General features: G+C 51.7%; 5 protein-coding genes and 4 long non-coding RNA genes across 18 annotated transcripts; 4 read left to right on the plus strand and 5 right to left on the minus strand.

Annotated features, from left to right (window-relative positions):
- The first annotated feature begins 9,792 nt into the window (after positions 1-9,792).
- On the plus strand, positions 9,793-15,791 carry NRSN2 (neurensin 2). The gene is made up of 3 exons (XM_008256172.5): positions 9,793-9,927; positions 12,373-12,567; positions 14,328-15,791. The coding sequence occupies exons 2-3, from the start codon at positions 12,382-12,384 to the stop codon at positions 14,748-14,750; spliced, it is 609 nt and encodes a 202-aa protein (XP_008254394.2). The 5' UTR covers positions 9,793-9,927; positions 12,373-12,381; the 3' UTR covers positions 14,751-15,791.
- An 11,727-nt stretch (positions 15,792-27,518) lies between these two features.
- Positions 27,519-38,237, plus strand: TRIB3 (tribbles pseudokinase 3). Of its 2 annotated transcripts, none has more exons than XM_008256174.5 (4): positions 27,519-27,918; positions 30,232-30,516; positions 34,761-35,053; positions 37,063-38,237. In XM_008256174.5, exons 2-4 carry the CDS (start codon positions 30,232-30,234, stop codon positions 37,553-37,555), a joined length of 1,071 nt encoding a protein of 356 aa, XP_008254396.3. In that variant the 5' UTR covers positions 27,519-27,918; the 3' UTR covers positions 37,556-38,237. The 2 variants fall into 2 exon arrangements, with proteins under 2 accessions (XP_008254396.3, XP_089164262.1); XM_089308136.1 differs by lacking the exon at positions 27,519-27,918 and adding an exon at positions 28,533-28,766.
- Positions 36,515-43,399, minus strand: LOC149123388 (uncharacterized). Its single transcript, XR_016216632.1, has 2 exons — positions 43,289-43,399; positions 36,515-36,748 (listed from the first exon to the last, which is right to left on the minus strand). It is a non-coding gene; the product is annotated as an uncharacterized LOC149123388 (long non-coding RNA).
- RBCK1 (RANBP2-type and C3HC4-type zinc finger containing 1) lies at positions 41,281-55,379 on the plus strand. Of its 6 annotated transcripts, none has more exons than XM_089308132.1 (13): positions 41,281-41,377; positions 42,573-42,659; positions 43,314-43,458; positions 48,124-48,217; positions 48,312-48,510; positions 49,068-49,174; positions 49,248-49,421; positions 50,150-50,310; positions 50,905-51,016; positions 52,151-52,330; positions 53,652-53,750; positions 54,032-54,175; positions 54,847-55,379. In XM_089308132.1, the coding sequence occupies exons 2-13, from the start codon at positions 42,638-42,640 to the stop codon at positions 54,925-54,927; spliced, it is 1,518 nt and encodes a 505-aa protein (XP_089164258.1). In that variant the 5' UTR covers positions 41,281-41,377; positions 42,573-42,637; the 3' UTR covers positions 54,928-55,379. The 6 variants fall into 6 exon arrangements, with proteins under 6 accessions (XP_089164258.1, XP_051701113.3, XP_089164259.1 ...); XM_051845153.3 differs by lacking the exon at positions 41,281-41,377 and adding an exon at positions 41,711-41,848; XM_089308133.1 differs by lacking the exon at positions 41,281-41,377 and adding an exon at positions 41,956-41,974.
- A 3,335-nt stretch (positions 55,380-58,714) lies between these two features.
- TBC1D20 (TBC1 domain family member 20) lies at positions 58,715-82,488 on the minus strand. 4 transcript variants are annotated; one of them, XR_016216633.1, is made up of 9 exons: positions 82,281-82,488; positions 72,841-73,026; positions 69,671-69,751; positions 63,755-63,941; positions 63,488-63,589; positions 62,467-62,608; positions 61,731-61,852; positions 61,449-61,636; positions 58,715-61,027 (listed from the first exon to the last, which is right to left on the minus strand). XR_016216633.1 is itself a non-coding variant. In XM_008256178.5 (9 exons), the coding sequence occupies exons 3-9, from the start codon at positions 72,938-72,940 to the stop codon at positions 60,772-60,774; spliced, it is 1,056 nt and encodes a 351-aa protein (XP_008254400.1). In that variant the 5' UTR covers positions 72,941-73,026; positions 79,571-79,654; positions 82,281-82,469; the 3' UTR covers positions 58,715-60,771. The 4 variants fall into 4 exon arrangements, 3 of the variants coding, with proteins under 3 accessions (XP_008254400.1, XP_002710935.1, XP_069908078.1); XM_008256178.5 differs by lacking the exon at positions 61,731-61,852 and adding an exon at positions 79,571-79,654 and having other exon boundaries at positions 82,281-82,469; XM_002710889.6 differs by lacking the exon at positions 61,731-61,852.
- A 1,384-nt stretch (positions 82,489-83,872) lies between these two features.
- On the minus strand, positions 83,873-86,872 carry LOC138844319 (uncharacterized). Its single transcript, XR_011379953.2, has 2 exons — positions 86,737-86,872; positions 83,873-84,230 (listed from the first exon to the last, which is right to left on the minus strand). It is a non-coding gene; the product is annotated as an uncharacterized LOC138844319 (long non-coding RNA).
- A 20-nt stretch (positions 86,873-86,892) lies between these two features.
- On the minus strand, positions 86,893-89,677 carry LOC138844318 (uncharacterized). The gene is made up of 2 exons (XR_011379952.2): positions 87,654-89,677; positions 86,893-87,528 (listed from the first exon to the last, which is right to left on the minus strand). It is a non-coding gene; the product is annotated as an uncharacterized LOC138844318 (long non-coding RNA).
- Positions 89,678-95,154: 5,477 nt separating this feature from the next.
- CSNK2A1 (casein kinase 2 alpha 1) lies at positions 95,155-119,808 on the minus strand (the record flags this gene model as incomplete). The annotated part of the gene is given in 12 exon segments (NM_001160284.1): positions 95,155-95,270; positions 98,369-98,455; positions 99,782-99,930; positions 101,128-101,228; positions 102,331-102,432; positions 104,550-104,660; positions 109,799-109,882; positions 111,299-111,358; positions 112,891-112,941; positions 113,459-113,560; positions 117,375-117,486; positions 119,708-119,808. Coding segments are annotated over 12 exon segments (1,176 nt in total).
- A 7,808-nt stretch (positions 119,809-127,616) lies between these two features.
- LOC149123389 (uncharacterized) lies at positions 127,617-133,260 on the plus strand. Its single transcript, XR_016216634.1, has 2 exons — positions 127,617-130,855; positions 131,222-133,260. It is a non-coding gene; the product is annotated as an uncharacterized LOC149123389 (long non-coding RNA).
- Positions 133,261-139,218: the final 5,958 nt, after the last annotated feature.

Raw genomic sequence — 139,218 nt, forward strand, 5'->3', positions numbered from 1 at the left:
GTGTCTGCCTCACGGTGTGGAAGGAAGCTGGAGAGGAGCAGGTGGCCCAGCTGCGAAGCAGGTTCCCGGGTCTCGGTCTTGGCAGTCTTGGGTGAGGCTGCCGCTCAGGGCCTGGGGCCAGGCACAGGCTGGCCAGCAGGTGGACATTCCGTAAATGACCAAAGAGCAGCAGAACCCGCGATGGCGCTCCTTGAGGTCCTGACCATGGTGCTTTGTAACTGAGACCAAGACTTTGCCTTTGTCCCTTTGGATCCCCTGCCGAGTCCCTCTGCCAGACCTCAGAGGAAGCCCAGTTTCCCTGGAAGAGCCGGGGGGCTCGGGGTGGGAGTGAGAGTGACTGCTTCCTGTGGCCTCGGTGGGAAGCAAGCTGGCGGAAAAGAAGGCAAGCCCGTGAGAAGAGAGAGCTGGGAAGGCTTGGAGGTCAGGGCTGTGTGCCACCCAGAAGCCCCTCCGGGGAGCAGCCCCTGGCAGAGGGAAGGGCGGCTGGCTGATGGCCTGAGCCGCAGGAAGCCGCCTGGGCCCCGGCGCGCCCCAGCTAGTGCCCAGGGCAGCCGGGGCTTCTCCGTGCCTGCCGTGCAGTTCCCATTCTTCCTGTGCCCGGTCCCGCTTCCTCTTTTTTCACAGGTGTTCGTCTCTAATAAACATCTGGCACCCCAAACTCAGTCTCAGCGTTTGCTTCTGGGGGAGCACAGTCTGCAGGGGGCTGCACAAAGGGAATTGGGGCGCTAGCTCAGCGGCTAAGTGCAGTGTGACCCCAGATGCCAGGAGTCCCTTCCCTTCCCCCAGCACCCGCAGCACCGGGCTCGGGGCTGCACACCGGCAGGCACTGGTTAGGAGTAGCAGGCTGTTCCCCATGCTGCCCCATTGTCTCCCAGGGGCCTCCCCCAGCCACAGCAGGAGGAGGGCGGTGCTCTGCCTTTGTCCTTCAGGGTGGCCTAGGAGGGAGGCTAAAATGCCTGTCCAGAGACAATGCTGGACTTGGGGGGGGGATCCTTGGGCAACGCTCTCCCCTAGCCCGAGGCCTTGGCTGCCCCATGATGGGGGCGGGAGGTGGGGGGAAAAGCAAGGAGTAGCAGAGAGACCTTCCCTTGCTTTGCTTCCTTCCATCTCCGAGGCTGACCTGAAGGGTGGGGAGACACCTGCTTATGGGGGCTCTGGGGACACCTAGTGGCTGGGAGTGGAAAGCAAATTCCCGGCAGCTGAGGGTGGGCGGCAGGGTGTGTCCCACCCCAAGGAGCCAACTTGCCACCCAGCAGTCACTGCCTCCTTGCTGGGTCTGGTCCCTTGTCTGGGTGCTTTGAGCCGTCTGGGTTCCCAAGCTTTAAAAACAGCCGTTTGCACCTGTATTAGTTACTGCTGTGTAACCCAGTGCCACACACGGGCAGCTTCGCACAGCACACGTGTGTATCTCACAGCCTGTGTGACTCAGGCGTCCACGCCTGCTTTCGCTGGGTCCTGCTCAGGCCCTCACAAGGCAGCACTGTCTGTGGCTCTGCAGCCTTTGCCCAGCTCTCGTGGTCCTGGGCAGAATTCAGGTCCTTGCATTAGAGGACAGAGGTCTCCACCTCCTGGCTCTTGATTCCCAAGAGCTGCCCGAGGTGCGGGCCACGCGGCCCGGCCACAGCACTGCAGCTCCCGGGAAGAGAGAGGAGATGCCGCCGCTGCTGCCGTGCCAGTCCTCTAGTTAGGCACACCCAGGAATATCTCCCTTTTGCTCAGCGGAAACCCAGCTAACCTGGGATTGCACTTGCATCTGTGGAAGTCCTTTCGCTGTGTGCCGTTTATGGTAACCTAGGCCTGGGTGCACACTGCATGTCCAAGAGGCTTGGCTGCGGGCCGGAGCGCAGACCTTGGCTTGGAGGAAGGGTAGGTAGGGCAGGTGCACCTGCGGCGGGGCGTCTCAGGGCCTCCTAGAACTCAAGTCTGCATCTCTGTTGCTGACCTTGCCGCACCTGCTGCCTCCTTGTCGTCCCCACCCGGGATGTCCAATCAGCGCCAACTTGACGCATCTAAAAATAACTAGTTTCCACAATGCTCCTGGCCACAGGGCCCCCGGGGGGTGAAAGGGCACCCCTGACCCCTCTTCCTCACTGCGTCATCTCCCTGGCGTCCTGCTGTCTCCACTTCTAGAATGTGTCATGTTCCAGCCTCCACATTGGATTCTTGTTTGCCCTTTGCCCTGGGTCCACACCCTTACTGTCCTCAGAGCAGCCAGCGTGGGAGGGTTGAGCTATAAATCAGAGCACAGCTGCCTCTATTTCAGATCCTCTACTGGCTCTGGTCAGGTTCAGTAAATGCCAGCGGTGTTGGCAAACCAGCCCGTGGCCCATCCTCGAACTCGCCTCTCACCACCGCTTCCTTCACTCACCATGCTCTAGTCACACGGGTCTCCTTGTGGTTCCTCAAAGCTGCCGCACCCACTGCCACCTCAGGCCCTTTGCACATGCTGTCCCCTTGCTCCCAGCGCCCTTCCTGAAGATATCCACACAGCTCGCTCACTCCCTTCAGGCCCCGACTCCCACATCATCACCTCCAAGATGTCTCCCCTAGCCCTCTCTGCTAAGGCTCGCCCTCCTGCCTCTCTGTCTTTGCTTTATTTTTCTTAATAGCGTTTACCACCAGCTGGTGTTAGACATGTGACATGTGCATTTTTTATCTTTCTCTCCAATGACTGTGTAAGGATTGTGAGGAAGAAAAAACCCCAAATGGGCCCCGGTTCCTGTCCCAGCCACTCACCTTCCAATCCAGCTCTCTGCTGTGGCCTGGGAAAGCAGTAGAAGATGGCCCAAGTGCCTGGGCCCCTGCACCCACATGGGAGACCCAGAAGAAGCTCCAGGCTCCTGGCTTCGGATCCTTTGCTGCTTTCCCAGGCACATTAGCAGGGAGCAGGATCAGAAATGGAGCAGCCAGGACCGGAACCGGCACCGGCTTTACCAGCTACACTACAGCGCCCGCCCCCTGAGGGATCTTTTGAAAACACAAACCTGACCCCTGCTGAGGACCTTCCATGGCTCCCCGATACCCTCAGGATAGCCTTCGACTCCTTCCTCATGCTCAGCTATCAGACTCTGTCTCAGCCTTGCAGGCCACGCCCAGCGCCGACGCCCCCCCCTTCTGCTTGTCTTTGCTCTTGTTGAGCAGCGGGGAGAGCTCGGGTTAACCATGATGCCTTTCGAGGCCTCAGTTTCCCCATCTACGTCAGGAGGTCGGACTGGAAGTCCCGGGAAGCCCACAGGGCCTGCAGTGTAAGGGTCCATACAACCAGGGAGAGAGGTGTTTGCAGCCAAACCTGCCTGTCTGGCTTCCAGGTTGCCTAGCAACGGACGCCAACCTTCTCCCCCATTCTTTGGGGTTTCTTAGCAACCCAGTTTTTCACCCTCAGCTGTTTTCAGGGTTTCCTTTTAAATAAATGTCAAGTTCTGCTCTTTCTCCTCTAAAAAACCCGAGGCCGGGGATCTCTGTGGAGTCTTGTATAGAAACCCAAGACGAGACGGAAAGAGGCCTGGGTTCGAGGCTGATGGAGGATTTGCTGTGTGATCTGGAGACCCTACCTGACCTCTCTGAATTTTATTTCAGATTGTGGCTCCCTGGCCCGCGCCCCCTAGAGCTTTCCCTCTTCTCTGGCATGTGTTACTTTTACTGGGCACCTACTATGTGCTCCACTCTAGCAATCAACTTCTACTGAGCACCTACTAAGTGCCAGGCACTGTCTTAGGGACGGGGATTAGTCCCTGACTCCTGGTGCTTGCGTTCTAGTGGACAGACACACATAATAAGTAGACAAATACGTACAATTATGTCACGTGGTGAAGGGGATAAAATGTGAGAAGGGGCTCTGTTTTAGAGGCGGTGGTTGTATCAGTCCAGATACGCTCAGGAGGGCAGAGGAGGCCGAGAGAAACGCTCCGGCTCTGCCCCTCCCCCTGCAGACTCAGGGCGGCGCCAGCTGGCGGGGAGGCCGGGCAGCCTCTGGGGGTCAGCACCCCAGGCCAGGGAAAGACCGAGGAATCCTTGGAAGACAGCAAGGCCCGGGAGTGCCTCTCGCCCCTGGGAGACACGTTGCTTTTCCAGTCCACTTCATGCATAGGAACTGTTAATATTTTGATAACTTTCAGAAATTGTAGTAAGATACACAGAACATAAAACATAACATCTTTTTTTAAAAGATTTATTTTATTTGAAAGACAGAGTTACAGAGAGAGGTAGAGACAGTGAGAGAGGTCTTCTATCTGCTGGTTCACTCCCCCAGATGGCCACAATGGCCAGGGCTTGGCTGATCCACGCCAGGAGCCAGGAGCTTCTTCAGGGTCTCCCACATGGGTACAGGGGCCCAAGGACTTGGACCATCCTCTTCTGCTTTCCCAGGCACATTAGCAGGGAGATGGATCAGAAGTGGAGCAGCTAGGCCTCGAACCCAAGTCCATATGGGATGCCAGTGCTGCAGGCAGCGGCTTTAACCCACTGTGCCACAGTACTGGTCCCAAAATATAACATCTTAACCATCTTTATGTGTACAGCTCCGTGGCATTAGGAACAGTCACGTTTTTTAAAAAAATGTTTAGTTTTTGAAAGTCAGAGTGATAGAGAAAGGAGAGGGAGAGACAGAGATGTGTTCCATCCACTTGTTCACTCTCCAAGTGGTTGCCACAGCCAGGGCTGGGCCATACTGAAGGCAGGAGTCTAGAACTCCATCTGGGCCTCCCACGTGGGTGGCAGGGGCTCATGTGCCTGGGCCATCCTCTGCTCCTTCCCAGGCACAGAAGCAGGGAGCTGGACTGGAAGCAGAGCAGCTGGGACTGCCGGGCTCTCCCGTGAGAGATGCAGGCCTCCCGGCGGCAGCTCAAACCCACTGCACCACACTGCCACACCACACTTTTACATTTTTTAAATTATTTATTTATATGATAGGAGGAGAGGGGGAGGGGAGGGGGAGGGGGAAGAGGGGGAAGAGGAGGGGGATCTCATCTGAATCCAGGAGCTTGGAACTCAGTCCGAGTCTCCCGCATGGGTGGCAGGGACCTGCTGCCTCCCAGGGTGCACACTAGCAGGAAGCTGGAATCAAGGGGGGAGGCAGGACTCCAACCCAGGGCTGCAGATGTGAGATGCGGGTAACCCAAGGGCTGTCTTAGCTGCTAGGCCAGACTCCCACCCCCGCCCCAATTTCTTTAGCGGTCAGGATGGGCTGGTTTCTGACCAGTGACGGCGAGCCCTGGAAAACAGTGACACCACAAAGACTCACCTCGCGTTTCACCAGGTCCTGGTGCCGGGTGCCGGGTGCCAGGTGCCGGGTGCCGGGTGCTGGGTACCGAGGCCCTGCCGAGCAGCCGGCCTCCACTCAGGCACTCAGAGATCGCGTCTGCTTCCGGCTGCTGGTCCAGGGCATCAACACAGAGCCTCCGCAGCTGCTCGGTGGGACTGCAGGTACCTGGAGGGCCAGGCCTGGAGCCTGAAAGCCGGTAGCTGTCAAGGCTTTGACTCCTCCCACCGTCAGGAAGCGGCTCCTCCCCTGGAGCAGGGAAGTAGGCCACCCTGGAAGTGGATCTCTCTGGTCTCTGGTGGAGCCGCCCCAGCCGACACCACGTGGAGCAGACTTGAGCCTTCCTGCCGAGGCTTGCCCAAGTGGCCGGTGTGTGGGCATAATAACGCTTGTTGGAGCTTCAAGTCTTTGTTATGCAGCAGGAATGATGGGAGCAAACGCTTTGGCCGGGGAGCCGTGCGCCACGCTGCTCCTGGCTCGCCGGCCAGAATCACCCCACGGCTTTGCCGCACGCCACGGTCCACGTAGGTGAAGCCCACGGAAACTTGGGGAGCCGTCAGCATGTCCACCACGGTGTTTAAGTAAAGCGGCTTTGTAAGATAACAGGACCAGAGAGCTGGGTAAAGCAAGAGGCCAGCCGTGCAGTTACCTGGAGAAACAAGTAGTCAAGGCAGAGAAAAAGAAAGGAGCTTGGGGCGGGTGTCAGTGCGGCAGTTAGGCCCCTGCTTGGGCCACCCACATCCCAGCTGGAGTACAGGGGTTGGAGCCCCAGCTCTGCTCCCAACTCCGGCTTCCTGCTAATGAGCACCTTGGGAGGTAGCAGGTGACAGCTCAAGCGGTTGGGTCCCTGCCACGCACATGGGAGACCTGGATGGAGCTCCAGGCTCCTGGCTTCAGCTTGGTCCACCCTGGCTGTTGCAGGCATTTGGGCAGTGAATCAGCAGATGGGAGATAAGCTTGTCCTCTCTCTCTCTCTCTCTCTCTCTCTCTCCTTCAAATAAATGAAATAAAAATTTTACTGGGTTCTAGTCCCGGTCGGGGCGCCGGATTCTATCCCGGTTGCCCCTCTTCCAGGCCAGCTCTCTGCTGTGGCCAGGGAGTGCAATGGAGGATGGCCCAAGTGCTTGAGCCCTGCACCCCATGGGAGACCAGGAGAAGCACCTGGTTCCTGCCTTGGGATCAGCGTGGTGCGCCAGCTGCAGCGCGCTGGTCGTGGCGGCCATTGGAGGGTGAACCAACAGCAAAAGGAAGACCTTTCTCTCTGTCTCTCTCTTTCACTGTCCACTCTGCCTGTAAAAAAAAGAAAAAAGAAAAAAAAAGAAAAAAAAAGAAAAATTTTAAGGAAACATTAAACATAGTGTCTTAGCCATTTTAAGCGTATGTCTCAGTGGTGCTAAGGGTATTTAAATTGCCGTGCCATAGAGCTCTAGACTGTTTTCATCTTGTAGCAAACAGTACCTGCCAGTCCCTGATTCTCCTCACCTTGCACTTTAAAGTTGGCTGTGGCTGAGCGTGCGGACGAGGACTTTGGCACAGCACTGGGGGAGTGGAGATGGCAGGAGTCTTGTCAAGGCGACTCCTGAGAACCAGGTTCGTTCCCCTGTCATTTGCCTGTCACGAGTGACACGTGACTATTTCAGCTTAATTTGAAAGTAAGTAAAATTACGGGGCAGACACTTGGCCTGGGAGTGAAGGCACCAGCTAGGACAGCTACATCAGTATCCCAGGGCCTGAGTTCAAGTCCCGGCTCCAGCTCCTGGTTCCAGCTTCCTGCTAAGGTACCCTGGGCGATGCAGGTAGTGGCTGGGTCCCTGCCACTCCCATGGGAGATCCTGACTGAGGTCTGGGCTCCTGGCTTTGGCCTGGCCCAGATCTAGCTGTGGTGGGTATCTGGGGAATAAACCAGGAAATGCAAGATCTCTCTCTGTCCCTTCCTCTATTTCAAATAAAATGAAAATAAATAACATTTAAAATTCAGTGCCTCAGTCACACTAGCCACACTTCGAATGCCTGGCAGCCACACGTGGCCTGTGGTTCCCGTGTTGGCAGCAAGGTATAGAACCCAGCCATCTTGGGAGAAAGTTCTAGAGACAGCACTCGCCGCCAGCCACGTCCCACATCCGAAGCCACTCACAGGACCCGCACTCTGGACACAGACCCCTTCCTTCCCACTGGGGCTGACCTCATCGAGCTCCTCAGACCAGAAGCCCGGCTGTATCCGCGCCCCTCCTCGCCCGCCTTGGGGTTCCTCCCCCTGAGCCCCCGTGGAATCTGCTCTCTCCTTCCCGCTGCACCCCCTGTGCCTCCTCACTCTGCCCCTGCTCGGGGAAGTGACGGAATGGGAGGTGAGTGACTTAGCCTCCCGCTCTCAGGGTTCATCACCTGTGAAGTGGGAACCATCCCAGCTCCTAGCTCATAAGATCATTAGCAAGATTACTTTTTCCTCTTCCTTTTTTAGTTTTCATTTTATTTATTTGAAAGGCAGAGTGACAGAGAGAGAGGCAGAGACAGAGAGACAGAAAAGGGGTCTCCCATCTGCTGGTTGCTCCCCCAAATGGCTGCAATGGCTAGCGCTGGGCCAGGCCAAAGCCAGGAGCCTGCAGCTCCATCTGGGTCTCCTATGTGGGTGGCAGGGGCCCATGCACTGAGGCCATCTTCTGCTGCCCTTCTAGGCACATTAGCAGGGAGCTGGATCAGAAGAGGAGCAGCCAGAACTCAAACCTGCAGTAGATATGAGGTGTGACGTTGCAAGCAGTGGCTTAACCCATTGCAGCACAACACCTACCCCTCCTGTTCAGTCAAGAGCTTGGGACCGGCACTGTGGCGTAGCAGATAAGGCCACTGCCTGCAGTGCCACCATCCTATATTGGTGCCAGTTTGAGTCCCGGCTGCTCCACTTCCAATTCAGCTCTCTGGTATGGCCTGGGAAAGCAGTAGAAGATGGCCCAAGTCCTTGGGCCTCTGCACCGGCGTGGGAGACCCGGAGGAAGATCCTGGCTCCTGGCTTCAGATCAACACAGCTCTGGCTGTTGTGGGCATTTGGGGAGTGAACCAGCAGATGGAAGACCTTTCTCCCTCTGCCCCTGCCTCTCTGTAACTGCCTTTCAAATAAGTAAATAAATCTTAAAAAAAAAAAAAAGAGCAGACAGCCTATTAGGTGTCATGTCACTCAACCTCGTATGCTGTGCACCTGTCCACTAATGAAACAGTCATAGTAGCAACAACAATGTATTGAGTTCTTACACTTCCAAACGCTTTGAAAAATGCCTCGAATGCACATCTCATTTCACTCTTTCAACCCCTTTCATTTCTTTTAAAGATTTTATTTATTTATTTGAGAGGCAGAGCTACAGACAGAAAGAGGGGGGGAGAGAGAGAGAGAGAGAGAGAGACCTTCCATCCGCTGGTTCACTCTCCAAATGGGACGCAGAGGGAGGCTTAGCCTGCTGCGCCACAGTGCCAGCCCCTTCAACCTCTTCCAGAAGCAACCACTTCAGTATCTCGGCTCTACTACAGGGAAGCAGGCTCCCACTGGGTGAATCACGCAAGCACCAAGTGGCGCCTGACATTCAGACCTCCACCTGCCTGGCCCGGCACAACTCACCAGCCTTCCCCCGCAGCTCTTCCCAGGGGCTGCCCCCCACCCATCCACCCAGCCCCTCCACAGGCAGTGTGATCTCTGCAGGGTGCATATCAGGCCACGTCGCCCCTAGCCTTCCAAACCCTGCCGTGGCTCCCCGCTTGCCCCTTATGCCCCAGGTGAGTGGATGTTTGTGGAGCCGCCTGCTCAGTGGCAAGCGCTATGGGAGGCTTGGGTAACGCGGACAACACAGAGATGTGGCTCCCGGTGCAGAGCCCAGCCAGGCCCTCGCCTGGGGAGAGCCAGAGAGGAGGCTCAAGACACGAGGGCACGTTTGTGCACTGGTGCCCGGTGAAGTTCAGAGCAGTCAACGACTTTGCCCAGACTGCACAGAGGCTGAGCATAGAGCAGGCCTCCAGTGGAGGCAGCTGCCTGGTGGAGGCCGGTTCTAGGGGAGACAGTGGTGGCCGCACACTGCCCGGGGCACCGCTGCTCTACTCCTGCAAGACCACAGGGCAGGCTGTCTCCTCCGCTGCCTCCATCAGCAAAGGGGGAGTCGCTTGTCCCCCACACCTCCCCCCAGCCCAAGCCCTCCTCAGGGTTAGGGGGAAGATCCTTAGCAAGGGGAGAAGGCCCCAGGGAGAAGGAAGGGGCTTCCCTGCCAGCGGGAGGGGCCTCCTGGGAGGCGGCCGGGGAGAGAGGTGGGGCTCAGTGCGGGCTGGGGTGGGGGTTTCTATGCCAGGATGGGCTTGAGACCCTGAGAGGGGACCGAGGGTGTAGCGAGGAGACACGCTCAGCGAGGAGAGCTGGGGTGGGGCCCAGGCAGGGGCTGGGGTCTCCACAAGAGGCCTGGGGTCCCAGCGCGAGAAGGGAACTCAGGAAAGGGCGAGGGGCTCAGGAAGCTGCAGGGGCCGCCGTGTGCAGAGCCAGCCCCCGGGGCGGGCCGGCGCCCCCTCCTCCCTCCGCCCCCGTGTCACCCCCGCCCGGGACTGCAGCGCAGGCGCGGACCTAGCCCGCGTTTGCTCGGCTTCAGCTCCGGCTCCCGCTCGCTTGCTCGCTCGCTCGCTTGGCGGACACCGCAGGAAGAGAGGTGAGCTCAGCAGCCCCCCTCCTCGGGGATCTGAGGGTCCCCTCTTCCCCCTGCGGTGTCCCGCTAAGGGCAGGACCTCTGCGATGTGCGGGGGTGGGGGGTGTCCCGGAAAGCGCCAGGCCCCTTGCGGCTCCACCCCTTAGGGTGGGCGGAGACTTCAAAGGACTCGATCTTTAAGGGCCGTTCCGCCCCCTCTCTGCCTCAGTTTCCCCCAGGGGAAAGGACACGGTTCGCCTCGCAGGGTCAGGTCAGAAAGAGGTAGCAGTAGAGATGTGCCGAGCAGGGGACGACAGTCCGACTGCCCTCGCCCCCCGCCTGGGGAGGCAGCCTGGGCAGCAAGGGGCGCGGGAGTGGGCGGGTCTGGGGTCTGGGGTCTGGAAGGTAAACAGCCAGTCAGTGCCGACCACCGAGTCCAGCAGGCTTCGCCTGTCGCCTCCGCCGCCGCCGCAGTGGCCTCCTCCCGCTTCTGCCCACCAAGTTCCTCCCGGCGCCGGTGGGGGACACCTCCCCAGGTTCCCCTGGCAACCCCGCTGCATCCTCGGCGCCCCCCACCCATCCCGCCTCCCTGCAGACCTAAAGGGGGCAGGCAGCCGAGGGGAGGCCCCGCCAAGGTCACCTTCCTGCGCCCTCACGGCCGGATTGCGGGGCTGCACACCTGCGGCGGGTCCCGGCGAGCTGCGTGCGCGGTGGGAGCTGACCCGGGCCGCCCGTCCCTCTGCCCCCTTGCCTGGGGTCCCTAATCCGCAGGGACCGACGCTCTTGCCCCCGCCCTTCTCCCAGAGCCTCCTACGAGGGCCAAAACCGCAGTAGATCCTGCTCCAGACCTCTCGCCCTCTGCTGCCTCCGCTCGCCCTGGCCTCGGCCTCGGCTTGCTCCCCTTCTGCGGGACTTGGAAAATGCGTTTTCCTTTCGGTCTGCTTCCTAGGATTGAGGGATGGACCGCTTTACCACCGCAGTCCTGGGGCTGCTGGGGCTGCGGGGCTGCGTCTCTCAGGCAGCACCCAACTCTGTGTGCGTGCGGGGGCGGGGTGGGTGTTCCTCTGTTGGGGGTGGGTTTCTGTGGGGAGAGGTGTGTGTCTCTGGGGTGTGTGTCTGTGGGGTGTGTGTGTCTCTGTGTCATGTTTGTATCTCAGTGGGGTGTGTGTCTCTGTGGGGTGTGTGTCTCTCTGGGGTGTGTGCGTCTGTGGGGTACGTGTGTCTCTGGGGTGTGAGTCAAGCCTCTGGGGTGTGAGTCTCTGTGGGGTGTGTGTCAGTGGAGTGTGTGTTTGTGGGGTGTGTGGGGGGTGTGTTTGTGGGGTGTGTGTGAGATGTATCTGTGGGGTGTGTGTCAGTGGGGTGTGTGTGCCTGTGGGGGGTGTGTTTGTGGGGTTGTGTCTCTGGGGGCGTGTGGGGTGTGTGTCTCAGTGAGGTGCGTGTGCCTGTGGGGTGTGCACATGTGCCTTGAGTCTCTGGGCAGAGATTTGGGGGCCCCAGCTGATGGGAGGAGAGAGTTGTGGGTAGTCTGCATCCCCCCCCCAGAACAAGCCTTTGGTTTTTTGCTTTTTGTTTGTTTTTAAAAATTTATTTACCCATTTGAAAGGCAGAGTCACAGAGGGAGAGGGAGAGACAGAGAGAGGTCTTCTATCTGCTGGTTCACTCCCAAAATAACCACAGTGGCCTGAACTGGGCCGGTTTGAAGCCAGGAGCCAGGAGCTTCCTTCAGGTCTCCCACGTGGGTACAGGGGCCCAAGGACCTGAGCCATCTTCTATTGCTTTCCCAGGCCACAGCAGAGAGCTGGATCGGAAGTGGAGTAGCCAGGTCTTGAACCGGCGCCCATATGGGATGCCGGCACTGCAGGAGGCAGTCCCACACGCCACGCCACGGCACCAGCCCCAAGCCTGTGGTTTTGTGGAAGCTCTCAGAGGGGCCATGGTGGGGGAGGCGGGGGCAGCAGCTCCGTCCTGGCCTGGGTCTGGAGTGTGGAGACACAAGCACCTTCTGCTCTTGGAGGTCCCTAACTTTCATCTCCTGTGGGGCTCGAATTCCCTGGGCCTCCGAGAGGGCGGCCCTGAAGGGGGACCTCTAGGGGGCTCGCAGCCTGGGAGCCAGGTGTCAGCTGGGCCCTAAAGAGGAGCGAGACTGGTGGGGTGGGGGGAAGGGTCTCTCACTCCAGCCCCAGGCCTGGGAAGTTCAGGATGAAAATCCTAACAGGCTCCAGTAATCGGATTATGAGCCCTGCTTTACAGATGAGAAACAGGGGCCCAGAGAGGCCTGGCCATGGAGCAGTGGGTCTGGGGGTCCACTCAGCACAGCCAGGCTCCGGGGCCCACACCTGCCGCCGCCCGGCTCCGGGCCCAGTACTCAGAGCTGGGGCTTGGTCCAAGTGTGACTGGAGACAGGGGGACGGCCCCGTGGGCAGCTGCCCCTGACTGCGCCCTCCGCCGGCCCACCCTGCCCCCTCCCAGGAATCTACGATGCTGAGCTGCACTCGTCCCTGCGGCTGCAGCCATCGCAGCAGCGTGGAGGACGGCAGGTGCTCGGGGGTCCGCTCCTATCTGCACCTGTTCTATGAGGACTGCGCAGGTACGGCTCTCAGTGACGACCCAGAGGGGCCTCCAGTGCTGTGCCCCCGCCGACCCTGGCCCTCCCTGTGCTGGAAGGTAAGGCCGGAGGAGTGGCTCCCAGCATTCCTGGGGTTTCATGGAGGAGGTGGGGCTGAATGGGAGCCTCAGAGGGTGGAGCCAGGTGGAGTATTCACACCCAACTCAAGTGGGTGTGAATAAAGGGGAAATTGTGCTCATTTTCTACATGAGACCATAAGCAGGGTGCCTTCAGGCAAAGTTTGATCAAGCATTTTAAACCATCACACTGAGGACTTTACAGTTTCTCTTAGTTCTCTGGTTTCCCATGGTGCCACCACCCTAGTACCCTGGAGGAATCAGGGTCTCCCCCAGTCATGGCCTGAGGCATCAGGGTCTCCCCCAGTCATGGCCTGAGGCATCAGGGTCTCCCCCAGTCATGGCCTGAGGCATCAGGGTCTCCCCCAGGTTCCCCTCGTGGCTGCTACCTTGCTGACCTTCAGACTATCAAGAGCAGCCAGGGTCTCCTCCAGTGTTTCCTAAAGAGACTATGCAGAATAGCCAGAAGCTAAAAACACATGGAGATGTCCATGACTACCAAAACAAGGAGTGCCTAGGTATAAGTCTAACACATTTACACACTATTTGGGAAGCTACAGAACTCTGATGAAAGGCACAGATGAAGCATATCAATAGAGAGATAGTCCATGTTCATGGATGTCGAGACTCAGTGCTGTCCAGATGTCAGCTCTTCCCAGCCTGATCCCTAGATTCTGCTTGCTACTGCAAGCAGACCCACAGCAAGTCCTTGTGTGGGTTTTCTGCAGCCTGATTATACAATCCATTTAGAGGGACCAAGGGTGCAGGACAGCCAGAAATCTAGTTTGCCATTTACAGGAAACAGTGCTTCATCCCCAGCTGTCCTGGCCAGCCCGATCTAATTCGCATGACCCGGGGCAGGGAGTGGGCTCCTTTCGCTTACATCTTGCTGAATTGCTGGGTGCTGCACTGGGTTGCCATCGCCAGGGCAGCGGGAAGATGGGAGAGAACCGACGGCTGAGGTCACAGCAGCCAGGGAGTGTGACTGGCCAGGGTGCATGGTGTGGGGGCAGAAAGGGAGGGACAGTGACATTTGGTCACAGCACAGGGGTGATCAGGGAGGTCTTTCAGGAGAAGGTTGGTATTAACGCCGTAAGCATCCTCTTATTGCCAGGCAGTGCGCTGGGCTCTTGGGAACAGTTAGGTGTGGAGACGTGGTCCCTGCCCTCAAGGAGCCCCTAGGCACGGCTCACGTGGTCATTCGGCAGGCAGCCACTCGTGCTGTGCTGTGTGCCAGCACCATGCCATGCACACAAGCCTCAGCAAGCACTGTGCATGCTCGCATGCGGCTCTCAGCCCTCTGGGACATGCAGACGTCACTCACACAGGAATTGCAACCCATGCTCCATCATGCTGCAAGGGACAGGCACGCAGGAATGAATGGGCACGGGGTTTTTGTGGAGGGCAGCGCAGGAGGCCTGACCCAGTCTGCGGAGTCTGGGGAGCCTGGCTGAGGAGGCACGCGCAGCAGTGAGATCTGAGGATGCACAGAGAGACAGAGGGTGTGAAGGTCAAGGGGACAAGATGGGACGGGGTGGGTGGGGGCTCAAGGCTGGCCAGAGGCAACCACTGCTGGGGGGAGCTGGGAAAGAAATGGATCAAGGAGCCTGGAGACTTCAAACAGAGCGTGGTGGTTAGCAGGTGTGTTCTGTGGTTTCAAGGGGTTCCCCGCAGGTGCAGTTGGGATCCAACATGATCCCTCGGCCCAGAGCCTCCCGCTGACCCTGACTGCCTCTCCCCAGATCAGCCTGTCCTCGGGGACCCTGCTTCTGCTGCTGGGTGTGGCTGCTCTGACCACGGGCTACGCAGTACCCCCCAAGCTGGAGAGTGTCACCTTCAGCGAGGCCCCCATATTGGATCAGCGTGCGGCCGACTACAACCAGGCCCTGGGCACCTGCCGCCTGGCAGGCACAGCGCTGTGCGTGGCAGCCGGCATCCTGCTGGCCATCTGCCTGTTCTGGGCCATGACAGGCTGGCTGAGCCAGGACACCAAGGCGGAGCCCGTGGACACTGAAGCCGACAGCCACGTGGAGGTCTTCAGGGACGAGCTGCCGCCGCCACTGTCCCCCGTCTTCCGAGACGCCAGTGGCCGGTCATGGCTCTCGGCCCCCGGCAGCAGCTTTGGGCAGCCTGTGCAGACCGTCCAGCCCGCACGGGACTCGTGAGCTGCCTGCATGGCAGCTCCAGGAGGCGCCAGAGCCCTCCCTCCTCCCCACCACCCCTTCTCTCTCTGTGTCTCCCCAACGCCTCCCTGTGAACGGGGCCCCTGCCTCCTAAGACCCCTGATGACCCAAACCCCTGGGGGCAGGGCATCGACTCGGCCCAGTTGCCAGCCTTCATGTCTCCCCACCCTCTTCTCCCGCCCCAGCCCTTCGGGGCAGAACACACGGCCCCCAGCCTGTCCCCGCTCCTCCCTCTGGGACTTTGGTGGGCCAGGCCCTTGTCCTCTTGGTCCCTCGGTCCCTGCCCCTGTAGCAGGATGGGTGTGGGCCAGAGTCGGAGACCTTCCGGTTCTCCCCAGGGTGTGAGCTCGGCAGACAGGATGGAGGAGGGACCGGGCACTGTCATCCTCCCAGGGCCTCTGAGTGGGCCAGCGAGCTCCCTTGAGCTCCCCCTCCAGGTCGGTGTGCAAACCTTGGCCCCTCACACTGCGTGCACTCCCTGCACTGTGCCTCTGACCCCAGGTCCACCCGCGATGGGCAGTGGCTACCCCAGTTTGCAGGTGAAGTGGCTGGGGAAGGCTGAGAGATTGTGTGTCCCAGGTCACAGTGCGAGGCCGTCTGTGCTGTGCGACCCCAGCCTCCTCTTGGGTCAGCTGTGGTTTCACGGCCAGAGGAGAGCCCTGCACCTTCCTGATCCCCAGGGAACCTAAGGGGTGGGGGACATGGCCCAGAGACACAGACGGAATAGGTCTCTAGGAACCAGGGGGCAGGAGAATTGGGGTGTCTTTGTCTGCCTCCTTGGAAACCGCCACTTCTAGTCCTACCCTGGTGACAAAAGGGGCGCTCTGACCCTCGGCCGGAAGCCACATCGCCTGCCTTTACCACCAGGGGGCGCTCCGACACAGCTCACGGATCCCGCCCCTTACTCGGGCCGGCTGAGTCCTCAGCACTGGCCCGCTGGCCCTTGTGCCTCCCGCCGCCTCCCCATCCTGCACCCTTTGCGTCCCACCTTCCCTTCCAATAAACAGCTGGGGTGGACCCCGACTCCTGCCTTCTCCCCTGTGGCTGGGGCCTGGGGAGGGAGGAGCGACGCAGTCTCCCCGCCGATGACCTGGAGCTCAGCGCTATCCTGCTGGGTCCACGCCTGAGAACCCACTGCCCCCACCCCAGGGGGAAGGTGAGCGGTGGAAGGGGCGACCATCGCTCAGCCAACCCCTGTGGGCCTTACCAGGGCTTCCAGACCTGCGTTCCTGCCACCTGGTGACCTGTGGCAGGGAGTGCACTGGACACAGTGGGCTCCTAAACTCCAGGCAGTGTTTCTAGCTCTGCCGGGTCTCAGCTCAGCTGTCTCAGGCCCCTGCCGGGCCAGCTGGCTCAGAGAGGGCAGCTCCGCCCACGGAGTCCTCCAGTGTCAACTCGGCCTTGGAGATAAACCCTGGACCCCACCCCAGCCACTTCTCCTTGTCCCCTGGGCCAGGCTGGCCCCTGCTGGAAGCCTCCCACCTCCCACCTCCAACCAGAGATGCCGCAGCTTCTCCCTGCTCTCCTGGACTAAGCCTTTGGCACCCCTGCCCCCACGCGCATACCCTCCCCAAAGCTGATCTCTACAGAGCAGCCGCGTGGATCCTGCTGGGACTTAAGTCGTCGCAAGTTCCTCCTCTGGTCAGAAGCCTCCTACGGCTCCTGCCCAGCTCAGAGCGAAACCCAGAACCCGCCCTGTGGCCCACAAGGTTCCAGATAATTTGCTGACCCTCAACCACCACCACCACCCTTGCTCTGTACCCTCCACTCCCACCATGCCCAGTTCCTGGGTTTATCTCAGGCCGGACTGGCCCCACGTCCCCCCATCACCACCCATCCCTCCTCTCAGGGGCCCAGGGTAATGCAGGGATGCTGCCACCTGGACCAGAAATGAGGGGGCTTGGGGCCTCGGCAGGTGCAATGCTGTCCGGAAGCTGAGCTCCTGGGGGAGAGAAGCAGGACTCCGGGGAGGGGGGCAGGGAGGGCATGGAGTCCATGGAGGGGAGTGGGCAGTGGGTGGGTCAGTCCACCAGGGCTCCAGCCCCTGGGAGAGCCTGGGCAGCTTCCTTTCCTCTCGACCCCCAGGACTTCAGTCTCTAAGGTAGGGACAACAAGGTGCCAGTCTCAGGATGCTTTCAAGCCCTAAAGAGCTCAACTCGGTGTGCAGCTCGCATCCGTGCCCCCGAGCCTCAGAAAGAGAAGTCTGAGGCCCAGACTCAGTGGGGAGCACACAGGTCAGGCTCCAGAGACGCGGCCAGGGAGCAGGACCACACTGCTCACCGTGAGAGGGCAGGTGCTGCGAGCGGATGGCATGGGGGGGCGTCAGCAGCCAAGGCCCTCGGCACCAGGCTCCGGGCTCGGTGCCACCCACAGATCAGCTCTTTCAAGTTACCAGCACCCCAATTCCCAGGAAAGGAACCTGAGCCCTTAGGGCTTAAGCAGCCTGGCCGAGACTGCACAGCACACAAAGGTGTAGTTTTGTTTTTTTTTTTTTTTTAAGGAATCGTTGTCTTTATTTGAAAGGCACAGTTGGGGTGGAGAGAGACACAGAGAGGTTTTCTGTCTGTTGGTTCATGCCCCAGAGGGCTGCATCGGCCAGGGCTGGGCCAGGCCAGGAACTTCCTCCCAGACTGCCACATGGGTGCAGGGCCCCAAATACTCAGGCCATCTTCTACTGCTTTTCCCAGCCATTAGTGGGGAGCTGGATCGGAAGTGGAGCAGCAGGGACTCAGACTGGTGCCCATATGGGATGGCGGCACTGCAGGCAGCGGCCGAACCCACAGCACTGGCCCTGAGATTGTGTTGCTCTGAGTGGGTCCACAGGTGCTTGCCTGTGTCTGTGTGTGCCATGGCTGCTGCAGCCATCTGGGAAGTAAGTCAATTCTCTGTCTCTCTCGCGCACACGCTCTCTGTAACTCTGCCTTTCAAATAAATGAATAAATCTTAAAAAGAAAAGAAAAGAAAAGAAAAGAAAAGAAAAGAAAAGAAAAGAAAAGAAGCACAATCCCTCCCCGCAGCCAGAGCTCAGACAGTCCTGTGCAACAGCACTCCAGGGATGGTGTGCATGCTTGGAGAAAAGCAGCCTGCCCCCGGTGACTTCACAGGCAGGTGGGTGCATAGGTAAGTTGGCCAACTCATGCAGGTTCTTGAGTAAGCGTGTTACATGCCTGGACGCACATGTGTGCACACCAGCAGGTATGTTCTGAGGCTGTGGATGTGTTGCCGCACTTGCTGTATATTTGTACGCTGCTGCTGGGTGGTTTCAGCACCACTGTGTTTGAGTCAGCGTGGCTCAGAGAAGTGAAGTGGCTTGCCCAGTCACACAACTGTCATAAAACGCTGGGGTTCAAGCCCTGCTCCTTTAATAGGGGGCGGAGATGTCCACCTTCACTGCTGTGCGGATGCGCCCGTGCCTGAACAGCGGTGCTGTGTCTGGCTTCTCACTTTGGCCTTGGCTGTGACCTTGGCCATGTTGTGTCATTGTCCATACTGCATCCCCATGGGAGTCTGTTGGCAGGCATGCTCTGAGAGGGGACTAGTGATCTTGGCCTTGCTCTGAGTCTCAGCCTGGGTTGGTGTCACCAGGTCTGTGAGCTTCCTGTCCTAGCCTCACCATGACCCAGAGCACAGGGCTCAGAGCCAAGCTCTGGGCTCTGGGCCACAATGGTTGTGGTGATGGAAGAACTCACAGGATTTCATAAGCATCTGCCCCAGGGCAGGGCTGGGGAGGGGAGGGAGGGGGAAGACAGGGTGTGCACCGGGCTGTGCACCTGGGCAGGGTCCCAGGCCAGGTCTGGCAGAACTGCGGGGATGAGGCAGCCAGGGGGCACTCCGCAGGTGCACGGTGTGTGAGCAGGAGGAGACAGGACCACATCTTTGCTGGCTCCTGGAGGCCCTGGTGAGGGGCAGATGGAGAGACGAATGAGTAAGTGAAGGGTGATTAAATTAATGATGGCAGCAAGGAGGCGTTCAGGTCTTCCACAATTTTTTTTTTTTTCAAAGGGAGGGGGAGTCATCCATCCACTGTTCTCTCCTCAAATGGCCACAATGGCGGGCCGGGCTAGCCCAAAGCCAGGAGCCGGGAGCTCCCACGTGGGTGCAGGGCCCCAGGCACCTGGGCCGTCTTCTGCTGCTTTCCCAGGGCATTAGCAGGGAGCTGGCCCAGAAGCAGAGCTGTGCCACAGCCCCAGCCCTTAGGATCCTATTTTCAAAAGTAAGTCAGATCTCATCCCTCTCCCTTTCTCTGCTTCAACGTCCTGGGGTTCCCAGAAGCCCTTTCAAAAGCCATCAAAGCGCCAGGTGGCCTGAAGCTCCATATCTCAGGTTTCACCTGCAAACACCCACTCTGCAGCCACCCCAACACCGCCCACCGAGCCACGCACGCCCCCTCGGAGCCTCAGCTTAAGCTGCACTCTGTGCCTGAGCGGCGTCCCTGCAGACGGGCGCCCGGGCCCCTACTCCCGACACCGCACCTGTTGCCCTGTAGCGCACGCCGTGGTTTATCCACTGCGGGAGTCGACGTGAGCAGCAGTCCTGTGGTTCTCCCCGCTGTTTCCCTGGCGTGAGAACGAGGTCTGGCAAGTGGGAGGGACCCGCAAACACCTGTAGTGTGAACGCGTGTGCTTTAAACCATACTGGAAAGAGAGACAGGCGATGGATGGATGGGTGGGCTTGTCGAAGAGAGGGCAGAGGGAAGGATGGAGAGGAAGCTAAAACAAGCAAAAATGCGAGCAGAATCCTCGTCATGATGGAAAAGATAGAGTGCAGCGGGTGCAGCAAGACAGGGAACCGTGCGTGGGTGTGGATGGACCCGCTGAGTGGCCTTCTCTTACAGGTCCCCGCTGGCCATGGCCGTGGAGGCACGGGCTGCTCGGCACCAGGTCCTTGGTTTGGCTTCAGGAAAGCATTGGAGGGAGGTAGGAAGCAGCAGATAGCGAGAGAAAGTTAAAACACTTCCTTATGAAATCACACGGGCGCGGAGCGGCGGTGGGGCGCCAGAATGGGCTGGGTTTGACAATACCTGGGTCTCTGGGGGGGGGAGGGGAGGAGCATGGGGTGCAGCGGGGGAGGGGGGGATCTGGGCTGGGCTGTGTGTGTCATTACCTGAATCTCTGGAGCGGGGGAAGTGCATGCTAATGAGGGGCTTTCCTGCGGAGGTTTCCCGGAACCCAGCTACTGCCCCATGTTTGCTGTCATGGCGGCTGGCAGGCGTGTCGTGAGCGTGCTCAGGTATGACTGCACACTCAGGGAGAGTGTAGTGAGCTGGTGGGCAATCTAGGGCAGCACTGGCCCCTGGACTGGTGGGGGCCTGATCCAGATGGGGGCTCTGTCTATCTTCAGGGCATGGGAAACCAAACCCATATCATGTAGGCCTTGAGCTCCTAGGAGTTCTTATTTCCAGGGGGCTCACCTGAGCCCTCTGCCTCCCTGTCTCAGCCACATGCGCCAGCCAACATCTCCAGAGCAAAGCCTTGCCACATCCCACCCGTGACCCTGACCTCAGAGTGCCTGGCCCTTCTCCGCCTGCCTTGACTCAGCACCGGCCCCAGCCTGTCCCCAGTGGCGGCTCCCACCCTGCTGAGCAGGAGAAAGCTCCAAGTTCAGCAGAGCCCCTTGGCCATCAGCCTGCAGGGAAGTGGCAGGGGGTGGGGGACCGGACCGGATGGAGGAGAACTAGGAGGGCGGCAGGTGTGGGAAGCTGCGCATCAGCCCCTGGGGTTTGACAGGAAGTCTGTGACCAAGACTGGGGTGAGGGCCAAGCTTGGTCTGGGGGCTGAGGTCAAGGCCAAATCTGTCTCTAGGTTTGTAACTCGATCAAGGTCTAGAATTGAAATCCAGGTCATGGATCAGGGTGGGTGCCCAGTCAGTGACCAAATCAGAGCTCAGGTTAGGGCCAGGGTCACGGCCAGCGGCCGGGTTTCAGGCTATGTCCACTGTTTCAGGTCAGAGTGCGGTGGGAGCCCTGGGTCGGGCAGCAGGGCTGCCTCTGCGCAGAGCCCAGGATCGGTCTCAGTCAGGATCGGGCACTGGCCTGGTCTCTCTCCAGGGGGGACTCTGTGATTGGGGTGGGCTCTGGATTCCCGGAGAGCTCCTTCCAGCCGTCTCAGCACCTATCCCAGTCCCCTCCATCTCCTCACCATCCCCAGGTCACTCCCGAGGGCCAGGCCTGGCAGCCTCCCCAAGGCCCCCAGGGGCCACGTGCGAGCAGGGGCTGCAGGCAGGGCTCTGTGCACCTTGCGCAAGGCTTTCTGATGCAACGGGCTCCACATCCTCCCCCACCCCCTCCAGCTTTTCTCAGAAGGGGAAGGGCTGGGCAGTGCCTGAGTGGAACACACACAATCCCCTTGTCTTCCTGGCCTCTGATGGACCTGCAGGAGACAGGAAGGCAGAGGCTGGGGGAGGGGGCAGACGAGTCAGCCTTGGGGTGGAGGGAGCTGGGGCCCCCTCCTCCTCCCAGCCTGGTGGTGGGTGAGGCAGTGTGGGGCTGCCCTCGCCTCCCCCCTCCCTGACACACCAGTGATTTTGTCCCTGAGCCCGAGCCAGCCGGCTCCCTCTGCCCTCAGCACAGGCCTGCACTCCCACAGGAAGGGAGAGGACTCTTTCCAGGGAGGGAGTGGGACTTCCCCACCCCAGAACCTTCTGTCCCTCTCCACCGCACTCCTGAAGCGGGGGACCACTGGGCCTCGCGGCCCCACGGGGCTGCACTCACCCCAGGCTTTCGCGGGGGTGGGGCACAGATTCCAGCAGGAAGTACAGAGTCAGCTCTCCCATCATCCTTGGCTGTGCTGGAGTGTGCACGTATGTGTGTGTGCTGGTGTGTATGTGTGTATGTGCTTATGGGTGTGTGTGTATCTGTGTTGGGGAGTGTGTGTGTCATGTGTCTATGTGTATGTTGGTGTGTATGTGTGTTCTTATGTGTGTGTTGGTGTGTATATATGTGTTGGTGCATATGTGTGTTGGGGAGTGTGTGTTGATGTGTATGTGTGTGTGTTGTGTGTATGTGTGTTGGGGAGTGTATGTATGTGTTGGTGTCTATGTGTGTGTTGGTGTGTATGTGTGTTGGTGTATATGTGTGTGTGCTTATGGGTGTGCGTATCTGTGTTGGGGAGTGTGTGTGTTGATGTGTGTGTGTGTGTGTTGGTGTGTATGTGTGTTGGGGAGTATATGTATGTGTTGATATGTATGTGTGTGTGTTGGTGTGTATGTGTGTTGGGGAGTGTTTGTGTAGTTCAATCACCCTATCAAGAGGACAGATTTGCTCTGGGTCTCAGAGCAGCTGAGCGACCTGTCCAGTGTCATCCAAAGAGGACAGCTGGCACAGGGCAGTGGGTAAGAAACCAGCAGGGAGGGCGGGCACTGTGGTGCAGCCCTAGATGTCAGCACCCATATTGGAGTCTCAGTTCGAATCCCAGCTGCTCCACTTCTGATCCAGCTTCTTGCTAATGCACTGGCAGGCAGCCAATAATGGCTCAAGCACTTGGTCCTCTGCCACACTTGTGGGAAACCGGATGGGGCTCCAGACTCCTGACTGTCGCTATTCGGGGAGTGAACCAGTGGATGGATCTCTCTCTCTCTCTCTCTCTCTCTCTCTCTGTCTTTGCCCCTTTCTTTGTCACTCTGCCTTTCAGATAAATAGTAAATCTTTAAAGAGAGGGGCTGGTGCTATGGTGTAGTGGGTAAAGCTGCTGCCTGCAGTGCCACTACCCCATATGGGCACCAATCGGAGTCCTGGCTGCTCCACTTCTGATCCAGCTCTCTGCTATGGCCTGGGAAAGCAGTAGAGGATGGCCCAAGTCCTTGGGCCCCTGTACCCACGTGGGAGACCAGAAGAAGCTCCTGGCTCCTGGCTTCGGATTGGCACAGCTCCAGCCATTGTGGCCAATTGAGGAGTGAGCCAGCCAATGGAAGACTCTCTCTCACTCTGCCTCTCCTTCTCTCTTTGTGTAACTCTGACTTTCAAATAAAGAAAGAAATTTTTTTTTAATTAAAAAAAAAATAAAGAGACCGAGGGAGAGGGAGAATCCCGCGGCCCTCGGTCCCGGGCAGCGACGTCCCTTCTCCAAGCCCTGCTTTCCTCATCTGTCTCCAGGGATGCAAACAGCAGCCGCATGGCGAGGTTTGAGGATGACGTGAGAAGATGCAAGGCGGCTCCCACGCAGGGCCGTGCCCTCCCCACAGGCACAGGACTCACGTTCCTCACCCAGCCTCTGCCCAGGCTCCTGCTGGGGCCTCCTGGGGCCCCACCCTGGCCCCTACAGAGCCTCTGGCTGGCCTCTGAGAAAGGGCGGTGCCCTGTCTCCCAGCTAAGGGCTCCCCACAGGACCACGGGCCTAGAGCTGCACCTCTCGAGTCACGCACTGTGTTCCCCAAATTCATTGGCCAAATCCATGTACCTGTTGGTAGTACTAGCTCCAGGATGTGTTCTCTCAATCAGCTTATTTTTCTTAAAAAAAAAAAAAAAGATTCATTCATTTATTTGAAAGAATCACACACACACACACAGATACACATACCCCTTCTGTGCTCTGGTTCACTCCCCAGTTGGCAGCAATAGCCAGGGCTGGCATCACAGGTCAGGGCTTAATCCACTGTGCCACAACGCTGGCTCCCAGTCGGCTCATTTTTAAAAAGAAAACCTGAGTTCTTTTTCTTTAAGAAAAGGTTTATTTATTTGTGAGAGAGACAGACAGAGCAAGACAGAAACTTCCCATCTGCCGGTCCATCCCCAGATGGCCCGCTATGGGAAGTCCGTCCAGGTCTCCCCCACGATGCTAGGGGTCACCACTGGCTCCCAGAGTGTGCATCAATGGGAACAGCGCTGGGTCTCCAATGCCGACCCTGCGGTGTGGGAGGCACCTGCCGCAGCACGCTCGCCTAAGGGGGGGCCTCCCATCCCGGAGCCAGCGCCTGCTGGGAGGAGGAGGAGGTGACTGCAACATCACGCAACTGGAAAGCAAACAAGATTGTTGGTTTCTGGCCAGGTCCCGTTCCTCACGGCAGGCTCTGAGCTGAGCTCCTCTGTCCTCGACGACAGAGACATTGAAATGCTGCACATGTTAGATGAGACTCTGAGCAGTTGGAGGAACAGGAAGAAAACGAAAGGGAAGAAATGCGTCCCAGCATGATTCGTGTACATCGTTCGGTCTCGAGGCCTGAGACTCTGCCCCCCACCACTGCTCCACACCCTGTACCTTGGACACCACCCGACCCCACTCCCCCCATTTCACAGGTGAGAGAACTGAGCCCCTGGACAGGGAAGTGACTCGCCCACAGTCCCATGGGGCTCCAGTGGGACCCAGAATCCAGCCGGAAATTTGAGGCCTTATTTTGGTGGGAAGAATGGGCAAAGATGCAAAGTTATGGGAACCAGTAGTGGGATTTTAGATACAGGGAGGCACTGGGGGCATGGAGGGGAGGCCGGGGCGGGGGGGTGGCGCTGTTCCTGCCGAGGTGGGGCTCTGGACCGCCGCCTCCTCTCCTTCCTCAGAGCGGCTCTGCCAGCCCTGGAGCTCCTCAGGACCACAGTAGATAGATACCCAGCTTGCTGTGCTTGGGAACCCAGGGCTCTGAGCCGCGAGAGGGAAAGATTTATTTATTTCAAAGTCAGAGTTACACACAGAGAGAAGGAGAGGGAGAGGGAGAGGGAGAGGGAGAGAGAGAGGGAGAGAGAGAAGAGAGAGGGAGAGAGAGAGAGAGGAGAGAGGGAGAGGGAGAGAGAGGGAGAGAGAGAGAGAAGAGGGAGAGGGAGAGGGAGAGAGAGAGAGGAGAGAGTCTGTCTTCCACCTGCTGGTTCACTTCCCAATTAGCCGCAACCACCGGAGTTGCACTGATCCGAAGCCGGAAGCCAGGAGCTTCTTCCGGGTCTCCCACGCAGGTGCAGGGGCCCAAGGACCTGGGCCATCTTCTACTGCTTTCCCAGGCCATAGCAGGGAGCTGGATTAGAAGTGGAACAGCTGGGACTCGAACTGGAGCCCATATGGAATGCGGCACTGTAGGTGGCGGCTTAACCCACTACACCGCAGCACCAGCCCTGATTTTCTTTTTGACAGCTGCTCATATAGCACTTCTATCCCAGGCACTTCACAAAGAGCCACTACGTTCTATGACAAACCAATAAGGGAAATACTGTTATCATTCCTGCTTTACAGAAGAGGAAGTGCAGCTTGCCCAATGTCTGAGTGGTAAGATTTGAACCCAGGAATGTGATTTGGCTATGACAGGAGGTGGCCTTGATGCATTTAATCCTGATGACTGCAATGCGAGGGAGGTATAATTAATCCCATTTTACAGATTACAAAACTGAGGCTCAAGGTCAAGCTACACTTGAGCAGGGGGCAAGCTACACACCTGTCAAACTAAACATCTGTCTGCCCAGACGCTTCTCTTTGTGGTACCCTCTGGACCATGTGTTAGGAGTTCTCGGTCTAGCGACTGCCTTTCCACATGGTGGCCTGTGTTGCCTGCACTATGGGCATCCCACATTGGCGCCGGTTCGATTCCCAGCTGCTCCACTGGTTCACTCCCAAATGCTCACAATGGCTGGGGCTGAAGTTGGGAGCCAGGAACTCAACCCATTTTTTCCCAGCTGGAGGGCAGGGACCTAAGTACTTGAGCCATCGCCTGTTGTCTCCCAGGGTGCACACTAGCAAGAGGCTGCAACTGGAACTGGAGCCAGGATTCAAACCCAGGCACTCCACAGTACGGGACACAGGCATCCCAAGCATAACTGCAACCACAGTGTCAAGCACCCACCCCTAAACACCACTCTGTGACCACCCCTACTAGAAAGCGCCACACCCAGTGATGCTTCGGAATGAATCTATCCTGCTTTACTTTTTCCCTTCACATCAAGAACATGCATGGCACTTTTTTTTTTTTTTTTTGACAGGCAGAGTGGACAGTGAGAGAGAGAGAGACAGAGAGAAAGGTCTTCCTTTTGCCGTTGGTTCACCCTCCAATGGCCGCAGCACGCGGCCGGCGCACTGCGCTGATCCGAAGCCAGGAGCCAGGTGCTTCTCCTGGTCTCCCATGGGGTGCAGGGCCCAAGCACTTGGGCCATCCTCCACTGCCTTCCCAGGCCACAGCAGAGAGCTGGCCTGGAAGAGGGACAACCGGGACAGAATCCGGCGCCCCGACCGGGACTAGAACCCGGTGTGCCGGTTTCTCAGGCGGAGGATTAACCTATTGAGCCGTGGCGCCAGCCATGGCACTTCTATAATCCATTTCAGAGTATGTTGGCTGTTGATTTTATTCTCTTGCTCAGTCTCCTTCCTGATCTGTGGACGCACAGATGGGTCACCTGGGCAGCCACCATTCAGAACAGGGCGTGGCACAGCGTGCAACAAAGTCAGGAATAGTCACCCAGCCCCATCCCACCCCCAGCCCCTTGCAGCAGCGGGGTCTCCCCACCTGTCCTGGGGTAGGAAATGAGTTCATGCATTCCTCCCCACCTGGGGAGCCACTGAGTGAAATGAGACTCCAGAGTCCCCTAGGGTGCCCCAAAGCTTCCAAGACCTAGGTGAGCTGGTCCCTGGGGTTCTGGAGTCAGGGAGACAAGGGTGGTGCCGCCTGTCTCCCATCCAGCTCTGGCAGGAGGAGTTATTATTTTTTATTTATTTTACTTAAAAGAGTTACACAGAGAGAGGAGAGAGAGAGAGAGAGAGAGAGAGAGTCTTCCATCTTCTGATTCACTCCCCAAGTGGCCACAATGGCTGGAGCTGCGCCAATCCCAAGCCAGGAGCCGGGAGCTTCAGCCAAATCTCCCATGCAGGTGCAGGGGCTGAAGGATTTGGGCCATCTTCTACTGCTTCCCCAGGCCATAGCAGAGAGCTGGGCAGAAAGTGGATAGCTGTGCCTCTAACTAGTGTCCATATGGGATGCCGGTGTTTCATGCCAGAGCGTTAACCCGCTGCACCACAGTGCCCGCCCCTGGAGGGGTTATTTTTGACACTGATGAATTCAGATACAGAGACCTACTGTATTTTTAAATTCCCACTATATTTGTTAAAATACTTTTTTTATTTGAAAGGCAGAGTTAGAGAGAGAGAGAGAGGAGAGACGTTCCATGAACTGGTTCACTCCCCAGCAACGTTGGCAGCAGCGGTGGAAGGCATTCAGGTCTCCCTCCGGGGCTGCAGGGGCCCAAGCACTCAGGCCACTTTCCGCAGCCATCCTGCATTGGCAGGGAGCTGAATCAGAAGCCGAGCAGCTGGGACTCCAACGGGGTCCTCCTATGGGATGCCTGCCGCACTAGTGGCGCTGGCCCCAAGGCCGGCCCCAAGCAGTAAGTTATTTAACCGTCTCAAAGACGCCTTGAAGTGAGTGCTACTGTGAGACCGGTTCATGGAGAGGGACCCTGGGGCAGGGCATTAAGCAGCTTTCCTGAGCTGGGAAGGCGAAGCGCACGCCTAGGACGGCCGGCGCTGCGGGGGTGGCTCTAACCACTGGGCTGCACGGCCCCCGTCGGATGGCGGCGGGGCGCTCACCGACCTCGCTCTCCCCAGGGCACCGCACTGGCTCTTTGGAGCTCTTGGCTCAGCGCTGCAGCCTGATTGAGCAGAGCTCCAGGGCCGCTTCGGCGCATCTGGGAGAAAGGCGATCCCTGCGTGCCGGGTCTTCTCCCAAAGCAGCCCCGCACGGCGACGGCGGGAGCGCGCCGCACACGCGCGCCAGCGCCCGGGACACCCGGCTCCGCTCCTTTTCAGAGGGGAAAGGAAGACGTTGAGAAGGGAAGCTGCTCTCGGCCCCTGGCGGCTGGGAATCAAGGCTCCGGAAAGAGAAGCGCACCGTTTGCGCCGCGACGGAGCCAGCGGCTGCGGGTCTGCCCTCGAGCGGCCGCCCGGCTGCAAGGGCGGAGGTTCCGGCGCGGACGCCGGCGGGCGCCGAGGCACGGTCCCCGGGGCGGCGGGCGGAGCGCACTCGGGCGGCCCCGGGAGAGGCGGGGCGCGCGGATGGTGCAATCCGCGGCCCGAGGGCATCAGGCGAAGGCGGATTAGCTCAGGTTTACATCACCCGGGCCGGGGCCGCCAGACACTCGTGCGGAAAGCCGCGGCCGCTCCGAGCGCACGCGTCCTCTGGTGGAGGCCCGTGTCGGAGCGGGACCGGTATCCCTGTTCGCCGGCGGGAGCCAGGACCAGGGCGGGACGCCAGGGTAAGGTGGCGGGCGAGGGGGCCTGGCGGAGCCGGAGGCTGGAGGGCGTCCGCGTGTCTCACTCAACTTCCAACTCCGTCGTTCGGGGGTGCTGGGGGCCGAGGGATCCCGCGGGTCTGGGGCGACGTGGTCCCGTACGCTTGCTTGTATGTGTGTGCCTGTGCCCGGGTGGGGACTCTGTAGGGTCTGCGTGTGTGGCAGTGTGCGAGGCTCTGCGGGTCCCGCGTGAGCCCGTGGGAGGAGAGGCCTGGGTGGAGCGGTCTCCGGAGTTCGCGTCTCCGTGCACGCTAAGCGCACTCTTGAGCTGTGGGGAGAGCCGGGCACACACGATGGGGCCCCCGGCGCGAGGGACCCCGCCGGGACGGAACTGGGCGCCCTGGAGGGGGTGCGTGTGCAGGGCGAGTGGAGCGAGGACGCAGCGCCGCGTGCGGAGCCACTGCGCGCCGGGTCTGGTCGGCAGGTGCCCTGCTCCGCGCTTGCGGGTCCGGCGCGCGGGGTACTGGGTGTCCGCAGGCAAGGGGGGCGGTACGCGGGACGCCTCCCGGCCCTGGGTCCCGCCTCCTTCCCTCGGACTCACTCCGCCCAGTCCTGGGGCCGCCCCTCAGTTTCCGCGGCACCTTCCGGCCCGGCACACCCGCAGCCACCCCTTCCGCTCCCACGCGAGGAGCCTGCTCCGGAAGGCGGGGCGAGGTCGCTGACCAGCCTCGGGCACCCGGGCGTGCGTGTGGCCTCGGGGTCTGCCGTGGGAGGGGGAGCTGGCTGGGCCCGCGTGTGTCCGCGCTTGCCCGTAAGGGGCCAGGTGTATGCACTTGGTGGTGTGCCTGGCCCCGCCTGCCGGTTGAGACAAAGTGAGAGTGAGAGAGAGCGCGCGCTTTAAAGATATTATTTATTTATTTACAGGTGGAGTTACAGAGAGAGGGAGAGCCGGAAAAGTCTTCCATCCGCTGGTTCCCTCCCCGGCGCTGGGCTGATCCAAAGTCAGGATCCAGAAGCTTCCTCCCGGCCTCCCGCGGGGCTGCAGGGACCCAGGCACTTCGTCCGTCTTCCACTGCTTTCCCAGGCCACAGCAGAGAGCTGGACAGGAAGTGGAGCAGCTGGAGCCCGTGTGGGATGTCAAACGGGAGGCAGAGGCGTAGCCCACTGTGTCACAGCCCCGCCCCACGTGTGTTTTTGAGGGCGGGGAGGGGGTGTTTGGTGTAAGCTGCCAGAATCCTCCCTCACCCCTACCGTTGGGGTCGGAGTCTTGGGGCCTCTGAGAGACCCACCCAGCGCACCCAGGGCTCTTGAGGCTTTGGAGAAAAGAAATAGCCTGCTTTGGAATGCAGTCACTGAGGGCAGAACTTTGAAGGCACTGACGTAGAAAATTGCCTTGCCTGTCTACCACAGCGCTTCCTCCTCCCACCGGGGCCGGTTTAGTCTGGGTCCTTCCAGACCTGTCCCTGTGTACAGACACACACGAGGTACACGCGCTGTGTGTAGGGGGATTGTTCAGCACTTGCACTGCCCCAGGACAACCGGCCTCTTGTTGGTCCTGCATTCAGCCCATACCTACCCACCCACCTACCTGCTGCCTTCCCTCCCTCCTTGCTTGCTCCCTCTCTTTCCTTCCCTCCCCTCCCCTCTCTCTCTTTGCCTCTCCTCCCCCCTGGCTCCCCCCTCCCCTCCCTCTCCTCCCCTCCCCCTCCTGTATAGTAGTATTCCACTGCCCAGGCTGTTTTAGCCTTCTGTTTTAGCGGCCAGACATTTGAGTAGGTCCTGCCTTTTGTCTTTGGGCGCAAGCCTCTGCTATTTTATTTTCCTGTGAGCAGTTTAACTGGAGGATAAAGTGGGACACTTTTTCACACACACAAGGGAGTGTACTTTGTCATTTTAAAACAAGCTGCCAGGGGCCAGTGCTGAGGCACAGAAGGTTAAACTGCTGCCCTGCAGCGCCGGCATCCCATGTGGTGGGCACCGGTTCATGCTCCAGCTGCTCCTCTTCAGTCCAGCTCCCTGCGAATGGGAAAGCAGCAGAAGATGGCGCAAGCGCTTGGGCCCCTGCACTCGCGTGGGAGACCCGGATGAAGCTCCTGGCTCCTGGCTGCCGCCTGGCTCAGCCCCAGCTGATGTAGCCATTTGGGGAGTGAACCAGTGGTTGGAAGACCTCACTCTGTGTCTCTCACTCTAACTCTGCCTTTTAAATAATAAATAAACCTTAAACAAACAAAAACATGCTGCCAGTGGCTCCCTCTGTGTGAGGACACCCCCCCCTGCCCCGGCAGGGATGGGGACCACCACAGCCTCACCTTAGAGCCTCTCTCCCTCTTTCCCTAGATGCCAGCCTCCCCAGCGGCAGCCTCCGGGGGTCCCCCCTCCCAGAAGAAGCAGAAGCGTTTGGAGCTGGACGATGACTTAGACACCAGGTGTCCCATCCGAAAACGAGCTCGAAGTGGACCCCCGTCTGGGCCATCCCTGTGCCTGCTGCCCCTGAGCCCTGACCCTGCACCTGCTGTGGCCCCTGCCTCCCGGATTGGGCCCTATGTCCTCCTGGAGCCCAAGGAGGGTGGGCGGGCCTACCGGGCCCTGCACCGGCCCACAGGCGTGGAGTACACCTGCAAGGTGCGTGCCCGGGCCACCCTCTTCCATAGCTGCAGGCGCTGCCGCAGTGCTCGGAGGCCCCTGCCTTCAGTTAGTCCTGTGTTTATTCTGAGAGCGGGGAGGGAAGCCAGGCGTGGTCCCAGCCCTGTGGGAATTCACAGCTTAGACCTGCCGGGTGGGCGCTGGGGGGACAGAGGAGACGCTTGGCAAAGGGGGGTGTCAGCAACAGCTGAATAGGAGCTGGGTGAGTAGGAGTTAACTGGGTGGAGGTGGGAGAAGAGAGTTCCAGAGAGGGGTGAGCTTCCGCTGGGCTGCAGGCAGCCTCTGGAGGAGTTTGCGCAGGAGAAGGGTGAGATGTGGTGAGACGGCAAAACTCCCGGCACCCTGGAGGTGATCGGGGACTCAACCTATGGCCATTTTACAGATGGGAAGACTGAGGACAAGATGGGGGAAGGGCCATACATGAAGTCATCGAGCACTGGGCCTGGCTCCTGGGGCAAAGTACCGGGTAGAGAAGTTGGAGGGTTCGTGGCAAAAATCAGGAAACTGGCAGGCCTGGGGCTCCCTGAGGTTCAGCCTGTGTGTGACAGCCCAGAGCTGACACTAAAAAGTGGAACAGTGGGTATGTACTGTGCACTCAGGGCTGTGCTGACTGCTCAGGGCCCATCATGTCTGAATTCCACACAACCTGCAAGCTAATTACTATTCTCGAGCCCACTTTGCAGACAGGGAACATTGAGGCTGAGACAGGTGTGATTACTTGTCTTAGCACAGATCCTGGAAGTGTCAGAGCTGGAAGTGGGCCTGGCAGGCTGAGCTCTGAGCTCTGTGCCCTGTGCTGGGACAAGTATTTCAGACACGGGCAGGGCAGGCAGGCAGGCCAAAGGAAGAAAGGGGACACCCAGATCCCCAGGGAGAGGCAGAGGGCGACCCGGGTCTCCCTGGGGATGTATAGAGGGAGGGGGACTGAGGTCCCTCCCCCAGAAGATGCTGCACCCGCCTCTCGCTGTGACTGCCAGCTCTGCCTCGGCTCTGGGCTGTCTCATGCAGCCCCAGACTCTTCCCCCAGGTGTTTAAGGGAGCCTGCACTCTGCCTCCCAGGTTCCTGTTCATTCCCACAGGGGAGAGGCGGCCGTGCCTGGAGCAGTGACCGAGGCAGGCTCCAGGAAGAAGTCCCTGGCCTTTACCTGGCTCCCGTGCTCGTCCCCAGGTTCCTTTGAGCTGCGGGGCCTGAGCTGTCCCCTCCAGACGCCACCAGCTCTCTGGCTGGTGTGCAGGGAGACCCATGGCCGGTCTCTGCTGATTACCGCCTCACCCCCTGAGCGCCCCCTACCTGCCTGGCACCACACTGCACTCAGATAGCAGACCTGCTCTGTTCTCGGCACACTGGCATTCCAGCGGGGATTCAGACAACAGGGATCCCAAGTGAGGTGGGGCAAACAGCTGGGAATGGAGAGAAGGGGGTGGGAGTGGGGCCAGCGCTGTGGCGTAGTGGGTAAACCTCTACCTGTGGTGTCAGCATCATATAGGGGCGCCAGGTTCAAGTTCTGGCTGCTCCACTTCCTGTGCAGCTCCTGGCTAATGCACCTGGGAAATGTGCCTCTGCCTCTCTGTATCTCTGCCTTTTAAATAAATAAATTTTTAAAAGATTATTTATTTGAAAGGCAGAAATAGAGAGAGAGAGAGAGAAAGAGAGAGAAGCTGGGCCAGTCTGAAGCCAGAAGCTTCTTCTGGGTCTCCCACATGGGTGCAGGGGCCCAAGGACCTGAGCCATCCTCCATTGTTTTCCCAGGCGCATTGGCAGGGAGCCGGATGGGAAGTAGAGCGGTCAGGATTCAAACCAGCGCCGTATGGGAGGCTGGCACCACAGGCAGAGGCTTAACCTCCTATGTTACAATGCTGGCCCCATAAACAAATCCTTTTTTAAAAAGAGTGAGGGGAGTGGGAGAGCGGGGGTGCAGCTGGCTTAGCTGGGGTGGGGCAGAGGGTCGTGTGAGCGGTGACTTGCATAGTGGAAGGAGGCAGCTCCGGCACTGTCCAGGGGAAGGCCTCCGGGCAGCAGGTGCGGCAAGTGGGAGGGCATGGAGGTAGGCCCGGCTTGTCATACAGAAAAAAGGGACTCTCTGTGTCGAGATTCTTTCCTCTGTGCCGTCCCAACTGTAATTTCTTCCTTCTACTTCGTGAGAAAACAGCTGTGTCCTTTTTTCCAGTTTTTGAAAAGATTTATTGGGGCTGGCGCTGTGGCTCACTTGGTTAATCCTCCGCCTGCGGCACCGGCATCCCATATGGGCACCGGGTTCTAGTCCCAGATGCTCCTCTTCCAGTCCAGCTCTCTGCTATGGCCCGGGAGGGCAGTGGAGGATGGCCCAAGTGCTCGGGCCCTGCACCCGCATGGGAGACCAGGAGGAAGCACCTGGCTCCTGGCTTTGGATCAGCGAAGCTCCAGCCATTGCAGCCATTTGGGGGGGTGAACCAACAAAAGGAAGACCTTTCTCTCTGTCTCTCTCTCTCACTGCCTATAACTCTACCTGTCAAATAAATTTAAAAAAGAAAAGATTTATTTATTCACTTGAAAGGCAGAGAGAGAAAGAGAGATTGATCTTCTATCTGCCGGTTCACTTCCCAAATGCTCACAAAGGCTAGGGCTAGGCCAAGTGGAAGCCAGGATCCTGGAATTCCATCTGGGTCTCCCACGTGGCTGCAGGGGCCCGAGGATTCCGGCCATCTTCTGCTGCCTTCTCTGGTGCATTAGTAGGGAGCTGGGTCGGAAGCACAGGAATAGATGGGGACCAGAGGAGCTGGGACTTGAACCGGCGCTCATACGAGATTCTGGCTTCACAGGTAGTGGCTTAACCTGCTGTGCCGCAACGCTGGCCCAGGTTTTGTGCTTTCGTGGGTTTGTTTTGTTTTGTTTGCTCTAGAGTTTTTGTTCATGGATTAAAATGTGTATATGCTCTTCTATTTTTTTTTTTAAAGATTTTTTTATTTGAAAAGCAGAGTGACAGGGAAAGATAGAAAGTCCTCCAGCCGTTCGTTCACTCCCCAGATGGCTGTCGTGGCTGGGCCAGGCTGAAGCCAGGAACCCCTTCCAGGAGTCCCACACAGGTGGCAGGGACCCAAGCCCTTGGGTCATCTTCCACGGCTTCCCAGGTGCATTAGCAGGGAGCAGAACAGAGAGCGAGGACCCGGGACTCCAGCTGGCACTCGGCACGGCGTGTGGGGGTCCCAAGCAGCAGGGTCGCGCGCCGTGCCACACGCCAGCCCAGTGCTCCTGTTTTTCCTTTGTGGCACCGTCAAGATCACGTGCAGAGAGCTCCAAGTCACACAAGCCACAGTGTGCGCACCAGCTCTGCTGCTGATGAGCTGGCTGACGGCTAACAAGTCACTTCCCTGTTGGGACCCTCGGTTTTGCCATCAGTAAAATAGGACGCATCTTTCAGGGTGCAGGCGAGGTTTCTCTGTAAAGTCCACAAACCCCGAGCAGATTTCCCAACAAGCCGGGCACCGTTCCCTGGTGTCCCTGTTCCACTGCCCATCCATGCTTGCTGCCGTAATCTCTGGCTGGGTTTCTACAGTGGGTCAGGCCTGTTCTCTCCTCAGGGCCCTCGCACTGCCCCCACCTGAAAAACTTAGCCCACAGGGGGCTCTGGATTACCGAGTGCACTCCCAGAATTGTCCGGTCTCCGCTTCCTAAGATCGGTGTCCTCTTTCAAAACACCTCTATCCTCACACCTTCCATCACAGCATTTTTCAGAATTTGTAAATATCTAGTTTGTTGGCTTGTTTCCAGCGTCTCATGTTGAAACACAGGCACCAGGAAGGCAGGGGCCATGGCTGTCGGTCCAGGGAGTGGCCAGGCGGGCTCCGTGCTGGCGACCGAGTGACTGAAAGAGGGAGGCATGGTCCCAGAAGAAGTAGCTTTGGTGATGAGCGTCTGGGACCCCGCTCCTCTGGATTTACCCTGCGTTGAGGGTTCCCTTCCTGTTTGGGTTACCTGCCGTTTCCCAATTGTCTGAAGTTTTAGGTCATGCAAGGTAGCAGGTGCACAGGTTCCAGTCCCAGGTGCTGTGGCCCCCAAGCTTCCTTACTTGTGAAATGGAGCCTGTCTTGTCCTTAAACAGTCGGTGTGTGGGTTGAGCCACTTAGCAAGGGCCGGGCTTGGCGCAGCACCTGCCTGTCCTGCCTGTCCCTGGGCATGTCTGCAGGGTTGGTGGTTGCCTGCGCACGAGTCCCCCCGCTGTGCTCACGCTATACTTGGTCCGCAGGTGTACCCGGCTTCCCAGGCTCAGAACGTGCTGGAGCCCTACACACGGCTGCCCCACCACCAGCACGTGGCCTGGCCCGCTGAGGTCCTGGCGGGCACCCAGCACCTCTACGCCTTTTTCACTCGGACCCACGGGGACATGCACAGCCTGGTGCGCAGCCGCCGCCGCGTCCCCGAGCCGGAGGCCGCAGCGCTCTTCCGCCAGATGGCCGCGGCCCTGGCGCACTGCCACCAGCATGGTCTGGTCCTGCGTGACCTCAAGCTGCGGCGCTTCGTCTTCACCGATGCCCAGAGGTGAGTACGGCTGTGGAGCCCCAGATGCCCACCCCCCCAGCTGGGCTGTGACGGGACACGGAGGCCTGGGAGGGAAAGGTACCCGAGGCGAGAAGCGGGGAAGCACAGACTAGCCTCGCTGCGACTCCCCGGGAGCAGCTGGCTCGGTACCTGCTGCTGCTGGTGCCCGGAGGGTGAGAGCCGGCGTGCCCAGAGCTCAGTAGGGGCACCTTCCTGCCTTCCCGGCAGGCTGCAGCCAACTAAAGGAGTGGAGCCAGGGGAGCAGAGCCAGGAACAGCTACACAGCCGAAGCGGGAATGCGCCCGCACTCTTGCCTCCCACACTTCCTGTTTCTCCCCCTTTATACTCCGCGGACTTTAGCTTTGCCCTTGGTTTAAGAGCTTTAGCCCCACTCAGCCACCTCCCTGAGACATCACTGGGCAATGTGATCTCAGAAGTCTTGGTTTATATTTTATTTTTGGCTGGCATCGCCGCTCACTAGGCTAATCCTCCACCTGTGGCGCCAGCACCCCGGGTTCTAGTCCCAGTTGGGGCGCCGGATTCTGTCCCGGTTGCCCCTCTTCCAGACCAGCTCTCTGCTGTGGCCCGGGAGTGCAGTGGAGGATGGCCCAAGTGCTTGGGCCCTGCACCTGCATGGGAGACCAGGAGGAAGCACCTGGCTCCTGGATTCTGATTGGCGCAGCACCAGCCGCAGCGGCCATTGGAGGGTGAACCAACGGAAGGAAGACCTTTCTCTCTCTCTCTCTAACTCTGCCTGTCAAAAATATATATATTTTTTTATTTTTAAGATTTATTTATTTGAAAGTCAGAGTTACACAGAGAGAGGAGAGGTAGAGGTAGAGAGAGAGAGAGAGAGAGAGAGAGAGAGAGAGAGAGAGAGGGAGGGAGGGGGAGGGAGAGAGAGAGAGGTGTCTTTATTTGCTAGTTCACTCTACAGTTGGCCGGAACGGCTGGAGCCGCGCTGATCCAAAGCCAGGAGCCATGCAGTTCCTCCAGGTCTCCCATATGGGTGCAGGGGCCCAAGGACCTGAGCCATCTTCTACTGCTTTCCCAGGCCATGGCAGAGAGCTAGATTGGAAGTGGAGCAGCTGGGACTTGAACTGGCACCCCTATGGGATGCCAGCACTGCAGGTGGCAGCTTTACCTGCTATGCCACAGTGCCGGCCCCTATTTTTTATTTTTATAAATTTTACTTATTTCACACACACACACACACACACACACACACACACACACACAGAGGCCCCCATCCACTGGCTCACTCCCCCAGTGCCTCTGAGAGCCAGAATGCAGTCAGGTCTCCCACGCGGGTGGCAGGAACCCGATTCCCTGAGCCCCCACTGCCGCCTCCCAGGGTGTGCACTAGCAGGAAGCTGGCGTGGGAGCTGCAGCCAGACCTGAAACCCAGCCGCTGGGCATCTTCACCACCAGGCTGAACACCTGGCTTCTTGGAATCTCTAATTTGTAAGATTGATTTTATTTATTTGAAAGAGTACCAGAGAGGGAGAGAGGGAGAGACAAAGAAAGAGACAGACCTTCCATCCGCTGGTTCACTCCCCAAAAGGCTGCAATGGTCTTGGTTGGGCCAGGCTGAAGCCAGCAGCCTGGAGCTTCATCCGGGTCTCCCACGTGGGTGGCAGAGACCCAAGCACTCGGGCCATCTTCTGCTGCCTTCCCAGGTGCATTAGCAGGGAGCTGGATGGGAAAGGAAGCAGCCGGGACTTAAACTTATATGGTGCTCATATGGGATGCCAGGGTCGCAGGTGACCGCTTAATCTGCTCCGCCACAGCGCTGGCTCTCCGGGGTCTTAAACATAATTGCTCTGCAATTTCAAGAAAAGCTTTAACCTCTCTGAGCCTGGGCTTCCTCACCAGCGAAGGATGAGGACTGGCTCTTGCCCAAAGCCAGCGGGCACTCGGGCATGGGTGCTCTTGAGGGGTGACGGTGTGGGGTGGTGGCATGGCGCTTCCAGACAGGGCCTGAGCCCTCTGTGTCTGCCCTGGCCCAGGACGAAGCTGGTGCTGGAGGACCTGGAGGACGCGCACGTGCTGACCGGGCCCGACGACTTGCTGTGGGACAAGCACGCGTGCCCAGCCTACGTGGGCCCCGAGATCCTCAGCTCACAGGCGTCCTACTCGGGCAAGGCGGCCGATGTGTGGAGCCTGGGCGTGGCACTCTTCACCATGCTGGCTGGCCACTACCCCTTCCAGGACTCGGCCCCTGCCCTGCTCTTCGGCAAGATCCGCCGGGGGGCCTTCGCCCTGCCCGAGGGCCTCTCGGCCCCCGCCCGCTGCCTGCTCCGCTGCCTCCTTCGCCGGGAGCCGGTTGAGCGGCTCACCGCCACCGGCATCCTGCTGCACCCCTGGCTGAGGGGGGACCCGGTCCCCTCTGCCCCGGCCCGACCCCACCTCTGGGAGGCTGACCAGGTGGTCCCCGATGGGCCAGGTCTGGAGGAGGCCGAGGAGGAGGAGGGGGAAGGGGGGGCGGGTCTATACGGCTAGGGCCGCCTTCCTGGACCCTTAGCTGCAAACCGTGGATTGAGTTTGGGGGGGTCTCCCAGCTTTTCCCTGTCTCTTTGGACTGAGGCAAACCTTAAGTGCCTTTTAGGTGGGGGGAAGTGTGCTGTGTGCACATCCGTGTGGCCTGGCTGCTCAGGGAGCTGGCCCTGTCCCAGGGGCTGGGGACAGAGCCATGAGCGAGGGACACCGAACTCCCCACTCACAGCTCCTGAGCTGACAACAGGTCCTGTTGCCTTTGGAACCGTCCCCTTTACAACCACCCTGCTGCCTTTGAACTTGCACCTTTCAGAAAAGGGAAGCTTCTCTGTGCCAAAGGCTCCAGGCCTCTCGCCTGCAACTCAGGGAGATGCGCTCCCAGCCGCTGCAGCCTCTCGATGAGGGGCTGCTCCTTCTGCGCCTGAGCCCAGCCCTCGTGAGGCCGGTTCTCATCTAACTCAAGCTGTGGTTGGAGGTGAGGGCTCAGGCCTGTCTGCCCTGGTCGCCCCTGACCTGAGCACCAAGGCGGGGGGGGACAGGATTCGGTGGGGCCTGTCCCACAGTCACCTGCAATGTCCCAGGCCCTGTGCTGGGGACGCGTGGGGTCCAGGACCCAGCCAGTGCTCTGGGTTTGGACACCATGAGTGTGTAATTTTACTCTGTGCCTGGTAAAGGAGACTGTGCAATACTTCTGTGTCTGTGAGACTTCTCTATCTTCCTCCCACCTCTTACTGGTTTTCCCTGCCTTCAAAACTGGCCCCCAGGGCTGGTATTGGGATACAGTGGGTTAAGCCACAGCCTGCGACGCCAGCATCCCATATGGGCACTGGTTCAAGTCCTGGCTGTTCCACTTGTGATCCAGCTCACCGAGAAAGCAGTAGAAGATGGCCCAAGTGCTTGGGTCCCTGCCACCCACGTGGGAGACCCAGAGGCAGTTCTGGGCTCTGGGCTTCACCCTGGACCAATCCTGGCTGTTGCAGTCATCTGGGAATGGAAGATCCCTTGTCACTCTGCCTGTTGAATAAAATAAATCTGAAACAAAAGCGGCCCCAGTGAAGGGCCAGCGTCCTGGGTCATGTCTACACCGCAGCTGAGGGGTTTGGAGAATGGATTCCTGCAGCCCAGTCTTCTTCCAGCACTCTCTCCCCTCCTTCCCAAGGCAGTGATGGCTCAGTGGCCGTGTTGTTTCTGAGTCAGAGAGGCTTAACCAGGAAAGCAAGCTGTTTCACGGAGCAGAAGTCAGCAGACGGTGTGGACTTCAGTGCTGGTCTGTTCGGCTCTCAGAACTGCTGAGCCCAGGCTCCTCCTCTGTCTGCTCTGTCGTCTCTGGCGACGGCTGGTGCAGTGGCTGCTGCGGTTGCCAGGGTCACGATAGAGAGCCTCCTGCCCAGGGGAAGAGGGGGGCGACTTTGCATCGCTTGAGAACTTGTGCCCTGGTGTCAGGCTGCCCGATTCAAGTCCTGGCTCCAGCACTCACCAGCTGTCTGACCCTTGGCAAGCTTCTTTTTAAAATAATTTGAAATTTGTTTTATTCGAAAGGCAGAGGGACAGAAATCTTCCATCTGCTGATTCACTCTCCAAATGTCTGCAACAGCCAGGAGCCCAGAACTCAATCCAGTTCTCCCACATGGGTGGCCAGATCCCAACCACTTAAGCCACCTGCTGCCTCCCAGGAAGGAAGCCAGGGACTCAGGGGCTCCAACCAGTGGCTTAGCTGCTGCACCGCCGCCTGCCCTGAGGAGGGAGCCTCTGACAGGGCAGCTCAGATGCCCTGTGAACACTGCCCGCCTAGAAACGTAAAATCCACTTTCCCCTTAGCCAGGGCTGGGTGGAGCCACACCCCTGCCCCAGGTAGTAAGGGCTTTCCGCTTCCATTGGTGTTCTCTGAGTCAGCCTGATCTAAGAGTTTTACAACCTCTCACTGGGAGGGAGGGAAATTCAACTGAGGATTCCCTCTGCTACTGGGAGGTAAACAGGATCCACATGGCCTGTCCCGCCCCTCATCACTTAGCAATCCAGCAACCATCACTGAATGCCTGCCGGGGGGGGGGGGCACCAGCAAGGCACCCACGCAGAGCCTCCCACGGGCGCTATCACACCTGCTGTTAGTTCCTTGCAGCAGTGACAGGATCACATCTCCTAGCCATCCCCCCCATCACATGACAAGTTCTGACCAATGGTGTGCAGGCTGAAGTGTCGGGGAGGTGGGGCTCACTTCCCTGCCCACCTGCTCCCTACTGCAGCCGTCTGGAGGCTCCAGTTCCCGGCGAAAAGTAGATGTGGACCACCAGATCCGCGTGGAGCAGGGGCGAGCTTCCCATGCTAAGTTTCTGAGATGTGGAGTTTGTCGGTGTTCATTACAGGACCAAGGAAAATCTGCCCCTGGTGGAAAAGCTGTGTCAGGGTGTGGCAAAACCAACGCCTGAACTTGCTAGTTTCTAGGGGGGCAGCAGATGGGTGGGCTCATCAGGGTTCCGGGGCGGTGGGTGGGCGGGCTCGGCCGGGTCCCGCACACCTGCAGGCAACCTGGCCACCAGCGTGACCCCCCCCTTGCTGCACGTGCTCTTGTCCTCCAATAGGCTTAGCCTCAGCCCTTCACGTGGTGGTCTCGGGGATTCAAAAGGCAAAGGAGTGGGAGGCGCTTAGCCTGGAGGCCTGCGTTCCGTTACCAGCTCTTGCTTCTGTCTCCAGCTTCGCACTAATGACTCAAATAACTGGGTCCCTGCCACCCATGTGAGAGATTTGGGCTGAGTTTCTGGCTCCTGGCTCTGGCCCAGCCCCACCTGATAGACATTTTAGATAGTGAACCAGCAGCTAGGAGCTTGCTCGCTCTTTTTTATTTTAAAGATTGATTTATTTGAAAGTCAGAGGTAGAAAGAGAGGTCTTCCATCCACTCACACCCCAGAGGGCTGCAATGGCCAGTGTGGGCCAGACCAAAGCCAGGAGCTTCATCTGGGTCTCCTATGTGGGTGGTAGGGGACTGAAAACTTGGGGCATTTTCCGCTTTTTCCAGGCCATTAGCAGGGAGCTGGATTGGAAGTAGAGCAGCCAGCACACAAACCCGCGGGCCTCTATGGGATGCTGGCGTTACAGGCGGCAGCTTTACCCCCACACCACAACGCCGGCCCCAGGAGCCCTCTCGGTCTCTCTCTCTCAGTCTGCCTGCCTCTGAAATGGAGAGAGAAACTTCAGGGGCAGGAATTTGGTGCAGGAGTTAAGGCGCCGCTTGGGACACCTGCACCCCCATCAGAGTGGCCGGGTTCAGTCCTGGTTCTACTCCCGATCCCAGCTTCCTGCTGATGGGCACCATGGGGGGCTCGAATTCTGGGGGCCCCCTGGTCCCCATGGGAAACACGGCTTGAGTTCTGGACTCCTGGTTACTTGGGAGGAATGTTGAGGTTATCTGGGGGAATAAACCAGTGGATGGAAGATCTGTGTCTTCCAAATACAACTGAAAATAATTACAATTTAAAGAATGAGGTCTAAACAAAAATGAACAACATCTGTCTGCAGGCCACTGAAAAGCAGCAGCTGTCAAACTTGGCTTCTCAGACACCCCAGAACTTCACCATGCCTGATGCCCACCCAGCCCCAGGCATTGCCCGTTAGCTCCCCTGCCATGTGGCCTGGGCATCAGAGGTGTCCAGATGGTCCAGGTGAGGACCATTGTCTTAAGGGCTCTTTCAGGCCAGATGAAAGCTGGCGCTCCGTTAGCTCATTTAACCTACAGCTCACGCACCTGTCGCACATCAGGAACTGCCCTAGACAAAAAACAGCAGTGAGCAACACGGAAGTCTGCCCTCTGGAAGCAGAAAACAGACCAAGAGGCAAGATACATATTCGCAGTAACACATGCTGAGAGCGGCAACTGAAGCCAGCGTGCGGGTGTCAGGTTCAGGTGGGGCGGCCAGGGGAGATTGAGGAGAGACCAAGATCAACGAGGAGCAAGCATACAGACTCGCATCTGGGCTATGCGAGGGGGTTCCTGTTCCGGGACCCAGGGGGCCAGTGGCGCTTGAGTGGGGGGGGAGGGGGCAGTAGTCAGAGGCGTAGTAGGGGGCGAGGCAGGCCTCAAAGACACTTCGCTTTTCCTGTAGTCGCACCGAAGTATTTGAGTGTGGGGCGTGACATGGCTTGATTGACATTTCAACAGGCCTGTCGGGTAGCAGTGGGCGGGAACGGGCTGGGCAGTGGAGAAGCAAGGCGCCCAGTGATGCCGGTCCCCGGACCCCGAAATAGCAGAGAACTGAGCACAGGTGCAGCGAGAGGAGGCGACGGCTCCTGGATCCACTCTGCAGGTGCAGCCCGCGGGATCTGCGGAGCCACGGGATGAGCAAAACTAAAAGGGGCGGGATGCTGGGGGCACGCAAAGGGTTGCCAGCCTTTGCTGAGAATGCAAACCTCACCCATGGCCCCGTGGAGAGGTGAGGGTCGCCGCTAGAGGCAGCGTCCGTCCCGGTGTGCCGGCCGCCCGAGGGGACAGGTGCGAGCCAGGGCTCACAGAGCGCCCGCCCCGCCCCCGCCGGCCAGCCCCGGCCCCGCCCCCCGCGAGGCCCAGGAGTCGGCGCTCAGCCCCGGGGTACGGGACGGGGTCGCCTGGGGCCGGGGTCCTGAGCCCCCGGGACCGCTCGGTGGGGTCGGGGACGCCAGGGACGGACAGCCCGGGTGTCTGCGGCCGCTGACCGGGGATCCAGCTGAGCTGACAGCTTTCCGGGCCTGAGCCGGCCCACTTCCGGGGCCGCCGCTTTCACTTTCTCTTCCGCCCAGGCGGCGCCCCTCCCCCTCCTGGTTCTGTCAGCGGCGCCTCCGGGAGGGGCCGGGGTCGGGCTGCGGGGAGTAGTGGGGTCCCCGCCGCCCGCACCCCTCTCGCCCGTCGCTGGCTCGCCGCCGCCGCCGCGCTTGCACCGCCCCGGGCGGGGTGCGGCCCTCGACCCCGACTCCCGCCCGGGCCGCCGAGGCTCCCGCAGAGTGTAGGCCGCCCGCCGGGCCCTGAGCCGCTCCTGGTCCCCTGCGCTCCCCCAGGTGACCGAAGGCAGCGATTCCCCGGAGCCACGGCCCCCTAGGGGGGATGGGTGCAGCCGCCCCCGATGGACGAGAAGACCAAGAAAGGTGGGCGCGGCGTGGGGCCTCGGGCGGGACCCTGCCTTGCCTACGCAGAAGGGCCTGGAGACGGGGCTCCCGCCCGCCCTCGGCCCACCTGCCCCTGCAGTTCCGCCCTTCGGGCCTCGAGGCCCTGAGCCGGCTCTGCTCCGGGAGCGGGGTGGGGGTTTCCCGAGGACGCAGAGCCCTGAAGGGGACGACCTCGCCGACCGGGGCCCCGGCGTGCTGCCGCTCCTGCCCTCACCCCCTCGCTCCGCCTCCCTTACTGCTGTGCCGTTAAAGCCCCCGGCCCGGCCTGCGGGCCTCGGGGACCCCCCAGCCTGCCGGGCTCAGCCCCGGGCTCCCTCTGCCGGCATTTCTGTTTACGTCCGGCATTTCTCGCCCGAGGCCTTTCCCCCCCTCCCCCACCGGGCGCCCTTTCCACCTGCTCCTCCCCCAGCGTTACTCTCCCGAGCCCCTGGAGAGCGGGGGTGGGGGGGAATGGGTCCCAGTAGCCTGGGGGAGGGAGAGTCCCAGCAGGCCCCGAAAGAGATGGACCTGGAAGCCGGCTGTCGAGGGATGTGTGGGGGTTCGCCAGGAAGCGGCAGGGACTCCTGCCCCCCTCCCCCACCCCGCTCCGGAGAGGATCCCGTGCTAACCTGTGCCTGCTGTGCTGGCCCTCAGCCGAGGAGATGGCGCTGAGCCTGGCCAGGGCAGTGGCGGGCGGCGATGAGCAGGCGGCTGTGAAGTGTGCCACCTGGCTGGCGGAGCAGCGGGTGCCCCTGCGCATGCAGCTGAAGCCTGAGGCCTCCCCCACAAAGGACATCAGGTGAGCCGCGCGGCCCGCGGGGCCCAGGCCTCGGCTTTCTGAGCCGCTGTTGGCACCCGCACATGCTGGCCTGTAGAAAAGTTACTCCTGGTGGCAGGCGCTGAGGCCGGGAAACCTGGTTTCATTTAATTTCTTTTCTTGTTCTTCCTTTTTTTGTTTCCTCTCCTTTTCTTTCTCTTAAAAAAAAATACTTGAAGGGGAGAGTGAGAGGTGGATGGGGAGAGACAGATCTTCCATCCGCGGGTTCTCTCCTCAGGTGATGGCAGTGGCCGGGGCTGGACCAGGCCAAAACCAGGAGCCTGAAGCCCCGTCTGCCTCTCCCATGTGGGTGCAGAGGCCTAAGTGCTTTCGCAGCACGTTAGCAGGGAGTGGGATGGGAGTGGAACAGCCAAGACTCGAACCACTGCCCTGATACAGGGCCGCCGCTTAGCCGTGTACCACAGGGCTGGCCTGAGACTTGTTTTTTTTTTTTAAAGATTTATTTGAGAGGGAGGAGTTAACAGAGAGGTCTTCTATCTGCTGGTTTACTCCCCAGACAGCCACAATGATCAGAGCTGGGTCAAGCCTAAGCCAGGAGCTTCCTCTGGATCTCCCACGTGGGTGCAGGGGCCCAAGCACTTGGGCCATCTGCTGCTTTCCCAGGTGCGTTAGCAGGGATGCTGGCTTGGAAGTAGAACAGCTGGGACTTGAACTGGCGCCTCTATGGGAGGCTGGTGCACAGGCAGAGGCTTAACCTACTCTGCCACAGTGACCGCCCCCATCCCCACCCCCACCCCCACCCCCACCCCCTGGTTTCAAACCCCAGGTGTGTTGCACATCAACTGAGACACAGGGCAGGGCACCTGCCCTCTGAGCACTTAGATTGTCTGGTAAATTGGGATGATAATGAACTGTCTTGAGGCTGTGAGGACACGCACTGGCATGGCTGGCCTGTGACAGAACAACACCGTGGTGGCATAAACAAGTCTGGTGGCCTGGGGCCGGCACTGTTTTGTAGTAAGTTAAGCCTCTGCCTGCAGCACTGGCCTCCCACATGGTGTCAGTTCACATCCCGCACGCTCCAATTCTGATCCAGCTTTCTGCTATGGCCTGGGAAAGCGGTAGAAGATGGCCCAAGTGCTTGGGCCCCTGCACCCACGTGGGAGACCCAGAGAAAGCTCCTGGCTTCGATTTGCCCAGCTCTAGCTGTTGTGGGCATTTGGGAGGTGGACCAGCAGACGGAAGACCTCTGTCTCTCTCTCTCTCAAATCTTCAAAAAAACAAACAAACCTGTAGGCAGGCGGTCCGGGTGGAGGCTGTGTTCCTCTTTGTCCTCGGAGGCTCAGGCTGCTGCTGCCTTCTGCCATTCATGGTCTTCATTCTGAGATTCACCTCATGGTCCAAAGTGGCTGTCCCAACCCCAGCCATCACACAGAAGGGAAGACTCCCCTGAAGAGCATAACTCAGAAGTCGTACCTGCTTTTCCCTCTCACTTCCTGTGGCTGTGGAGCAGGACTTACTCTCACACTTCCTTGGCTGGATGCGGGGCTGTGCGGTGCAGTGGTGCATCCCACAGGAATTCAGAACAGCTTCTGCCAGGGGAGGCAAAGGCGAACACGTTCTGCCGTCTGCACCCTGGGAGACCTGAACCTGATGCTGAAATGCTTAGCACAGTCCTGGCAGAGTCACCCGTTGGTGTTGCCGCCTGGGGTTTTTGTCCCCTCTCCCCCCTCCTTTTTTTTTTTTTTTTTTTTTTTTAATATTTATTTGAAAGTCAGAATTACCCAGAGAAAGAGAGGCAGAGAGGTCTTCCATCTGCTGGTTCACTCCCCAATTGGCTGCAACGGGCAGAGCTGCGCCGATCTGAAGCCAGGAGCTTTTTCTGGGTCTCCCATGCAGGTACAGGGGCTTAAGGACTTGGGTCATCATCTTCTACTTTCCCAGGCCACAGCAGAGAGCCGGACTGGAAGTGGAGCTGCCAGGACTCGAACCGGTGCCCGGTGCCCATATGGGATGCCGGCACTGCAGACAGTGGCTTTCCCTGTTATACCACAGTGCTGGCCCCTTCCCTGCCTTTTTTTATAAGCTATGTAATAGCAGTAGTTTTAGTTTCTGATTCTCAGTTCTCCACATGGAGAATTTGATTTTTTTCCCACATTCTGTGGAGGTCAGACTCGCATCCTACAGCTCGGCCATTTCGGGCAAATTGTTCAGTGACCTCCTTCAGTTTACTGAAAGCTGTGCACCGGGTACCACGATCCCTTTTGGAGCCTTTTCGTCCTCTCAGAAGGAAACGGTGCACCCGGTTACTCCGGTCCCCTCCTCAGCCTCCAGCCCCAGGAAACCACGCACCTGCTTCATAGCTAGGGCTTTGCCAGCTCTGGAGATTTCACACAAGAGGAACTGGGACATGTGGCCCTTTGGGGTCTGGCTTCTTTTTACTGTGCATCAAGTTTTCTAGATTCATATGTTGCATACATCATCTTAAAAAGTAAATAGATTTTAAAATCTACGTATTTTCCTGTTATTTGAAAAATCTTCCATCCCTAATTCATTCCCCTAACGCCCACAACAGCCAGGGCTGGACCCGGCTGAAGTCAGGAGCCAGGAACTCCATCTGGTCTCCCAGACGGGTATCAGGGGCCCACATTCTCGAACCATCACTGCTGCCTCCCAGGGTGCTCATTAGCAGGAAGCTGGCATCCAAAGCAGAGCCGGGACTTGAACCCACGCTCTCCCGCATAGGCTGCCTGTGTCCCGAGCTCGGCCTGCCCATAGAGCGTCATTCTGAATAATCGTCCAGGGGCCTGTGCTGTGTTAAGCTGCTGCCTGCAGTGCTGGCTCCTCCACTTCCAATCCAGCTCCCTGCTAATATGCTTGGGAGGGCAGTGGAAGATGGCCCAAGTGCTTGGGCCCCTGCACCTGTATGGGAGACGGGGAAGAAGCCCCTGGCTTCCGTCTGGCCCAGCCCAGGCAGTTGTGGTCATCTGGGGAGTAAACCAGCAGGTGGAAGATCTCTCTCTCTCTTCCTGTCTCTGTAACTCTTTCAAATAATTAAATTAAATCTTTAACAAATTGCCTATTGGCAACTTTTGAAAAAAATCATCCGTTGTGTGGACACTGCATTTCATTCTCCATTCATCGGTTGATGGACATGTGGGTTGTTTCTGTTCTGTTATGAATGATGTTGCCATGAACATTTGTGTCCACGTTTTAACATGGACATGTTTTTATCTCAAGTGGAATTCCTGGACCATATGGTGACTGTTTAACCATTTGAAGAGCTGTCAGATTGTTTTTCAAAGTGGTTGCACTGGGGCTGGAGTTGTGACATGGCGGGTAAAGCCACTGCCTACAGTGCCAGCATCCCATATGGGCACTGGTTCAAGACCCGGCTGCTACAATTCCAATCCAGCTCCCTGCTAATGACCTGGGAGAGCAGCAGCAGGTAGTCCAAGTGTTTGGACCCCTGCACCCACGTGGGAGACCCAGATGAAGCTCCGGGCCGTTGTAGCCATCTGGCGAGTGGTCCAGGGGATGGAAGATCTCTCTGTCTCCCCCTCTCTGTAACTCTCACTTTCAAGTAAATTTTAAAGACAACAAAGTGGCTGCACCATTTTACATTCCCACTGGGAGAGTGTTCAGGGCGCCAGCTTCTCCAGACCCTCTCCAGCACTACTTGTCTTTGATTATAGTCCTCTGAGTCTGGAGGGGTAGCTTAGTGTGTGTGTGTGCATGTGTGTGTTTAAGATTCATTTATTTGAAAGGCAGAGCAACATATTTTCCATGCGCTGCTTTGCTCCCCAAATGCCAGTAACAGCCAAGGCTGGGTCAGACCAAAGGCAGGAGCCAGAAACCCCGTCTGGGTTGCCCACATGGGTGGCAGGGGCCCCAGTACTTGGGCCATTACCTGCTACCTCCCAGGGAGTAGATTAGCAGGAAGCCGGATCGGAGGTGGAGTAGCCAGGGCTCAAACCAGGTGCTCCGAGAGAGCTGTGGCGGGATGCCGATGTATCCAGCAGGGATTTAACTGCCGTGTCCCCGGCCTGGGCCAGCAGTCACTTTTTAATGTCGAAAACCTCCGCCTCATTCCCCAGTTGCTTCCGGTCTCTTCCTTATTGGAAGCGGTGATTTCCCAGCCTCGCTGAAGGACCCAGCTAGGCTTTGCTGCCCTGCCCCCTAAATCATCTTTACCTTAGCTCTTCCTCTCCTGCTCTTCACCTGCCTGAAGTGTTGGCGGGTCTTTGAGGAAGTCGGTGTTAGACCACTTCCCCTGTCTCGGTGGAGTCCGCCCTCCAGCCGTCATCGCCTGCTTTCTTGGGTGGAGACCCCAGCACCTATCTGCACCCCATGGTCTTAGCTGTAGAAAGGGGGGTGCGCAGCAGTGCCACCTGCCTCGGGGGTTCGTTGCAAGGACTGAGTTAATGTTAAGTGTGAGGAAGATTCCTGGCTGTAGACAGCTGGGCCTGGGAGTGTGGCTGCAGTGTGGGGGAGGAGGTAGTGCGGGGTGCCGAGCCGCAGGGTTTGGCTTGTCCCAACAGCAGTGGGGAGCCAGTGAGGGGGGTAAGCTGTAGATTCTAGCACAGGAGGGGTTCAGGGGCGTGGGAATCCAGGGCAGCCCCTCCCCAGACTGAAGCCCACGTGCAAGCAAGGACCCCTGTGCAGCCTTGCCCTTCCTTCCCCCAGGCTGTGGGTGAGCGTGGAGGATGCGCAGATGCACACGGTCACCATCTGGCTCACGGTGCGCCCCGACATGACGGTGGCTTCCCTCAAGGACATGGTGAGAGCGGTGCCTTCGGCCTGTCCTCCGCCCCCGGCCCCGCCTCCCGCGCCTCCGCCCTCCCCGCCACTGCCCTCTGTCGGTGCCCCGCCAGGTGTTCCTGGACTACGGCTTCCCACCCATCCTGCAGCAGTGGGTGATTGGGCAGCGGCTGGCACGAGACCAGGAGACCCTGCACTCGCATGGGGTGCGGCGGAACGGGGACAGCGCCTACCTGTACCTGCTGTCGGCCCGCAACACCTCGCTCAACCCTCAGGAGCTGCACCGCCAGCGGCAGCTGCGGATGCTGGAAGGTGAGCCCCGTCCTCAGCAGGAGACGCCCACCGGGAGCACCGAGGGCCGCTGGCGTGGGAGGGGCCAAAAAACCTGGACTACAAACCCCGTGACGCTTTGCCATGGAAACCCCCGGTGTGAGCGTTTCCTTCACGAGAAACGTGGTCCACTCCCGTTGCCGCGGCCACGCCCCCGTCCCGCAGGTCGGCTGGGATGTGGTTACCCCGCCTGTAGAGTTCGCTGGGCTCTGCCAGCCGGCCTGCCGCTGTCCTTCAGACGTAGAATTCGGCTATGGGGCGCGGCTCCATCCCCGTCATCCCTGCTGGCCACGGGCCTCCCGGCTCTGCCCTGACGCAGGGCGTCGGTGTCCCACGCTTCCTCTTCTACGGTTCCGAGTCAGGACCGCCCCCTACCCCCAGGCTCACCGGAGGTGCAGGATGGTGTGACACGGGGTCTTATGGGAGCAGCAGGGCCCTGACCCCGGCAGGCTGGGCCTGGGGACCTAGGGAGGAGGGAGGCCTGTGGGCTGGCTGGGGAGTGGGCCGCACGGATCTGCCAACCTTCACCTTGTCTGCAGATCTGGGCTTCAAGGACCTCACGCTGCAGCCAAGGGGCCCCCTGGAGCCGGCCACCCCGAAGCCAGCAGCCCCCCAGGAGCCAGATGCAGTCCCTGAGCCCCCGCCGGTAAGCAGCCTCCGTGGCCCTCCTCCCTGGCCCGTGCCCCGCCCTGTCTGGCTCACGTTCCCTGTGCCCCCAGGTGGGCTGGCAGTGCCCGGGGTGCACCTTCATCAACAAGCCCACGCGGCCTGGCTGTGAGATGTGCTGCCGCGCGCGGCCTGAGGCCTACCAGGTCCCTGCCTCGTACCAGCCGGATGAGGAAGAGCGAGCGCGCCTGGCGGGCGAGGAGGAGGGGCTGCGCCAGTACCAGCAGGTGGGCACGGGAGGCCCGGGACGGGCACCTGCACCCCGGGCTGGGGAGGGAGGCGCCTGTGCACTGCCGCTGTCCCGTTCCGCCTTGCCTGCTCATGCTGCCGCTGTGACCCTGCACTGGACTGTGGCCATGTTCTCGGTCACCTCTGGCTGAGGCCCACTCCCTGGCTGTGACACAGCCCCACCTTTGTGTGGCTGCAGCTCCCCTCGTTTTGATACACACTCCCCCATGTACATAGATGCATCCCTGGCCATGACCCTGGCATGCCTCAGCCTAGACCTCATCCCCATCTACCTGTGACCTGGCTCCCACTGTACCCGCACGACCTCACCCTGGACCTCCTCCTCCTGACCCCGCCCTCCCTCATCCCTTCCCCCTCCCCTCCAGCATGACCCACTCCTGCCTTCCTGGGACCTGCCCTGTGGTGGCACTGGCAGACTGCATCGGGCCAGCTCTCGTGCCTGCCCTTCCTGTGGACACGGGCTCTGCCCGCTGTACCCACCGTGACCACTCCGCGGCGCACCCGCAGCCTCGCTCTGCTCTGGCTTCGCCACCTCACCGTTCCCCCGCTCTCCCCTGGGCGCAGCCCCGCCCCACCCCTTCCTGACCCCGTCTGGCCCTCTGCCGTCTCTCGTCTCCACCTCCTTCCCGGCCCTGCTCCCAGCCCCACTCCCACCTCCTGGCCAGTCCCAGCCTGACCCCGGGCCTGGCCCCGCCCCTGTGCCCAGCGGAAGCAGCAGCAGCAGGAGGGGAACTACCTGCAGCACGTCCAGCTGGAGCAGAGGAGCCTGGTGCTGAGCGCCGAGCCCACCGAGTGCCCCGTGTGCTACTCGGCGCTGGGGCCCGGCGAGGCCGTGGTGCTGCGGGAGTGTCTGCACGCCTTCTGCAGGTGCGCCCGCCCCGGCACACAGGGCTGAGTGTGGGGGGGGCCCTGCGCTCTCACAGCTCCTTGGGCGCTCACAGAAACCTGGAGGAGGTACCCTCTGTCTCCCCATTTTACATATGAGATAGGTTCAGAGAAGCCAAGCAACTAACCCCAGGCTGCACAGCTCCTAGAGGAGCCCGGAGAGGATGCTGGGTACTCTGGCTCCCTTTCCCACTGAGCTTTGGGGGCAGGCAGGCCACCGCTCTGAGGCCACTGCCCTGGCCCCCCGCCCCACACGGAGGGAGTGTGTGTGTCCATCCGCCACAGCAGACTGGAGAGCCCTGGCTGCCGGGCTCGCCCAGCGCCTACCTGGGGATGACGTGGGTCGGCTGTCACCGATGTGCCAGCTGCTATAACAGGGATCCTAGCACAGGCCACAGCCCGCCTGGGAGGCAGCCCTGGAGCAGAGGGGTCCTCGTGGCCAGAGCGGGAGGACCTGGGGAGGGCGTGGCTGCCAGGCTGAGAGCCCCGCTTGGGGGCTGGCAAGGGGAGGTGGGGAGAGTTGAGGAGAAGCCCGCCAAGTCCAGGTCTCACGCCCCCCCTCCCTCTGCTCCGCAGGGAGTGCCTGCAGGGCACCATCCGCAACAGCCAGGAGGCCGAGGTCTCCTGCCCCTTCATTGACAACACCTACTCGTGCCCGGGCAAGCTGCTGGAGCGGGAGATCCGGGCGGTACGGCGGGCCCGGGCCCTAAGTCTCGCTCCGCTGGGGGGCCAGGGGCGGGTGGCTTCCTCCCTGGGGGAGCCGGGGCCCCAGGCAGGACCAGCCCAGAGAGAAGCCGTCCTTGTGGAGACCCGGGCCGGGCCAGGGGTGTGCTGCAGCCCGATGGCCTGGCCCCGTGACCGGGAGTCAGGCCCCTGCCCTCCGTGTGCGGTGTCTTACCGCCTGCCTTTCCGTTTCAAGAGTTGTGACGATGGCAGTGAGGGGCGTGCGGCAGGAACCCAGAGCGGAGTGACACGGAAGGCCCTTGCAGCAGCTGTTCCCGGGCAGCAGTGTCGCTCGCGGTGGCTTAGGACAGCAGCTGCCTGCTCGGCTCACGAAGCTGCAGGGCGGCCCTTTGGTTGGGCTTAGCTGGCAGCTTGCGTGGCGGCCTGGTTTAGGGTGGTCTCGGCTGCTGTGGCTGGGCGGTGGCCGGGCCCGTGCACCTGCTCCCATGCTGGTCGCAGGGGCCTCAGCTTGGCTGTAGGGGAGCCCCTGTGCTTCCCACCTGCTGCCCCCAGGTAGATGCGACCCTTCCTCTTGGCTACAGCAAGTCACACCTCGAGGCCAGCATCCGGGTGGGAGGGCCCTGCCCAGGGTGTGGACTCAGGGCCACAAGGACCAGAATCTGCTGAGGGGACACGCATCAGTGGCTGGAGCTCACACTCGGGGCTTCGAGTGTGGAGGGGCAGGGAGCAGCAGAGCGATGCAGGAGTGGATGCCTGTTTTAAGGTTTATTTATTTGAGAGGCAGAGCGACAGAGATCTTCCATCCACTGGTTCACTTTCCAGGTGCTCACAACAGGCAGGTGTGGGCCAGGGAAAAGCCAGGAGCTTCTTCTGGGTCTCCCACATGGGTGCAGGGGCCCAAGGACTTGGCCGTCCTCCACTGCCTCCCCAGGTGCATCAGCGGGGAGCTAGATTGGAAGTGGGGCGGCTAGGGTACACACTGGCGCCCCCTCTTAAGTGGAGTGTTTGACTAGAAGGGTTAGGTTAGTCAAGAGCAGAGCCTGGGACTTGGCTGGGGGTGTCCGGGGGGACGCTTGGTGCAGAGGACCATAGGTCAGGTGCTGGGAACCCCAAGTGACAAGGCTGCGATGTGTCCCAGCTCCTGTCCCCCGAGGACTACCAGCGCTTTCTGGACTTGAGCGTCTCCATCGCCGAGAACCGCAGTGCCTTCAGCTACCACTGCAAGACCCCGGACTGCAAGGGCTGGTGCTTCTTCGAGGATGACGTCAACGAGTTCACCTGCCCTGTGTGTTTCCATGTCAACTGCCTGCTCTGCAAGGTAGGGGCGAGACCCACTGCTCACTGCTCGGTGCCTGCTGTCCTGGGCGGAGCTGTGCCACTGGCTGGTCACAGCTAAGAGCTGCATGGCAGCCGGAGCCTGGCTTGGGCCTGAACCACGTCGCAGCCCTGGCCTCACACGCAGCCTCAACCCTGGGCCGAGCCCGGTTCTGGCCCCAGTCCTAGGCTGTGCCTCAATCCCAGGCTAGGTTCCGACCCACCCAAGTCCCAATCCTTGCCACGCGCCAGGCCTGACCCTGATGTGAACCAGGCTCTATAGCAAAATCCTCCTGTTCCCGTGCCAAGCCTGGTCCCTGGCTCTGACTGGACCTTAGTCTCAGTCCCAGCCCAGACCCCAAGGCTGGCTCCAGGCTGAGTCTCGACCCTTGTCCTGAAGTGAGCTGTGCCCCCCCGCCTCCCCCCACCCCAGCCAGACTGAGCCCCGCCGCATTCTTCTCCCAGGCAGCTCCCTGGCCCAGCCACCTCAAAAGCTGGCTGAGGTGAGGAGCAGGCCGGCAGTTTGGGTATCCGGGTAGTCTCAGCCGAGCAGGTGTAGTCCCTGAGCCCTGGGCAGAACCAGGGTGGGGGCCTAAGGCCTGGGGCTCAGGGGGAGCTGCCCAGGCGGGGCTTCAGAGGTACAGAGTCTCACCCTGGGTGACGACCTTGGCTCCACCTCCCCAGCCTTAGTGTCCTCTTCTGTAAAGTGGGTGTGTGGACAGGAGGCGAAGCCCTGTCACTGACGGTATCTAGAGGCCTGGAGTCCACGGGGCCGGTGTTGTGCAGTGGGTTAAGCCACCGCCTGCAGTGCCGGATGCCCCTATGGGTGCTGGTTCGCATCCCGGCTGCTCCACTTCCAGTCTAGCTCCCTGCTAATGTGCCATTTGCGGCCATTCGGGGAGTGAACCAGCGGGCTGAAGACTTCTCTTTCTGTCCCTCTGTAACTAACTTCCAGATAATAAGTCAGTCTTAAAAAAAGTGGGGGGAGGGGCAGAGAGATTTTTCCATTGCTGGTTCATTCTCCAGATGGCTGCAATGGCCAGGGCCGGGGCAGGCCCAAGCCAGGAGCCTGGAACTCCACGTAGGTCTCTCACATGAGTGGCAGGGGCCTAAGAACCTGGGCTGTCACTTGCTGCCTCCCAGGGAGTGAATTAGTCAACTAGCAGGGAGCTGGATTGGCAGTGGAGCAGCCAGGATGTGGACTGGCGCTCACAGGGGTGCTGGCATTGCAGGCTGTGGTTGGACCTAATGGGCCTGATGCCAGGCCCTCTGCTGCTGCTTCAGTCCCCTGGGGACCTTTCACCTCTGCCCTTTGCCCCCTGCAGGCCATCCACGAGCACATGAACTGCAGGGAGTATCAGGACGACCTGGCCCTGCGGGCGCAGAATGACGTGGCTGCCCGGCAGACGACAGAGATGCTGAGGGTGAGGCTGGGCAGGGCTGAGGGACGCGAGTCCTGGGGGCTTCTGGGGGCTGGGCTTGCTCCGTCTGCAGGCCCTGCCCTCTCTCTGGCTGTCACTCCCAGCCAGTGGAAGGCCTCGGGCCAAGTGGGCAGGTGGTGAGCAGCAGGAAGAGCCTCTGGCAGAGGCCGGGGCCCACGGGGACCTAGGAGCGGGCAGCCCGGGGGGGACTTCACGGCTCCGGGGCGGGGCAGGGGCAGGGTGAGGCGGGCGGTGGCTCCAGCTCAGCGCCTGCTCCGCTCCAGCTGATGCTGCAGCAGGGGGAGGCCATGCACTGCCCGCAGTGCCAGATCGTGGTGCAGAAGAAGGACGGCTGCGACTGGATCCGCTGCACCGTCTGCCACACCGAGATCTGCTGGGTCACCAAGGGCCCGCGCTGGGGCCCCGGGGTGAGTGCGGGGAGAGGGCTGCGGGCAGGGGAGGGCGCCATCCTGGAGGAGGACCTGAGAAACTGCGGCCCCAGGGCCCACTCCAGCACCCCCTCAAGGTCACAGTGTTCTTCATGTCTTTCTGTGGCTGAAAAACTGCCCGGAGGCGAGCAGGGCCGTGTGACAGTGAAACCTGTGCAGCGCCCACGGCTCGGCACCCGTCTGCCTGTCGGCGCTGGCGGCTTTTCCCCCGCAGATCTCAGGACCAGGTGGCCTCCCGGGCTAGGATGCTGGCCCCGTAGGAGGGCGCAGCAAGCAAGGGCTCCACGTGGAGCTGAGGGGTTGGCCCTGGCTCTGGCACATGCTGGCTGCCAGTCACCTCTTCTGGGAAATGGGGATGACAGAATCCAGAGTGTCTGCTGCGGGGCTGTCCGTGCCGGGGCTGTGGTTACCGCATGTGGGGCTGAGCCGCCCTCCCGCCTGCCAGGACAGCAGGGAACACAGGGCCTTTCCCTGCCTGGCTCCGGTGCAGCTAGACCGGGGCCGGGGTTCACGCCTGCTTCCTGGGGGCGGCTGAGGCTCGGAGCTGCTCTTGACAGATGACTGGCAGGGCCAAGGCCCCCACAGCGGGGACACAGCAGGGGGCTGTCCTCTTTGCCCTGACATTCTCTTCACTTCCTCTCACCCTCCAGGGCCCAGGGGACACCAGCGGGGGCTGCCGCTGCCGGATGAACGGAGTTCCTTGCCACCCAAGCTGTCAGAACTGCCACTGAGCCTCAGGGCGGAATCCCCTCGCCCGCCCGGCCCCAGCTTTCCAGGCTGGGGGGGGGAGGTGCCTGCAGAGGCCCAGGCTCGTGAGCTGTGTGGGCAGCCTTGTCTGGCGGCCATCCGTGGCCATGTGCCCTGTGCCTTTGCCCTCCCCTGGGACTTGCCAGTCTCAGCTCTCAGCTGTCTGCAGCTCCCTGGCCGGAAGCCTTGCTGGGGAGCCTCCTGTGACTCCATGCTGCTCCCTGAGCCCCGGACTGCTGAACACCGGCGCCTGCAGCCTCGTCCCTCCGCCGGCTCTCTGGGGATGGCTTTGCCCTGACTACGCCGTGGGAGGCCGAGGGCCTCTGAGAACTGCTGCTAACCTGTGTCGGGCCAGGAGGGCGGCTGGGTGGGGCCTGAAGCTCAGCCTGGGTCTCCCTCCTGCCCCCACAAGCTGATTAAAGTGGTTTTCCAGGAACGGGTGAGTGTGGTGTCGCTGAGGGGTGACTGTCATGGGCTGGGACCCTGCACAGGTAGGATCCCAGGAGCTCCGAGAACGCCACCAGGAGAGTGATCTGTCGCCCCTCTGATAGGCTGTGGCTGAGCTCTGGGATCTCGTACAGACGAGGGCCAAGGACACTCCTGGGCCAGCACGAGTCCGGCCACGCAGTCTGCAGGTCAGCGTGCGCTTGGCGTGACAGGTGCTGCCCAAGACAGGCAGTCCCACAGTGCCCTCTGAGTGGGCATCCAGGGCTGGCGGCCTAAGACCGCTTGGGACCAGATGACGCTGTGGCCACTGGGGTGATGCTGACCACCCTGACAGCTCAGGCGAGGCAGCCATTACTGCTTCCGCAGTATCCTGATCCACTCTGCTGGGCAGACGCGTGAAACCCGGTGCTTAGATGTCCAAAAACCTGTTCTGTTCTTCCTTTCAGTCCCCGCAGACAGTCCCTTCATTCAGATCACGGGGCCCAGGTGCAGGGCTGGCTGAGGTGTTCATCGGTCAATGAATAGTCACCAAGGGCCAGTGCCGTGGCACACTGGGTTAAGTCACCACCCCATGTCAGGACACCAGTTTGAGTCCAAGCTGCTTTGTTGTCGTTGTTTGCTTCTGCCTCTCTGTAACGCTGCATTTCAGAGAGAGGTCTTCCATCTACTGGTTCACTCCCCCAGATGGCTGTGACAGCTGGAGCAGAGCTGATCTGAAGCCAGGAGTTTCTTCCAGGTCTCCCATGCAGGTGCAGGGGCCCAAGCACTTGGGCCATCTTCTACTGCTTTCCCAGGACACAGCAGAGAGCTGAAACGGAAGTGGAGGAGGGGCCAGCGCTGTGGCGTAGCAGGTAAAGTTGCTGCCTGCTGTGCCAGCATCCCATAGGGGCGCTGGTTCAAGTCCTGGCTGCTCCACTTCCAATCCAGCTCTCTGCTATGGCCTGGGAAAGCAGTGGAAGATGGCCCAAGTGCTTGGGCCCCTGCACCCACCTGGGAGACCCGGAAGAAGCTCCTGGCGTTGGATTGGTGCAGCTGTTGTGGCCAACTGGGGAGTGAAGCAGCAGATGGAAGAACTCTCTGCCTTTCCTTCTCTTTCAATAAATCTTTTAAAAAAAAGCAGTCAAGACTTGAACCAGTGCCCACATGGGGTGCTGGTACTGCAGGTGGCAGCTTTACCTGCTACATCGCAGGGTAGGCCCCCTGCTCTACTTTTTCCTTCGAGATTTATTTACTTGAAAGTCAGAGTTAGAGAGAGGAGGAGAGGCAGAAAGGAAGAGGTCTTCCATCTGCTGGTTCACTCCCCAAATGGCCGGAGCTGTACCAATTCAGAGCCAGGAGCTTCTTCCGGGTCTCCCACACGGGTGCAGGGGCCCATCTTCCACTGCTTTCCCAGGCCACAGCAGAGAGCTGGATTGGAAGTGGAGCAGCCGGGACTCGAACCGGCGCCCATATGGGATGCTGGCACTGCAGGCAGCAGCTTTATCTGCTACGCCACAGTGCTGGCCCCCTGCTCTGCTTTCAATATGGCTCCTTGCTAATATGCACCTGATGGCCCAAGTTCTTGGGCTCCTGCCACTTGGGAGACCAGGATGGAGTTCCTGCTGGTTGCTGCCCTCAGCCTGGCCCAGCCCTGCCTGTTGGGCCATTTGGGGAGTAAACCAGCAGGCGGAAGGTATCCCCCATCTCTCCCTCTTTGTCATACTGCCTTTCAAGTAGTATTTTTAAATGATTAAAGTTCACAAGGACTGAAGCACCCCTACACTAGCATAACTTCTGTCTGTAAGACATTTTCACAAGTGCCACGTCATGACCCTTCCTGTGGGATGCACCTACTTTACTGTCAAGGACAGTGAGCTCAGAGGCGGTGAGCTCTACACGCTCACAGCCGGGAAGGAAGGCACGCACCCCGGGCCTCCCTCTCATGCATCAGGCCCCCAGCTTTGGTCATGGCCCACAGAGGAGACCCGCATCTCCTTCCAGGACGGCCAAAGCTGCCCCCAGGGGCCCTGCCCACTGCCCCTACCCATACACCCATGGGCGGCTGTATTTTATGCGGCTCCTGGGTGCTGTTTCTCCTGACACCGTCTCGCTGTCCTCGGGAAGTCGGTGTCCTATCCTGCAAGCTAAAGAGCTCAGTGCCACAGGCTGCCCATCTCAGATGCCAGCTATGAGGAACTCGGGGCCTCCCATGATCTCCCCTTCCCCACTTTCACCCTGCTGGGATGACTCGGGGCTCAGAAAACCACCTTAGCTCACTGGTTTATCAGAAGGGACACGATGCTGCAACAGCCAAAGGAACAGACAGGCAAGGCACGGCACGGGGGTGGAACAAGCTGCTCCCCTCCCTGTGTGCACCACCCCCTGCACACCAGGTGGCTCCTGGAATCTGGCGCTGGCTTTTCTACAGAACTCACCTGCCATTGCCCCAACCCCTACATAGGTCAGTGCATGGCCTGCGAGTCCCCGTCTGACCCCTTGACCAGCCCCATCCTGAGGCCTTCTAGGGTCACACCGTAAGTCACCTTGCCAGCGCCAGCTCATAGAGCTGCGAGGGCTTGGGGACCCCTGGGATTTATCCCCGCGCACACCCCTCCTTCCTTCCCTTCTCCATTCCACTCAGTCTTCATACTTAGTCAACTCCCATGAGGCTGCCTTGCCTTTGCCACCAAAAACCAACCGCCCCTTGGCACAGCTCTCTGCTGTGAATTCCCACAGGCAGGACAATGCACTCCACAACTGCCTGAACAGAGGGTAGCTTGGGCCCTGGCCTGTGGGGGTGGGACAAGGTCCAAGAGCAGAGAGCTGCTCAGCCAAGGGCGCCTGCGCACGCCCCACTGGGCCAGGGAACCACGGTGTCTTGTATCCAGGATGGCCCCTCCCCAGGGCAGACGACAGGCATTTGGTGCCACTCCGCACTACTCTCCCCAGTGGCTGGGAACATTAGGAAGACGCTAGAAAGCTTGGCAGAAACAGCTCCTTTGTGCCTGTAGATTACACACGGAGGAAAAGTGCCATCACAACAGGCTCTGGTTAGGCACCAAAATCGAATGCCAAGTCCAGGGCATCCCCAGAGCAGCAGGCGCAGGGGAACCGGGAGCACTGAGGCCGGGTGCCGCCTCAGTCGCCGTCAGTGCCGAGCGCAGGCGCAGCAGGAACGGGACTGCAGCATCGCTCAAGGTCTCCCAGCAAGTCCAGGCCAAGCAGGAGGGCAGGCACCACGGCACAGCCCCAGGCCTGGGCTGGGAGGGGCGAGCTTCAGGGCCAGCTGTGCGAGACCAGTCCACTCCAGCCCGTAGGGGCGCAGACAGAGCCACAGGGAGGTGATTAGCAACCACATATGGCTCTTTATTTCATAGAGGGCTCTGTACAAAATATTTACACGTGTTCTTTACAGAGGAGGCAAACCGACCGAAGGCAAACAGGTAACGCAGTCTGCTCAACGTCATACAACAAGCCACTCGTTTCCTTCTCTGGCCACAACACAAGCAAATGCCACTTATTTCCCGGAATTAAAAAAGCCGTGGCCCCAGGACCCTGGTCCCACACGCGCGTGCAGCCCCTCTCCTGTTCCCCACCAGTTCCTGCAGGATTTACAAACAGGCGTGAGTGTTTGTGGCAGGAGGGGCAGCTTCTGCCGCCCATTTGCAGACAAGAGGGCAGCTCTGCTGAGGGAGGGGACCGCAGCTATGCGCCCACCCCCACTGCTGGCTCCTGGGTGAACTTCCCGTCTTCCTGAATTACCCCATGGACAGCACACCTCCCCCGGGCGGGCCTGCCGCGGAGAACATCCATCACACTGAGCTCTTTGTTGGCTTTAAAGTGCTTCACGGAGGGGCTGGCCTCGTGGCATAGCAGGTTAAACTTCAGCCTGCTGCACCACACCCCGTATGGATGGCCTATTCGTGTCCTGGCTGCTCCACTTCTCATCCAGCTCCCTGCTAACACGCCTAGGAAAGCAGTGGAAGATGGCCCAAGTGTCTGGGCCCCTGCCACCCCGCAGGAGACCCGGATGAAGCTCCTTGCTCTTGGCTTCAGCCTGCCTAGCCCAGCACCAGGCAATTGCAGCCATCTGGGGAGTGAACTAGCAGGTGCAAGATCTCGCTCTCTCCAACTTTCAAAATAATAAATACACCATAAAGGCGGGAGGGGGCTTCGTGGAGCTCGGTGTAGACCCTCTCCCAAGCGCTGCGGGCACAGCGGCAGCCTGGCGTGCCAGCATGCGGAGAGGGGCTCTCCTGTTAGGGAGAGCGCTTCTGCACGTTCACTCTAGGAAGACACCTGCCCAGGAAAATAAGGAAAAGGCTGCTTCCAACTGCATCCAAAGGCACTTCTTCAAGCCAGTTAATCTAACCCACACCTGGCTCCCAGGACGGAGTGGTCCCCTTGTTCCCTGGGGCCTGGAGAGTCCTTGGAAGCCGAGGCTGCTGTCAGGCCCCTGCGAAGCTCTTCAGCCACAGTCTGCCCCATTCCGGGGCTGGTGGGTTTCAAGGACATTTCCAACCACACGGGAGACGGCAGTGAGGCCAAGGGAGTGGCAGGTGCCCGTGTGGGGCAGGCCGCAGGTTGGCAGGCAGCACATCAGGGCCGGCTGTGGAGGGCCCTGCTCTCACCGATGCCAGCTGCCGAGTGCCACCTCCAGGACAGCTTGTCCTTCTCACAAAGCGACGGCTGCTGTCAAGTGGGGCACCTGACATGGGGGTATGGAATTCTAAAAACAGTGATAAAAGATGTCTTGTAAATGATGTGTGGATCGCAGAAGGGAACAGGGAAAACCAATCTGGGTCTAGGGCTTACAAAACGACCACTCTTTCCCACCTGGGCCAGAGACTCGCGACTTCTAGGCTGGACAAGGACTCAGCTGGCCACCCAGCTCCCCTGCATCCCGACTCCTGCCCTCCAGCCAGCGCCAGCGCCCCGCGCCCCGTGCACACCGCTGCTTTCCAAGGCTCGTCTTCTCCGGCAGCGGCAGCTGCTTCCGTGAGTCAGAAGCACACAGCCCGAGACCGGCTGTGGGGCAGTCCTGGCCCGCTTCCTCTTCCTGGGCGCCCACGAGGCTCCGCGGTTAGCAGGGAAGCCCGCGCCCTGCAGGTTCCAGCGGCAGCTGCAGCCCGAGAAACTGACTTCCTCCAACACAAGGGAGCCCGTCCCAGTCCAGGGGAGGCGACAGAGGCCTGCGGCCAGGCCCCAGTGCCCTCGGTGGCGGCCGGGCCGGCGGGCTCTTGTAGCAGCCTCTGAAGCCACGGTGAACACCGACAGGCAGGGAGGGGGCAGAATAGAAAACCCTTGACAGAAACCCTTTTAATAAAGGAAATTCTACCCCTCCCAATCCTTCCACGGAAGGGTGCGACCTCAGTGGAGTGACAGGAAGTGCTGTCCAGCCTTCACGGAAACAGCTGCAGCTGGAACTTGGGGGCCCACTCCAGGGCACTTTTCACCACAGCCAGCGCAGCTGCCCCCAGCGCCACCGTCAGCCCCATCACTGCCAGCTTCACAAAGCGGTTGGTCCTCGGTTTGGTCAGGACGTCTTTTGTTCGCTCCTCAGGCCGCAGGAGCTCCCGGAACCGCTGCCGCAGCACCATATCCGGCCTCTGCTGGGCGGACACCAGCTCGAAGTCTTTGAAGGTAGAGGCTGCCGTCCTACAGGGGAAGGAAACAGAAAAATTGCACAAAAGAGCGAAAAGCTGCACTTAGCAGGAGGAGAGAAGAGCCATCCACTACTCAAGAGAGCTTGTCCTAGGGGCGGTGTTGTGGCGCAGAGGGTAAAGCCACTGCCTGCAGCGCCAGCATCCCACATGGGCGCCAGTTCAAGTCCTGGCTGCTCCTCTTCCAATCCTGCTCTCTGCAGATGGAATTCTGTCTCTCCCTCTCTCAAATAAATTCTTTTAAAAAAAAGAAGGCAAGAAAGCTCTCCTTGGTAGGACTCAGGAGGACTTCTCAGTGGGGATTCCACTGGCACAAGCTCAGATCTCTCCCCTCAGCCTCATCCCAGGACACAAATCCTCCCTCACTGCCCTCACTTACAATGGCCCAATGCCAGGAGTGCCTCGGCCTCACCCACCTCGTGGCCTCCTGCTGGGCGGCTGCCTCCCGGGCGAGCTCGGAAGGAGGAAACTGAACAAAGAGGTCTCCTGCTCTACTGATGAGCGTTTCATAGGGCAGGTCCTGAGGGATCTGGGACAACAGGTGGTGGACAGAGGCCATGTCACAGTCACAGTCCAGGACCTCCTGCTCCCGATACAGCACGATCTGCAGGGAGAAAAGCCCTGCGTCAGAGACTGCACACCCGGGCTGGGCCCATGGCTCAGGTGCTCGGCAAACTCCTGTATTCCTCAGGACTCACAGGGCTGCCCCCGCGGGACTGGCCCTGCTGCCGGAGGCCAACTCCCAATTACATTCCAAGTCTTGCTGGGCACATCTGTCTGCTCAAGTGTCCTTCAAGTCTTGAAACAAATGCAGGAGATTCTTTCAGAAGGAAGCAAAGGGGAGGGGTTACTGGGAGAGTCCCGGAGCTCCAGCCCGGAAGACATGGGTCAAACCAGAAGGGATGGGCTGCTCGCTCGCTCGCTCGCTCTTGAACACCTTCCTCTGACTGCCGGCCCAGAAATCCACAGCTGCTGCATGAAGACCTTCCCTGGATCCCCACTCCACGCTACCATGCAGCCCTTCTGAGGGTCACAGCCCCCTCACGCTTCCCTCCGCACACTGGATCTCTCTTCTTAAATCTGGAGGTGGTAGTTTGTGCCACTGTTTCCCTAGCTGCGCTCAGCAGCTGAACACAGTTCCAGATGTCAGCAGGAGTGCTGACAACTCACAACACACAGTGGCATGTGGAAGGTTCACCAGAGGCGTGTGGCAGAGAACCTGCCTGCCTGTTTAACCAGCATTTCCCAACCTGTTACGTAGTTTTTCCATAATGTCCCCATTAACACTGCACGGAACCATGTCCAGGAGCGCTAGCCTGGAAAATACGCTAGCCTCTCCCATTTTCCCATAATCACCGGGTGTCCCTTCAGGGCCAGTGAAGGAGCTGGGCTGGTGAAGGTGAACCCAGTTGCTGGCTCGTGGCCTGTACCTACCACAGCTGCAAAGTAAATGGGCATCAGCGGGTGGCAGGCCAGGAAGAAGTCGTACAACCGCACAACGTGCCTGAAGTCAGACAGGACGTGGCCGAACCAGGTGATGAGCCAGCTAAGGGCAAAGATAGTCCCCACCTCAGCACTAGGAGCAAAGAAACGCAGATGTTAGGTGCCTCGCTGCGCCATCGCTTCCCTTCCTCTGGGCCTTCTCTGTCCTCAGTGCTGGTGAGGGGGCAGCACTTGGAACCAGGCTCTCTGGACAATTCAGCCACACAGGAATTCAGCATCCTCCCTATAAAATACAAAGTCCTTACAATGTGCAGCGACACCATTACCACAACAGGGTCCCGGCTGCCTTACCTCACTGGGGATGCTCTTAATGACCAACAAACGTCAACTAGAGGAATAAGAACCATTTGTATTCAGAGAACACACCCTGATATTCCTTCTGAGAAAGTCTCATCCTTTCTGAGGACATAGGCACATATTTCCAGGCTTGAAAACACAACTGTGCCAATTTTTCTGTTAATATGAGAACACTGAAATATCTTGAAATATAGCCATTATTTTAAAAAAAAAATAAGTAAAGCATTGGCCATGGACATTTTCTAACTAAACAGAGAACAAAACAAAACAAATCAAGGACATTTGCAAAAACAGTATTTCCTCTCCGTGGTACTTCGGAAAGAAAACACCCACATTTAAGCCTTGTCATTCCCTCCTGAGTGTGTCCTCTCCACCTCCAAGTCTACCGTGGCATACTTACCTCTCCCCACTAGAGGTAAACACCTGAAGACATGAGCTATGTCATCCTGTATCTCCCAAACAGCACAGCTATGAGACTGTGCAGAGTACTGAATTATCTAGACTGCTGGTGATGGACAACTTGGAGGAACTTAACACTAATCAACAAAAAGATGATGATGAAATCGAACTAGACTTTGGAAGCAGAAACAGCAGCAAGGAGAGAGCTTGCGGTATAGGGGTGTGTATGTACACATAAATGTAGATACATAGATACCTCTGCATGAAATCATGGAGTTCTGGATTCACCTGGTCAATGATGGGCATCAGATAGTTTAAGATATGCCGAGTGTTGTCCATTGTGGGCTCCATGAAATCCCTAGAGGGAGACAATTTGATATGCTTGATCAGACCAAACACTTAGATCAGGGTTGGCAGGTGGAGTCGGTGCAAACCTCTGAACACCTGACTAGACCGTGGGCTGAGGAGTCATCCCAGGGCCTGAGGAGCGGTGCCCTCCCTCTCCTGTCCCTCTGCACTGTACCTGAGGTGGTGGGTAGACAACTTTTCTACCAGGGACGTGGTGAGCTTCTCGCCTACCACCAGCAGAAACGTGACCACGATGTCGTGGTAGCCCTGGTAGTAGTGCAGCTGGGGGTTGCGCTCCAAGACGAGCAGGATGATGTCGATGAGTTCCTCCTGCAGCCCTTCCCTCTGCTCGTCGGGCATGCCTGGGGAGCGCAGGGAGAGGGCACGTGAGCAGAGTGCGCAGCCCGTGACCAGGACGGGGAGGCCTTCAGGGAAGGTCTTCGGTGAAAGAAAATGCATGATAAACAACCTGGCAACGCAGAGCAGGTTCCACCCTGGCATACAGCAAAGAGCTGGTGTGTGGCACACCACACACCAGCACCCGCACAGCGGGGGGCCGGGTGATGGAACTGCTGTGGGCTCGGCGTCACGTCTGCAGGGCTCTTCAACAGTCTTACAATGAGGAACACAGGTGAACCCAAGGGGAGGGACACTGAGCTAAATAACTGGCTCGTCACAAAACCCAGAGGAAGAGCTCTAGATTAAAGGAGGCTGAAGAGAGAACGGCTAAGGGAGACATGCCTCGGTTTGGATTTAGACATTACTAGGACAAATGGTAGGATCTGAATAAAATCTATGAATCCGTTAACGGCATTTCCCAATGAGGTACTGATTTGGATGAGTACTGTAGTGATAAAAGAGCTTTAGCTTTAGGAAATAGATCCTGAAGTATTTAGGGGCAAAGGGGTGCTACATTTGCAATCACAGTACTTCAGGAAAACATTGTGTATGGAGAAAGAGAGAAAGAAGCTAATGTTAGTATAGTTAATAGTTACATAGTAGATACTTATAAAGTTGGTATAATGGTAGCAATCAAGAAAATCTGGGTAAAATATTTCTGGGGAATTATCTGTCCTATTTTTGCAACTTTTTGGTAAATATGAAATTATGTGAAAAAAATGTTGTACATTCTCCTCTAAAACAAACCAAATATTATAAGCACTGATGTCTCCTTCGTCCAGAAACCTGGCTGACACAGGCAGTGCGGCAGGGGCTCATTCAGTGCATGGAGCTGGTCCCGCCGGCGGTCAGTACACTCCTAGGGCTTTCAGCTGAAGAATGTCTGCCCTTGGCCTTTTGAATCATTTCAGAAGAATTTATCCAGCACAGCTTCCAACACCATTAACTTGTACAGTTAAAAACAGACACCAGGGGCTGGTTCAAGTCCCAGCTGCTCCACTTTTGATTCAGCTCTCTGCTGTGGCCGGACAAAGCAGTAGAAGGTGAACCAAGTCCTTGGGTCCCTGCACCCATGTGGGAGACCTGGAAGAAGCTCCTGGCTCCTAGCTTTGGATCAGCTCAGCTCTGGCCGTGTAGTCATTTGGGGAGTGAATTAGCGGATGGAAGACCTCTCTCTCTCTGGCTCTACCTCTAACTCTGTCTTTCAAATAAGTAAAATAAATCTTTAAGAAAAACAAAAACAAAAACAGATACTGGGACAAAAAAGCAATGTGGCCGGCGCCGAGGCTCACTAGGCTAATCCTCCGCCTGCGGCGCCAGCACACCGGGTTCTAGTCCCAGTTGGGGTGCCAGATTCTGTCCCAGTTGCTCCTCTTCCAGGCCAGCTCTCTGCTGTGGCCAGGGAGTGCAGTGGAGGACGGCCCAAGTGCTTGGGTCCTGCACCCCACGGGAGACCAGGAGGGGCACCTGGCTGCTGCCTTCGGATCAGTGCAGTGCGCCGGCTGTAGCGTGCTGGCCGCGGTGGCCACTGAAAAGTAAACCAATGGCAAAGGAAGACCTTTCTCCCTCTCTCACTGTCCACTCTGCCTGCCCCCCCCACCCCCAAAAAAAGCAATGTAGTGGCCCAGACTACAGTGAACAAATTCAGGAGAAGAGCAGTGCTCCTCTCCTGCCCACATTTACCCTACCCCTCCTCAAAAAAAGCACACACTAAGAGAACATCAGAAAGTGATCCGGCTGTTGGTTGGCATAGTGGTTAAGACGTGGCCTGGGATTTCAAGACACACTGCAGGGCAGTTATAATCACAACAGCCTGGTCCTGGTACAAAAACAGACGGATAGACCAATGGAACAGAATGCAAATCCCAGAAGTCAACCCACACATCCACAACCAACTCATCTCTGACAAAGGAGCTAAAGTCAACCCCGGGAGCAAGGACAGTCTCTTCAACAGATGGTGCTGGGAAAACTGCATCTCCACATGCAGAAATATAAAGCAAGACCCCTACTTTACACCTTACACAAAAATCCACTCAAAATGGATTAAAGGCCTAAATCTACAACCATCAAATTATTAGAGAACATTGGGGAAACCCTGCAGGACATTGGCATAGGCAGAGAGTTCTTGGAAAAGAACCCAATTTCGGCAATAAAAGCCAACATTGACAAATGAGACTATATAAAAAATTGAGACACTTCTGCACTGCAAACAAAACACTCAGAAAAGTGAAGAGGCAACTGACAAAATCGGAGTAATTATTTGCAAACTATGCAACTGATAAAGGGTTAATAACCAGAATATACAGAGATCAAGAAACAAGAACAAAACACACAACCCAGTACAAAGTGGGCAAAGGACTTAAACAGGCATTTTTCAAAAGAGGAAATCCAGATGGCCAAAAGATACACACACAAAAACCGCTCAGGATCACTAGCCGTCAGGAAAATGCCTGACCACAATGAGGTTTCATCTTGTCCCCCCACTCCCGTCAGAATGGCTTTTGTACAGAAATCAACAAATTCTGGCGAGGATTGGGGGGGGTTGGGAAGTACCTTAATCCACTGCTGGTGGGAATGTAAACTGGCACAGCCACTGTGGAAGACAGTATGGAGATACCTCAGAGATCTGAATATAGACCTACCACATGACCCAGCCATCCCACTCCTGGGAATTTACCCAAGGGAAATGAAATCAGCATATGAAAGAGTTATCTGTAACCCCATGTTTACTGCAGCTCAATTCACAATAGCTAAGATATGGAATCAATCCAAATGACTGTCACTTGAAGACTGGATAAAGAAATTATGGGATATGTACACCATGGAACACTGAACAGTGGTAAAAAAAAAAATGAAATCCTGTCATTTGCAACAAAATGGATGGAACTGGAAAACATCGCATTTAGTGAAATAAGCCAATCCCAAAAGGACAAATACCATGTTTCTCTGACCTGCGATAAGTAATAGAGCACCTAACGGTAATCCATAGCAGTGAAATTTGGCACTCTGAAATGCAATGACTTTGAACAGCCCTTGTCTCCATTGTTGAGGAACATATTTTTTCAGATTGTTTGTTGAACTCTCTATTTAGTATAATCATATGTGTTATAAAGTTAATTGAAAACAGATCTTAGTAAAAAAAAAAAAAAAAAGAATGGGAATAGAAGTGGGAGGAGGAAACGGGGTGGGGGGTGGGGGGGTGGGTATGGTAGGAAGAAATACTATGTTCCTAAAGTTGTACTTATGAAATGCATAAAGTCTGTATTCCTTAAATAGAAGGTTTCGGGGCGGGGGGGCGGGGGAGGCATGGCCTGGGACACCTGCATCCCAAATCAGGTTGCCTGGGTTCAAGTCCTGGCTCTGCTTCTAATTCCAGTTTCCTATTGTACAACCTAAAAGGAAGCAGGTGCAGGTCAAGTACTTGGGTCCCTGCCAACCACGTGAGAGATCTGGATTGCGTGGACTGAGTTCCTGGCTCCTGGCTTCAGCCTGGCCCCTGGCTTCAGCCTGGCCCAGCTCTGGCTGTTTTGGGTATTTGGGAGGGAACCACTGTTTGGGAGATCTGCATCTTTGCCTCTTTTTTTTTAATTTTTTTTTTTTGACAGGCAGAGTGGACAGTGAGAGAGAGAGAGACAGAGAGAAAGGTCTTCCTTTTGCCGTTGGTTCATCCTCCAATGGCTGCCGCGGCTGGCGTGCTGCAGCCGGCACACCGCGCTGATCCGATGGCAGGAGCCAGGTACTTATCCTGGTCTCCCATGGGGTGCAGGGCCCAAGCACTTGGGCCATCCTCCACTGCACTCCCTGGCCACAGCAAAGAGCTGGCCTGGAAGAGGGGCAACCGGGACAGAATCCGGCGCCCCGACCGGGACTAGAACCCGGTGTGCCGGCGCCGCAAGGTGGAGGATTAGCCTAGTGAGCCGCGGCGCCGGCCCATCTTTGCCTTTCAAATAAAATATATATAGAAATTTTGTTTTAAAGATTTTTAAAATTTATTTGAGAGGTAGAGTTACAGACAGTAAGAGGGAGAGGAGAGACAAAGAAAAAGGTCTTCCTTCTGTTGGTTCACAAACAAATGGCCACAACGGACAGAGGTGGGCCAATTCGAAGCCAGGAGCCAGGCGTTCTTCCAGGTCTCCCATGTGGGTGCAGGGGCCCAAGGACTTGGGCCATCTTCCACTGCTTTCCCAGGCCATAGCAGAGAGCTGGATTGGAAATGGAGCAGCCAGGACTAGAACCAGCACCCATATGGAATGCTAGCACCACAGGCGGAGGATTAACCTACTGTGCCACGGTGCCAGCCTTGATAAAATTTTTTTAAATGAAAGTCTTTTTTAAATAAGTAAAGTAAACCTTGGTACCAGCATCTAGCATAGCAGGTTAAGCCTCCACCTGTGATGCTAGCAAGCCACACAGGCACCAGTTTGAGTCCCAGCTGCTCCATTTCCAATCCAGCTGCCTGCTAAGCACCTGGAAAAACAGCAGAAAATGGCCCAACTACTTGGGCCCCTGCACCCATGTGGGAGACCCAGATGGAGTTCCAAGTTTCTGGCTTTGGCCTGGCCCAACCCTACTGTTCTGGGTGTGAACCAGAGGATGGAAGACCAATGTCTCTCTAACACTTTCAAATAAATAAATAAATCTTAAAACAAAACAAAAAATGAAGTAAACCAAGAACTGGAAAGGAAAAAGCAATGAAGTAATAAGAATATAAATTAAACCCTGTTTGAATTTTCAGTTAAGAATGGACAACCAAACCCAGTAGAACACAAATGGAAGAAAAGTTCAACTTACAGAAAGATGATCACAGAATGATACTACATGAATGGAAAAAGAATAAAGGATTCAGGGGAAAAAACCAAACAAACAGGTTTCCCAGGGTAGAAGTGGAAGGCCTGTGACCTGCCTGGTCTCATCCAAATGGGCAGGATGAGAAAAGGGGACTGCACTGGATGGTTTCACCAGATCTAAGCTGGCAGGCTGCTGGCTATGTGGGACTCACAGGGAACACGTACACAAGCAGGAGAGACAAAATCCAAGCCAGAGTGGTTTCAGAAGAGTGAAGTGACAGGTTTAGAGGCTCTGTTCCCTTTAGCAATTTTCCCTTCAAGGGGGCATTGCCAGGGAGAACTAGGTCATACACTGGTTTGTTATCCAGTTTCCTTCGTTTACTATGAAAACAGAGACAATGATCATTCTTCTCTTTCTTCTGAGGACTGGGGACACAGTTTTAGGAACAGACTTTATAAACACAAAGAGAATGACTTCCCTGCCAGTCCACAGGACCCGATATACATGTATGCCAGGCATCACTGAGACTCTAGGAGGAAGACACTAGTGCTTCTTGTTAGCACCCAGTTCCAAACCCACCTGCTCACTAAAGCCAGAATGATGTTCTAACAATCACTATAAAGTCCCTTCTGTGGCTTGAAGGAAAAACAAAACAAAAACCCTTCCATCATTCACAACACCTAGGCCAGGAGACACATCTTTGGTTCAGGCTTCCTCCATGGGAGTCTGAAAGCGACCCTGCTAACCAAAGAAGGACTTAGCAGATGGAGCGTGCTGAAGACCCACAAAAAGAATGCAGGCTCCTCCGCACTAGGCCGTGCTGTGCTGGGAGAGACTCCCTGGAACTGACAAGCACCAACACCAAGCTTCCTTCCAAATGTGGCAAAACTGGGAGACTGCTCACCAGGAGGGAACCGCCGCAGAGATCGCCGGACATCCAGCAGCACTTGTTGGTAGTCCTTGCTCATCTGCCGTAGGTCCTTCCCTAGTGGAAGAAAAGGAATGTGTTATTGCAGGGAAGTCTGGGAAGCCAGATCAGGAGCAAAACCTTCTGTAATGACATCGAGGGCCTGGAAGACACACTACAGCTTTTTCTTGAAGAGGGCACGACTCAAGATACAACATTTAGAAGGGAATTCCTAGTTTAGCTCTGAATAAATCTTGTCCCATGCAAGTCAGGATGACTTAAGAGAGCTCACAGACTGTCCAGGAGCAATACAGTGGGGTAGTGAGAGACACAGGAAGTAAGGAGTCGGGGGCCTAGTGCAGGCTGCCACTGACCATCACTGGGTAACCGCTCTGAATCGTGGTGCTCCCATCTGTAAAGTGAGGCGATCCCCCGTCCCGTGTGGACCTCTCAGGTTACTACTGTAACTACTATTACTACTAAATCAGAAACGCGGAACCAGAGACAACTGGAAAAAACCCTAACACCTGTAAAGCTGTTTAGCAATATTATGATAAACCCATAGGGGCCGGTGCTATGACATATTTGGTAAAGCTGCTGCCTGTGGTGCCGGCATCCCATATAGGTGCCAGTTTGAGTCCCAGCTGTTCCACTTCTGATCCAGCTTCCTGCTATTGTGCCTGGGAAAGCAGTAGAAGATGGCCCAAGTGCTTGGGCCCCTGCACTCACATGAGAGACCTGGAAGAAGCTCCTGATTGGTCCAGTTTTGGCTATTGTGGCCATCTGGGGAATAAACCTGAGGATAGAAGAGTCTCTCTCTGCCTCTCCTTCTCTGTAACTGTTTAATGTATATATAAAAAAAGATTTATTTCTTCGAAAGGCAAAGTTACAAAGAAGCAGAGGAAGAGAGAAAGAGAAGTCTTCTATCCATTGGTTCACTCTCCAAATGGCTGCAATGGTCAGAGCTGGACTGATCAGGAGCCAGGAGCTTCCTCCAGGTCTTCTATGCAGGTGCAGGGGCCCATGCACCTGGGCCTTCCTCTACTGCTTTCCCAGGCCACAGCAGAGAGCTGGATCAGAAGTGGAACAGCCAGGACTTGAACTGGCTCCCATATGGATGCCAGTCCTGCAGGTGCTGACTTTACCCACTACGCCACAGTGTTGGCCCCTATAATTCTTTCAAATAAATAAATAAACCTTAAAAAAAAAAAAAGAAGGGGGGCTGGCGTGGTGGCACAGCAGGTTAAAGCCCCAGCCTGCAGTGCTGGCATCCCATATAGGTGCCAGTTCTAGTCCCAGCTGCTCCACAATCCAGCTCCCTGCTGGTATGCCTGGGAAAGCAGCAGAAGATGACTCAAGTCCTTGGGCCCCTGCACCCACATTTGAGACCTGGAAGAAGCTTCTGGCTTTGGATTGGTGCAGTTGGCCATTTGGGGAGTGAACCAGCAGATGGAAGATTTCTCTCTCTCTCTCTTTTTTTTTTTTTGACAGGCAGAGTGGACAGTGAGAGAGAGAGACAGGGAGAAAGGTCTTCCTTTACCATTGGTTCACCCTCCAATGGCCGCTGCGGCCAGCGCGCTGCACCGATCCAAAGCCAGGAGCCAGGTGCTTCCTCCTGGTCTCCCATGCGGATGCAGGGCCCAAGCACTTGGGTCATCCTCCACTGCCTTCCCGGGCCACAGCAGAGAGCTGGACTAGAAGAGGAGCAACTGGGACAGAATCCGGCTCCCTGACTGGGACTAGAACCTGGTGTACCAGCGCCACGGGTGGAGGATTAGCCTAGTGAGCCACGGCACCAGCCTGCTGTGGGCATTTTGAATGTGAATCAGTAGACAGACGATCTCTTTTCACTGTATTTCTGTCACTCTGCCTTTCAAATAAATAAATCTTAGTCCCTCTCCCCCCACAAAAAAAAATCTTAAACTCCCCCCCCCCCCATCACAAAAAAACTACCAGAGGAATCTATATGATACTTCTTACACACGGACTTCTTTTTATAAAATGAAAGGGCAATTTGGAATCCAACAGGACATCACCTCAGGACTGGGAGTGTGACTATAGCAATGCTTTTGCCTTCCAGCAAAAAGCTGACTGCTCCAAAGATAACAACAGGTTGGCAACTCAGTATCTCCTGGTGGCACTACAACACTGTGAAGAGATCCCGTTTTAATCCTCTCCAGCACCTGGCACACATCAGGGGCACGTATACTAGTATTTGCCAAATCAAAGAATCTCTAGCACCAGGCATTTTGCCATAATAGCAGGAAAGCAATAAAGAGAATGAACGGAGTGAATGAACGACAAAGTGGATTCACTGCTGTCCAGTCCTTCCTTCTGTATTCTGAACTGTATTTCAGGGCACTTCCTTTGACTACATGAGCCTTGCATAAATTAGTTAAATAACAGCCATTCAGATTTACAGAATTTTAGAACTCCTTATTTCCCAATAAAAAGTCTTTTTTGTTTAGGACTACACAGCTGTCTATCATCTCTCCCTACGGTCTAGTGTTTCTCAAAATGTAGTCCTTCTGCATTAGAATCAGCTGGGGTATTTGTTAACATGAAGCTTCCTATATCCCACCTTCAACTGAATGAATCTGGTTTAGAATATAAATTTTTAAAAAAGATTTATTTATATATAATTTGAAAGTCAGAGTTGGAGAGAGACAGACATCTTCCATCTGCTGGTTCATTCCCTAGATGACTGCAATAGCACAGGCCGGACCAGGCTGAAGCCAGGAGCATCTTTTGGGTCTCCCACGTGGTGCAAGAGCCCAAGCACTTGGGCTAGCCTCCACAGCTTTCCAGACATGTTAGCAGGGAGCTAGATGGGAAATGGAGCAGCTGGGGCTCGAACTGGTGCCCATATGGGATACTGGAGTCGCAGGTGGTAGCTCTACCCACTACACCACAACCCTTGGCCCCTAGAATACAAATTGTTAATGAATACCTCTACCTATCTAGTATTCTAATCTTTAATAGAAATTCATTCCATTTTTTAATAAAATTCCACTTATCAGTTAGACCTTATTCTCAGAGCGGGCTCAAGTACTTCCTATGGGGCTTTTCTGATTCAGCTGCTCATGGTGTGAAATGAGCATCTAAACCAGTTTCCGGAATTCTGTTCTGCCTGCTTCTGAGACAAGTGCCCCTCAGCCCGCCGTTACCTAATAGAGGAGGTGGGTCACTGGTGTTGACGTTGAGGAGCCTGGGCCACACTTTTCGCCTGATCTCATCAGTCAGCAGTCCACCTTCACTGATAGCCATGCGTCGAAGGGCGGCCACATCGATGGGATCACTGTTCAGAGCCTGGTAGATCTCTGCCACTTTCTTTTTCTTTTTGTTGTTAAAGTCTGGGGGAAAAAAAGGGGGTAGGGAGGGAAGCATTAGAGCATTAGGCACACACTCAGCATGCATGTCTCCACTCAGGGCCCAGTTCCCTCATCTGGTTGGAGGCACGGGTAGTTGTCTCCTTCCAGACAGCTCTGAGGTCATGCAGGCACAGATCTTACGGGCGCATGCACTCTAGATTTCAGGCCCAGTGCACTGAACACCGTGGAGGGGGGACGCTCATTTCAGATTTTGGGACTGGTGTTGTGGCACAGCGGATTAAGCTGCTGCCTCTAATTCCTGTATCCCTCTGATCTCTGGTTCACGTACCGGCTGTTCCATTTCAGATCCAGCTCCCATGCTCCTGAGAAGACAGCAGAGGATCGCCCAAGTATTTAGGCTCCTGCCACCCACACAGGAAACCCAGAAGCAGCTCCAGGTTCCTGATTTGGGCCTCGCAGCTACTGCGGCCGTTTGGGGAGTAAATCAGCAAATGGAAGATCAACCCTGCTCCCCTCCCCCGCTCCCGCAGAACTCTGCCTTTCAAATAAATCTTAAAAACAAATTAAAAACAACAACAACAACAACAACAAAATACGGGCCAGCACTGTGGCATACAGGTTAAGCAGCCACCTGCAGCACCAGCAGCCCATATGGGCTCCAGTTCAAGTTGCAGCTGTTCTACTTCCAATCCAGCTCCCTGCTGATGTGCCTGGGAAAACAGTGGAAAACGGTCCATGTGCTTGGGCCTCTGCACCCACATGGGATACTTGGAAGAAGCTCCTGGCTTCAGCCTGGCCCAGCCCGGGCCGTGGCAGCCACCTGGGAAGTTTACTAGTGGATGGAAGCTCTCCGTAATTCTGCCTTTCAAATAAATAAACTAAATCTTAAAAAAACAAAACAAAACCAAAAAAACAAACAGGGGCCAGTAATGTGGTGTAATAGGTAAAGCCACCACCTGCAACACTGGCGTCCCATATAGGCATGTGTTCAAAGTCCGGGCAACTCCACTTTTTTTTTTTTTCCATTTTTAAAGATTTATTTATTTATTTGAAAGGCAGAGCTACACAGAGAGAAGGAGAGGCAGAGAGGGGGAGAGGGGGAGAGAGGGGGAGAGAGGGAGAGAGAGGGAGAGAGAGGGAGAGAGAGGGAGAGAGAGGGAGAGAGAGGGAGAGGGAGGGAGAGAGGGAGGGAGAGAGAGAGGGAGAGAGAGAGGGAGAGGGAGAGGGAGGGAGAGAGAGGGAGAGAGAGAGAGGGGGAGGGAGGGGGAGGGAGGGAGAGAGAGGCAGGGAGAGAGAGGCAGGGAGAGAGAGGGAGAGAGAGGGGGGGGAGGGAGGGGGAGGGAGGGAGAGGGAGTGAGAGAGGGAGGGAGGTCTTCCATTCGCCGGTTCACTCCCCAATTGGCCGCAATGGGAGGAGCTGTGCCAATCCAAAATCAGGGGACTCCTCTGGGTCTTCCTACACAGGTGCAGGGGCCCAAGGACTTGGGCCATCTTCCACTGCTTTCCCAGGCCACAGCAGAGAGCTGGATTGGAAGTGGAGCAGCTGGGACTTGAACCGGTGCCCATGTGGGATGCTGGCACTGCAGTTGGCAGCTTTACCTGCTACGCCACAGTGCCAGCCCCACTGGCAGCTCCACTTTGATCCAGCTCCCTGCTAATATGCCTGGGAAAGCAGTGGAAGATGGCCAAAATGCCTAGGCCCCTGCATCCAAGTGGGAGACCCAGACAAAGCGCCTAGCTTTGGCCTGGCCTAGCTCTATTGCAGCCATTTGGAGTGTGAACCAGCAGATGAAGGATCCCTCTCTCTGCCTCTGCCTCTCCTCTGTAACTCTGACCTTCAAATACATAAATAAATCTTTAAAAAAAGAAAATCAGATCTTGGTTCACATCCTGGCTCTGCCACTGAAGTGTTGTACAAACAACCTTGGGCTGATTACTTCATCCCCCTGGGCCTCAGAGTTGACACTCTCCTATCAGGAGAGTTACCACTGTACACAGTAGACACTCACTAGATATCAGTTCCTATCCTCACTCTGAAACAGCACACACATTTAGTTAGTATGTAATGGGCAAACACTTAAGGAGACAGACTAAATGACAAACAAGGACTTACAATGATGATAAATACTCCATACATTCAAGCATATTTAGCAGCTGGCGTCAATGTTTAAAACAAAACAAAACAAAAACCCAAGCACTTGGCAGGGAGCTGGATCAGAAGTGGAGCAGCCAGGACTTGAACCTGTGTCCATATGGGAAGCCAGCACTATACAGTGGCAAATTTTACAGAGCATATGTATCTCTCTTATCAAACTATTTTTCTTATATTTCATATAAGAAAATGCATGTATGTTACCAAAACTCGATGCTACATTAACTTTTCTTTTTCACTTTTAATTTATTGGCAGAGAAAGAATGAGAGAAGGCGCTTCAATCTCCTAATGCCTGCAACCACCAGGGCTGAGCTGCCTGAAGCTGGGAGCCAGGCACTCAATCCATCTCCCACGTGGGCGGCAGGGACCTCAGAGTTGAGCTATCACCCTGCACTCCAGGATCTATATCAGCAGGAAGCTGGATCAGGGGTTGCAGCCAGGAGGTAAACTCAGGCACTCCAAAACAGGACAGAGGAATCTTAACCATCAGGCTAGTCAGTGGTCCCAAACAATACATTCTTAATGAAAGTCCCAGTTACATGCAAATACAAGCAGTAAAACACCAGAATCATAAAGACATTTTCAAAGGCATAGCATCAAAGGGTGTTTGGGTCCCCAGGTAAGAGAGGGCATGATACTGCATTCAAAGCAACTGTCTCTTAACAAACATTAAATACTGGTAATCAAAAAGGAGTTTTTAAAAAAAAAAAAAAATTTTTTTTTTTTTATTTTACAGGCAGAGTGGACAGTGAAAGAGACAGAGAGAAAGATCTCCCTTTGCCGTTGGTTCACCCTCCAATGGCCGCCATGGCTGGTGCGCTGCGGCCGGCGCACCGCACTGATCCGAAGCCAGGAGCCAGGTGCTTCTCCTGGTCTCCCATGGGGTGCAGGGCCCAAGTACTTGGGCCATCCTCCACTGAACTCCCGGGCCATAGCAGAGAGCTGGCCTGGAAGAGGGGCAACCGGGAAAGAATCCGGCACCCCTGACCGGGACTAGGACCCGGTGTGCCGGCGCCGCTAGGCGGAGGATTAGCCTCAGCGCCGGCCAAAAAAGGAGTATTTTAAGAATCTACATCTTTATGTGACAGTCTGCTATTCACAGGCATTTTACTATGCTTAAATGACTTTTAGGAAACTGGTTGGGAGTTTGTTATTGAGATTTACCATACTACACTTTTTTTTTCTATTTAAAAAGGGATAATAGGCTCTCAAGGTTTTCAAGCAGAATGCCTACTTAATTTAGGAATGGCTTGAAGTTAAGTGGGTAATACTAATAGTCAATTTCTTTCTGGCTGCCTGCATCATTGAGACAAGAAGCCCAAAACACTAGAAATATTAAAGAAGACAACACCAAATATCACAAAGCAGTGTAGTTGCCAAAAAAAAAAAAAAAAAGATGAGAATTACTGTTTACTTTTTATTATTACTTAATTTATTAATTGATTTTATTAATTGAGAGGTGGAGAGAATGCAAGTGCTCTTATCTTCTGGCCCACTTCCCAAACACCCACAATGGCCAGAGGCTGAAGCTGGAGCCAGGAACTCATTCCAGGTCTCCCACAGCACTGCAGGAACCCAACCACCAGAGCTGTCACTTCTGCCTCCCAGGATCTGCACATGGAATCAGGGACCAGAGCCAGGATTAAACCCTGGTACTTGAATGTAGGCACCCTAATTGGCAACTTTTTTTTAAAGATTTATCTTATGTGAAAGTCCAAGTTACAGAGAGGAAGAGACAGAGAAAGAGATTTTCTATCACTGGTTCACGCTCCAGATGGCCGCAACATCTGGGGCTGGAGCTTCATCCAGGTCTCCCACGTGGGTGGCGGGGCCCCAAGCACTAGGGCCATCTTCCACTGCTTTCCCATGTAATTAGCAGGGAGCTGGATCGGAAGTAGAGCAGCTGGGACTAGATCTAGCACCCACATGGGATTCTGGTGTCACAGGCAGTGGCTTTATTTGGTACACCACAATGCCTGCCCCTCAACCGGCATCTTAACTGCTAGGCCAAACTGCTACGCCAGGAAAGGAAGGATTTAGAGGTTGGGAAGAGGGGTAGAGAATAGGTTTGGATTCAGGAAACATACGGCCTTTTCTCCCCTACAGTAAACAGACTTATGTAGGAGTGGGCATTTTGCCTCGTGGTTACACCTGGGTCCCATATCAGACTCCCTGGGTTTGATGCCTGCCTCTGGATCATTTGGGAGACCTAGATTGTGTTCCTGGTTCTCAGCTTCAGCCTTGGTCCCAGCCCAATTCTGGCCATCCCAGGCATTTCGGGACTGAACCAATGGATGGGAGTGCTCTCTTTGCCTCTCAAATAATAAATAAATTTTAAAAAATACACATCAATGTAGTATATAGCAAGCACAAGGAAATAGAATTAATGTAAAGTATAAAATAACACTGAGAGCAGGTTAGACTTTAGAAGGGACTAACACTGGAAGAAATACTAGGTTTTAGAAGGGACAGTAAACAGCTTCCCTAAGCAATGTTTTACTCTGAGACAACAGCCCACAAACTGTTTCCATGACAAAGCTGTACTTTATTAGCACAAACCACAGTTGGTACAAGAGCCTTGGTGACCTCCAGGGAGGGGTCCAACATATAAGCCACATACACAGAGGTCCCAGCTGGCTTAGAGTCACATGCAGGTACTCAGAGGCGCAGATAGGAAAATTAACACGAGTGACTTTTTTGCCCAGGTAAACCTGTCTTCTTGGACACACTGCTATTTTCCCTAATAGCCTAGTAGGGTGACCATTTGTTCTAGTCTGAGTGAGATCTTCCTGCTTTAAACCTACAGTCTGGGCAGAATTGTTCACAGCAAACCCCTCCTGCTCCCTGCATTCTCAACTGTCCAAGCTTCGATGCTAAATGGTTATTGTACCTAAACCATGAAAAATCAAGTGCCCCATTTCCACTGTCAGCACAGCACCCAACCACCAAAGGTTTGTTTCTGAGGCACATCAAGCTCCTGGACCAGGTGTGTCCTTCCATGTGTACCTCCACCCTGACTCGTCCATGCAGCCATCCTTTAGTGTCTACTAACATACAGCACTGTACAGGGGACACAGAGATGAATGGCACAGCAGCCCTTGAGAGGCTCACTGTAGAGGAACACAAGCAGTTACAACAGAGACAGAATCCAGAGAAGCAATGACTTCTACTGAGGCCACAAGCAAAGGCTTCCTGAAGAATATATTCCCAGGGCTGGCAGTGTGGTCAGCGGGTTAAGCTGCTGCCTGTGACAACAGCAACAATCCAAATGGGTGCCGGTTCGCGTCCCGATTGCTCCACTTCCGATCCAGCTCCCTGCCAATGCGCCTGGGAAAGCAGCAGAGGATGGCCCAAGTGTTTGGGCCCCTGCACCCACATGAGAGACCCGGATGACTACCAGGCTCCTGGCTTCAGGCCTAGCCCAGCTCTAACTGCTGCAGCTATTTGGGGAGTGAACCAACGGATGGGAGAGATCTCTCTCTGCAACTCTGCCTTTCAGATAAATAATTTTTTTCTTCCTTTTCTAGATTATACACTGGTATGTTCTTAAAGAAAGCTGTCACATGGCAGGGCGTATTGAAGGGAAAGCACTCCAGGCAAAGGAAAGAATATAAACAAGGACCTTGGAACATGAAAGAAACACAACATCCAGGAAACAGCTCTGCGGAGCTGCAGCTGCAGTGTCAGGTACTGGAACAGAAGCAGGAAGCACTGCAGAGGAGCTGGGGCTGAGTGCCTCCCGCAGAGGGCCATCTGGGGATCCTCTCTCAAAAGGCAGGCAGGGAGGGCTTCGACTCTGCACCCTTTGGAAGACCCAGCTGCAGGTTTCCAAAAGAGAAACAGAGACTTCATCTAACGGCAGAGCTGAGACAATATGTGGGCAAGAGTTCGAATGATTTTCAATGAAGAAAACTAACAGATACATATATTTTTCACTTAAGAGTATCCGTGCACTTCACACACATCACAAACTAGAGCACTGAAGGGGCCGGTGCTGTGGCATGGTGGGTAAAGCCACCGCCTACAGTGCCGGTATCTCATATGGGCGCCAGTTCGAGTCCCAGCTGCTCCTCTTCTGATCCAGCTCTGCTGTGGCCTGGGAAAGCGGTGGAGGATGGCCCAAGTCCTTGGGTCCCTGCACCTGTGTGGGAGACCTAGAGAAGGCTCCTGGCTTCAGATCCGCTCAGCTCCAGCCATTGTGGCCAATTGGGTTGTGAACCAGTGGATGGAAGACCGACAGACCGACCGACCGACCGACCGACCGACCTCCCTCTCCCTCTCTCTCTCTCTCTCTCTCTCTAACTCTAACTTTCAAATAAATAAATAAATCTTAAAAAAAAAAAAAAAAAAAAGAGCACTTAAATGATACTGCCAAATACTGCTTCGGGGAAGCGGACAGAACTCTCGTTCACCTGTTTGCTAGGAGTACAGAGCTTCCCCACAGTTCGTTTCGACACAGCCACTCCACTTTCCCTTCAAGCAAGCTCAGCAGCAATCTGGGGGAAAGGAAGCATTACTTATCCTGGGACAAAGAACACTGTAATCAGCTGGATTTCCACGAGGTTTTGGCAAACAGAAAAGTCAGAAAGTTAACTGATTCGGAACCCAAACCACAGCGCTGGTACTTATTTCTCCCTGTTCGGATTCTATTCTTAATCTTGCATCCCAAAATTTTAGAGCAGGACACACATTTTGGATTTGAGAATGCTCTATCTGGGCTTGGGATGAGACTACATTTATCTAGAGCGGCAGATGTGTTATTCTAACCCCCTGAATCTTCCCTCTTCGATTTCTTCACTGCTCTCTGAGAGATACACTATATACTCCAAAGCTGATCCCTTCCAATTTCCTTTATAGTAGAGGTCTTGGCTATTATAACCATGATGGAATGAAATGACTGTCCTACAGCTGGCAGCAAAATACACAGTGGCTATAAATAAATCCCTAATGCCTGAAAAGTAATTCATTCAACAAAGGAAAAAGAAATAGCACGGGCACTGCTTTGGCCAGCTCACCATTAAAATGCTTACTTTGTAATAGGGGCACCAAAGGAGTAGTTTGAACAGTTCAGATAAAGATGGCTGAGCAATTGTTGTCTTAAACCTCTCCCAAATCAAAAGTACCTGGCACAGGGAACTAACCATACAGGGAACAAACAATGGCCAAAGATGACCATTAGCTTGCTTCTCAAAGTTTCTCCATTTCACCAAAATAAGTGCTAGTGACTGGGATCAAGTGATCTCCACACTTCCATACTGGGATCTTATGTGAGGGTACAACATTTCACACAGGCTGAGGTCAAGCCTGCATATCCAGAAAGATGAACAGTCTTTAAAAAGTTAAACCCACATTAAGCAATGCTAGCCTTAACCAAAATAACAGGAGGGCCAATCAGAGATACAGACAGAATTCCCCCTACCCCTAACAACTCGTGATATTAACATGGGAAATTAACTTGAAAATTTATGAACTTCAGGTCTATAGCAGAGAAAGACATCGGGAGAGGAAAACCTTATGTTATCCTGTGTATGATTCCCATTAAAAGCAACATAAAGTAGTCTCTCTTTTTGGAGGTCTCCTAATTAGCTGCTACAAAATAGTATCCAAATTAGCAGCCATTCATTAACTCCCTGAAACATAAAGTATCAAGAAAGAATGCTTTTGGTCTCATTATGGGCCAGTACAGCTGCAGACCAAGCGGTGTCTGTCTGGGAAGGGAGAAAAAACAGCAGCTGGCACCCTGGGCAGCCGGAGAGGTGTGCAGGGCTGCGTGGCCAGCCACAGGGGGGAGAGTGCTTCACCACACCAGCGACGGAGAGAGTAAACCAAGCTGACACAGCACCACAGAGAAGGGCTTCTGGCATTGTAACTCTGCCAACAATTCTCCCATATGATTAAAATGATACAAAACCAAAATCAAAGAAACGGCATCTCTAAATTCCTCCCTTTTATCCCGAGAAGCAACATCACGGGAAGCGCAGGGACACAAGTTTTCCTGCCAGGATACAGCTGCACTGCAACAGGTCACAAGGCCCATGCCACTCGCGGCACTGACTATTACGCACGAGGACAGATGTCACACAAACAGCAGCAAAGGGGTTACGACGCCAAAGGGCGCTGAGGACAAACAGGCGGAGTGGGCTCCCCTTGCAGCCAGTCCGAGACCCGAAGAAAGAGGGGACAGCAGACGCCAGACGTGGAGGCCGGGAACTCCTCGAACCGTAAGGGCTGATTCTGGGGCCCGTGCTGTGGGCAACGTGGGACAACCACCCCAGCATTCGCCGGGGGGAAAGACGCTCTAACTCGGCACGAAGCAAACGTGCATCAGTTTAACCGTCAAGTAGTCACTGGAAAACATTCGAGAATAATAACGTGCAACAAAAGTATGAATTCATGGAAATTCAGACTGAAACAGCCTGGGGAAAAAAAAAAAAAAACCAGTGCCCTTTTAACCCCATTAAATGAGGTTAAAATAGGTGGAGGAGGATGCGACAGGGAGAGCCGCGGTGGCCAGAGCTGAAGGCGAAGCGGCTCCTGCCGGACACGGGTTTCTTTTTTGAACTGGAAATGTTTCGAAAACAGCGGCGATGCTGGCGCAACTTCGTGGATGCACTAAGAACCACCGAACTTCACACCGGAAAAGGCAGAATTTGATGGTAAACAGGTGGCGCACGCATATACGGCGTTAAGTCTAGGTGGCGACACGTGAATCAAGTTTGGGAAACCTGCCCTTCCAAGAGGGCGGCGGCTCCAGGAGTCTGCGGACGTGGCCGGACGTCTCGGGCCCACGGGGGCGAGGCCTCTGCCTCAGTTCTCAGAAAGCCCCGTCTCCTCCCCAGATGGAACGAGGCCCGAGCGCACAGCCCCGCACGATCCTGCCGCCAGGATTCCTTGGGTCAGCTCAGCATCCGCCGGACCCCGCGACTGCAGACCCTCTCCCCATACAGACGCGCCCCGCAGTCATCTTCTCTCTCGCTGCCCAGACCCCGCCCGCCGCCCCGCGGCCCCTCCGGCACCCCTCCGCCGCCGGCTCCCCTTCAGACAGCTGTCCCGGGCCCTGGGGCCGCCCCTGCCCCTGCCCCTGAGGCCGACCTCACAGGCCTCTCCTGCCGGGTTCCGTACCTGCCTTCTCGGCGCCGCCGTCCCAGCGGCTGGAGATGGGGCCGTCACCCTGTGCACTCCGGAGGGCCATGTCCCGGGGGCCCGGGCTCCAGCCCGAGCCCCGGCTGGTGGCAGAGCCGTGAGAAGACGCGGCTATGGCCGCTGGACGCAGCGCCCACTCCGCCCGGGCAGGCTCGGCTTCGTCGGCCCGCGGCACGCAGGCGCAGCGGAGACCACGCCCCACACCGGCACGTGACGCTCCGCTGCGCGGGGGGCGGGGCCGGGGCGGTGGAGGCGCGCGCGGCCCGAGCCGCCTGGGACAGCGGCGGGAGCGCGCTGGGAGAGTTCCCGCCGTAGCAGCTGTCGCTCTTGGCCTAGTGCGATCGGGACTTGTCTGCAAAGTGGGACTAAGAGCACTGAGCTCACAGGTGCTTAGAACGTTACCAGGCCTGCTGTGTAACTGTGAGATGCCGTTTCAGCTTAGGGATTTTACGCTGGCGCCCAGGGCGTGCACTGTAGACGCCGTCCACGTCGACCCCTGTGGGCACCGCGCCCGCCTTCTGCACGGCCGCGACCCCCGCGGCTGACCAGGCCAGGTCCCGGCGACACGCCCGGCTTCCGAAGGCCACCCGCTCCGCGTCTGCTTGCCCTGCCTCCCCCCGGAGCTCCTGCCCGTCCTGCCCCATCCGCCTCCAGGGCCCCGTCTCGCTGGGGGAGGTTACTCCGAAGTTAATTTGATTTCTAGAACCAATATTCCATTTATTAAAATTAGAAATCCCCAAGCGATTTTTTTCCTTCAACTGACAAATTTTACAATTCTGTTCATAAATTTAGTAAATGAGATTCTTTGGGCTCATTAATGAATTTAATGAAGGCCCTTTGAACATTTGAAACTGGGTTTATAAATTTAATAATTTTCCATTTTTAAGCATCAGAATTTTAAGTCTTTACAAATGTTTGTTAATGGTAGCTAGGTATACATGAGCCTAAGTGTGTGAGGGGCAGAAGAAAAATGGGAATTTTTCTGTGCGATGCAACAAGGCAGCAAACTAACATTTACACATCTAAAGTGGATGTGGTTCAATAACCAGGCTGGGGTCAGCCTCTCTCCTCTGCCCTTCATCAAGGGGACTATTAAGAGGTTCTCGGTGGAACTCCGCACCCAGAAAGCCCTTCATCCAGCAATATTCCAGAGAGGGTGTAGAAGGCCCAGACACAGCATCTGTGAACCACCAGTGTGAGTGCAGACTCGGCTCCCAGCTCTTTCCCGAGATCCCGGCCTGGTCTGCCAGGTGCACTCCTCACTCAATGTCGCTAGCATGCTCACAGCTACCAGTCTCACATCTGAACTCTTTCTTGCATGAAGACAAGAACCAGGTAATGCCCTCCTGAGGCAACACTTTTTTTAAGTTTTAAGATTTAACAATTTCTAACATTTTGCCTCCTTCACTTCATAGGTAGATATTATATACGTGTGCATACTTTTTCTTTAAAAACAGGGATGTTAACATCATAAAAGGATTCGTGACAATCAGAATGTGGGGGAAGGAGGGTATATTGTCACATACCAGGTTTAATTCAGTGAAACAGTTTAACAATGATACAACAAAGCCTTTTAAGTCTGTGCAATTCTTTAATGTTATTAAACTTACAAATACACTGAGTGCTTTTTTTTAAAAAAGGATTTTTTTTTTTTTAATTTTAAAGAGTTAGAGAGAAAGGAAGAGACAGATCTTCCATCCACTGGTTCACTCCCCAAATGGCTGCAACGGCCAGGCTGGACTGAAGTCAGGAGCCAGGAATTTCTTCTGTTGTTTCTTACGTAGGTGCAGGGGTCCAAGCACGGGCCGTCTTCCACTGCTTTCCCAGGCCATCGCAGAGAGCTGGATTGGAAGTGGAGCAGCCAGAACTCCAACAGGTGCCCATATGGGATGCTGGTACTGCAGGCCACAATTTAACTACACCATGGTGCTGGCCCCAGAATTTTATTTAAAAAAAAAAATTATTAATTTGAAAGACAAAGTGACAAGGAGGGAATGAGTTGTGGACAGAGATCTGTCTGCTGGTTTACTCCCCAAATGGCTGCAACAGCTGGAGCTGGGCCAGACCAGGAGTCCAGAGCTCCACCAGCTCCCAAACCAACACTGTGATACAGGATGCTGTTGCAAACTCCGGCTTAACCCACTGCGCCCCAACACAGGCCTCCATACATTTTACTTTAAAAATCCCTTCAGCCTCCTATCTCCCAACCACCTGCAGACAACTACTTATCTATGTTGGGTCACTATAGATTGGTCTGCACGTTCAAGAATCCTATATGGATGGTCTGGCTTCTTCAGCATAAGTATTTTTATTATTTTTTAAAGTTTTATTTATTTATTTGAAAGGCAGAGTTACAGAAAGGCAGAGGCAGAGAGAGAGGTTTTCCTTCTGCTGGTTCACTCCCCAGTTGGCCACAACCACTGGAGCTGTGCTGATCTGAAGCCAGGAGCCAGGAGCTTCTTCCAGGTCTCCTACTTGGGTTCAGGGGCCCAAGCACTTGGGCCATCTCCCACTGCTTTCCCAGGCCACAGCAGAGAGCTGGGATCAGAAGAGCAGCAGGACATGAACTGGTGCTCATATGGGATGCCGGTGCCACAGACAGAGGGTTAACCTACTACTACTACACCACCACACTGGCCCCAAGAGATTACATTTTTAAAAAGTTTATTTTTACTTATTTGAAAGGCAGAGATAGGAAAAAGATCTTCCATCCATTGGTTCATTCCCCACATGCCTGTAACAACTGGGGCTGGGCTAGGCTGAAGCCAAGAGCCAAAATTCCATCCTGCTCTCCCACATGGGTGGCAGGGAGTCAAGTACTTGAGCCATTACCTGCTTCCTCGCAGGGCACACAGCAGCAGGAAGCTGGAGAGGAAGCAGAGGTGGGACTCCATCCCAGGTGCAGGTGTCCCAAGTGCTGGCTTAACGAGCTGTGCCACGTGTCTCCATACACTTTTGATCTTGCATGGGATCTACTTTTTCAGTTATGTCACCATGTTAGTAGTGATTTCAAATTCCTTACCATAAAGACGGCTCCAATTTGGATTCGGAGTTTGGTTCTAAAGACTGCTTTCTCTTGGAATTGTGGCATCGGACATCTTGTGTGGGACTAGAGGCCACGGGAAAGGGTTTTTAATGTGTGGAAATGACCACTTTTCTTTCAGTGGGGCCTTTAGTGTGGGGTTTTTGAGTTAATCTAGAGCCTGGCTAGACTTGAGGTTTGCTGGTTACTCCCAATGCACCACAAACTTCAAATTCATCTACTGACACCTTGGACTTAGGGTGCAGGCTGTGTGTTCCACCCTCAGCTTTCAGTCCAAATTTCGTGCTGTTTCAGACAGGATGGTCTTTCATGCTCTTGTCCCTCTCCTAGCAGTACTGACTTCTGCTCAATGCCTGTTAGCTTAGTGGTGCTCACGGGGGAAGTAGGGTGTTCCCCATAGTTCTGACCCTTGGTCCTGGCGGGAATTGTGTCCCTGGTCTTGGGGTGTGCTCTTTAGTGCTCCTGTTCCTCCTCTAGCTGGAGTTCTGGACCCAGGGTGTAATCCTTGCCTCTGCCCCGGGGCAGCTGTTTTTCCTGTATGATTCCTCCAGATCTGAATGCCATAGAGGGGATGGTGTTTGGCTTTTGTACAGCAGGGAGAGGGGAAGAAGGGTCCAGGAGAGGGCTGTGGTCTTAGAGCAGCGGCCACTCCTTACTTCTGGAGCATCAAGAGGCACCCAACCCCAGTGGGGTTTATGGAGAAAAACCCTGAAGAGGGTGCAGACTCCTGCAGTTTCTGGGCCCATGCTCTCACCAGTGTCCACTTGTACAGGTCCACCAGGTAGCACGTGCTCTCATGTCTTCTCTTTGCCCTGTGCTGGGCTCAGATCTGTAGCCAGTAGGGGCTGGCACTGTGGTGTAGCATGTTAAGCTGCCAACAGTGATGCTGGCATCCCATATGGGTACCAGTTCAAGACCCGACCGCTCCACTTCTGGTCTAGCTCCTCGCTAATGAGCCCAGGAAAGCAGCAGAAGATGGCCCAAGTGCCCCTGCACCCACGTGGCAGAGCTGGATGACGCTCCAGGCTCCTGGCTTTGGCCTGGCACAGTCCCAGCCTTTGCAGCCATTTGGAAAGTGAACCAGCAGATGGAAGATCTTTCTCTCTTTAATCCTGCTTTTCAAATACATAAAAATAAAGCTTAAAAAAAAAAAATCTGTAGCCAGCTGATGCCCTTTGACCTCAGCCAGCTCTCTAGAAGACGCTTTTCAGAAGAACTCTTCTCTCTTGACATGCCCACTTCTAAACCAGTTGACAGTCCCGATTCACGCAGGAGCACAACACACTCCCGCCTGCCCCGTGCTGCCCCCCCACCCCCAGGTTCTGTCACCAAAGGAAGACAATCGACACTAGGTACAGCCGGGGAGCCTTGCAATGACTGCGAAGAGATTACCTTTCTGAAAGATTTCTTTGGGTGCAGGGTGTAAGATGAGTCAGGAGGCGAGAGAGAGACAGGAAGGCATTAAGAAGGGATATCTGCTGTGATCATCCAGGCGAGAGGACAGTGGCTAGGATGAGGGATGTGGCAGCTGGAATGGTGGGAAGTGGATGCATTCAAGATAAATATCCATTTATTAAAATTTGGTTTATCAGAGTAATACATAAACAGCTTTAAAAGTGAATAGTGTTATTAACAATAATTTTAAAAAGTCTCAAAATAACATGCATACAGTACTACTTGGTTTTTCAATTGTAAGCATCATTTTACTTCCCATGATGTAAGATGAGGGTTCAGTGCTTGTACACAGCTTATTCTGTTACCCACATTCCCACACACGTCCGCACTCCCCACCACTCACCCTCCCATTGTAACTATGCTGCGGCATTGGATAGACCAGTAGCTACCGTCTCCACTATGGCTAGGTAAGTTTTAGTCACAGCTGAGTCAGCAGTATATTTAGCTTTCTCTCCTAATTCACCTGCCATTCCCTGGAGCTCATAATTACATTTGGGTTTCAGTTTGCTTGGTTTTCCTTTAAACTTTTCAACATATGAGCTCTAACAAATACACTGAGAAGTGCCCCAAACAGAAGCATACAGTGTAACAAATACAGAGCAAACACACATGTAATCACCACCCCAAAAAACAGAACATTGACAGTCTCCAGCAGCTTTCTGTGCACAGTGGGATTCTGTGTTGTTTCTGGCCGTGGAGACTCAAAGCCTGGCTCTTGATTTCCGTTGCCTGAAAACAGTAATTATCTCTGATAAACACATCTGTATGTAACTTGTATGTGTAACTTACAGATAGCCACCTAGAGTCCCCACCCTCAGGGATAACCAGCTAAGAGCTGATATGATCACGCATACCTCCACAGCCGTTATACGTGGGGCCTTCTGTGCCCAGTGAGATAGTACGGTTGATTGCATCACTGGTGTCAAGTCTTCATTCTTCCACGGTAAGACCACAATCCATATCCTTTGCCACACTCTCCTGATGTGGCACACTTGTCCATGCATGGCAGGTGCCATGTGACTTGCTTTGGCCAGTGGGATGATAGCGCATGGGACACTGGAAAAGCTTAAAATGCGCTTATGTGATTTCATTTGGCCTCTTGCGCTTCAGCAACTGACCATGACAAGATGTTGCTCTTGGTAGCTGCAGCTTCAGCATGGGGCCCACATGGAACTGCCCAGAGCAAACCTGAATCCAATTCATGAAGAAGTGCCCATCCCCACTACACTGACCATCAACCCAAAACACAGCTGACTGGCTGCACTCAGCTCAGATGAGCTCAACTACGGCTGCCCCTGAGACCTGTGTGAGGGTAAGACCAGAGAGTGCAAGCGAAAGCGAGCACAAGTTTACATGCAATGACTGGCCAGTAAACTGCATGGCATTCCCGGCAGCAGGACTGAGCCTTGATACGGAGTTCTGGCTCCAGCTGGGCCCTCCAACTTGCTACAGCCAGGTCTCCCCGAGCCTGCCCGGGCAGCGGCTGCCCTGACCATCGTCCCTTCTCTGACAGGGATCCCTAGTGGCGCATTTCTCAACCTTACCCCTCACGGGCAGCTGCAGTTAGTATCTGTTTCCTTCCAGTTCTTCCCCCTGCAGGCAGGACTGCTTCAGGGTGCCCCACTCCTGTCCCCCCAGGCTGCTTCCTATCTCCCTGGAGGCTCGTCCCTTTCCAGTCCTCGTCCGCAAGGCCAGCGGTGCCTTCCGACTCACCTCCAGGACGAGCTGCTTTCCTCTCTGCCACCTGGGAACCCCCATTTCTCTCCGTGAACAGGCTACTGATTTACAAGTAAATGATCTACTTTGGTCAGCACCCCATGTATTTGGAGTAAGAGGTGGTGAGCTATGGGAATCAGCTCAGTCTGTCAGGTTGACAAAACCTGACATTTTTCTAGATGATTAAAAAAAAAAAAACACAGTTGAAATTATGTACACAATTTTCTCACTTTTCTGTTTAACAACATATATTTCCCAAGGACTTGTTGTCCTGGTGTTTCATCTCTCAATCACTACTGTTTAGCACAGGGCCAGGCTTGTGGTCACGAACAGTGTTTATGGAATTAAGAGCACCTTTCATAGAAATGGACGCTGGACCGATCAGTGGAGAGGGGTGAGCAAGGCAGCGGGGACAGACGCCCGGGGAACGGGCACAATGCCGCACATCAGGCTGTGAAGTGCCAGCAGTATGCAGGCTTCCTCAACCCTGGAGCTTCCCAGAGCTCCCACAGTCCCCAGGGTCCTCCCTTTCCAGGCATGGCACCAGTGGTTCCCCGTGGCTGAGACGGACTCACAGGCCGGGCGCAGCAATGCACTTCCCAGCCGCCGCGGCCCCCTTCTTATGCAGTAGAGGAGCCAAGATGACCGTGTTGACCCAGCTGACGCAAGAGAGACGCCGAGTCAGAAACACTCAATCCCCTTAGCAACATCTCTGAGAAAGGGATTTTGCCATCCTCTAAGAACCCCTGTGTGGAGGTACCTAGTGAGGGGCTTCTCACGTTACAGTCACTACGACTCTCTAGTGATTATGGGAGGTGAGATAAATCCAGTTTGTAATTTGCTAGTGTCTAAAAATTCCGGCTATCAGGAAAGAAAAACAGCCTAGTGGTTCAGAATACCTGCCTTCTACATCAGAGCACCTGGGTTTGCAGCTCCAGCTCCTGACTCGTTTCCTGCTATTGTATAACCTGGGAGGCAGTAGCGATAGCTCAACTGTGTCCCTACTACCCACCTGCAAGACCTAGATTGAGTTTCCAACTGGGCTTCAACCCCAGTCTGGCCATGACTAATGAAGGCATTTGGGGAGTGAATTGGCAGATGGGCACTCTCTGTCACTCCAATAAACAAACTTTAAAATTGCTTAAAAAAAAAAAAAAAGGAACAAGAAAAAGAAGAAAAATTCAAAGGAGACGGAATTACAGACTCTTAGAGGGGAAGAATGGCAGAGGAAAAGGGCAATGCTGGCCTTTGCACCAATCAGAAACTTCACTAGCATCTGTTGAAAACCTGTGCCGTTCAACGGGTGGTTTTTTCTCATATAGATTTTACTGCCATCTGCTGGAAAACTGTCAGGAATGCTCCAAATGCACGCTGCCGTGGCATCCCTCTGGACACAACATCCTTCTACAGCATGCAATCTGTACACTCAAAAGCAGAAACCAGTGCTTGGGCCAGCTCCACCACATGCCACACACTTGTTGGGCACTTCCCTTGCATCATCATCTAATCCGAACAACTGTATAAAGCTGACAGGTAAAGAAAATATTAGGACACGTGGGGCAGGGTAGAAGAGAGGAGGACCTGGCCAGGAAAGGGCAAGTGGGGGCTTCATCTGTTGGTAATGGGGACTAACTGAGGCGGTGGGTTTATGGGTGTGTTACAGCTTTGTGACATGGTACCTGCCTAACAAGTTTCTACTAGTTGTTGAAGCTACTTGTGAAGATTCAGAGAGGTTAAGTAACCGAGGCAGAAATGAGACAGAACACTGATCAGAAGCAGAATCTCTGCAGCCCCGATAGGTTACCTCTCTGATGCGGTTAAACTGATCACAGACGCACAGCTAGAAAGTCTAAAAGAGCCCTCTTACATGTAAGACTGACTCAAAACCAGCATATCTTGTGAGACACCCTCTATCTGTTCCACGAGGAGGATATCCTAAATTTTATAAGCGAGATTTCAGCATTTAAATCTACTAAACTGGTCAGGTATTTCCACGTAGCCTTCAGCCTCCTACCTACTCACCCAAGGTACATTAAACATTTTTTGTTGTGTTAATTCAGTCCTGCCTGGGACTTATAATTACACCTGCAAACCTAAGGGCAAGGTTCTTATGATCTTGCCATGGCTGTTTATGCAACACCACTTCCTGCACTCATTGTGTGTCTGCAGGTGTAACTAGCAGAGAAGAGGGTGGTGAGGGGAGTGGAGGCGAGAATCACTGCGTATTAAGTATTTAGTACAGGCCAGGTTTGGTGCTACGCGTTTTCCTTGTGCTACCCCACTGAAGTCTTCTTCAACCCAGAGGGACAACGGGCCCGTGTCATAAAGCAAGAGGGGAGCCCAATAATTCAGGTGTTATGAGGAAAAAGAAGGGAAGCAATGGTAGCGGGAAAGCAGCAAAGGGTGACCTGAGATGGGTGAAGTAGGAATTAGCATCAGGCTTTCCAGATCTATTTTCTGAGGAGGAAACAGAGGACTGCACCTTGCTTCAAAGCCTTTTGGAAAAGGCCCTGTGGAGACCGTCCCTCTAGCGTGCATGTCACCTACGCTCTGTCAGAGTTGAGGTACAAAGAAGAAAATGCCAGCAGGGAAGTGTCGAGGACCAGTGATTGATAAGCAGCTACGCAGACCCAATCATAATTCTGGGAGACAACTGGCTGGTGGAGACCTGTATGCAGTAGTGGAAAAACTGGCTTTTTAAAGAGATGCTCAAATGGTCAGTTCTAATTATAACCACATTTAATACAGGTGACACAAAGATGAAATTTCAAGACTAAGAGGAAATTAAAATGTCCAAATCTCTCAACCAATCTCCAATCTGCTTTACTACTTTATGTCTACAGTAATTAACCATATCCTAAATATCTATTTTATAAAATAGGTCACTATCTCTGTGTGACAATGATAGTTCAATAAGTTAATCCTCCTGTCTCATATATAAAATAGCAAGATAGATGTTAGAAGTTAAAGTCCATGTGAGTTGGACGGGCATTTCCAATACAAGATATTACAAGATAGTTCCCTATATCTAAACCATACTTTTCAATCTCCTATATTCTCAACACCAACACACTGGTGCCATAAAATAGTATACAGTGAACATTTAAGGGAAACTAGAAATATGGGACACCAGCATTTTCCTTGGTTTCACTATTTTACTGTGGTTAAATGAAGAAGAAACAGTGATTTGAATCTATTCTGGTAGACTCTACTCACTTGGTGTTGATAAGGCAGTAAATGGTTTTCTTTCTTTTACTAGCCCTTTTGCTGGTTTCAGCTGAAGCTGCCACATAGGTTCCCACAAGCTCCTAGCACACCCGCAGGCCAGCCCAAAGACTCTGCAGGGTGCCCTCAGGGCTGGGCCGTCTCCTGAGCTGACCTGCCATTCACTGAACAAGCTATCTCCATGGACCTTTTAGCTGCAGCACTAAACTTGCTAAAATAAAAGACCTCAGAGACATCTCATTCAGTCTGCCTATGCTGAAAAGGTTCTACTGTGCATTATCCACAGCACCACCGACTCATTCTCCATACCAAAGAGCCAGGAGGAGGAGGTTTATCAAGGCCCAACAAGTGCCAGGTACCTGACATTCGTACTCAATCCAAAGGAAGCAGTCCCACTTTACAGATGAAATGCATTCAGAAGGTAAGTAATCCACCTAGGATAAAACCAATCTTTTCTAGCAGTAGCATGTTCCCTTCACTGTACATTGATGTCAGCAACACCCAGACATCATTGCTCCTCAGTCTTAATCCGTCCCGCATAACAGCTCCATCAACCCAACATTCAAGTTGAACACAGGAGAACTAAGCAGCTATCACAAGCGGTGTCGGCTGGAGAAGCATATTGCTCAGGCTGCAGGGATATTTTATTTATTTCAATGTTTTTATTTAAAAAAAATTAAAGACCTTCATGGCACAACTTCTTCCCAGCACAGTTATGTTTTAGTTATACCAATTACAATACAATTACAACCAATAAATCAAGGGGAGGAGGGGGGGCTTCTGACTTCAAAAAAAAAAAGCCACTTCAAACAAGGTTAGAGATGCTTTTAAAACCTTTCAGAGTAGTTGCCAACAAAACTGGTTTATACTGGCGCTCTTTCCTGCCATCTACGCAATGCAGACAAGTAGTGCTGAGAAGGAGCTCCCAATACAAGGCATACAGATGAGGTCATTTGCAGCAACACACAGTTGTTACTCTGTAAATCCTGGCCCCCACTCCCACCCCAGCTGGGTCATTTTCACTCTCCATGCTTCTGCAGGGACTCAAGTAGCATTTGAAAACGATTCTATTGAAAGGCTCCTGGGTGGCACTTCAGAGCCTCTGCACGCACTTGCAGTTTCTTGAAAGACTGATGGGTGTGGAGGTCCAGCTGTCTGCAGCTCTCCACTTCAGCCTCAGCTACACCTAGATTTCTGAGCTCCAAGAGTAGGATACGAAGTCTGACTGAGTTATAACCCTCCTCCCCATTTCAAAGGAAAGAATTCATTAGCCATAAGAGTTCTGTCAAATCACAATCCAGTGCAAACATAATCACAAATTGCATCTCTGGCACATCTGGTGCTTTTAGCTTCTGCACAAGTTCAACATGGTCACCCTCACAGCATTCTAGGGCTTAAAAGGGTCAAGTACAATAAATATCCACCGCTCGGTGGCCACAAGGAAGAACTCACCCTGTCACACAGTCAGAATGTTTTCTCTGCAGCCCCCCTGCGGCTGAGCGCTGAGAAGCACTAGGAAAGGAGGCACTAGCTTCCTCCAGGTTCACCATTATAGTCACTAAGCCACCACCTTGGTAAACTTACTGAAACCAAGATGGGTTACAAAGTTAGATAAATTCATTAAATTCAACTCCCCAAACAAATTTTTACCTATGATGCCTAGGTGAGAAAGGCTTGTGAATCTATAATGGTAGAATAGGGAACTAAGATTTTAGGCCTTAAAATCTGTTGGAAGAGTTTTTCCTAGTCCCCAAAAGCAGCTACTGTAATGAAAATAGGAGAAAATACAGAGCTGATGGTTTTGCTATTGTGCTTAAAAAACTAGGCTTCCTCAGTGAAGCACCTGATAAACTTAGGTGGTTGGATTACAGTGGAAAGTCCACTTTACACACACACACACACACACACACACACACAGAGGCGACTTTTTCCATCCCCAATCCCTGCACTGCTGAGACACAAAATGGGTTTTTATGGCAAAGGATCCTTAATCCCCAGAGACGCTTTGGCTTGTGGTGCTTTTTTAAGGCCTCTCTGCCCTGCCCAGTACCATGGGTCAAATGAGGGGTGTATAAAAATGGGGGCTTTGGGAAGCCTCCACCGTACAGGGCCACAGGCCCCTCAGATGTGAACGTGAGACACCCACCCAGCGAGACCTTTACACAGGGAACTTAAATCTAACCTTGATAAATAAAACCAAACGTTTATTTACACCAAAGAATTCCAACACTGGATCTTTCACATATGAAGGACAAAGTATTATATATATACACACAGCAAGGGGTGGCAGGGCTGTAACAAGAGAGTTTATAGTTTTCCCACGATTACAGGTCTACCATTTCTGTTTCATTGGAGATAGTGGCTCTGCTCCCCCCTCTCAGATACATTTACAGGACGAGGAGCAGTCTTCTCACTAGATGGCATGTGAGGGAAGGGGAAGGCAGGAGGAAAGGAAGGTAGAAAACTAAAGTGAAGCTCCCTGTGGCCACATCTCCCATTTGCTCTCAGAGTTGCTAGCATGAGACCTATATAGAGAACGTCTCTTTTGTAAAAAGCAGTAAGTTATGCCCAGGAACTAACTGAATTCAAAATGGCCAAGTCAAAGAAAACTGACAAATAGATATATTTGCCTTCCCCCTCCTACCAGCTAGTGGAGCACAGCATGTTGGAGATGAAAGGAGAAAAGACTAAGGTAAGGAGCCTGGAAGGGAAAGATCACAATTCTGAACTAAACTAAAACGAAAATGATAACTGAGTTGGATTCAAGGTTAGGTCAATAAGACATGATTCATACTGAACAGAAGTGTGTGGGATCTGCCTGCACTTCGGGTAGATTTGCCATCGTCAGTATAGCCTCCACCAGTCAGCAGGCTGGCCCTGCAGAAGCACTTGTGGGGTCAAGAGATCTAAAGGACTACAGTGCAGGGTCCTCCCTGCCTCCTTCCTTCCCGCCTCCCTCAAGAAGCTACATTTGTGTAATCTCTGGAGAAGAGCACGAGATATGACCCCCAAAAGCATGGGACAGTGGGGGAGCATTGGTGGGGATGGGAAGAAACCTCCACCCAAACGCAGCAGCCAGGAATGAGGCTGGTTCATCTTTGTTCTTTAGTAATGAGGAACTGAATTTGGGACGGGAAAAAAAAAATCTGTCTGTGAAATATTCCACCTGCAGGTAATTTTTCAGGGAATCCCCTGAGTTATGAAAAGTTCGAGTTAAAAAAGGAAAAAAAAAGAAAAAAAGAAAATCAGCCTATTATATTTTTTTTTATGACTGAACTACTATAAATCCACAAGCAACGGTTCAGACACGGTGCTTCTGAAAGTGTCTCACCCCTCCCCGCCAGGCGCAAGCTGCATCAAGGAGAGGGTGGACTTCCCCACCTCTGCTCAGGCATCAGGAGACAGATGGGGCCATTACTGCTGAGCGCCAGCGGCAGCTGGAACTGGCATCCCCAGGGGGTTGGCAGCAGCAATCACTGGTGAGCCTGCCAGAGGTCCGAGAGGTGAAGGGGTTGGCACTGAAGAAATCCCTGGAAGAAAAGAGCTGAGAGTGAGCCACAGACACCAACCATGACAACCTCAGTCAGCAGTTTTTCAGAGTACTTATCCTAAAAGTAACACAATGACAATTGTTTCTTTATTGACGCTTCCTCTCAGCCACATGTGCATAAACACTTCAAGTCTAATCCTCACAAATTCAAGTTAAAACAACAAATCCTAATGAGTTTGGGAAACAGGTAAAGAAATCTAAACTTGGAGAAGCTGAGCCGTTTGTTCAAGGTATATGACTCCCCAGCTGTGGCTATGCTTGGATTCCAACTCAAGCCTGTCTAGGGCAGCACTGTCCAACAGAATGTTCTGTTCTGCTATCTGCTGATGTGGCTGCTGAGCACTTGAAATGTGGCTAGTGCAACGGAGTTATTAAACTTTTAATTTTATTCTGTTTTAACTAAATAGCCAACCAGCACACAGAACAGCACGGACCACAGTCAAGGCTCATGCACTGTTATACCACACTGCCTTGAGAGCTGGCAGCTTTTAAAACTGCTAAGTGGGGGAAAGGATCACTTCCCACCTATAAGCTAAAACTGTGCTTTTGAATTTATTTCCATTTGGTTTCTTCCTACCTACCAGAATTACCTGTTAGTTTGCCTTCAATCGGTCAGTATAGAATTTATATATATAGGGCCGGCGCCGTGGCTCACTAGGCTAATCCTCCGCCTAGCGGCGCCGGCACACCGGGTTCTAGTCCCGGTCGGGGCGCCGGATCCTGTACCGGTTGCCCCTCTTCCAGGCCAGCCCTCTGCTGTGGCCAGGGAGTGCAGTGGAGGATGGCCCAGGTGCTTGGGCCCTGCACCCCATGGGAGACCAGGAAAAGCACCTGGCTCCTGGCTCCTGCCATCGGATCAGCGCGGTGCGCCGGCCGCAGCGCGCCGGCCGCGGCGGCCATTGGAGGGTGAACCAACGGCAAAAGGAAGACCTTTCTCTCTGTCTCTCTCTCTCACTGTCCACTCTGCCTGTCAAAAAAAAAAAAAAATTTTTTTTATATATATACACAAACACCCACATATTTTTTTATAAGTAATACAGTGGTCTTCCTAGTGAATACTTGAAACCATGGGTGCAGCTCAATTCACAAGAGCTAAGATATGGAATCAACCCAAATGTCCATCAACTGAAGATTAGACTCTCCCTGATCTGTGATAACAAAGAACGTAAAAGGTAATCTACAGAAATGAAACTGACACTTTGAGATGTGATGATTTTGAATAGCCCTTGTATTGACTGTTAAGGAACACTTTTTTTTCATACTATCTGTCGAACTCTTTACTTAGTATAGAATTAATCATATGTATAAAGTTAACTGAAAATAGATCTTAGTAAAAAAAATAAGAATGGGAATAGGAGAGGGAGAAGGAAGAGGCGTTGAGGGTATAAGTGGGAGGGTGAGTATGGTGGGAAAAATCACTATGTTCCTAAAGTTGTACTTAGAAATGCATGAAGTTTGTATCCTTTAAATAAAAGGTTTCTGAGGGGGAAAAGAAAAGAAACCATGAGTAGTAAACTGAATCCTAGATAGATTACACTGTTCCCTTTATATAAGTATTTATGATAAAATTTATAAATTAGACACAGTAATCAATTATTAATAATAAACCAAAAAATTATAACACTGCATAAAAGTTACATGACTGTGTCTTTTTCTTGAGAGTTAAATATTAGCATTTTTGGACCCTAGTAGACTACAGTAACAGAAAACTTAGAAAAGGAAACCACGGGTAAGGAGAGGCTACTACTATTCATAGGGCGCAAACAGAAAAGGTTCCAAGGAGCATATAAGCGAGAAATCTCCCCTGCCCTGTCACTAGGCCAACTTACAGCACCACTTTGGGAGGGTTTATCCTTCTAGATATTTTATGCACATATTTGAATATAGATTTTTATGACATAAGACTGTGCATGTAAGAATCATATAAGAACATGATTATACATTCTTGCTCACTCCTATTCATGGATATGGTTCTGCATTTTTCTTCTCCCCCTGTATTTCACACTATCTTGGGGTCTGAGCTCTCAGAGAACATGAAACACTTAAGTTATTCTTTCCTCTGGCCTCACCATGTTCTATTGAATGAAATACACCATACTTAACCAGTTTGCTACTGAGAGATGTGTTCAATGTTTCGCTATTATAAGGCTCTGAGTGACCTTGGATATACATCACTTTGCACATAGTCAAGATACCCAGGGGATAAATTCTAAAAGGCAGCTAATTCCTTAAAAAAGAAATGGAAAAACAGTATTTTTTACTATCACAAGTGCACCCACTTAAGATGCTGCCTACCTTAGAATTTTTTTTTCTTTTTCCTTTGGACAGTGAGTAAAGAAAGATTTACTGAAAGCATGAAATCTGCTGTCGCAGCAGTCAGGGGCGGGGCTCCGAGGGAGGAGCTGCCTGGGGAAGCCTGTGGATACTGGCTCCTTTCACGCACGTCATTATGTGGCTGCCTAGATTTCACCAATCAAGAGAGGAGCTGATGACCTATAAAAGTACCTATAAAATTCCAGGACCTGTGGTTTCTGTAGGATATTTATATACGCCACACAGAGATGTACTAGTGTCATGACACAACTCAACCATTATGAAAAACAATTTCATATAAATTTTTACAATTTACTACATATACTGTAGTTGCTCTGGCAAAGATCCTTTTACACATTCAAACCTATATATAAACATAAACCCTCATCAATGCCCCAATTTCATAATCTTGCTTCTGAGAACTATGTAACTACTGTGAGATGAAAAGTCTCTTTTTACTCTTCATGGCTTGCTGAGACTTTCAAGTCCTTCTGCAAGAAATATTCAGTTAGGGATGCTCAGATTCTGACCTAGAAGAGAATGCTGAAATACTTTATTTTAGACAGTGTCACAGAAGTACACCAGGAGTCAAAAGCACCCGAAACCTGGAGGGAAAAGCCACATAGGCTAGTGTGCTATGAAGGCAATCATTACAAAGAAGAGAAGCTACACACAAATCAAGTCACAAAAGGGGCAAACTCGAGGACAACAACTCACTTTGATTGACTGATTTATCTTTAAAGGCGGATTCACCAGTGTACTCACCTGACATCATATTGGCGCTGCTGACAGGTGTGCTGCCCCCTGGCATGCTAGAGGAACCCATGCGAGCCTGGTCCTTCACAACAGTATCTGGAAAAGAGACAAAGCGGCTAGCTTCTGTTTTGCTTGAAGGATTAAACTAATGGGCTAGAGTCTGAAAGTAGCCACCTTTACAGATTCTATGCATTTATTTATAAACCATACTTGCATTATTCCTAAAATAATGCAAATGCCTTCAGGATAAATTAGACAGACAGTATAAAATGGAAATATCTTTCCTGTCAAACTGTGGTACACACCAATCTTAGTAGGAAAACGAGGTAGTTATTCACCACAGAGTCCATTTAAAATGAAGACGATCCTGCTAGGGTTTAATGGAGACGGCACCCTCAAACCTGGTCAAGATGATGATAACATCATCAGAGTGACCTGGTTTTAGTGGTCCTTAGCCCAGCTGGGCAGAGCATGGTAGCAAGGAGGCAAAAGTGACAGTTCTGTGTAGGTTTTCATCAGGACTACAACCCCACCCTGCATCCCACACAGCCAATCTACTTCAGGCACAGGACAGTGAGCCAACGGACGCACTACAAAACCCCACCACTCCCCAAGAACAACTTAATATCGATTAAACTAACATCACAGTAAGGACAGGGTCTCCAAGTAACATGCTCACTCAGGATGGCAGTTAGCTGCAGTCACTAACCTAAGTCAAGGTTTTCATACACTATCCAGATTTGCAAGCTCACTGGCAATCTCCAACAAATAACTGCCAGAGACAAGATGGATAAAGTACTGTTTGTTCTAATTCAACAACTCCAGACCAGCAACTCAGAATCATCACCCACACTAAGAAAGCTTATTTAGGAGTGCTTATGTGTCACACACTGTGTTACACAAGAATCCTTCCAACAATTCTGTGAGATAGCAACCGCTGCTATCCCTGTTCCCACCTGAAGAAAAAAAAAACATTTTCTTTTTTCAAAAAGAATTATTATTTATTTATTTGAAAGGCAAAGTGCTGGAGTGGGGATGGTGGGGAGGGAGTAACAGAAAGAGAGATCTTTCACCTGCTGGCTCACTCTCCAAATGGCTGAAACAGCCAGGATTGGGCCAGTCTAAAGTCAGGAACCAGGAATGCCATCCCCGTCTCCCTTGCGGGTTGGAGGAGCCCAAATACTTGGGCCGTCTTGTGCTGCCTTCCTAGATGCACTAGGAGGATGCTGATGTCATAAGCATTTGCTTAACCTGCTGGGACACGACGCCAGCCCTGGGTGAAGTAACTTTGAAGGGAGCTGCTGGGAACTAGCATTGCAACTGTGTTCTGTAGGACTCTGGGTTCACAGCTGTCTTCACAGGATAGATTTTCTGCCACTTCAGAGCCTGCTGGGAGATGGCAGAATGGATTGTAAGACTTACAGAAATAGGGGTGTTCCATGGCCTCCCTTGCGGTGAGTCGTGACTGGTGGTCATATCGCAGCAGCTTGTCCAGGAAATCCAAGGCCTCAGGGCTGACAAGGTGCTGGTTTTCACTGTGGACAAAGCGTTCCCATCGCTTACGAGAGTGCCTGTGGGCCAAACAGGGGAATGAGAAATGGGCCACAGGGTAGAGAAGCCCAACAGAACATTCTTTCTTTTCTTTTTTTTTTTAAAGATTTATTTATTTATTTATTTGCAAGTCAGAGTTACACAGAGAGAGGAGAGGCAGAGAGAGAGAGAGAGAGAGAGTGAGCGAGAACGCACAAGTGAGGGAGGGAGAGGTCTTTCATCCGATGGCTGACTCCCCAACTGGCCACAATGGCTGGAGCTGCGCAGATCCGAAGCCAGGAGCCAGGAGCTTCCCTTTGGTCTCCCACATGGGAGCAGGAGCCCAAGGACTTGGGCCTTCCTCCACTGCTTTCCCAGGCCATAGCAGAGAGCTGGATCGGAAGTGGAGCAGCCGGGTCTTGGCATATGGGATGCCGGCTCCCCAGGCCAGGGGACATCAACCCACTGTGCCACAGCACCGGGCCCCCAACATTCCATTCTTACATTTTCCTTGGTGGCTAGGAGCCCAGCCACCAGCAAAGAAGAATCAAAAATCAAAAAGACAGTAGCCTTGTACCACTATGCCACTGGAGGGACAACAAAGGTGACTGGAGAGATTACAAATAGTAGTGGTGCAGAAAAAAAAACCCCGAGTCCTATCAACTTTGAGAAACTTAATTCCGGTTACTTTATAGGACACAAATGCCAGTGCAGAAAGGAGGGCAAGTGGCTGGGCTACACAGCCCTCCTTCCCAGCCCACACCCTCCTGACTCGACTTTGCCAGCAGAAGCCTTGCAGCGAGGAAGTCCACGCCTCCTGTGAAGTGCTCAGCGTATCAGCACTGTCTCGTCACTACTGTCCCAGGCAGCTGTCTACGTATCAGCCAGGAAGCATTTTCTACTTCTTTTTCTTGAAAAAGACTTCATCATTTACAAAAGGAAGCTAAATCAAGAGTGATTTTTGTCCCAATTGTAATGCTTCTACGAGAGACTTCAGTTCATTCATTTCACAGGAATCCTCTGACTATAATTCTCACACTTTTACTCTATAAGAGAATTTGAGGAAATGACTACTCAGTCCACCATTTCTACTCAGGCTTGCTAAGGCAGCACCCTGCAGCATCAGACCACTGGCATCTTGGCAGTGCTGGGACAGAGAACAGTACTGTTTTGAGGACCCAAAGCACCAGTTCATACCCAATGTGCAAAGCTACAAATGCACAAATTTTATGACTTACCTGCCCAGGATATCATTGAAACGTGGATCTAATTCAATGTTGTATTTGTCAATATAGTCATACAAATCTTCTGTCCCCAGAACCTTGGCTATCCTCACCAACTAGTATTGAAGAAAGACAAAAACCCACACCACAAGCACATTATATGATCAAATCAAATCAACCAGGACTGAATTTATAGAATACAATCATCCTATCTACATGGTCAACATTACCTCTTAAGTTTATACTTCAAATTTACGCATGTGGCAAGAGTGCATTTCCAACATAAAATTCCCTAGGTCACCTCAATTTGAGTGTCAGAAAAAGCAAACTGCATGACAACCCGGTTTCTTCCTCTTGAAATATCTCCCTAGTGGTCCTACTTTTTCCCCCCTCAAAAATCCAGTCGAAGATGGCACTTCTTTTGGGAAGCTCCCTGCGCACACTCTATTTACCCCAACTGACTTGTATACCTTGTTCCACATCTATTCTGATAGTCATGAACTCATTCACTTTCTTCTATGTTTGATTCTCTTATGAGACAGACTATGAACTACTTGAGAGGAAGGACTGTTTCTTTCTCCCCTGTATTTCTCTTCTGCAGAGCACATGATAGAGCTGCTGACTTCAACCAAATTCCAGTTGATATTCCTTGACTTATTAAAAATGACCATTGTGCTCAAAGTAAACAAGTCAACAGTACCTTCCACAAGCTACCAGAACCATTCCAGGTTCTTTTGAATGAAATGGCCCTTTGATCTTCCAGAGGAAAATGCAGCTAGTCTAAAGAAACATCATTTCTACTGCTGTACATTAACTCAATAGGTAATATCCTATTTTTTAATTTGGGTGATAATAACATGGTTGTTCACTTTACTATTATTGAGTTATATAGATGTCTTATAAAATGTTTTACATCTGTACTTCACCATAAAACAACCAATGCAAACTAAAAAAAATTAAAGTTGAAGGGGAGTCTAATTTCAAAAGGCTCAACTGGTAGCTCTCAAAATAACAATCTGAGGATCAATGTCAGTGGGTGGAATAAACAGTGAACTGAAACTACTGCCCACCCTTAGAGACTCTGAACTAACAGGACTCGAGGCAGGTGCAAAGCAACTGATTTTAGCAGCATCCACAGGGATTTCTAATGAGCAGGTAGATATGATCATTATTAAACATTAGGCTAATACGTTTCTTAATGGAAGCAACATATATCACCTGATCGTAATTATCATGTCCATGGAAAAACGGCTCCTTCCGGAAGATCATACTTGCCAGCATACAACCCAGGCTCCACATGTCCAAACTATAATCATACATCTGCATTAAAGAAAAATTCATGTTACCACATGTGAACCCTCAGTTCTGTATATCTTTTAAATACATAAAAAACCCTCCAAAGTCAAAACACCAATAGCATCTTCATGTATTTCCTCTCAGTCATTTCTTCTATGTATTCTTGTAAATTTAGTATTTTACTTTTTGAGATAACATTTTTAATTTACATTATAGTCAGAGGCTTAATGGCTCTGTGTACTATTTGAAAGGCAGAGTTACAGAGAGTGAGAGGGCAAGTGTGTGTGACAGTGAGTGAGTGAGAGAGAGAGAGAGAGAGAGAAATTTTCTACCCGCTGGTCTACTCTCCAGATGGCAACGCCAAGCCGAAGCTAGGAGTCAGGAGCTTCATCTGGGTCTCCCACGTAGCTGCAAGGGCCGAAGTATTTGGGCCATCATCTGCTGCATTCCCAGGCCCCTCCGTGTAGTCTTTTACTCAGCTTAAAATTAATTTTTAGGGGCCGGTACTGTGGCATAGTGGGTAGAACTGCCGCCTGCAGTGCCAGCATCCCATATGGGCGCTGGTTCGAGTCCCGGCTGCTCTACTTTCGATCCAGTTCTCTGCTCTGGCCTGGGAAAGCAGTAGAAGATGGCCCAAGTCCTTGGGCCCCTGCACCCACGTGGGAGACCCAGAAGAAGCTCCTGGCTCCTAGCTTTGATGGGTGCAGCTCCGGCCATTGCAGCCAATTGGGGAGTGAACTGGCAGATGGAAGACCTCACTCTCTCACTGCCTCTGCCTTCTCTCTAACTCTTTCAAATAAAAATAAATAAATCTTAAAAAAAAAAAAAAAGAAGAAATAAAATATCAGGCAGGGGCTGGCATAGTGCTGTAGTGGGTAAGCCGCCATCTGTGACACCTGTATCCCATACAGAAGCTGATTCAAGTCTTGGCTGCTCCACTTCTGATCCAGCTCCCTGCTAATTGCCTGGGAAAAGCAGAAGATGGCTTCAGTGCTTGGGCCTCTGTATCCTATGTGGGAGACTGGAAGAATCTCCTGACTCCTGGCTTTGCCTGGCCTAGGTTCAGATGTTGCAGGTATTTGGAGACTGAATCAAATAGTGGGAAATCTGTCTCTTTCAAATAAAATAAAATTTTTAAAAAATAAAAATACTCAAATTGTTAGGCTATGGGAAGTTTTAATGTGTACTATTTATTCTATTACATAAATGATTCAGAATTTAATTCCTCTCTATCAGGAATGTGGGTTTTTTCCCCCACTATTTTAAGTAATGCTGTGAAGAAAAATTTTTTTCTAAAGATTTGTTTATTCCTTTTGAAGTTAAAATTACACAGAGAAAGAGATCTTCCATTTGCTGGCTTACTCCCCAACTGGCCATATCAACCAGGGTTGAGCCAGGAGCTTCATCTGGGTCTCCCACATGGGTAGCAGGGACCCAAGCACCTGGGTCATCCCCCGTTGCTCTCCCAGGCCATTAACAGGGAGCTGGATCAGAAGTGGAACAGCAAGAACTCAAATCAGTGCCCATAGAGGATGCTGGTGTTGCAGGCGGCAGCTTTGTCCACAATGAAACACCAGTCCCTGTAAAGAATATTTAGTGCATTTTGAGCTTAGAGTTAAATCCTTAAAGCCCAGAAAGGGAATTTCTAGGATCAAGAGTGAAATGCTTTAAGGCATCTGATATCCTAGGGAAGTTGTTCATGAAAAGGTATTCCCAAGTTTTTAGATTTTTAAAACACTTGGTAAATCTATTATTCATTGGTCTTTTGTGTGTGTGTGTGTGTGTGTGTGTGCAAAGTCGTCTTTTAGGAGAAGTTGGGAATTTTGGAGAAGGTCTTCATATTAGCATATGCACAAGAGAACATTCTCAAATGAGCCCTGGAATTCCTGCTCAGAAAAGTCTCTTGAGTGTGCTTTTCCTTAAGCGAAGACCAAATGCAGATCTGCTCATACTGTACTGACATTTTGACAACAGAAGCCTCATACATTATGGTAGATGAATTAAGGTTATTCACGTTTTACATTTCATATAAAAAAGACAGCTATGAATGTGAATAAATGACATTCTCAGAAGCAGAAAATTATTATTTTTTTTTTGCAAAGTAAAGAGATGCAAAATTGTACTTGTGCTTCTCTTCTCACCTGATAGTCTACTAGTAGCTCAGGACCTTTGAAGTATCGAGAAGCAACTCGGACATTATATTCTTGTCCAGGATGGTAAAATTCAGCCAAACCCCAGTCTATTAGTCGTAGCTGAAAGGAAAAGGGGAAAAAAGAGAATAAACCAAAAGCAACTTTATTTCCTACTAAGATACCCTCATTCTGCCCTTAATTTTTTAAAAATAGCAGCGATGTCATTCTATATTAAAACACCTGATCTGACTACCTAAATCCTTTAGGGTGACAATCAAACTTCACAGCTTGACATACAACTTTCTCTAGGATCTAGTTTTATGCTCCTGTGTATTTCTAAAATTGATCATCTGATTAGAATATTCATTCAACCTGTATATATATATTCCTACTGGAAAACAACTCCTTGTCTTTTGTGATATTTAAGGAGACCCAGATGGAGTTTCAGGTTACTGGCTTTGGCCTGGCCTAATCCCCAGCTGTTGCAGCCATTTGGAAAGTGAACCAATGGGTGGAAAATCTGTCTGTCTCTCCCCCTCTCCCTTTCTAACTATGCCTTTCAAATAAATAAATGTTAAAAAAGAGAGAGAGAGCTCCTCCAGTGAACTCTTTTTTTAAAATAAATAAATTTTCTTTATTTTATTTGAAAGACATCCATGTGGATGGCTGGGTGTTAGATATGGAAGCAGGGGCTGGCGCTGTGGCATACTGGCTAAAGCTACCACCTGTGGTGCTGGCATTCTATATGGGCGCCAATTCTAGTCCCAGCTGCTAAACTGATCCTCCACTTCTGATAGCTCAAATCCTTGGGTCCCTGCACCTATGTGGGAGACCCAGAAGAAGCTCCTGGCTCCTGCCTTCAGATCGGCTTAGCTCTGTCGTTGTGGCCTTTTGGGGAGCAAACCAGCAGATGGAAGACTCTCTGTCTGAAATTCTGCCTTTCAAATAAATAATAAAGCTTTAAGAAAAAATAAAAGAAATGGAAGCAGAGCCTGGACTTGACCTCAGACATTCCAATATGGAATCCTCATGTCCTGTGCAGCAGTTTAACTGCTGTGCCAAATGCCAGCCTTAAATTTACTGATTTGAAAAGGAAAAAGAGTGACTTTGCATCTGCTGGCTCACTCCTTAAATGCCTCCAGTGGCTGGGGCTGGTCTGGACTGAAGCTGGGAGCTCAACTACCTGAGCCATCATCACTGCTTCACAGGGTCCGCATTAGCTGGAAACTGGAAACAGGAGCCAGAGTTGGAAATCAAATCCAGCTGCAACAGGGGCATCTTAACCACTAGGCCAAACACCAAACCCACCCTGCCCACTCCTAAAGAACTTTCTTTTTCTAAAAAATAAATAAATTAATTAATTATTTGAGAGGTAGAGGCAGAGAGAAACAGAGGTCTTCCATCTGCTGCTTCATTCCCCAAATGACCACAATGGCTGGAGCTGGGCCAATCTGAAATCAAGAGCTTCTTCCAGGTCTCCCACGTGGGTGCAGGGGCCCAAGGGCTTGGGCCATATTCTACTGCTTTCCCAGGCCATGGCAGAGAGTTGGATCGGAAGTGGAGCAGCTGGGATTCGAACTGGTGCCTATATAAGATGCCAGCACTGCAGGCAGCACCTTCACCCACTACTCCACAGCACTATCTCCTGCATGAAGTCTATAATTATCCAAGTAGAGCTAACCATTGCCTTCTGCCCTCTGAACTTGATATATATTTGTTTCACAGAATCTACAACTCTTTATGGTATGTTTATTTTTTACTTCTCTTTTTCAAAATGGACTGTAAGCTCCTTGAAGACAGGGGCTGTTTTAGTCACCTTGGTTAATTTTCAGAATTCAACACAATGCCTTGTATACAGGAGAAAAATGAGCAAATACTTATTATGTGAATCAAGTAAAACAACTATGAGGAACAAGAAGGGCCAGCACTACAGTGCAGCGGGTTAAAGCCCTGGCCTGAAGCGCCAGCATCCCATATGGGCACTGGTTCTAGTCCTGGCAGCTCCACTTCCCATCCAGCTCTCTACTATGGCCTGGGAAAGCAGTGGAAGATTGCCCAAGTGCTTGGGCCCCTAACCCTTGCCCACAAGGAGGAAGCTCCTGGCTCCTGATCAGTGTAGCTCTGGCCATTGTGGTCATCTGGGGAGTGAACCAGCGGATGGAAGACTCTCTGTCTCTACCTTTCTGTGTAACTCTTTCAAATAAAAAATCTTAAAAAAAAAAAATAAAAAGAGGAACAAGAGGCAACCTTATTCACAATAAGGTAAAGCATAATCGGTGGGACTGGTGTTGTGGCAGAGCAGGTTAGGCTATTGCATTTAACACTGCCATCCGATATGGGTGCCAGTTCTAGTCTAGGCTGCTCCACTTCCTATCCAGCTCCTTGCTGATGCACCTGGGAAGGCAGTAGAAGATGGCTTAAGTATCAGGGCCCCTGCACCCATATGGGAGACTTGAATGAAGCTCCTGGCTCCTGGCTTTGACCTGGCCCAGCCCTGTCCATTGCAGTCATTTGAGGAGTGGATCAGTAGATGAAAGACATCTCTCTGTAATTCTGCATTTCAAATAAGTGAATAAATCTTAAAAAAAACAAAAAATGCATGATGATTTAGAGTGAGCAGAAGGCCCTGAGGACTACTGCCTAACTACTCTGGCGCTTGTCCATGTCCCAAACGAAACCTCTGTGGGGCAAGTGCTGTGGTGTAGCTGGTAAAGCTGCCACCCTGCAGTGCCAGCACCCCATATGGGCGCTGGTAAGAGAACCCGGCTATTTCACTTGCGATCTAGCTCTGTGCTATAGCCTGGGAATGCAGTGGAAAATGGCCCAAATCCTTGGGCCCCTGCACCCATATAGGAGACCTGGAAGAAGCTCCCGGCTCCCGATCAGCGCAGATCCAGCCATTGTGGCCATCTGGGGAGTAAACCAGTGGATGGAAGATCTTTTTTTCTCTCTCTCTTTTTTTAAAGATTTTATTTGAGAGTTAGAGTTACAGACAGTGAGAGGGAGAGACAGAGAGCAAGGTCTTCCATCCGCTGGTTCACTGTCCAAATGGCCACAATGGCCGGAGCTGCACCGATCTGAGGGCAGGAGTCAGGTGCTTATTCCTGGTCTCCCACGCGGGTGCAGGGACCCCAGGACTTGGGCCATCTTCTACTGCTTTCCCAGGCCACAGCACAGAGCTGGATTGGAAGAGGAGCAGCCTAGACTAGAACTGGCACCCATATGGGATGTCAGCACCACAGGCCGAGGATTAACCAAGTGAGCCACAGCACTGGCCCCAAGATCTCTCTCTCTTTACCTGTATCTGCCTCTCTGTAACTCTGCCTTTCAAACAAACAAACAAACAAACAAAAAAACAAACAAAAAAAAACCGCTGGTCATTTGCCTACAAAACCGGCTCTATGCAGTCTCCCACTTCTCAGCTCATCTGGTCCCATTCATGACATCATTCCAGCCAAACGATTCACCCTAGAGAAGCCAGCACTGTGCACAGCAGGTAAAGCTGTCACCTGTGATGCCCACATCCCATATGGGTTCCAGTTTGATTCCGGCTGCTCCACTTCTGATGCAGCTCCTTGTTAATGCGCCTGGGAAAGCAGTAGAGGATGGCCCAGATTTTTGGGCCTCTGCACCCAACTGGGAGACCTGGAAGAAGCTACTAGCTTCCTGGCTTCAGCCTGGCCCAGCCTAGGCTGTGGCAGCCATTTGGGGAGTGAAACAGTGGATGGAAGACCTAACTCTACCTTTCAAATAAAAAAATAAATCTTAAAAAACAAAGAAACAAAGATTTACCTTGGTCTCTCTCTCTCTCTTATTTTTTTTTTGAAAACTAGTTTGTGATAAGGCTAATGCTTGTTGTTTTTTTTTTTTTTTTTCCTTTTTTAAAGATTTATTTATTTTACTTGAAAGTCAAAGTCAGTTACACATAGAGAGGAGAGGCAGAGAGAGAGGAGAGAGAGAGAGGTCTTCCATCCGATGGTTCACTCCCCAATTGGCCGCAATGGCCAGAACTGTGCCGATCTGAAGCCAGGAGCCAGGAGCTTCTTCCAGGTCTCCCATGCAAGTGCAGGGGCCCAAGGCCTTGGGCCATCTTCTACTGCTTTCCCAGGCCATAGCAGAGAGGTGGAGCAGCCGGGTTCTTGTACCGGTGCCCATATGGGATGCCAGCACTTCAGGCCAGGGTGTTAACTTGCTGCGCCACAGCGCCAGCCCCTACCCTAGACTCTTAATTCTCTCACACCATTTAATCTGTCAATGGATCCTGCTGATTCCACCATTACTCTGACCATTATCATCACCTCTACCTGCCACCACCACCACCATTCCTGCCTGCCTTACAGCAGGTAGCTCCTTTTCCTAACTGGTCTCCTTGTTTTCACTCTTGCCCTGTATTTCCTATACAACAACCAGAATGACCCTTTTAAAAAGCTGACTATTTCAAATGATTATACTCACAGAAGCTGCAAAAATAGTATACAGGGCCTACATACCCTTCACCCAGTTTCCACCAATAGCAATACCTTACATAACTAGAGTACAGTATCAAATCCAGGAAAACTGACTTTGGCATAATTCAGATAGAAGTTAATCAGATCTTACCAGCTTTATGTGTCCTGTAAAACTGAAATTTTATCCCAGGTATAGATTCATATAACCACTACAATATATAGAAATATTCCAGCACTACACAAGTATCCCATGTAGTTTCCCAACCCCTGGTAACCTCTGTTCTTTACTGCTCTAATTCTGTCATGGTGACAATGTTACATAAATGGAATCATTACCATATAACATTTTCTCCTCCAGCAGCACTGACAGAGTTGAAACCTGACTTTTTGAGAGTACTTCTGTTATACTCAGCATAAGATCTAAGTTGTTGCATACAGCTACAGTTCTCTTACTGCTGAGTAATACTACCCATAAAATACTACTACATGATATGGATTAAACACAATTTAACCATTCGTCCATTAAAGAATTTTTTTTTCCTTCTAACTTTGGGCCTTCACAAATGAAGCTGCATTCATGTCTAAGTTCTTGTGTTGACCTAAGTTTTTGTTTTTTTGGTGTAAATGTCACTGCTGAATTGTTTGGTAACCTATGTTTAGCTTTCTAAGAAACTGAAAAACTAAAAACAATAATTTGGCATTTCCAAAACATCCAATTTTATATTCCCACCGGCAATGTGAGAGATCTTAAGCTTCTTCACATCTCTGCAAGCATGCAGATAAATTCAACCTGTCAGCCCATCACTCTACCTTTCTGTGTTCATGATCGATCATGACATTGTGGGGCTTCACATCTCTGTGCATAATTCCCATGCTGTGGCAATAATCCAAGGCCTGTGGGAGGAACAGGGAAGGAAGGAGAGAACCTGTGTAAGAGCAGCTTATTTTTTTACAGTTATTCAAAGTATTTCATTTTTTCTTTCATGTAAATTTTCTTCCTAGCCTCACAGTATCCCTAGGAATCTGTAATAGGACATTCACTCACACAGCTATTCTTCATTTTCTTGTTTAAGATTCCATAGCCAAGCAAATTCAAGTTTTGTTCAAAGACACAAAATATACACTGATGGCACCACTTCCAATTTTTCCCTCTGATTCAAAGCCTAGATTATTTTCACAGACACAGGTCCTTCAACAAAAGAAAACTTTTCTGTACTACATGCCTCTTATTTGAAGAACAGTAATTTTTTTTTTAGCAGTCAAGAGTCTACAATGGAGAGTGCAAGCTACCACCCACTGGCCAAACCTGGACTACTGCCTGTTCCTGTGAAGCTTTTACTGGAACACAGCCACATCTATTTGCTTCCATATTGTCTCTGAGGCTTTCATGCTATAAGAGCAGAGCTGAACAGTGTGACAGACGCTGTGGCTCAAAGAGCCACAAACACACCCTTTAAAGAAGTTCGCCAACCCTGTATTTAGGTCATGAAATGCAATTTGAAAAGTTTCCATTCTTAAACTAAGGTGAACTGAGTGGCATAACCTTTGGGGTTTATTAATCACTCAACTAATGGCATTAGCCAAATTCTTGTCCTTCCCGAAGGACAACTTGGATTCCTACAGCTCCTGGGTCTAAGCAGATACATTCATAACTTTCTGAAGCTCTGTAACCATAGACTGCATAAGGCAACAGAAAGATCAAATCTCTGTTAGCATAATCTCTTTAAGGTATTTCTAAGGCTCAAATAGCAGGCTTTATGTCAACCCTTGCTTAGTAAGAAACTGTAACAACTCTTATCAATTTTCTAAAAATCAGATCTTGTGACGACTAGGAGCAAGATATTTGGCGATCCCACTTTAGAAATCAAAGTCCACCCTCAATCAGCAATGCCTAAGCAGAGATTTATACAGTCCTTGGGGCAATGACCCTTTGAGGGCTGAGTTAAAGTTTACCAGTTTACTTATTGAATTGTTAAGTGAAATGAAGTATTTCAATAGGGGTTGTTTTATAAGCTTTGACAATTCACTTTCCACTTACAAAGCTAAACAATGGAAATTACAAACATTTGTTAAGAGGTCAGATTCAAATCTTTTTCAAAATATCCTTTTCAAAGCATGTGAGTTATACTCCTATTAGACCCATCTGTTAGGACAGAGTTCTAATACTTCTAATAGTAAAAACTTGCATGTGGAGATCCCTCTTTCAACAGACTTTACAAAGTTAATTCACTGGCTTTTTCACCATCAACTGGGCTGTATTAACAAAGACAAGATCAAATTAAAGATATTTAGTATTGAAGGTTCCCTTACCTTCAGAATCTCATACATGTAAAATCGAATATCATAGTCTGTTAATGTCTGGTACAATTGCTGTTAAAGACAAATGAAACATTTAAGTCATGGAATAATACTGACAGGAAGACTATTTCCCATTCTTATTGGTAGTAATTTAAAACAAGACTTGGTTCACTGGCCATTGTTTCAAGATCTGTTCACTGGTCTCTATTTCTCTAACATAATGTTCACTTCTTGGGTCTTCAATGCCACATATAACAGTGAAGAATTACTGACATTCAACTTGCTTAAGCTAAAGTCTACTGCTGGGAACACACTAGATTCTGTTACATGCAACATGTACTGGTAACCCACAATTCCCCCTGCTTTCCATTACCTTTAGACCTTTTCATCAAAGGCATCTTGACACGTACGTAGCCTCCTTAGAAGGGAACCAACCCATAACCCACCTGTGACTTAGACAGTTAGCATTACAGATTACCAGTGAGTATGCAGATGGCATCATGCCAAACCTGGTTAGCCAATGTTGAAAGTAAACTTTGTGAACAACAGTTATGCATGTTTTTTCTAAATTGTTAGCAGTGTTCCCACACAAAGTTTTTAAGTTATCATTCTAATTCCAAAATAGTTCTTCTTCCTTTTTTCCTCTTCTCAGCCAAATAATTTACTCATTTATTGATATTTGATATTCTAGATACTGAAGAGGTGTAAAGCTACGTCAAGAACCTTTACAGCTTATATTCCAGGAGTGCCTACAGTTTTCTGTTAACACTGGAATGAAAACTATTTGAAGTAAGGCGGCAATGGATGGATAGGGATTCAGAAACATGTGCTGTAGAGGTTTGTGTTACAGCAGAATTTGACATCCTTCCCCACTCCCCCCTTTTAAAGAGCTGTGACCCATAATTTCTGAGGTATCCTAAGGAATAAACAGTCTACACTATTAGACACACAATACGCTCCTTCTTGAACACTGTGGTTTTACAGTAAATGGTCATAGGGTCAGATCTTAAGTGAACAGGTGTTAGTGCCTTCATTAGGTTAGACAACTGTCAAATGAGTAGAAACTGTCAAATGAGTAGTAAAGGTGGTAAAAGGTAAACACACTGGTCAATATAACAAGTGCTGAACAACTAACATGGCAAAGTGTGCACTACCTCGTAAAGGAGTTTTACTATCCTAAAACTAAAAAACATGGGACCGGCATTATGGCACAGTGGATTAAGCTACCACTTGTGACACTGGCATCCCCTAGAACAGTGCTGATTTGAGTCTCAGCAACTCTGCTTCCAATCCAGGTTCCTGCTAATGCACCTAGGAAAGCAGCAGATGGCCCCAAGCACTTGGGGCCTCTGCCAACCATGTGGGAGACCAGGATGGAGTTCCTGGCTCCTGGCTTTTTGGCCTGGCCCAGACCTAGATGTTGTGGCATTTGAGGAGTGAACTAGTGTCCAGAAGATCTGTCTCTCTCCCTTTCAAATAAATAAATCTAAAAAAAATTTAATAACATCAGAATGAAACCGTCTTTTCTAACTAACAATATCATCTCCAAAGGCTTTCAATGTGGCCTAAAATCCCAACAGCTTGAAATGGCTGGTTAGATATACCTTGAAGTCTGTGTTGTTTACGTGTTCAAAAACCAAGGCAGGGGTTCGTGACTAGGGGAAAGAAAAAGAAAACACACATTAGTAATAGCCCTGGGCAGGTTTAATGGGCACAATGTTTGCGGATGCTGCGTGGTAAATTTGGCAGTCCTCGCCTCACTTGTAAGAAACCCTCTATAATGCTACAAGCCCTCCCCACTCTCATCATCACCACACTTAGGTCATTTTTGGGATGGATTTCAAACAGAAGACATGGAGCTGAAGTCTCACCAGGCTCTAGGCAGCCCGACAATGCGCCCATCGCCCATCGGCATCGGACCTGAGTTTGCAAAATGGATTAACACATTTCAGTTTCCAGTGCTATCAGTCTCTTAGCCTAGAAGAATAAGAAATAGTCTGTGGGTGGAGGTCTCTTTGAAAGAAAGACCCAAGCTAGTTAAATGGTATATCTGATTAAGCACTTTTAAAGCAGGACTTAATGGTGAGGGCGGGAGAACAGAAAGAGGCCAGCTGAGCTCCAGGCTAAACAAACTCAGCCCTGGTGGGCCTTGCTAACAGCTACTATACTCACCACAGGGTCTTTGACAATGTCTGCCAGTGTAATGATGTTGGGTCCTCCTCTCAAATTCTCCAAAATCTTTATTTCACGCTTAATTTTCTTCTTTTTTACTGGCTGAAAGGGGAAAAGTATTATCGGCAAAAAAATTTAAAAATAAAATATCAGAATATTTCGACAGGGAATGTAACACATAAATGGCCTACTTATGAGCTCCTTGAAGGAAATGTGTCATACTTTTCTCTGAATCCCCTTCTCCTAGCACTGTGCCAGGCATTCTGTAGGCACTTACTAAAGTTGAATTAAAGGAAGAAAAATTTCCCACTCCAAAGACAAGAGTATCTCAGAATTAGCATTTAATTTCAATCACTAGTCTTAGTATGTTAACATTTTAAAAGCTTACAGCTAGTCATTTAAAATGGTTAGTAATACTAAAGTACATCTTGAAAAGCTTTCTATCAACTAGGATAGAACACAGACCCTTTCCACTCCTTCCTCTGAGTCTATAAACTAAACTCCCTACAGAGGAGAAGGCAATCAGGTCCAACCACAAGGATGGCCCAATCAGCTCTGCACAGCATAGCCTTGTGGGGAAGTACAGATCTTGGAGTCAGACCACCTAATGAGGATCCTACCTCCACTACCTGCAACCTGTGTGCCTACAGACAATTTGTAACTTCTCCAAGACTTCCATGACATGTAAAATGAATAATGAGAATACATATAAGATTGTTCAAGAGTACAATGAGGTATCTGAACAGACCTCTGGATAGGCTGAGACATGACACACTGTAATATCTGTCTAGTCTCACCACCAGTACTTCTCCACTCTAAAAAACACTACCCTGCAGGGTGCCTAGAGTACATATTTCACATTCCTTTGTCCTCATCCATTCTTCCCACATTTGTTCTAGTATAGAATATTCCTTCTCATTTCCCTGAGAAGGGCCTTGGTGCAGATATTCCTTTCACCAAAACTCCTTTCTGAATAGTCTAAAATAGTTCAGGCTCACAAGAAATGTGATGCAAGCCACAAGTGTGATTTTAAATAATCAAGTAGTTACATCAGGAAAAGAATAAATATCCATTTTAATATATTTTAACTAATGTATCCAAAATCTTACCATCCCTTTAAATACATAAATCAATATAAAAATTATCAACAATGATCTATTTGATATTCTTCTCTGGCACTGATTCTTTGAAATTTAGTGTATTTTCCTCTCCTTGCATAATCTCCTTTTTGCCATCTTGGTACATTCTAGAGAATGCTTCCCTTCTCCATCCCACCTGTATCTATCCAAATCCTCCTCCCATTTAGTTCATGGAGTCTTTCCTACCTACTACGTTCTTTTGGACTACAAACTCACAATCTGTGTATTTCATGTGGCTTTAAATAATATTATCACTTCATTCTATCATCCATCTTTCCATATGAATACCATCCTACAATTACAAAGAACTTTACTTTTTTGTTAACAATTTTTAAAAAGTTCTCATTTATTTATTTGAAAGGCAGGAGAAATGAGAGAGGGAGGGAGAGGGGAGGGGAGAGGGAGAGAGAATCTTCCATCTGCTGGTTCACTCCACAAATGCCAGCAACAGCCATGTCTAGGCCAGGCTGAAGCCAGAAGTCTAGAACTCATTCCAGGTATCCTATATGGGTGGCAGGGAGGCAAACATTCCAGTCATCATCTGCTGCCTCCTAGAATGTGCATCACCAGGAAACTGGATCAGAAGTGGGCTAGGACTCAAACTCAGGGATTCCAACATGAGGTGCAGAAGTCTCAAGCAGCAACTTGAACCGCTGTGCTGAATACCCAAGCAGACTAGCTCCTCTGATGTTTCTATATATAATTTGTATTTGATCCTTCTAATAACCCTGAGGAAGGTAAGTAAAGCAAAATTGCCTCATTTTCACCGATGAACAAAGGTATCTTAATAAAAGGCCTGACTGCCATGGCTAATTATTTTTGGGTTAAAACCCAAGTGTTCTGATTTGTAGCCTAGTTCTTCTACGTGTGACAAACCAGGCATCCCAGGATATTCAAAGGGATACAGCAGAATACTTTAATTTCTGAACACACAAAGCAATATCTGCCATACACTGATACACTACCAGCTTGGGCTCACAGTTTTAATATTAGATTGCACTAAAATCCTTTTGAGGGGATATTGTTTCAAAAAGCAAGTACTGAGGAAAAAGGTACATGAAATAATCAATAAGGATAGTGTCCAATTTGATTCCAACATTTGAGAAGATGTACAGTGACTATCAAGTATACATATCGCAATACTTATTATTTATGGTTATATAAGAATAATTTTGGGGACTATTGTGGTACAGCAGGTTAAGCCACCACTTGGGACGTCCACATCCCATATCAGAGTGTCGGTCAGAGTCCAGGCTACTCCACTTCTGATCCAGATCCCTGGTAATGTGCCTGGGAAGCAACAGACAGTGGCTCAAATACTTGAGTCCCTGCCATCCACATGGGAGACCTGGACAAATCCTGGCTCCTAGCTTTGACCTGGCCCAGCTCCACTACTACAGTCATTTGAGGAGTGAATCAGCAGATGGAAGATCTGTCTCTCCCTCTTTATCACTATGCCCTTTAAATAAATAAAGCTTCAAAAAATAATTTTTTAAATTTAAACATATAACTTAATTTTTTACAGGTAGAGTGAACAGTGAGAGAGAAAGACAGAGAGAAAGGTCTTCCTTTTCCGTTGGTTCACCCCTCAAAGGCCACTGTGGCTGGCGCGCTGCTGCCAGCACACCGTGCTGATCCGAAGCCAGGAACCAGGTGCTTCTCCTGGTCTCCCATGCTGGTGCAGGGCCCAAGGACTTGGACCATCTTCCACTGCACTCCCGGGCCACAGCAGAGACCTGGACTGGAAGAGGAGCAACTGGGACTAGAACCCGGGTTTTGAAATGGCTACCATGTTACTAAAATAGAAATTACTGAGACAATCTAAGTATGGAGATTGAGGAAATCTGAGAACTTCTACTTCTCACCATCAAATATGGAAAAATTCCCATAGTAAGAAACTATATACTAAATTCCCAATACATGACAACACATAGTGCAGTTATACTTTAACTACAAGTTGTATACTGGTAGCTTACTGCACAAATTTGTCCAACGCGGTGTTTTTAAAAAATCTTGAGCCAATGTTTAAAAATCAACGGAATTCACATATAAATATAAATCTCTGACTTCTCTTTGAAAAATAGAATATCAAGCACGACAGAACTAGTACTACTGCAATACAATACTGCACAGCTTCCCAAATGTTTTGGAATCAAATTGGTTAGCACTACCCAACACCAACTGTTGCAGCCATCTGGGGAGTGAACCAGAGGGTGAAGACCTCTCTCTCTGCCTCTGTAACTCAGAAAGAAAGGAAGAAAGGAAGAAAGGAAGAAAGGAAGAAAGGAAGAGAAATCTTAACCAAAAAAAGGGGGGGGGGCACATGTGCTTTCTCTCTGTTCACTTCCTCTAGGCAGGGTTATTCATATACCACACTAGCTTGACTCGTGTCATCTGCTTGCCCCTTTAGGAACTATAATTGTGACTCATCATTCTTACAAAGCAGGGGTGATGATTTATTTATTGAACACAAAACATGGGATATAGTTTAAAATACAGGGAATAAATTATTAGGCAAGACCTAGAAGAGACTATACTTTTATTCCCTTACTCTGCCATAACCTAGCACATGACTTGAGTCACATCACTTCTTTTGCCTCAGTTTCCTGATCTGTCAAACGAATAAAACCTGTTCTACTGACTTCACAAGATGTAACAGAATAAAGATGCCAAAGTACTCCAGAAATCCTTCAAACATTTCTAAAGACATCACTATTACTTTTAACAATCTACATTCCAAATGCCTCTCAAATTAGTCTTTCTCTTCTTGTACTCACCTTGAGAATTTTAACAACAACTTTTTCATTATTTGTAATGTTGATGGCTTCAAATACTTCACTATATTTACCCCGGCCTAATTTTCGAACCAGTTGGTAGTCATCTTGATTTCTATGGACAAAAAAGGTCACAGTCACATGATTTAAGAAGTTCGTATTATCAAGTACCAATTCAAGACAAAACTCTAGTATCAACTGGAGTAATAGAAATAATGGCTTGTATTAGGGTTTGTTTGTCTTCAATAAGATACCTTTCCCTTAAAGAATAGTTTTATATTTTCCTGTCTAATAGTGCCTGGCATGAAGCTGGCACTCAGCAGGAACTCAATACATGAATATTTCAGTTCAGCCACATTTTGAGAACAGCTGATTTTTAATGGATCTCTCTGTAGGTAAGTAGCCTTCAAATATATAGGCTCCATCTCCCTCTTACCCTCCAGGGCAACCTCTCAAGAAAATCCATGTAATAAAAATTGCAAACCATATTATATAACACAAATCATCGTTAGGGGTTGCGTCCTCTCCACTTTTACCCATAGCTCATGATCAATAACATCAGAAGTAATAAACAGAGGTAAAGAATAAGAAAACAACCAACATTTTCCTACTGCCCTGGCAACTTAAAACACTCTGCTCCAAAGAATGAAAAACCTGGTTCCTTTAATAGGAAGCTCTTAGTTCTAGTTGAGTTTTCCTCTTGTGGGAGGGCACTGAAACACAAGCAACCAAGTGGGACCATATCGAAAATTCTCACAGTTGTTTAGCACCATTGAAGCAGAACTAAGTACCCAGCACTCAATCTGAAGACAATGCTGAGATTTCTACAGTAAACATAGGTGTTACTAGGAGTCCAAAGTGTCTAACACAGAGGGAAACTGGTAGATTATCAGCAGTGATAATATTTATTAATAGTGTTCAAACTGCTGTTTGATGGCATCTTTAAAGCACACCAGTACTTCTTTAGGCAGAGACAACATACTCACTGTTAAGAATCACAGCATCATCAGGATTAAAAATACACTCTATGACATTTTTGGGAGATAGTCCTTTTCAAAAAAATTTTATTTAGGGATCAGCATTGTGGTTTAGCGGGTTAATCTACCACCTGTGACACTCGCATCTCATATTGGCACACCAGCTCAAGTCTTGGCTGCCCAGCTTCCAATCTAGCACCCTGCTAACGTGCCTGAGAAAGCAACAGAAGATTGACCAAGTCCTGGGGCCTCTGCTGTTGATATGGGCAACCAGGATGGAATTCCTGACTGTTGTAGCTATTTGAGGAGTGAACCAGCAGATGGAAGATTGATCTCTCGCCTTCCCTCATTCCCTCCCTTGCTCTGTTGCTCTGCCTTTCAATTAAATAAATAAATCTTAAACAATTTTACTTATTTATTTGGGGGGGCTTATAGAAAGTGAGAATGAGAGCATGTGTCAAAGACCAGTAGCTCCCACCCATTGGTTCATTCCCTAAATATCCACAATGGCTGGGGCTAGTCCATGCCAAAACCAGGAGTTGGTGGTGCAATCCAGGTCTCCCATGTGGGCGGCAGGGATCCAACAACTCACCCCAGGAGATAGTCTTTAATCACTTACAGCCTTGGAAATCACATATAGTCAGATATGATTTACAGTATACAGGAACTGTAGATTTCTTTTTACACTGCTTTCTTTTTGCCCCTCAATGTCAAAATGCCTTTATTATAAAAAATATGATTCTGATCAATTAAATGCATACCACTTTGGAACAGGAAATGGAAATACCTAAATAAGCCTGCATAGCGAATCAGAAGGACAAACACAGCTGTTCAGGTAGCCTACAGCTGTTCAAGATGAAATTACACATGCTGCATCTCATGACGAGGACAAATGCTTAAGGATTTAATTCTGCTTCACAACAGAAGACACCTTTCTAGAGAACCGTTTCATCCTTCAGAGTCATCACGGGACAACATTCTGACCTCAGAAATACTTTATGTAAGAATTTGGTGGTGTTTTCGAAGTCTCTCAAATATCAATTCTCACCATCTGCAATGTCCTTAGCTTGAGAAGCAATTTGGTAGGTTAACTCTTCCTCACCAGCTTTGTTTACATAACATGTAAATCACAGAAAAGGACAAGAGACCGAAATGATTTTTAAATGGTAAGCCCTTCAAAACAGTTAACTTGCCAAAACAATACCTGCTTCTTTAATACAGAAACTAAAGTTTTGAAAGAACAATCTGGGCTTCGACCTTGAGGTTTACGTATGTAGTCAAGGTTTCCTGACAATTACTCAACAAATCCACAAGAGTCAGTTCTTAGGTGAGTGCAGCGAGGTAAACAGAAATAATTACCCCCATTCCACCACATGTGACTCATAATCCCAGTACTCTCGGGGTCTGTGCGTATTCACATCTGTGTAAACTCTGGCCCTGCTTGGCACGGGTCCCGACATGTCAGACAGGTTGGCGGACAAAGCTGGCTTTGATGTTTGAAGATCTGGTGGTCACTGTGTTTGGAGGCAGCTGAGGGGTAAGACCTTGTTTTCAGACCTGTCTTCTTCAAACTGCAGAAACAAAATGCACAAAGGCCAAGAATTACTTTTAAAATTCTATGGGAAGAAACAAAACATCCTTATATAAACACTAACGGTTTCCAATCTACCTCTGGCTCTCCTACCTGTTAACCAATGGATATATCTCAACTGTGTTCTACCCTAGACAAAATTTAAAAAAAAGGGGGGGGTGGGGGCGCCAGCGCTGTGGCGCAGCGGGTTAAAGCCCTGGCCTGAAGCACCAGCGTCCCATATGGGCACCGGTTAGAGATCCAGCTGCTCCACTTCCAATCTATCTCTCTATTATGGCCTGGGAAAGCAGTAGAAGATGGCCCAAGTCCTGGGGCCCCTACACCCACATGGGAGACCCAGAAAAAGCTCCTGACTCCTGGCTTCGGATCGGTGCAGCTCTGACCGTTGCAGCCAATTGGGGAGTGAATCAGTGGATGGAAGATCTCTATCTCTCTGCCTCTCCTCTCTCTGTGTAACTCTGACTTTCAAATAAATAAATAAATAAATAAATCTTTAAAAAAAGGGGGAGACAAAAAGAAATACATATACTAAAAACCATATTGTCCCTAATCGTATCTGTAGCAGCCTATAACCTCTGCAGTGAATGTCTGGAAATTTTTTTTTTTTTTATTTACTTGGAAGAGTTACAGCAACAGAGATAGCAACAGAACACAGACAATCTTCCACCTGCTGATTCAATCTCCAAATGGCTGCAAAGACCAGGACTGGGCCAGACCGAAGCCAGGAACCAGAACCAGGAGCTTCTTCCAGGTCTCCCATGTGGGTGCAGGGGCCCAAGCACTTGGGTCATCTTCCACTGCTTTTCCAGGCACATTAGCAGGGAGCTGGATCAGAAGTAGAGCAGCCAGTATTTGAACCAGTGCTCACATGAGATGCTGGCGTCGCAAGTGACAGCTTTACCAGCTAGGCCACAATGCTGGCTCCTGGATATCTTTGTAAGACAGTCTGGGAGGAAAACATGACATTGAGGACAGATGCCTCAACATTATCAAAACTAATTACATTCTACAAAAGGCATTGGCAAGACCAGCACTTTCTTTTTAGTAGCTTGCTACAGTCATGTAGGGGTTGCAAAAAATTTTCTATAATAGTAGCAAAGCCCAGAGTACAAACTGTCAGGCTTACTCTAATATTTGATGAAACCAGAAAGGGAACAAAGACTTGCTGTCATATACGAAACTTCAATATCATCAGATCCAAATTATTTGGGGAACTCTCTGTAATGAGTAGACCCTGGAACAACCTTTTACGGACACTTGATTTCCTAAAATTTTAAAACAGCATTCAGTAATTCTCTTAAGAGATTTATTTATTTATTTATTTATTTGAAAGGCAGAGTTTACAGAGAGAGAAATGTTCTATTCGAAGGTTCACTCCACAAATGGCTGCATCGGCCAGAGCTGAACCGATCAGAAGGCAGAAGCTGGGAGCCAGGAGCTTCCTCTGGGTCTCCCAAGCGGGTGCAGGGGCCCAAGGACTCAGGCCATCTTCTGCTGCTCTCCCAGGCACATCAGCAGTGAGCTGGATTAGAAGGGGAGCAGCCACTACCTGAACTGGCACCCTTATGGGATGCCAGCGTTGCAGGCAGCAGCTTTACCCACTACACTACAATGCTAGCCCCCAGTAGTTTTCTTTTAAAAAAATTTCTTTAAAAGATTTATACTCCCCAAATGGCTGCAACAGCCAGGGCTTGACCAAGCAGACGCCAGGAACCAGGAACTCATCCTGGTTTCCCACATAGGCAGCAGGGACACAGGTACCTGAGCCACCATCTGCTGCTTCCCCAGGTACATTAAGCAGTTAGTTGGATTTTAAATGAAGCAGTGGGGACTTGAAAATAGAATCCAGATATGGGATACCAATGTTGTAAATGGTTTAACTCACTGTGCCACAATGCCTGCCCTCTTTTTAATTTTTTAAAAAATTATTTATTTGAAAAGTGTGTGTTGGGGAATAGGTACTAATCTCGCTGTCTGTTGGTTCACTTCCCAAGTGGCTGTCAACAGCCTGTACTAGGCCAGGCCAAAGCAGGAAGCAGGTTTCCCATGCGGGTGGCAGCCATCACTTAGTATCTCCCATAGTGCATATTAAATAGGAAGCTGGATTGGGAGCAGACAGGACTCAAGCCTAAGCACTCCAATATGGGATGCAGACATCTAAAGTGGCACCTTAACTGCTGTACCAAACAGCCCAGAAATCAATAATTTTCTCTTGGTTTATCAGAGGAGCAAGATTTTTTTTTTTTTTTAAAGATATATGTATTCATTTGAAAGTCAGAGTTACAGAGAGGCTTAGGCAGAGAGAGAGCTTTCCTCCATCCACTGGTTCACTCCCCAAATGGCTGCAACGACTGGAACTGAGATGATCAGAAGCCAGGAGCCAGGAACTTCCTCCCAGTCTCCCATGTGGGTTCAGGGGCACAAGTACTTGGGCCACCTTCTACTACTTTCCCAGGCCATCAGCACAGAGTTGGATCAGAAGTGGAACAGTTGGGACTTGAACAGGTGCCCATATGGGACGCTCGCACTGCAGGTGGCAGCTTTACCCATTACACCACAGTGCCAGCCCCTAGAACAGCATCACTTTAACAACTGGTATAATAATTTATTTTAGCTGAGCTAGTGTAAAATTTGACATGAAGAAAATTAATAAAATTTAGAAATATGCCTTCTATCAAATCAGTCTTTTTTAGAAAGAAGTTTTTTTTTTTTTAATTTATTTTATTTATTTGAAAGACAGAGTTACAGAGAGAGGCAGAGACAGAGAGAGAGAGAGATCTTCCATCCACTGGTTCACTCCCCAGATGGCTGCAACGGCCAGAGCTGTGCCGATCCGAAGCCAGGAGCCAGGAGCTTCTTCCTGGTCTTCCATGCGGGTGCAGGGGCCCAAGGACTTTGGCCATCTTCCACTGCTTTCCCCAGGCCACAGCAGAGAGCTGGATCGGAAATGGAGCAGCCAGGGCTCAAATGGCACCCATATGGGATGCTGGTGCTTCAGGCCAGGGCTTTAACCCGCTGCGCCACAGCACCGGCCCCATCAGTCTTGTTTTTGATATCTTCCCTGACTAACCCAAACTTTTTGTCTTCATTCTCTGAAATTTGTCTAGTGATTGTTGATTCCCTTTCCTATGTGTTTCATTAAAATGTATTAAGTTTCCAGATGTGATCAACTGAAGGACACATCAGCTATGCAGTTTTTTGGCTGAGATTGCATGACCTCCATTTAATTATTGGAAACACTGGACAAACAGAAGGAGGCAGCTATTAAATCAAAGGGGAGGGGCTCTGCACTAAAAAAATGTATCAGTATCACAAAAGACAAAGGAAGATAAAGACATATGACAACTGAATGCTACACCTTATTTCAGACTGTATGTATCCTGTACTGCTGGGGATAGGTGTGTAGGGGGTAGAAATAGTCACGAAACCAGATTTTAGATAGCAAAAGTTTTGTATCAATGTGAAATTATGAAGTTGGCATGTATCTACAAAGTTGAGGTAGAGCCAGGACACATATAATGTGCCCTCAAATGGTTCAGAAAAAAATGTACTTCCATGTATGTACAAGTGTACAGAGTACACAAGAAGGCACATTCACAAATCATAAAGCCAATGGGTAAAATATTATAATAGGTGGAATGGATGCTTGATGCAGTGGTTAAGTCACCACATGGATGCCTGTATCCCAAGTCACAGTGACAGGTTTGCATACTGGCTACTCTGCTTCTAATCTAGCTTCCTGCTAATGGATACCCTGGGAGGCAGCAGGGAAGGGCTCAAGTACTTAGGTCCCTATGCAGGACACCCAGATTAGTTCTCAGTTCTTGGCTTTAGCTTGGTGCAGCCCTGGTTACTGTGGGCATTTGGGAAGTGAACCAATAGATGTCTCTCTGCCTTTCAAGTAAAAACGGAAAAAAAAAAAAATTTTTTTTTTAAATCACAATTGGTAAATCTGGGTAAAGAAGATAAAGATCTCCTTTGTACTCTTATTTTTCATTTTTAAACAAACTGTGGGGATTGGCACTGTGGCTTAGCAGGTAAAGCCAGCGCTGCATCCCACAGAGGCACCCATTCAAGCCCCAGCTGCTCCACTTCACATCCAGCTCCCTGCTGATGAGCCTGGGAAAGCAGAGGAAATGGCCTGTGTACTTGTGCCCTTGCACCCATGAGGGAGACCCAAAAGCATCTAGCTCCTGGTTCCTGGCTTCAGCCTGGCTCAGCTCTGACCGTTACTACTATTTGGGGAGTGAACCATCAGGTGAAGATTCTCTCTCTGCCTCTCAAATAAATAAATCTTAAAACAAGTAACTGTGGTAAAATTTACCACTTTAACCATCCAATTCAGTGGCATTAAGTACATTCACATTCTCTTCAACTGCATCACACCAGTTAGTTCTAGCTATTTTTACCATTTCAAACTGAAACTCTGTACCTGTTAAACACAAACCACCTCTCCTGTCAGCGCCATGCATTCACAATTCTGTTTTCTGTCTCTGTAAATTGACTATTCTAGGTAACTCATATAAACAGAACTAGACAGTATTTGCCCTTTTATGCTTCACTTTTTAACTTAGCATTATCTCCAAGGTTCATCCATTCTTTCGTTGGGAGACACTTGGGTGGCTACTGTATTTTATCTATTGTGAAAGATACAGAGGCATATAAATACCTGAGACTCTGATTTGATTTACTGTATGACTTAACTGGCATGTTTAAGTTTTTGAGGAGTCGACATACTGTTTTCCACAGCAGCTTCATCATTTTACATTTCCACCAATAGTACCCAAGGGTTGCACTTGCTCCACATCCTCAACCAGCACTTTTTTTTCTGTTCTTTTCATAACAGTACGAAGTGCTATCTCACTGACTGGGATTTTGATTGGCATGTCCCTATTGATAAGTGATTTGAGTATGGAGTATCCTTCCAGGTGCTCACTGGGCATTTGTTTATCTTATCTGGAGAAATGTTTATTTGAGGCTTCTGCCATTTTTAAACTGGATTATTCTGTTTATTATCTATGCTTTTGGTGTCACATTTCTGCCACTGTAATTTTTGTCCCTTATGTAAATCTGAAATTATTTTCTAGAAAAGTTTAAAACAATGGCGTAAGAAAACTAAGGCCCCAAAAGAGGGAAATTTACCCAAGAACACATAGCTATTTAATATCAGATCAAGGATCAGAAACCAAATTTTTTTATTCTTGTGACCATGATATTTTTGTCACAGCATCATAAATTAGACAATACACCTGCTAGGTATTTCTTTGTGAGAATTTTTTTCATTTCACCCTTAGTATACAAGGAAGTGATCAGGAAGTTACCATTATTCTCATTTTGTAGATGGAACAGAGGTAAGGAAAGGTTAAGTAACTTGCCAAAAGACACACAATAAAAGGAACTCAGATTCAAACCCAGTCAGTTTGGTCCTGGATTTAACAGGGAAAACTTTACTTATGTCAGAGGTTTGAAGTGAGAGTTCACCAAGTTAATAAATGTTAAGTGTTTAGAGTTACTTGAAAGCTCTAAAACACCTGTTTATGACAAACTGCTTGTTATTTCTAAGGTTGTATTCAAGCTAGAGTTTAGCTGTCATGCCTAGAGAAGACAAAACAGAAGAGATACCTACCTCCTTATACCCATGAGTTCATTAGCTTAAAGCTTTCAAAAGAACAGCAAGACACTGGGTGGAGATGAGTGTTGTACTCCTTAAGTGGGACACACATAAATCAATGAGTGCTGTTTGTCCCAAATACATGAGATCAAAAGTCCTATGTTTTCACTTACTAATTTTCCCACCCAAAACACTTGCCTCCATTCAATTCAAATCTTCTGGGGCCCTGTAAAATGTACAATCTTTTATTTTATTTTATTTTATTTTTGACAGGCAGAGTGGACAGTGAGAGAGTGAGAGAGAGAGAGAGAGAGAGAGAGAGAGAGAGAGAGAAAGGTCTTCATTTGCTGTTGGTTCACCCTCCAATGGCTGCTGCAGCCAGTGCATCGCGCTAATCTAAAGCCAGGAGCCAGGTGCTTCTCCTGGTCTCCCATGCGAGTGCAGGGCCCAAGCACTTGGGCCACCCTCCACTGCAATTCCCGGGCCACAGCAGAGAGCTGGCCTGGAAGAGGGGCAACCGGAACAGAATCCAGCGCCCCGACCGGGACTAGAACCCGGTGTGCCGGCGCCGCAGGTGGAGGATTAGCCTAGTGAGCCGCGGCGCCGGCCAAATGTACAACCTTAAAAAAAGAAAATTGCCAGAAGACAAAGTTGTTCAAGAGGCCAGCAGGGTGGTGCAGATTAAACCAACACTTGCAATGACAGCATCCCATATCAGAGTGCCAGCTGGAGCCCTGGATGCTCTGCTTCTGATCCAGCTCCCGGCTAATGCACCTGGGAAAGCAGCAAACAATGGCCCAAGTACTTGAGCCCCTGCCACCCACATGGGAGACCTGGATGGAGTTCCTGACTCTCAGCTTTGGACTGGCCCAGCTCTGGCTGTTGTGACTAATGTGGCAGTGAACCAGATCTCTTGGTATTTCTCTTCCTTTTTCTGTTGCTCTGCTTTACAAGTAAATCTTCAAAGCAAAACAAAACAGCAACAACCAAAGTTGTTCAAGGACCAAAAATCTTTAAAATCATTTCCAGGTGCCAGTGTTGTGGCGTAGAAGACTAGGACACTGGCATCCCACATTGGAGTACTGGTTAGAGTCCAAATTGCCCAGCTTCCAATCCAGCTTTCTGCTAATGTGTCTGGGAAGGCATTGAAGGATGCTCATGTAGTTGAGCCCCTATCACCATGTGGGAGATCTGGATGGAATTCCAGGCTCTTAGCTTTGGACTGGCCCAGCCTGTCACTCTGGTCATTAGGGGAGTGACCCAGTGGATAGATTTCTTTTTCTGTCATTCTGCCTTTCAAATAAATCTACAAAAAAAAAAAAAAAAAAAAAAAATTCCAAATATTTCTTTGGTTTAGCAAGACAATCAGTGATATTAATCTACTTTCATTTTGTTAGAAGCAGACACACATGGGGCCGGCGCCACAATGTAGCAGGTAAAAGCTGCCGTCTGCAGTGCCGGCATCCCATGTGGGCGCCAGTTCGAGTCCTGGCTGCTCCACTTCCAATCCAGCTCTCTTCTATGGCCTGGGAAAACAGTAGAGGATGGCCCAAGTGCTTGGGGTCCTTGTACCCATGTAGGAGACCAGGAGCTTCTGGCTCCTGGCTTTGTATCAGTGCAGTTCCAGCTGTTGTGGCCAATTGGGGAATGAACAAGTGGATAGAAGACCCCTCTCTCTGCCTCTCCTTCTCTCTCTGTGTGACTCTTTCAAATAAATAAATAAATCTTAAAAAAAAAAAAAAAAGGCAGACACACAAATCAAACAAACAAAAACCAGAAAGCAGGCACTTTAAATCATTTCTTTCCTTCTCAAAGAAGCAAGGTCAGAGCTGGCGCAGCGGCTCACTAGGCTAATCCTCCACCTTGCGGCGCCGGCACACCAGGTTCTAGTCCCGGTCAGGGTGCCGGATTCTGTCCCGGTTGCCCCTCTTCCAGGCCAGCTCTCTGCTGTGGCCCGGGAATGCAGTGGAGGATGGCCCAGGTCCTTGGGCCCTGCACCCCATGGGAGACCAGGATAAGTACCTGGCTCCTGCCACTGGATCAGTGTGGTGCGCCGGCCGCGGCAGCCATTGGAGGGTGAACCAACGACAAAAGGAAGACCTTTCTCTCTGTCTCTCTCTCTCACACTGTCCACTCTGCCTGTCAAAAAAAAAAAAAAAAAGAGGCAAGGTCAGAATTGTGGACTTTTTCTATGACTACAATTCCTGCACTGACAGAAGCAGGAGACACTAGGAAAATAGGTAAAGATGTATGTTTATGGGAATAAAAACACCAAAAAATTATGAGCAACATGAAACCAGCAGAAGTACTCTCCCTAGGAATGCACAACTTCCAGTGACGCTGACTTTTAAATCCTCAGCTTCTGCTCTGAAACAGCATGTTTAGTCCCGACATTACCTTTAGAGGCACTTCACTTCTCTGCTTAGTACTTTACACCTAATATACCCTTCGTCCACGGCTCGCAAAGCCCTTTCCCTATCAGCCACATTTACTAGTTGGGACTAAATTCCGTAAGGTGATGGAACAAGTAATGGAGTCCTGGCTCCAAACCCCTGACTACAGGATCACTGTTGGGCTTCTTCCAGCTGTGGTTCATCAACTTATACAACCTGCTAACTGCATCTACAGACTGAAGGGAGATCAAGTGGGCGATCTTCCAGAGAGGTCTTAGAAACACAAAACACATGTAAATTAGTAGTAAACAGTTATCAAGTCATAACTCTCAGAGTGAAAGTTAACAAGCAGGAACCCATATTTAAAAGGCCCAAGTCTCCACTCCTACTTTTCTTCAAAATGGAACATAGGAGCTGTGGTTCCAGCATCTGAGGGCTAACTCATGGGTGGACATTAACTCCACAAAACGAGCCCTTATTCTTCCCTGGAAATCACCTGACTTATATGGAAAACATATCCCAAGTTCCATTTACTAGCTCATGTATCTATCACGGTCTCATCACTCCATCTTCCTCTGATCTTTTAAGGCCTTCCTATTTTCTTCGAGAGCAGAGCAAGACTAATTACTAATGAAACTCTTGAGATTTTCAAGTACTTGTCTGAATGACCCTTACAGCGCTGGTCCCCATCAGCTGGTACCTAATTTATGAGCTGGTAGATTTAATTCTCCACTGAGAGGATGTCTAGCTAACTGTTTTGCAGCACCCCAAAGTGGTGCTTCACTTTACTGCCTTGCATATCAAATAATCTGCTCATAGTAAGAGAGGCATTCACAAGAATTCAAATGGCTGGTTTATTAATTACATGGGGAGAATAAAACAGGGTTCTTGAACTGGTTCTGCTACTTCAGATAAATAAAACAGGACTAAGTGGAATGGAGATAAAGGGGGCATGTGAGGATAGGAAGACAATGTCATTGATATTTACACATTATTCATAAATGGTGCTCCATTTGCACCCCTGCACATGTGTATATTCACGTGCAGTCTAAGAGGAAGGAAACAGGGACGGCTTACATTGCTCAATTACTGTTTTTATTTTTCCACACATGAGTTCCTTTGCCCATGCTCTGTGGCCTGGGAAGGCAGTGGAGGATGGTCCAAGTGCTTGGGCCCTTCACCCACATGGGAGACAAGGAGGAAGCACCTGGCTCCTGGCTTCGGATCAGTGCAGCACGCCGGCCGTAGCAGCCATTTGGGGGGTGAACCAATGGAAGGAAGACCTTTCTGTCTCTCTCTGCCTGAGCAAGAAAAAAAAAAAAAAATAGAACCATCTACCTTGAAAAAGCAGTACTCCAGGCCGTAGGAATACAGGTATCCCGGGGTATCTGCGGGGATTGGTTCCAGAGATATCCTCCTATATACTTTAAATCATCTCTAGATTATTTTTTAAAAGATTTATTTGTTTACTTGAAAGGCAGAGTTACAGAGAGGCAGAGGCACAGAGAGAGGTCTTTCATCTGCTAGTTCACTCCCTAGATGGCCATAATGACTGGAGCTGTGCTGACCTGGAGCCAGGAGCCAGGAGCAGGAGCTGCTTCTGGGTCTCCCACGCGGGTGCAGGGGCCCAAGGACTTGGGCCATCCTCTACTGCTTTCCCAGGCCATAGCAGAGAGCTGGATGGGAAGAGGAGCAGCCGGGACTCCAACTGGCGCCCATATAGGATGAGGTGCTGCAGGTGGCAGCTTTACCTGCTACACAACAGTGCCAGCCCCCTAGATTACTTATATCTAATACAATGCAGAGGCTATGTAAATAGTTGTAACACAGAGCTAATTTATTTTTTCAACACTGTATTTTCAATTAATAGTTGGTTCAATATGCAGATGTAGAGGGCTGACTATAACAGTAAGGCAGAGCAGGGGTTTATCTTGCAAACCAAGGATAATAGAAATGCACAGAAAAGTTTTATGTAGGAAAGTGATCCATATGTATACTAAAAAAACTTTTTACTCTGTGAGAGTGGGCATTAGGCCTACTGGTCAAGATGTCTTGCCCCAAATGGAGTACTTGGAGTGCAGCTCCAGCTCCTTACTCAAGCTTCTTGCTAATACAGATCCTGGGAGGAAGCAGGTGATGGCTGATGGGACTGAATTCCTGGCTCTGGGCTTCACCCCTGCCCTGGCTTTTGTTTGCATGCATCTGGGGAGTGAACCAGCAGATGGGAGCTGTCAGTCTCCCAAATGAAAAAGATAACCTGCACTTCCCGTGAACTTTTTGAAGACTTAGACACAATAGAATACTACTCAGCCATAGAAAGGATGAAATCAGTCAGGCACAGAGACAAGTGGCGCCATCATCTCACACATAGGCAGAATCAAAAAATGCTGATCTCATACAAGTGAGAGTAGAGTGGTAGTTATCAGAGACTAGGCAGAGTAGGGGCAAGGAAGAAATGAAGAAAAGTTGATCAATGCGTATTAACTAAGTCATAGTTAGGAGAAAGAAGTTCTTACATTCTACTGCACAGTAGAGTGACTAGAGTGGTCATGTGTTACATATTTAAAAAAAAAAAGCTAGAAGAAATGATTTTGAATGCTTCACCATAATGACATGATGTCTGACTTACCATTTATATTGATTTGAATATTACCACATGGTATCCCATAAATATGTACAACTTTTACATATCAGTTAAAAAACTTTTAAAATGAAAACTCATATTTTTTCTTTTTCTTTTTTTTTTTTTCAACTGAGCGTGGGAGATGGAGGAGTAGCCTATGTGAGAGAAATGATGATAGCTGGACCTGAGATGGTAGTAGCAGAGATAGGTGGACTGACTAGAGGAACAAAATTTATGGTGATCATCAACCATCTCTGGGTGGATTGGAAGATGGAGTAAGAAGTGGAAGGTATCGAGCCGGCGCCGTGGCTCAATAGGCTAATCCTCCACCTTGCGGCGCCGGCACACCGGGTTCTAGTCCCGGTTGGGGCGCCGGATTCTGTCCCAGTTGCCCCTCTTCCAGGCCAGCTCTCTGCTATGGCCAGGGAGTGCAGTGGAGGATGGCCCAGGTGCTTGGGCCCTGCACCCCATGGGAGACCAGGAAAAGCACCTGGCTCCTGGCTCCTGCCAGGATCAGCGCGGTGCGCCGGCTGCAGCGGCGGCCATTGGAGGGTGAACCAACGGCAAAGGAAGACCTTTCTCTCTCTGTCTCTCTCTCACTGTCCACTCTGCCTGTCAAAAAAAAAAAAAAAAAAAAAAAAAAAAGAAGTGGAAGGTATCTCAAATTTCTAGCTTGATAAGATTGCCGATGCCATTCGTAGAGAGAGAAAAAATTTCAGAAGAAAGCTCACAAGATAGGTTTTGAGATTAAAATGGCTTTGAGACATTCAAAAGAAGATTCTAAAAACCAGGTAGATATTACAAATATGGACCTAAAAGAGTGCCTCAGAACTTTTAAATATTGAACTCTCTCAACAATGAGGAACAATTATTTCCCTAGGCCACAAATAAGAAAATAGCCTAAGGAAGTTTAGTAGCTTGACCAAGAATACCGAAGGGTCAAGTCTTTTCATTAGTTATAGTACTATTTCCTACAATATACACACATAATAGTCTTAGCTCATCAAAGTCTAACTGACCTTTTAACTTTATAGTATCCAGTGTAAAGCTCTTTATTTTGGAAACACTTGCTGATGAAATTAATGTTGCTTCATTTTTTGGGTCTTGAACTGCCTTCAAAGTATGCTGTACTGGGGCCAGTGCTGTGGTGCAGTGGGTGAATCCTTTGCCTGCAGTGCTGGCATCCCATACAGGCACTGGTTCAAGTCCCGGCTGCTCCATTTCCAATCCAGCTCCCTGCTAATGGCCTGAAAAAGCAGAGGAAGATGGCCTACACCTACACCTATGTGGAAGACCCAGAGGAAGCTCCTGGCTCCTGGCTTTAGCCTGACCCAGATCCAACTATTGAGGCCACTTGGGGGTGAACTAGTAGATGGAAGAGCTCTCTGTCTCTGTAAATCTTTCAAATAAATAAATAAATAAATCTAAACACTTCAGGTCATCTGGTACACAACCAGGAGAACTGGAAAACCAAGTCAAGGGTTCTTGAGTAATCGTTCCCCTGCTTTCACTCTCCCAATACTAAAGCTGCTTCTATTAAATTATAAGATTACAAGTAAGATTTCCCCCCCTAATAATTCCAAGTAAAGGAATATTGGAGACAGACTATTTTTGCATTTTTACAACAGCTTATTTGGAAGTCGGGAACAGCATCAGAGTCCTGGATATCTGGAAGGCCAGTTTTCCTATCCACTGTTTCATAATAAAAATGTATCTTATAAGAAAACCTGACTTACAGAAAAAGTATTACCTTTACTAATAATTTCCATTTTAAATCAACTCACTCAGCCCTTACTCTTTCTGCATAATTACATTACAGGAAGTATAACTGAAGTGGCTAACAATTTCAGACCACTAAGGCTACCTCTTATGAAGCTCTCAAATCGACTTTGAAGACATGGCTAAATCTTACTTGCTCAATGTTTAGCCTAACAGAAGCTCATGAAAAAGTATTTTGTCAACTAAAATTTCCCTTCTACAGTCATACCATATGAAGGCCAATTACATGGCTTTACATGACTTATTTTCTAAATCAATATAAGTAAATACTCAATCCATAAGGCTAAATTATACACTGCACTGACAAAATCATAAGTTTATAGGCCGGCGCCACGGCTCAATAGACTAATCCTCCACCTAGCGGCGCCAGCACACCGGGTTCTAGTCCCGGTCAGGGTGCCAGATTCTGTCCCGGTTGCCCCTCTTCCAGGCCAGCTCTCTGCTGTGGCCAGGGAGGGCAGTGGAGGATGGCCCAGGTGCTTGGGCCCTGCACCCCATGGGAGACCAGGAGGAGCACCTGGCTCCTGCCATCGGATCAACGTGGTGCGCCGGCCACAGCGGCCATTGGAGGGTGAACCAACGGTAAAGGAAGACCTTTCTCTCTGTCTCTCCCTCTCTCACTGTCCACTCTGCCTGTTAAAAAAAAAAAAAAAAATCGTAAGTTTATACATAATTTGAATACCGAATGAATTCCAATAAAAACTCTTGCTCTTAGCAAGCCTCTCCCTGTGTTCTCTTCGACTCTGTGGTTCCTATTATTTCATTTTGCAACCCAGAAGAAAACTAGGCACTGGCTAAGTCCCAGCTGCTCCACTTCCAACCCAACAGAGATATCTCACTCTCTGTCTCTCCCTCTCTCTAACTCTGACTTTCAAATAAACAAATAAACCTGAAGCAAAAAAAAAAAAAAAAAAGGAAAGTACTTAGACTGCACAGACTGGATGATCTAGGGAGGACTGTTTGTTTCTAGGAAAACACCTTTTAAGCACTGCTGCAGAGAATGGATTCTTATTCCTAGGAAGCAAGATTCACCAAACCTAGGGGAACATAACTATGTATACTTTCCTGCCTTGTAGAAGCAAAGATAAAAACATAGCCAAACAAACATGTCTTTTTTCCTTTACAAAAGTGGCACTGATGGGGCCAGCACTGTGGTGCTGCAGGTTAAAGTCCTGGGCTGCTGTGCTGGCATCCCATTCTAGAGCCAGTCCAAGTCCCGGTTGCTCCACTTCCAATCCAGCTCCCTGCTAATGTGCCTGGGAAAGCACGGAGGATGGCCCAAGTCCTTGGACCCCTGCATTCATGTGGGAGACCCAGAAGAAACTCCTAGCTCCTGCCTTCAGATCAGATCAGCTCAGCTCCGGCTGTTGCGGCCACTTGGGGAGTGAACCAGCGGATGGATGGAAGACCTCTCTCTTTCTGTCTCTACCTCTCTCTGTAACTCTTTCAAATAAATAAACTAAATCTTAAAAATAAAGTGGCATTGATTAGAGGACCAAATGAACATTTAAAAAGCACAAGAAGCTAATAGTATGTGAATTACTTGCTTCAAATGTCCATAGTTGCTCATCATTTCCAATTCTCTCTTCATTTCAAATCAAAAGTAGAAAGCTCAGTCAGCAAGCATTTACTGAATACTATGTACCAGGAAATGTGTGCCTGACTGGCAGGAAGGGAATCTTTCTCTAGGCCCTGGAGAATAAAACATCTCTGCCCTCAAAGAAAACAGACCACTGCGACTGTCAGTCACCAGAATTAAGTCATGGTGCTCTGCAACACTGAAAGGTACTTAAACCACCCCCAAACCATCACTCATTCAACAGATATTTAAGAAGTACCTAAAATGTTTGGAAGAAAGCTGTCAGGGAAAAGAATAATAAATTAGTTTTGAAGGATGCATAGGAATTACTCAGAAGAAAAACATGAAAACAGAAGACTGATGCACAACATTTTAAGTTAAGAATTTTAGAGGCCTATAATTTTGCCCCCCAAATGACCAAACGCTAACAAACTGTGTTATCCCCTCTAAGAAGCAACCCTTTTAAATCTGGTTTGGAGACTATCAGTTTACTTAACTGTTATTGGTACTGCTAAAAACAAAACAATAATTACTTCACAATCATTGCAATTCTTTCTCTTTCTTTTCTCTTCTCCATCCCCCACACAAATCACTTCTACTGCAAAGGTCACAAAGAAAAATGCTCTAGGAAGACGAGTAGCTAGTTAAGGGGCATAGATGATCCCTAAGTGTGATTACGCCTTCTTAGTTTTCAAAAACTGAGTAATTCTGCAGGCAATTTTCCTGCTTTCATTAATGACAGGTCAAGTTATTTGGATCAACTCTCCCACTAAGGACAAGTAAAAATCAGACATACACACACATTCATTCTTCTCACACAATTGTTAAAAAACACAATATTTTGGCCGGCGCCGTGGCTCACTAGGCTAATCCTCCGCCTAGAGGCGCCGGCACACCGGGTTCTAGTCCCGGTTGGGGCGCCGGATTCTGTCCCGGTTGCCCCTCTTCCAGGCCAGCTCTCTGCTGTGGCCAGGGAGTGTAGTGGAGGATGGTCCAGGTGCTTGGGCCCTGCACCCCATGGGAGACCAGGAAAAAGCACCTGGCTCCTGGCTCCTGCCATCGGATCAGCGCGGTGTGCCGGCCGCAGCGTGCTGGCCGCGGCGGCCATTGGAGGGTGAACCAACGGCAAAGGAAGACCTTTCTCTCTGTCTCTCTCTCTCACTGTCCACTCTGCCTGTCAAAAAAAAAAAAAAAAAAAAACCACAGTATTTTAACCTAGAAACCTTTAAAAAACACATGTTCTTACAGAAGACAAAAATCAATTATAGCCAAAAGCATGCGCAAGAGAGAGAGAGAGAGAGAGAAAGAGAGAGAGAGAGAGAATATGAACCCAGAGAAGCAAGGAAGCCCAAAGAGCTTTGCTGATAGCGGAAAATCAGAATTTTGTTCTGCCATAAACCAAAGCCCAGAACCCTCACAAGTTATATAACAGAAGGCCAGATCCATAATAAACTAGGACTTCAGAGGTGCTTGCCTTAAAGTGAGAGTAAATAGGAATGGAAGATTCAGAGAGGAATTAGAGTTGTTCAGCAGTGGCCACAGATGCCTGACAAGTATGCTCTCAATAGAGAAGTACCTTGTTGTAGGCCTCAAATGACGTCTACAAATAATTTTCCAAATACAATGCCCACCTTATAGTCAAAGATAACTAAGCATTAAAAGGAAAGATCCAAAGAGCAAGAACTAGCAGAAAAGAACAGACAAAAGTCCCACAGAAACTTCCGATTTTATCAGACTAAACTATGAAACTACACTGATTATACTTAGAAAAATAAGAGATACACTTCAGAGTATCTGCAGGAAACAGGACACTGAATAAAATAACAGCAGATTAAAAAAAGGCAAAGTAGAGTATTTATAAATAAATGAAATGGATCAATTACCATAAATCTAACAAAGAGTTTTAAAAAAGAATCAACTGGAAAGATAGGATAGAAATTATCCACAATACAGAAAGAGCCGCCGGCGCCACGGCTCACTAGGCTAATCCTCCACCTTGTGGCGCCGGCACACCGGGTTCTAGTCCCGGTCGGGGTGCCGGATTCTGTCCCGGTTGCCCCTCTTCCAGGCCAGCTCTCTGCTGTGGCCAGGGAGGGCAGTGGAGGATGGCCCAAGTACTTGGGCCCTGCACCCCATGGGAGCCATCGGATTAGCGCGGTGCGCCGGCCGCAGCGCACCAGCCGCGGCGGCCATTGGAGGGTGAACCAACGGTAAAGGAAGACCTTTCTCTCTCTCTCTCTCTCGCTGTCCACTCTGCCTGTCAAAAAAAAAAAAAAAAAAACCAGAAAGAACCAAAACTGTGGGGAAATGAGAAAGAAATAATATAGTTAATTAAACAGTTTGTTATTCTTTTAATTGGTACAGCGGAGGAGAGGCGAGGACAATGACATATTTAATAGATGAGAACTTTCCAGGACAATCGGACGCAATCAAATTCTTGAAGTGAACAGCTTCCAAACATAATCAGTAAAAACAAAACTACAATTAGACATACAATAGCAAAATAGCAGAAAAACCAAAAGAAATACAAAAAGCAAGCAGAGAAAGACACATCACATTCAAAGAGCAATATAAGAGCAGTTGATTTGGGGCTCGGTGCTGTGGCATAAGGGGCTAAGCCTCTGCCTGCAGTGCCAGCATCCCATATGGGCGCTGGTTCAAGTCCCAGATGCTCCACTTCTGAGCCCGCTCCCGGCTATGGCCTCGGGAAGCAGTGGAAGATGGTGCAAGTCCTTGGGCCCCTGCACTTGCATGGAAGACCCAAGAAACTCCTGGCTCTTGACTTAGATCGACCCAGCTCCAGCCTTGCGGCCAATTAGGGAGTGAACCAGTGGATGGAAGACCTTCCTACGTCCTTCCGTCTGTCCGTCCGTCCCTCCCTCCCTTTCTCTCTCCACCTCTGCCTCTCTGTAACTTTGCCTTTCAAATAAATAAATTAATTTAAAAAAAAGTAAGAACAGGTAAAGACAGAAAGTAGGATTAAAAAAAGAATAGCTGATTTTCCAAAACCAATAGTAAAGCCAAGATAGTGTAATACCTACAATATGCTGGGGGAAAAAAATCCTGCCAATTTGAATTCTATTACCTAATAAATATTTCTAAAAAAAGAAAATAAGAAGAAAAATAAGCCCATATGGAAGGTTTGAGTTGAAAAAGAGAAAACAGAGCAAAAAGGAAGAAAAGTCATGGAAAATTACAAACACTGACTACAGAAAAAAAAAAGATTTTGTGGGGTCTTTCAAAAAAGATTTAAGACAGGATAACAAAAGCTTATTATAGGGGCCCAGCACTGTGGCACAGCAGGTTAAGCCACCACCTGCAGTGCCAGCATCCCATCAGTTTGAGTTCCAGCTGCTCCATTTCCAATCCAGCTCCCTGCTAATGGCCTGGGAAACCAGAAGGATGGTCCAAGTACTTAGTACCCTGCACCCATGTGGATGACATAGATGAAGCTCCTGGCTTCAGACTGGCCCAGCCCTGGTCCTTGAGGTCATTTGGGGAGTTAATCGGCAGATGGAAGATCTCTCTCCTCTCTTTCTTTTCTCTCTCTCACTTTTCAAATAAAACAAATAAACCTTAAAAAAAAAAAGATAGATTAGATTTGTGAAAGGTCATTAAAGTGTTCTAAGGCCATTTTACTATCTGAATAGAGGATAAGGTTATTAACATTAGATTTAATAAGTTATTAAAAGGGGACAGCGCTGTGGCGTAGTGGGTAGAGCCACCACTTACAGTGCCGGCATCCCATTTGGGTGCCGGTTTGAGACCCAGCTGCTCCACTTCCGATCCTGCTCTCTGCTATGGCCTGGGAAAGCAGAACATGGCCCAAGTCCTTGTTCATGCACCCATGTGGGAGACCCAGAGGAAGCTCCTAGCTGCAGATCAGCGCAGCTCCAGCCATTGCAGTCATCTGGGGAGTGAACCAACGGATGGAAGACCTCTCTGTCTCACTCTTACTCTCTCTGCCTCTCCTCTGTGACTTTCAAGTAAAATAAATAAATCTTTAAAAAAAAGATAAGTTATGGCTACAAGTTACATGTGTTATGGTAACTGATTATTGAAAAACTAGAGGCCGGCGCCGCGGCTCACTAGGCTAATCCTCCGCCTAGCGGCGCCGGCACACCGGGTTCTAGTCCCTGTTGGAGCGCCGGATTCTGTCCCGGTTGCCCCTCTTCCAGGCCAGCCCTCTGCTGTGGCCAGGGAGTGCAGTGGAGGATGGCCCAAGTGCTTGGGCCCTGCACCCCATGGGAGACCAGGAAAAGCACCTGGCTCCTGGCTCCTGCCATCGGATCGGCCCAGTACGCCGGCCGCAGCGCACCGGCCGCGGCGGCCATTGGAGGGTGAACCAACAGCAAAGGAAGACCTTTCTCTCTGTCTCTCTCTCACACTGTCCACTCTGCCTGTCAAACAAAACAAAACAAAACAAAACAAAACTAGAAAGGAAAAATGCAGAATCTTTTTTTTTTAATTAACTATAATGATCAAAACAATACTGAAAAACAACAAAGCTGGAGGCATCACACTGTCTTATTTAAGACTACAATAGTGTAGCGCTGGCAAAAGGATGAACAGAATGGAAAGTACAGAAATATATCTAAAGGGTCAACTGATATCTGACCAAGGTACAGAGGTCAACACAGAAAAGACATTCTTTTCTACAAATAATTTTGGAACACTTGGTGATCCACATGCAAAAATCATAAAAATTCAGCCTAAATGTCACACAATATAAAAAATTTCACAGTAGATTACAGATACAATTGTAAAATTCTCACACCTTTAGGAGAAATATTGCAACCTGGGTTTTAGCAGTTTATATAGACATTATACTAAAAGTATAATTTTTTCCATTTATAGAATGGAAAAAATTAAAAATCTGAATTTTCTAGCATTAAAATATTCCTGCTCTGAGGCCGGAATTGGGGTGCAGTGGGTTGGGTCGCCATCCACAGTGCTGGCAACCCATATGGGTGTCAGTTTGAGTCCTGGCTACTCCACATTTTTTAAAAAAATATTTATTTAGGTCGGTGCCGCGGCTCACTAGGGTAATCCTCCGTCTGCGGCACCGGCACCCGGTGTTCTAGTCCTGGTCCAGGCAAAAGATTCTGTCCTGGTTGCTCCTCTTCCAGTCCAGCTCTCTGCTGTGGCCAGGGAGTGCAGTGGAGGATGGCCCAAGTGCTTGGGCCCTGCACCCCATGGGAGACCAGGAGGAAGCACCTGGCTCCTGGCTTCGGATCGGCGCAGTGTGCCGGCCATGGCGGCCATTTGGGGGCTGAACCAGCAGAAGGAAGACC

This window comes from Oryctolagus cuniculus, chromosome 11 (genome assembly GCF_051225735.1).
Source record: "Oryctolagus cuniculus isolate XC-2025 breed Fujian yellow rabbit chromosome 11, ASM5122573v1, whole genome shotgun sequence".
In the NCBI taxonomy this organism is placed as follows: Eukaryota; Metazoa; Chordata; class Mammalia; order Lagomorpha; family Leporidae; genus Oryctolagus; species Oryctolagus cuniculus.

What these genes read in the sequence shown, in the direction of transcription:
- TBC1D20 (XM_002710889.6), bottom strand. Translation starts at nt 82,350, where the DNA reads ATGGCCCTCCGGAGTGCACAGGGTGACGGCCCCATCTCCAGCCGCTGG. An exon ending in TGACCCACCTCCTCTATTAG is followed by an intron (nt 69,752 to 72,840) that starts GTAACGGCGGGC and finishes TTCTTCCACTAG; the next exon opens with GGAAGGACCTACGGCAGATG. An exon ending in CCATTTACTTTGCAGCTGTG is followed by an intron (nt 61,637 to 62,466) that starts GTAGGTACAGGC and finishes TTCTCCCTGCAG; the next exon opens with ATCGTGCTGTATCGGGAGCA.
- RBCK1 (XM_089308132.1), top strand. Translation starts at nt 42,638, where the DNA reads ATGGACGAGAAGACCAAGAAAG. An exon ending in GGACGAGAAGACCAAGAAAG is followed by an intron (nt 42,660 to 43,313) that starts GTGGGCGCGGCG and finishes GCTGGCCCTCAG; the next exon opens with CCGAGGAGATGGCGCTGAGC. An exon ending in GCCCGCGCTGGGGCCCCGGG is followed by an intron (nt 54,176 to 54,846) that starts GTGAGTGCGGGG and finishes CTCACCCTCCAG; the next exon opens with GGCCCAGGGGACACCAGCGG.
- NRSN2 (XM_008256172.5), top strand. Translation starts at nt 12,382, where the DNA reads ATGCTGAGCTGCACTCGTCCCTGCGGCTGCAGCCATCGCAGCAGCGTG. An exon ending in GGCCCTCCCTGTGCTGGAAG is followed by an intron (nt 12,568 to 14,327) that starts GTAAGGCCGGAG and finishes GCCTCTCCCCAG; the next exon opens with ATCAGCCTGTCCTCGGGGAC.
- TRIB3 (XM_008256174.5), top strand. Translation starts at nt 30,232, where the DNA reads ATGCCAGCCTCCCCAGCGGCAGCCTCCGGGGGTCCCCCCTCCCAGAAG. An exon ending in GCGTGGAGTACACCTGCAAG is followed by an intron (nt 30,517 to 34,760) that starts GTGCGTGCCCGG and finishes CTTGGTCCGCAG; the next exon opens with GTGTACCCGGCTTCCCAGGC. An exon ending in GTCTTCACCGATGCCCAGAG is followed by an intron (nt 35,054 to 37,062) that starts GTGAGTACGGCT and finishes GCCCTGGCCCAG; the next exon opens with GACGAAGCTGGTGCTGGAGG.